General features: G+C 38.8%; 2 protein-coding genes across 4 annotated transcripts; one reads left to right on the forward strand and one right to left on the reverse strand.

Annotated features, from left to right (window-relative positions):
* Positions 1-3667: 3667 nt before the first annotated feature.
* On the reverse strand, positions 3668-71402 carry LOC137238511 (tRNA (guanine(10)-N2)-methyltransferase homolog). 2 transcript variants are annotated; one of them, XM_067763598.1, is made up of 7 exons: positions 71248-71402; positions 71128-71190; positions 23670-24056; positions 23421-23610; positions 23154-23366; positions 4078-4276; positions 3668-4015 (listed from the first exon to the last, which is right to left on the reverse strand). In XM_067763598.1, the coding sequence occupies exons 1-7, from the start codon at positions 71308-71310 to the stop codon at positions 3676-3678; spliced, it is 1455 nt and encodes a 484-aa protein (XP_067619699.1). In that variant the 5' UTR covers positions 71311-71402; the 3' UTR covers positions 3668-3675. The 2 variants fall into 2 exon arrangements, with proteins under 2 accessions (XP_067619699.1, XP_067619700.1); XM_067763599.1 differs by lacking the exon at positions 71128-71190 and having other exon boundaries at positions 71248-71381.
* A 3203-nt stretch (positions 71403-74605) lies between these two features.
* On the forward strand, positions 74606-111542 carry eIF3a (eukaryotic translation initiation factor 3 subunit a). 2 transcript variants are annotated; one of them, XR_010949206.1, is made up of 6 exons: positions 74606-74787; positions 79936-81020; positions 81075-81863; positions 81915-83319; positions 111126-111276; positions 111420-111542. XR_010949206.1 is itself a non-coding variant. In XM_067763597.1 (5 exons), the coding sequence occupies exons 1-5, from the start codon at positions 74739-74741 to the stop codon at positions 111173-111175; spliced, it is 3378 nt and encodes a 1125-aa protein (XP_067619698.1). In that variant the 5' UTR covers positions 74606-74738; the 3' UTR covers positions 111176-111542. The 2 variants fall into 2 exon arrangements, 1 of the variants encoding a protein (XP_067619698.1); XM_067763597.1 differs by having other exon boundaries at positions 111126-111542.
* Positions 111543-144179: the final 32637 nt, after the last annotated feature.

Here is a 144179-nt window from a genome sequence, read left to right on the forward strand (position 1 = left end):
AAACTCGCAGGGCAAAACCCACCATGTTGCCAATTGTTCTGCAACACCCCTAACGACCACGCATTTGCTCAACGACTGCACTTATTTTTCTACCATAAGAAACAAAATATTTAATCATACAAGTCCCACCGAATTGCTAAAAACGTCTACTTTAGATAATATTGAAAAAATCGCAACATATCTAACACTTACAAACTTAAGGAAATTAATATAAATATGTAGTACATAAGATTATCACCGTAAAACCTGTTAGCTTTTACCACCTGATAAACATGTATAGATAATATAACCTCTTATACCTAACATAAGCATTGACACTGGCAGCCAGCGCTCCTCTTTTAGTGTAATAACAATTGTATTTTTGCTTCTCTTTTCTCAAATAAATAATAAATCAGCGATTTTTTAACCAGTTTTTTGGTTACAATTCACGAAAGTCAAAAACCGTTCTTGAATTGTAAAATTTGTTGCTTACGAATTGAATGGAGTTAGCGCAAAATGAACGTAGTCAACGTCACTAGCATCAGGCAAAATACTTGGCTTTCTCGCCTTTATCTAATATAGTTTCCCTCACGTGCTTTGCACGAATTTCTATAAACTCGTTCTGAATGTCTGGGGAAAGATAGTGAAATTGAAAACGTTTGTGCTGTCGTTGTGAAATCCTAACTTTCTCCAAATGATCTCTGAGTATCGGATCATAATGGCTTATTAGATCTTAGATGCTCAAAAAATGTCCATTGTTTCCTTCACCAAGATATACATATACTTTCGCCTTTGAAAGCTAGGCCTCTTTCACCCAAAAATAAAATAGTGTCCAAAATTCTATATAAAATTCCTTTCCACTTTTAAGTTTCAGTGATTAGCTGTTCATTGATAAGTGTATCAATTGTAGCCTCCTTTTGAATTAGATTTTGTAAAGATCGCCATTGAATATAACATTTAATGTGATTGTTTCTGGATGATTCGGTGGCGCTAACATCCGTGGCTAAATTTGTGGTTATTCCACTATCGGCATCAGAAGATCCTCGGGAATTGGGCCTAAAGTGATGTTATCCATACTACTACTTTGGCTAGTTGTGGTTGGCAAATTGTTGTTTAATCGAGGTCTCCTTCGTGGTGGAGTGCGAAATAGCATTTGCGGAGATAGACGGGCGCCGGAAATGACTTACTACACAAATGTGATATATGTATATTGGCGAAAATGTTGCAGCAAATTTTCACACGACGGACAAACAGAATAAAAATTGTAATCGCTGGACGGGTTTAGCAGATTTAACGCGTTTAAAAGTCCGAATTAATTTATAAAGGCAAAACGGTTTAAAAACGGAATAGTTACGAACGGTTTATTCTGCTGTAGTTTGTCCGGCTGACGACCAACGATCCAATCCAAATTAAATTCGTACCAACTATCAGCAGTAGAAAAAATATGACAGTACTTTGACACGAAATTCAAATAAAGGAAATTATATGCTAAGTTCTTATGATCTATAAAATATTTCAAAGTAAAGTACATAGGACAAAGTATCTCATCACAACAGTGATCTTGAGTATTTTCGTGTGCTGGCAGTTTATCGTATAGCTTCTTCCACACCTGCAATTTCGAATATCCACCAGGACAACAAATTTTATGTCGATTTAAAATATTGGTGCTTAACAGACGACATGGTAGGCAATAAAAAGCATTGCTACTGGCATTCCACACCAACCAGTCACGCTCCACTTTCTCTCCATTTGGCAAGATTCTGTTTAACAACGAGGTAGGAAATGCCTCGTCATGATGATCACGTGGAAAAATAACAAGACAATTTTGATGACATCGACGAATTATTTCGTTGACTTCTTCAGATCGCAAAAACTCATTATTCACGGTACCGATGTCGAAGTCTCCGCACTGGTCAAAGGCCCAGGCAAAAAATCATTATCAATAGTCGAATCGGATGCGGAACCTGAATGGTTTTGAGCCAGCTGCCAAATGAAATATTTATTCTTAAATTTTAAGAAAAAGGACTTTTCTAATTATTTTTCACACTTCACTACAATATTAAAACGAAATGCAGATATTCGTTGGTTTTGAAATTCGGCTTAAAAATTACACATGGAACAACTAAAGGCTCTCCTGAATAAAAAAAAATTCGCGGGCCCCTCAAAAACCCCGAGCGCGGGGATTCGATGAGGTGTTGTGTTTCAGTGAACCATGCGATTCGATTTACCACTATCTTTTCCATAACTTTGGAAAGCCACGAGAGAAGTAAAATGGGGCGGTATTCTTATTTGGCTTTGGTATTGGAATAATGGTGGCAATTTTCCAATTAACGGGGATGATACTGGTATCCAAGATATTGTTATAAAGCTGCAACAGTCGGGATATACTAGTTTCTGGCATTTCACTAATCATTTTATAAGATATTCGGTCATAGCCGGGGGTTTTGCCCTTTGCTTTACCGATGCAAGTTAGCAGTTCGATCGTTGTGATTGGTTTTTCGATTAAATCAGCTTTTGGATGTTTTCTAGTGAGAGGAGAGATCTGGTTCAAGTTATGACTTTTTGATTCCCTGTAGTGATTTGAAAAGTTTCCGTCAGACGAGAGGTTTGACCACACCGTACCGAACTCGTTGGATATTACGGACGGGTCAGACGATATGCAGTTGTTGGTTTTAATTGCAACTAAAGGTGTGTGTGGATTTCTATGGCATAGTCTGTTAATTTTATTCCAGATTTCGGACACAGAGGAGTAGGGAGAAATCGACTCAGTAATTTTTAAGAAGGTGCACTTTTTTGGATTTTCATTTCTTTCCGGAATTTGGCATTTAATTTTTTGAAATTTATAAGATTGGTGGGCATGGGGTTTCTTTTAAATCTATGCCAATCTTGCATTTCCTCTCTCCTTAGTGTCGTAAGTTCTTTATTCCACCAGGGTACGTGGTTTCTTCCGCAGGGTGATGCTTGAGGGATACAGTGGTTTCCAGCATTGCGTATCGTTTTAGCAATGTTAGAGGCTTCATGGTTTTTGCACTTGGATTCAGCACGGGCCCTTAGTTCGAGGTCAACCTCGGTTTTAAAGTTCTCCCAATCCCAATCAGGAAAAGTGGGTCGGGCTCCCATCATTCAAAACACTCAGGTCGGATAACCTTATAGCATTTTCTATTATATTGTCGGTGGTAGCACCCCATAGGCTGATCCAACCGTTGAAATCGCCGAGCACTATAAGAGGGGTGTTAACTGATCTGAAAATGTTGCTTAAGTCTCTGCTGCTGAATTTTTGACAGGGGGGATATAGATGGATGCCACAGTGAATTTGATGCTTAATTCGACTTTGATCATCACCACTTGGATATGAGGTTTACATCGATCTTTTTGTGTGGTATGTTGCTCCTTATGTAGAGTAACTATTTAGATAAGCTGGGTTTAGATTGTGAGGGCAATGAGTTTCTTGGATTGCGATAAGACTTGGGTTGTGCTGTAAGATTAGTAGCACATAACGACCCAGAAGTTATTCCGAGAGAACCCGTTTTGAACCAAGGAAAGGGCAAACCTCTACTGAGTTGATTTTGACTAGGAAGTTTTGATATCGCTTGGTGCTCTAGATTGCCTTCATATCGCGCATAAAATCGTTTAGACGGTAAAGCGCTTCTTGTTCTTGTAGCTGTTAAACCCTAATTAAAGATAGAAATTGATAAATTAGCTAAAACGTAATTTATTTAGGTTATTTTTTAATTCTTTGCTATCTGTTATAAGTTTTCCTCTGTTCAGAGCCTCAATTCGTCCCAGTTCACGTTGATTTGCTTTACGCATCCGTCTTTCCGCTCGTGACTCTAAACCATTATTGAAGTACCGTTCACGAAAATCCAATACAGTCGGTAATTTACACGAAGATTGCGCGCAATCTTGCGTATGAGTACAATCGATTCTTTCATATGTGAGCAGTCTGCGTGATGTAAGGCCTGACAAGGGTTGGTCGGAATTAGCTATTAGCTTTAAATTTTTGTGACGCGGTAGTAAATCATTAGTGTAGTCTTCCCTATGAAAAATATATGAGTTAAAAATGCAGGAATTAATAACTAATTGTGCATTATGACAAACCGGTGATACGGTAGCCAGCAAACTAAACGCCCTCCAAGATTTAAATGTTGAGCGGCGAAGTTAAGAAGATCAACATAGAGATGATGCAATGCGTAATGCGAGGTAGAGGGATAATGCGGCATATCCTTGGTTCTTGTGTTCGGTTTTGACGTCTTCTTTGTTTCTACCTTTTCGGTGGCTTCACGGATTCCATATGGTGCTGATTATTTGCAAAGGAGCATCGTTGCACTTATTATTGTTATTATACCTAGCTGTATTTACACAAAGCATGAATGTTTCAGAGTTGTTAAGGAATATTGACCAAGAAGATATATATAAAAGTGCCACCAACACCTTACTCTTAGCGATATCCAGTGTTAATTAATTGTGTTGCTATGAAAAATTGTCTTCGACACATTTTCGTGTTGTATTTGCGCCTTTTTCGAAAGATTTCATTAATTATTTAATTTATCCTCGTCCCCCCAATCGTAATGTATATTAATATAAACTCCTTGGCAGTCTTTAAAGTCACTTATCGTACCCGTTCTGCTATATGGTGCATAACCATGGACCATGACAACATCAGGCCCCCAGCGTGTTAGGGGGCTTAGAATATACCTGCGGCAGGTAGCCTGTGTAGGGTTTCTATTATTTTATACATTTTACCTGTTAACTTTGTATACTTTCTGAATTCAATAATTTATGTTCAATAATTTTATTTTCATTATTTTGAATTTTTAAATATCAAAAATTTTCATTCTATAAAAAATCATAATCAATATAAAATATGCTTTTAGGCGTTTGTCAATAAAAGTTTTTGCTATAAAAATATAATACTGGTTTCGACCAATTCATTGAATTTGTGAATGGGGTTTCTAATACTACATTGGCGATCTGGCAAGTCACAACAATCGTGAATCGTTAAAATAATAGTTAAATAAAATAACAAATTTGTGTGTGTGCTAAATTAACATATGAAGTAACACCGCATTAGAACAATAAAGCACAGCAAGAATTGCACTTAAATTGTTAGAAGAACAAACACGCTTGAATAATTTTCCGAATCCAACAATAATCAAAAGCTGTTAACTTCACCATACGTCCGTCTGTGGAATTCAAACCCAATACGGTCACACAAAGTACAACAACATTTTCCAATACTTCACCTGCCGAACAAAAATTATTGTTACATGATAATACAAATAAATTCGCACTAAGCCGCAGTAACAGTAATTACACGCCAAATATATTACCAGTGACCATATATATAATATATTGTAACGATTTTACTGCAAATCACTAAACTGTTGAATAAATAACTCCAATATTGAATAATGGCCTTTATTAAAGTACTTCACAATAACACTTATACTTTGCAACTAGCTGGCTTAATAACCAAACTGATTGATAGCTCAAATGAAACCGAATTCTCGCCTCTACTGTTCTCGCATTTTTATACTCTTTGATTTCCTAGTTGCATACTTCTACGCTTTTCCATTCCAGAACTTACTAGTTGGTTTCTCAGCTACGACTACAGATGTATAATTTGTATAGCTTCTCTCACACCCCATGCGCTTGTACAATTATGAATGCCTACATTTAGGAGCATCTCAATAAGATGTCTGCATGTGTTTGGGCATCTCATCTCCGCTGCGTGTACGTACATATGTGTAGACATAATGATTGAATTATTGATGTGCGTACAGTCACTGCTTAGCATCGGCTTAGAGATGGCAGTACCCCTTAGTGTTGCAAATACTCGTAACACTGCCCTCCACCTAAGTCTGATCGTACCGATCAGACAAATCTCTCGATCTAACCGCTGCTAGCCTCTCCAAATGAACCACTTTCATTTTGGTTCGTGGTTTGCCAATGGTTTGTATGCGGTACACTACATCGTTGATCCGTTTTACAACTTTGTATGGGCCTTCCCAGTTACACTGCAATTTCGGGGACAAACCATTTTTTCGTTGTGGGTTGTATAGCAGCACCAAATCTCCTTCCTGAAACCCTTCCGAATTAATTGCTTTATCGTACCTCGCTTTCATCTTGTCACTCATAATATTTGCTCGTTGCCTTACCAGATCGTGTATCTTTCTCAGCTTTTCTTCCAAGACACCAGTGGATTTCTTGACATTCCTCTCCGCATCGGCATCTATCCCATACTTCAAATCAGCTGGCAGTCGAAGGTCATTGCCAAAAATTACCTCTGCGGGAGTTTGGCCAGTTGTGTCATGTACTGCCGATCGGTAGGCCATCAAGAATAATGATATGTGTGTATCCCAGTCCTTATGGTACTTGTCTACTACTTTCCTTAAATGCTCCTCCAATGTTCTATTCAAACGTTCCACCATACCATCGGACTGAGGATGCAATGCAGTTGTTCGTGTTTTTCGAATGCCCAACTTCTTGCACATTTCTTGGAATACAGCTGATTCAAAATTCCTGTCTTGGTCAGAATGTAACTCCATTGGTACACCATACCTTGCAACCCATACTTTTTTAACCACTATTGCTACTGTTTCTGCTTCTTGGTTTGGGATTGGGTATACCTCTGGCCATTAACTGAAATAATCAATAACCACCAGTACGTATTTGTTTCCACGGTTGCTAGTAGGAAATGGACCTGCGACATCCATGGCGATCCTTTCAAATGGTGCAACTGAAATATACTGCTTCATCTGGCCATGACTTCGGGTCTTGCGCCCTTTCGCTCTGTTGCATACCTCGCAGTTGGCAATCCACTCGGTGACCGACTGACGGCAACCACCCCATTAGAATCTCTGCTTAATTTTCTCGAGTGTCTTCGTGATTACAAGATGACCTCCACTTGGACCATTATGCAGGTCGCTGAGCACGTCAGGAATCCTCTTTCTGGGGACAACTATCAGTTTCTTCTTGCATTGACCATCCTCACTCTCCCATACTCGATGCAAGCAACCGGATATCAATTCTAAACTGTTCCACTGTGCCCAATATGACTTCGCAATGGGACTCTCTGCTGGCATCTCCTCTCTGCTTGGTCTTTCGTTTCGTTCGAGCCCTTGCATAACATGTGACAGATCTGTATCTTCTAGCTGACACTTTCTTAGTTGTTCCGTGTCCCATTCATCCGTTCACGTTATAGTCATTAGCCGGACATCTATAATGTCTTCTTTAGCCTCGGCCTTTGAACAGTGCTTACATTCGAAACTACATGGTCTTCGTGACATTGCATCGGCATTTCCATGGGTACTACCTTTTCGATGCTCAATGGAAAAGTCATAGCTTTGTAGTCGCTCGATCCACCGTGCCAATTGTCCTTCCGGATTACGGAACTGCAGAAGCCATTTCAACGCTGCGTGATCTGTCCTGACACGGAATCGCTGGCCGTAGAGGTATTTGTGAAAATGTTTAATGCACTCTACCAATGCCAACAGCTCTCTCCGCGTAACACAGTAGTTCCTCTCTGGATTTCCAATCGAACGGCTGTAATATACAACTACCTTCTCCTGTCCATCGACCAGTTGTGATAAAACGCCTCCTATAGCATATACACTCGCATCTGTATCTAGAATAAATGTTGCTTCTGGAATCGGATATGCCAACATTGGGGCAGTGCACAAACGCTCCTTCAATGTTTGGAAAGCCACTTCTTGCTCCTTCTTCCATTCAAAAGCTTTGTTTTTTCTTGTAAGCTCATGGAGGCTATGGGCTCCGCTGGAAAAATTTGGTACAAATCGGCGGTAATATGTGCACAGCCCTATTTTTTCGTTCGCAGTGCAGTTGCCCTCTGCCGTTACCTTGTGACCCAAATAATTTACTTCCTTTTTAAACAGCGCACACTTTTTGGGACTTAATTTCAGACCAGCGCCAGCTATTCTCTGGAAAACTTCCTCCAAGTTCTTAAAATGTTCATCAAAGTTCTTGCCCAATACGATGATGTCGTCCAGGTACACCAAGCATGTTTTCCAATGTAGTCCTTTCAGTACCTGGTCCATGAGTCTCTCAAAAGTAGCTGGTGCATTACAAAGTCCAAAAGGCATCACTGTAAATTGCCACAGACCATCACCGACACTGAAGACTGTTTTCTATTTATCTTCCTTCTTCACCTCAACTTGCCAATAGCCGCTTGTCAAGTCCAGTGTGGAAAACCATTTCGTACCAGATAGCGAGTCCAGAGTGTCGTCAATTCTTGGCAATGGGTAGCTATCCTTTTTCGTAACGTCATTCAACTTCCGGTAGTCCACGCAAAACCTTATTTTTCCATCCTTCTTCTTTACAAGTACTACCGGTGAGCTCCATGGACTAGCTGATGGTTCGATGACGCCGCTGTCGCTCATTTCTTGTATGATTTGACTGACCACTTACCGCTTCGCCAGTGGAACACTACGTGGAGCTTGACGGATCGGCCTCGCATCTCCAGTGTCAATTTGATGTTTCACAACATTGGTGCGGCCTGGTTTGGAACCATCCTGGTCAAATATGTTCGCGTACTTTAGGAGCAGTTGTATTGCTTTACTCTGATAGGCTTCCTCTAGCCCCTGCGTCCATGCCGTGATGTCATTTGAAAGATCAGTATTACTAGATGAAACGTGTTCCTGGAGCTGTTCACAGTTAATAATTACTTCGGCCTCTTGGCATCTTCCCAAAATAGCTCCTTTGGTCAAATTGAATGGTGACTTGAACCCATTGAGTACTCTTACTGGAATACGTCCATCTTGTTTTGTCATAGCCAGGGTTTTTCCTACAAGTATGTTCAGTGCTGATTTATTTGCTGCTTCGACAACCCACAATTTGTTTGTCCCACAATCTCCATCAACCTTTGCCCAGATGACTGCTTCTGATTTTGGTGGTATTTGCTGACTCTCTTCCACCAGCACTCGTTTACTGCTGTAGCCTCTCTCGTAGCCGAAAGTAAGTGGCATATCGATCTTGATGCCTTGGTTGATTAAGAAGTCCACTCCAATTATGATTTCATCAATAATACCTGCTACTATAAAATTGTGTAGTACCGTGACGTTCCCAATTGCTGCTTCACATTCTACTTCTCCAATTACCTGGATGTCCTCTCCCGTGGCTGTACGTAATCTTGCTCCAAGCAATGGTCTTCTTGTTGAATAAATCTGATCGAATGATGGAATGGGATGCACCCGTATCTACAGTCAGTAAACGTTCCTTTCCATCCACATGTCCTCCGACAGTAAGATCGCTTGACCTTCTTCCAATTTGCGAGATAGAGATTATGGGGCATTCAATTGAGGGAGCCAGCTGTCGCCCCTTGCGGCTGACTCGCTTTAGTTTAACGATTGAGTTGATTTGGAGATTTGTTCGTCTCCTTCAGCTCTGCGTTTACAGCCACCCACATTGCTGGAATTGTTAGGATTGGTACTACAATAATGTGCAATGTGCCCTGGCTTCCCACACTTAAAGCTTTTGACTGCGTTCCTTTTAATGCTTCCAAAATTGTGTCTACCCAGTCTGGCCTTTCCACTTCCACGCGATGACCTTTGTATGCGGGCTTACTCAAAAGTGACGCTGTTTCCTGAGTCAGTGATTGGGATACCGTTTCAGCAAATGTTAGTTTTGGATTCGCATATGTAGCCCGCTTCGTTTCCACATCTCGTATGCCATTTATGAAGCTCTGGATTTTTACCCTTTCATTTATTCCACGGGTGCGTCCGCATTTGCCAAATGAGTCAACCTTTCAACATCCGAAGCAAACTCTTGCAAAGTCTCATTAGCTTTTTGGTAACGGTTTTGCAATTCTATTTGAAATATCTGTTTCCTGTGTTCGCTTCCGTATCGCCGTTCTACAGCAGCCATCAACGCGTCATAACTGTTCCGTTCGTACTCTGGAATAGTCTGTAAGATTTCGGCAGCTGGTCCTTTCAATGCTACGAAGAGTGCGGCAACTTTATCTTCCACATTCCAGTTGTTCACTGCTGCGGTCTTCTCAAACTGTAGCTTAAAGACCTGGAAAGGAACAGAACCGTCAAAGGATGGTGTTTTTACCTTCGTATTGCTTGCTGAAATAACTGGGCGATTTAGTTGCAGCTCCTGTATACGACCTTTTAAAGCATCTACCTCAGCCTCGATTTTGTTCTCAAACTGCATTATTTTTTCGTCCATACGGCTTCTAGTTGTACAGACATCTGCGATGATACCTGTGCTGAAATTTTTCCCGACATTTCGGATATACGTGCCTCCTGTGCTTCAATCCTGGATGCTATTTGTGACGACATTTCGGATATACGTGTCTCCTGTGATTCCATTTGGGATACCATATTTGCCTTCTGTTCTGTCAGTTGAGTTTCCATCTTGGATGTAATACGTGTCTCCTGTGATTCCAGTTGGGATGTTAAACGTGTCTCCTGTTCTGCCAGTTGAGATGACACTGTCGTTGTTTGAGCAGATATTGCAGCTAAAAGCATGTTCAAGTCTGTGCTCGTAACTGTCTGCGGTGTTTCTTCCATTTTTGTTGTTTCCTCGCCATCAAGGTGAAAGTCATACTCTTGCACGTCAATTCCTTCTAATTCCATTGCCTGCCGTAGTCGTTCTTGAAGTTCTAGTTTAATGCCGGTTGTATTCAATTTACGACTCTCCAACTCCTTCTTCAGTTGCTGGATCTTCAATTCATTTAACTTTGGCATGTCCAAGTTGTATTCGAAGTCTTTGGAATTTATTCAACAATTCCTCTTCTGACACCAATTGTAACGATTTTACTGCAACTCCTCTTAATTGCCCTTCTGCTAAGTTCGAATCACTAAACTGTTGAATAAATAACTCCAATATTGAATAATGGAAAAATGGCCTTTATAAAAGTACTTCACAATAACACTTATACTTTGCAACTAGCTGGCTTAATAACCAAACTGATTGATAGCTCAAATGAAACTGAATTCTCGCCTCTACTGTTCTCGCATTTTTATACTCTTTGATTTCCTAGTTGCATACTTCTAGGCTTTTCCATTCCAGAACTTACTAGTTGGTTTCTCAGCTACGACTACAGATGTATAATTTGTATAGCTTCTCTCACACCCCATGCGCTTGTATGTGTGAGCGACACTTCCACAATTATAAATGCCTACATTTAGGAGCATCTCAATAAGATGTCTGCATGTGTTTGGGCATCTCATCTCCGCTGTGTGTACGTACATATGTGTAGACACAATGATTGAATTATTGATGTGCGTACCGTCACTGCTTAGCATCGGCTTAGAGATGGTAGTACCCCTTAGTGTTGCAAATATTCGTAACAATATCTATACCTTTCTATCTTCCTAATGTGCAAATTTTCTGTTAATCATTATTTGCTGAAACTGTGCAAATGTATGTTCTGCGCATGCGCGGGCTTTGTTAGTGTTAGTGAATTGTAAAAGTATCCATATTGAACATCCTGTCAGGCAGCTGACAGATAAGATATCACACTTAGTCATCATTCACAATGCTTCTGCATACTAATTGTACAATATCTCAGTTTAGTCGATTAAACAATGAAAAGGCCAACAAATACAAGGCTTCATGTATTTATTATTTAAACATGGGCTGCAGCCATACAAAGTACATTATTTACATCAATAGTAAAAAAAAAAAAGGCAAAGAATTCAAATTTTTGAAATGAAAAAAATTCAAATATACATGAATAAAAATATACTTATACATACATCCCAACAAGCATTTCTTTAAACGTTTTTAAAAATAATTTAAAGTGAATTAGCTTGAACCATACATGTTAAATTGCAATTAGAATTAGTAATTGATGCAATTGGTTTATATTCTCTAATTCATTAAACAATTAGAAATAGTCAACTAATTCCCATTAGATAATTGAAATTTTTTTCTAATGGTAAATCTATTTGCAATTAGTTGCGATTAGCAAAAAAAATTGGGTTACCTTTACAATTAGAAATGTAGTTGACTTCCGCTAATGCAATTAGATATTCAATTAGCTCGAATTAGAATCAATTATTTTCATATTTTCAAAAACAAAATAAAACTAAAATATTCATAATATGAATTTCGCACACATATTTATTACTTATGTACATATATTACATACATGCAGACATATTTAACGTACGTACTAACTGTTTAGTAACTACAACGACCGGGTATGTTCGCTTTCAGCAATATGAGCTTTTCAAAAGAAAAGTCCGTTAAGCGACCCCGCCTTGGACTATTAATAATGCCCGCAAAGGAAAATAGTCGCTCCACAAGGCCTGAAGACGTAAGCGGTGTGTTGCAAAACAGTGATATTTCCTTTAATGTAGGATAGCTTTTTTTTGTTTTTCAAAATATGAAAATAATTGATTCTAATTCGAGCTAATTGAATATCTAATTGCATTAGCAGAAGTCAACTACATTTCTAATTGTAAAGGTAACCCAATTTTTTTGCTAATGGCAACTAATTGCAATTAGATTTACCATTAGAAAAAAAATGTCAATTATCTAATGGGAATTAGTTGACTATTTCTAATTGTTTAATGAATTAGAGAATTTCGCAAATGAAGGTTAATTAGCAATCATTAGCATTAGATAATCATTACTTAACATCTATGGCTTGAACAAACGATATACATATACACGTTTTCAAAATTTTACTTATTTTGAGTTTTTAATGAAGAAAATTTTTCATAAACAAAATATGAGTACTGGGCTGGCTGCTATGGTGTTGAAATTATATCAATTTTGTAAATTTTTTTCTAACATACTCTTTTTCGTCCGTGCTTTTTTTTTCGTTTTAAAAAACAAACGAATATCCAAATAAAAACTTATTACTTCCTTACACAGCTGCGTCCGGTGATTATTAAAGATGTCATTGCTAAATAAATTTTCGATGGCTATGTGATCGTCCATGATACTATTGGAGAATGCATCACTTGTCTTAAAGCTTTCTCTGACACTATACAAATATTACATATGTCCACAGATGGTGCGACAAACGGACCTTTATTTGTGTGAGCTGAAAGTAAAGGCATTTATTCACCTATCAATTTCCCTTGACATGTGGAACATTTTATTTTCCTTTTTACCTTCCAAGCAATATAACGAACAACATTGTCCACATATACAGACAATCCCCACATCGTATTAACATAAACATTTGCTAACTCGAAATCTATTACCTCGCTATTTTTTTTTAAGGATACTAGTAGACGCTGATGATGCCTCTAGAATGGATACGCCGTCGAAGGTACAATTCCCACTTTCAATCGCACTTAACTCGTGCCTTACTAAGAGTCGCCTATATGCACTTTTAAATTGAACTGCGTTGGGATTGTTGTTGAAACCCCCTCTTGCCCTAACTGCACCAAAAGAGGTTTCCAGGAAGTCTTGTGAAAGCTTATAAGTTAAAAGGTATGTCATGCCAAAATGTTAAGGCTTCTTAAATAGTGGAAAACTATTTCTTAAAGCAACGATCATACCAACAAATCCTGTTTTCCGGCCAGATTGGACCAGAAGGGTGCCATTAGCATCGTAAGTAGTAGTGATATAGAAGTATTACATATATGCCAGTGACGCAACAACAATTGCTATTAAATAATCCTGTATGAAAACTTGAGTTTTCCTTAGCGATTGCGCTAGATTTATTTCCGCAAGTTAAAAACACGAGTTTTGGATTTCTCTCTTCAACCGGAAGTGCTCTTCCTCTTCTTCTTTTATTTCTTCTTTATTTTCAGAGTTGCATTATCTTTATGTTTCAACCACAGGGTTGTTACAATATAAAATGACCTGTTTTGTAATACAGGGCTGTTACTCAGTGGTTAACTTACATTCTATTTTGCGATCTTACAGCTTGGCCGACCAGACAATTTGATCGCCCTCGATCATACTATACTAAAATTATTTATTATGTATTTCTAAAAGATCTTTCTTCGACTCCGATACAGTCTGGGCGGGTGGTTGTTTCCACCGTCTTATTCGATGTGCCTCAATTACTCCATCGTAAGGTAACTGCGTGAGCTGACAGTTATCAATGTCGCGTATGACGTATCTGTCGTGGCCGAGTACCTTGTGTATCACGTAAGGGCCTTTATACACAGGGATAAGCTTTTTATTAGTACCGGAAGTAGTATCTACGTTCCTTATGACAACGTATTCACCTGTTTGGTAAGTTTTAGAGGTAGTCTTATTTTGTAGGCACCGATTGAGATCATATTCTTGTTTAGCTAGTATTAAGTTAGACGCATCTGTACGTATACGGTTCAAATCTCTATCTTCATCGGGACATAACTTATCTTGAAAGTACTCTGTGAACTCATCCACTATTATACCTCTCTGCTTAACACCGAAGTGTAGTCGGCTAGGTGTATCTCGACAAGTACTGTGAATGGAGTTGTTTATGGCATACTCAAGCTCAGCTAATTTCCTGGTCCAATCGTCATGATTCAAGTCGTTAGTTAATTTTCCTAACATCGCTTTTATAACCCTGTTTATTCTCTCCACTTGTCCGTTAGCCTGGGGAGAAGCAACCGCTACCTTTACATGGCTTATATTTTTCTCTATCAGAAATTCAGCGAACTGTAGTGACGTAAAACAAGTTCCACGATCACTTATGATGCGCCTTGGTCTGCTGTAATAACTAAAATATTTATCAAGAGCACCTATAACCTCCCGGGTACTAGTGGAATTCGGAGGTTATAACTTAACAAACTTCGTAAATGCGTCAACGATCACCAGTATGTGTTTTCGCTTCGATCGTAGTGATGGCAATGGGCCAAAATGATCAATGTGAATCTTATCAAATGGTAAAAGTGTCTTGGGGATTGGGATTCCTTTCTCTCATTTGAGGAGGGCTGGCATACATAATGCATTTTAGGCAATTCCTAACAAACTTCTCTACTTTCGTTCGCATCTCCGGGAACCAGTAATAAAGACCTAGTTTATTTAGTGTTTTATCCACAGATAAATGGCCTAATTTTTCATGTATTGACTGTATCACGTTAGATTCCATTTCTTCAGGTACATACAACACATTTTTAACATCAGGTTTATTCTTGTATACTAATCCATCAATCAAATCAAAACCGGACAATTGCTCATTTACGAGCTTATCTCGTAAAACCTTAATATTCTGATCGCGCTCTTGAGCAACCTGGATACGGAATTCTACATCGGCAGCATCTATAACCGAGGCAATCTGCCTGCTTAATGCGTCGACATGGCCCATGGAAGTACCTCGTCGGTGCTGTATTTTGTAATTATAATTTTCTAATTCTAGAGCCCACCTAGCTATTCGGGAATTCAGCTGTCTTCTATCTAGAGTCTAGGGAGTTGCAGTCCGTAACTATGTTAAAAGGTATTCCCTCCAAGTACGTCCGAAATCTTCTCAAAATATATAGTATAGATAAAGTTTCTAACTCAAAACTGTGGTACTTTGACTCAGCACTTGAAGCGGTTTTTGAGAAGTAGGAAATTGGGTGAAGTTTACCATCATACTGGCGTTGTAATAGTACTGCTCCAAAGCCAATACTACTGGCATCGCAGTGTAGTTCAGTTTCTTTTCCTGGACTGTAAATGGCTAAAACTGGACTTTTAATCAGACGGGATTTTAATTCAAAAAAGGCGTCGTGACATTTCTCGTCAAAATTAAATTGAACATTTCTTTTTAATAGGTTTTGTAAAGGCTTAGCAATTCGTGAAAAGGATGGTACGAAGAAGTAGGAGAACAAGCCCAAACACGACTGCAACTGTTTCGGCTTCGTAGGGATAGGAAAATTTTGAATACTTTTGATATGGGACTCGTTAGGAGCGATTCCCGCTCGAGTAACCTTATATCCTAAATAATCGATTTCTTGGTATCCGAATTTACATTTCTTTAAATTAAGCTTCAAGGTACGTGGAGCGATTCGCTCCAACACGGACTTTAATAACACCATATGGTCTTCGAAGTTCTCAGTGGCAATAATTATATCGTCCATATAAATAATAATTTTCCTTTCGTCTAACATATCTCGAAAAATGATTTTGATAAATCTTTGGAACACTGCGGGGGCGTTTTTTAACCCAAAAGGCATTTTCAAATATTCAAATTGTCCATTCGGAGTTACAAAAGCGGTAAAAGGTATTGACTCTGCAGACATATTAACTTGGTGAAATCCACTCTTCAAATCTAGTACGGTGAAAAAACGCTTATTCTGTAAGTATTCTATGCAGTCTTCAATTAATGGCAAAGGATAATTATCTCTAACCGTCAATTTGTTGAGTGCTCTATAGTCCACACACATACGAGTTTTCCCATTCCTTTTTTTAACTAGCACAATGGCTGACGCATAAGGTGAGTTACTCGGTTGTATTATTCCTTCTTTGAGCAATTCGTCAACAATTGTTTGTACCTCATTGCGCTCTGCATAGGACAACCGGCGGGGTGCATTGCGAAAGGGGACGTCTGTATTTGAATGAACTTTCATTTCATACCTAAGTGGTTTGGTTTTTATTACCGGTTTGAGATAGGTATCCTCAAAAAGTTGCATTATCCTATTCACCCTTATCGCGAGTTTCATTTTCACCCAAAAATATTCACAGTTTTCGTTCACCCTATCGCAGAGGGTGGCGAAACAATTTTCACCTTATAGGCAACTCTTTGTTCGGGCGAAATGAACAGCGGGGAAACCCAAATTTTTTCACTTATATTTTACAGGCGAACGAAAGAAAAACAAAATGTAAATAATTTTTTGTTTTAAAATTTGATACTCTTATAATTATATGTACTTTTATTATTAGAAATAAATCAATAAATAATGCACAATCGGAAGGTGAGTGGAAAAAAGTGAAATTCCTGTATTGCTAAGTATGTAAATTCTATTTTTTATGACAACGTATCACCGGCCAAGTTATCTATAGTGGACAAAGCAACAGTTCCAAAATGTTGAGCACCTCACTGAAACAAGATTGGCTAAGACTCACTTCATGGTCCTTTCCAACGCATTTTCCCTATGCGAAAAAACGAGACATGTACTCAACTTTACAATTGGTGGAACTCCAAATTTTTGCTTCAAAGGTGGCAAGGAGTTGGTAAGAATATCTAGCAAATATTAGAATACCGGCTTGTTTAGCCTATAATATTGGCGAAAGCTAATTGAAAAAAAAATTAAGTTGTTATTCAAAAGTGCTGAAAAAAGTTATTTTTAGCTTACAGTAAATCATTCAGCTCCAAAGGGTTAAAACTGCCCCTTAATTGCCTCCGAATCGCTTTCACATGTATATTCTCCCCGCGCTCATTCAATACCAACCTAATTTCAATACTAAACATTATTTTATAAATTTTTTATTTCTATTTTTGTTGTATTTTAAGGAAATATATGCTTGGTTTCAAAATTTACGCAATTGTAAGTAAATTATTTGTTCACTGTCAATTCACAATATAGCATCAGCTGTTTCGAAGTGAACTTCTGTTCGCCCGAAATTGCCGATAGGCGGAAAAAAATCACCCGAACAAAAGAAGGAAGGCGAACACTTTTCCGCGTGAACTTCGCGATAAGGGTGAATATTAAACATTTTCAATATCTATTAGAAGGACGGGGAATTCACTGCATTTACTCATCATTAGACCTTAATTTTCGCTCTCAATTCAAAAACTGAACGAAGTCCACGACACACCAGACATCTTGAATTTATTGCACAATTTACAAGTCATATTCAGCATAATACTGGACAAGCAAATGTGGTATCTGATACTTTATCTAGGGCATTTGAAATAGAGGCAATTCAAAATTCAGAACTTAATTTTAAATTATTAGAAAAGGAACAGCACAAAGATGATGAACTAAAATTTTTTATCTCAACAATCATTTCAAAATTTAAAATTAATTAAAATTCCTCCTTTAAACTTCAATATATGGTGTGAATCATCTGGAGATTTGCCTAGACCGTTCGCTCCAAACGCTAAATAGTATTTAATAAGTTACATGGGATAGTGCATTCGGGTACTAAAGCTACTCGCCGTCTTATTATTAAAAAATATTTTTGGCCAAACATGAATAAAGAATTTAATAAATGGTCAAAAGACGGTATAAATTGTCAAAAATCTAACGTTCATCACATACGAAGTCACCAGTTAATAAAATTTCAATACCGAAGAAAAGATTCGAACATATTCATTTAGATATTGTAGGACCTTTACCTATTTCAAAGGGACATCTAACACTTATCACAATAACAATAGAACAAAAAAGCAAGTCACATTTAATTTATTTTATATTAATTCTCTGGAAGGGGGAGTAATGTAGGGTTTCTATTATTTTATACATTTTACCTGTTAACTTTATATACTTTGTGAATTCAATAATTTATGTTCAATAATTTTATTTTCATTATTCTGAATTTTTAAATATCAAAAATTTTCATTCTATAAAAAATCATAATCAATATAAAATATACTTTTAGGCGTTTGTCAATAAAAGTTTTTGCTATAAAAATATAATAATGGTTTCGACCAATTCATTGAATTTGTGAATACGGTTTCTAATACAGCCTGTCGACTAAAATACCAAATTGTTTCAAGGGGTTGTGTAGAGCAACCCTTTCAAGGTGTTGCCAGCGCAAAATATAGCTTCTCCAACCCAATTGTCGAACCTCACCTACCCATTGTGAATCCTGTTACTTTACCAGCCGAAAATCTAGCGACCCCAAGTTCCTCATGGATCTAGGGGGTGGAGGGCGGTATGGCCTTAGAGGCTTCAGGGGTTATACTAAATCGTTCCCGAGATGGTCGGGCTGGTCCCTTAATGGTGCTTGTTACCGGAGCGTACTGGATCTACATCCGGCAAAGGACCATCAACATCGATAGCACTCCCCAAGGTATTCGGGTAGTGTCCTTATCGCTATAACAACAACAACAACATGACAACATCAGATGAAGCAACAAATTAAATTGCGGTTTAAATCAAAACCCCACCATAGAACAGTACTCGTTGCGCCAGACCTATCAAAATCTTTTGATACGGTCAACCATGCCACGATACTGCAAGACCTGGAAGAGTCTACCCTTCGCCCTAGTCTTAAAAGGTGGACCGCAAATTATCTGGATGGCCGGGAGGCATCGGTGCAATTTAGAAACGCAACATCAAAACCAAGAAGAATTAAACAAGGAGTGTCACAGGGTGGTGTCCTATTCCCCACTTCTGTTTAACTTCTACATATCTAAGCTACTTTCGCCACCAGGAGTCACTATTGTTTCCTACGCCGATGACTGCACAATAATAGCCACAGGCCTAAGCCCACAGATCGATGAGCTTTGCAACAAAATAAACGGCTACATCCCTGATCTCTCCAGTTTCTTCACCTCGCGAAGAATTACATTATCACCGACTAAGTCATCGGCGACCTTTTCTACAACATGGACACCATCTACATAATGAGGCGAGAATATTCAGGGAGAGAAATGAAATGCTAACCAAACAGTTCCTGTTGAATACCCAGAAACCTGGGCATCCCAACAGACATCTGATTGATGAGCCAACAGCGCCCAGGGGCTTACGGAGTCAACTCCGTAAGCATTATGGGGAAATACGGCACCTGAGAACACAGCCGTATGAAGCCAAAAAACACAAGCAGGTCGTCAGTGAACTCCACAAACAGGCGTCGGACCTCTATGTCAGGAATTGCCCGGTGAATCCTGTACTCAAAAAACAATACCCTAAACTTGCAGAAGAGGAACGCACACTCCCTAGGGAAATGCGGGTCACTCTAGCCCAACTTCGATCTGGATAATGTAACAGGTTAAACTCTTACCTATCCAGAATCAACCCCGACATACAAAACGTATGTCCTGCTTGTAACGTGTCCGCACATGACACCAACCATCTATTCAACTGTATTGTGGAACCAACGCCTTTAAGACTCCTCTCATTATGGTCCACCTTTGTTGAAACAGCAAATTTCCTTGGACTACCGTTAGAGGATATTGATGACAATTTGTGACCGGTCGCACCTATTGGATGGGGCGAAGCACAGCTACAACAACAACAACATCAGATGAAGCGGCTCTGTGAGTGTTCGACAGAAAAGTTCTTCGAAAGATTTAAGGACCTCTACGCGTTGGCAATGGCGATTACCGAAGAAGATTTAATAATGATTTATGCAGACATCAACATAGTTCAGCGAATTAAAATGCAGCGGCCATGTTATGCGAATGAAAGATGAAGCTCCGGCTAAGAGAATATTTTTACCGGAACCCCCCTATGCAAGCAGAGGAAGAGGGCGGACCCCACTCCGCTGGAAGGACCAACAATTTAAACTCGTTCGGGGCGTCAGCTGGCAGAGCAAAGAAGCGACTGGCGCCTTATTAGGCGGCCTGTTATCTTTATAATCTTTGATATTGTTAGGAACACATTCTAAATTTCTTAGTGGTGACTCAAGGGATTGATAAGCAATTCAAAGCTTCCGCAACCCACTTGCCAACCTCACCTGCGTAAGGCGAAACCTGTTAGAAATATGCATGTATGATACACATATTTAGCAGGTGAGGCTCTGGAGGCGCCAAGCTTCTCATGGAACTAGGGGGCGGTATGGCCTAGAAAGTTCAATGTGGTCAAATTAATTCGTTCCCGATGGAGCATACCGCATCTATATCCAACGATAACACCCCGATACATTCACAACAACAACAACATTCTTTTGTAGTCCTACATACATATATTATTCCACTTGCCGATTAATCGGCTGCATTTTAGTCAAATCAGTTTGAACATGAGAAGCGATTGCTACTGATTCAAGCGCGGCATCCACAGAGTAAGAAATCTCTCAAGAATATTTTTTTTATTTTCCAGTTGTAAGCCAAAGTTGAATAGAATATTCCTTATAAAATTTCGTTCAAGATGCGGTCTGCATGGCTCACAAGAGGAAAATTAAAAAATTTCTTGGCGAGAGGAAAGATATCGGACGATAAGATTCTCCTATGTTCCCAGGCTTTAATAGCGGAACCATTCTGGCCATTTTCCATTTTTTGGGGATGACGAAACAGGGACAGGTTGAAGACATGCGCTAGATAATTTAAGCCCTGTTGTTGTTTTTGTAGCAATGTTTCTCCCCACCTAATAGCTGCGACCGATCACAAATTGTCACCAATATCCTCTAACGGGAGTCCAAGGAAACTTGCTGTTTCGGCAGGGGTGGACCATAATGAAAGGGGTGTTAGAGGCGTTGGTTCCACATTACAATTAAAGAGATGGTTGGTGTCATGTGGGGAAACATTGCAAGCGGGGCATACATTTTGTATGTCGGGGTTGATTCTGGATATGTAAGTGTTTAACCTGTTACAGTATCCAGAACGAAGTTGAGCCAGAGTGACTCGCGTTTCCCTGGGGAGTATGCGTTCCTCTTCCGCAAGTTTTGGGTACTGTTCCCCGAGTACTGGATTCACCGGGCGATTCCCGGCATAAAGGTTCGACGCCTGTTTGTGGAGTTCACCAAGGACCTGCTTGTGTTTTTTTGCTTCATACGGCTGAGTTCTCAGGTGCCGTATTTCTTCAAAATGCTTACGGAGATGACTCCTTAAGTCCCTAGGCGGTGCTGGCTCATCAATCAGATATCTGTTGGGATGCCCAGGTTTCTGGGTATTCAACAGGAACTGTTTGGTTAGCATCTCATTTCCCTCCCTGATGGGGGGTATTCTCGCCTCATTATGTAGATGGTGTTCTGGGGAAATAAGAAGACAGCCCGTGGCGGTTCTGAGCGCAGTATTTGGGCAGGCCTGTAGTTTCTTCCAGTGGGTAGTTTTTAGGCTTGGCGACCATATAGGGGACACGTAGCACACAAACGGCTGGCCAATTGCTTTGTATGTGGCAATGAGTGTTTCTTTGTCTTTTCCCCAAGTACTGCCAGCAAGGGATTTGAGGATTTTATTACGGCTCTGGATTTTCGGAACAATTGCGGCTGCGTGCTCACCAAAATGTAGATACTGATCAAACGTCACGCCCAAGATTTTGGGGTGTAGGACAGTCGGTAGCGTAGTGCCATCTACGTGGATGTTCCCAATGGTCGACATTTGGGACGTCCAAGTTGTAAATAGGGTCGCGGATGATTTAGTAGGTGATAATGCCTGGTTTCGCGAGGCGAAAAAACTGGAGAGATCAGGGAGGTAGCCGTTTATTTTGCTGCAAAGCTCATCGATCTTTGGGTCCGGGCCTGTGGCCATTATTGTGCAGCCATCGGCGTAAGAAACGATAGTAACTCCTTCTGGTGGCAAAGGGGAGCAAAATGGCTTCAAGCGTCTTGGCTACTGGCGATAGGAAAGATATCGGGCGATATGACTCTCCTATGTTAGCTGGTTTCCCAGGCTTTAGTAGCGATACCACCTTGGCCATTTTCCATTTTTCGGGTATGACAAAGGTGGATAGAGACAAGTTGAAGACATGTGCTAAAAAATTTAAACCCTCTTTCCCTAGGCTTTTAAGCATCGACATGGCTATGCCGCCTGGGCCCACTGCTTTGGATGGTTTAGCATGACCGATGGCATTCTCAACCTCTTTGGCGGTTATGGTAATTGGTGAAGCGCTGAACTTATGTTTACGTGCGTCTGTTGGCCCTCCGTCTATTTTTGTCGACCGTAGAATACATTACATATTGTCGGCAGAAAGCGCTCGCGCATTTCTTCGCATCCGACAAAACTTTATCGCCAAAGGCGATGGAAATTTTATCATTGTGCTTAGTCGCGTTCGATAGGGACTTAACGGTGGACCATAGCTTACATACACCGGCAGAGAGGTTACAATTCTTTAAGTGCTCCTCCCATTTCGCCGGGTTGTGTTCATCCACTAGCAACATGATGCGGTGGTTTATATCCCTAATTTGGGGATCGCCGGGGTCGTGCTGTCTTATAAGGTCACGTTCTCTCGCTATAGTTGCGGTATAACTTTTATAATCTTCCCACTTTCCTTTTTTAAAATTGATGAAATTGCGTTTTTCAGTAGCTTCTCCCGTTGTTTTATACTTGTAAATAAGGGCCTATGGGAATTAACGATAAATAATTTGCTTTTTGGATAGAGTTAAGTACTTTTAAAAGTAAACTGCAATACAAATGTTCTACCTATTTGAATAGGTACGTACGGCTTACGGGAATTCCTTAACAACTCTGGTAGAGATATGTATGTATATAAAACAAGTTATTCACTTACGATCGGTTATTATTGCATCGAATTTAAGTTGTTCGCGCCAAAATGTGTTAGAAAAATCCGATATTACGACATCGATGTATCGGTCTCCACAGTCATACTGTTGCAAATTAGCACGAACTCTTTCATCATTTTCACGCACCTTTTGTGTTATGCGGCTTGGCCGCGAGCGTCCATGAAGCATCATGAAATCAATATCTGTCCCAATCACATAACCTTCAAATATAATTATTAGTAATTTTCATAAGCGGTCAACTTTGGTGAACATACCACCAAACTTAGCGGCACTAATGAGTAAGGAGCCTGTACCAACAAATGGATCTAAAATTAAATCACCATTCTTAACTAGCGCTTGATTTGCCATTAATAAGCTTAATTGGGCATCCATACTTGTATTTCCAATAAATTTTCGTTTTTTTAGTGAAAGTTCCTTAATAAGATTGCGTTGGCCTTTGGCAATCTAAAGTAAACAAATGGCCTATGTTTATATTTTTGAAATAATTCATTATTAAGTATTACCAGACGTCCAAATAGTATATCTTCTGGTGTTTGTGGAACCGATGTAGGATCTAAGCCCCAAAATTCGATATAGCACCATTCCGCTTGCGGTGATTTTAAGTCTATTTCACCATGTAATGGTAGATACTCCAGCTTCTCGATTCGTTGCACTTTTTCCTTTTGTGAAATATGTTTGCTATATGTTTCAACGACTATTTTAAATGAACTTTTTTTAAATGCCTCTATGTGCTTTTCATTTGTTTTAATATAGGTTTGTAGTTGTTTATGAAACGTTTCCACTTTATTAGAATGTGACCACAGCTCGTAGATGCTGCGCAAACTGATGGATCGAGAAGCAAATTGAATAGCTGCATCATCGTCGGCAAATTCAACTGTCCAAAATGGTGTCTAAAATTAAAATTGGTGGGAGAGAAGTAAACTATTAAATTAAAATAAACTGCAGTTCGAAAAGAGGAAAGTCTAGAAAGGGTCGAATGCTAATGCGTGTTCAAAATATTGGGTAATAGCCTAGAAAAGGAGTCGACTGCTAATACGCATCCAAAAATATTCGGGCGACGTGTCTTGACATCAGTAATAATAACCCGAAAGCGGAAAACAAAAATTGTAACTCGTTCAAAAGATATTCAGACCAATTCTAAATATTCTCCCGGATTTTTTTATTCCCGCGGAAAAGTTCCTCCAATTCTTTTCTATTAGGGAGAAGAATAATTGGGGAATAGGAATTTCTAATTTTCGAAGTCAGCTGTTTTGTCAATTGAAATCTCGTTGCGCATTTCTTATTTTATTTAAAAAATTGTAAAGTTTAATTATTGTTGCCAATTTGTTTGAAATTAAGAAATAAGGTATAAACAATGCATATTATTGCATTTCATGTGGTTTTCACTGAAATGAGTAATGAAGTGGTGCCACAGCAACATAAACAGAGGAGCATAAGAAGAAGACCGGCGGGATAACACAAATCCGCCGGAGTTGTCTGCATTCATTCTGCAACGCAATTTTCTGGCGGCCAAGTCGAGTTGAGTTCCCTTTTCGCCATATGCCAAAATCTATTTAAGCCTTCTTAAAAAATCCTTGCCCAATTTCTGGATGGCTGCATAAAATATGCGAAGATCTCTTCCGTTGCTTATTATATACTTTTCGACTTAAAATAAAGAATATTGTGGTTGTTGTTGTTGTTGGATTAACAGTGAGAATATTGTGGAAGAATGTAAATACTGTCACGGATATTAGCATCACTAACCTATACCATCACTAAGGCGATGCTAAGGCCATGCTAAGCGATATTTTGTCAATAATCAAATCATGTATACACATATATAAGGCAGCCGAGAGATGTCACACACAGATGCATTTACTTATACGCCTATGTGTGCACCAGAGACTGTAAACTACAAACATTCACATCAATAATTCAATCATTATGTCCACACATATGTAGGTACACGCAGCTGAGAAGCAAGGCACAACCATATGCAGACATCTTATTTGAGATGCTCCTAAATGTAGGCAATTATAATTGTGGAAGTGTCGCTCACACATACAAGCATGGGGTATGAGAGAAGCTATAAAATCGTGCAATTTTAGTTATAGCTGAGAAGTTTGAGAGCTCATGGACAATGCTAGTAGATTCTAGAAGATGCGAACGAGGAAACCAGAGAGTATAAAAGGCCGCAGATGTAGAGGCGCTGGAATTCAGTTTGATTTGAGTTGTCAAGCAGTTACGACTAAGACGATATCTAGCGAGCAATAGCAGTATTATTTTGAAAGTCAGTTTCATTTAAGCTATCAGTTTGGTTATTAAGCTATTCGTTGCACAGTTTGAGTGTTATCGTGAAGTATTTTAATAAAGGCCATTTTTCCATTATTCAATATTGGAGTTATTTATTCAACAGTTTAGCGATACGAACCTAGCAAAGGGGCAAATAAGAGGATTTGCAGCAAATTCGTTACAATATCATGTTCAGGTCTGTGTTCGCTCCCATACTCGATGCAAGCAACCGGATATCAATTCTAAACTGTTCCACTGTGCCCAATATGACTTCGCAATGGGACTCTCTGCTGACATCTCCTCTCTGCTTGGTCTTTCGTTTCGTTCGAGCCCTTGCATAACATGTGACAGATCTGTATCTTCTAGCTAACACTTTCTTAGTTGTTCCTTGTCCCATTCATCCGTACACGCTATAGTCATTAACCGGACATCTATAATGTCTTCTTTAGCCTCGGCCTTTGAACAGTGCTTGCATTCCAAACTACATGGCCTTCGTGACATTGCATCGGCATTTCCATGGGTACTACCTTTTGGATGCTCAATGGAAAAGTCATAGCTTTGTGGTCGCTAGATCCACCGTGCCAATTGTCCTTCTTGATTACGGAACTGCAGAAGCCATTTCAACGCTGCGTGATCTGTCCTGACACGGAATCGCTGGCCGTAGAGGTATTTGTGAAAATGTTTAATGCACTCTACCAATGCCAACAGCTCTCTCCGCGTAACACAGTAGTTCCTCTCTGGTTTTCCAATCGAACGGCTGTAATATGCAACTACCTTCTCCTGTCCACAAACGCTCCTTCAATGTTTGGAAAGCCACTTCTTGCTCCTTCTTCCATTCAAAAGCTTTATTTTTTCTTGTAAGCTCATGGAGGCTATGGGCTACGCTGGAAAAATTTGGTACAAATCAGCGGTAATATGTGCACAGCCCAAGGAAACTTCTTAATTCATGTAGGTTCTGTGGTCTTGGCCAATCCTTTACAGCCTCTATCTTTTCGTTCGCAGTGCAGATGCCCTCTGTCGTTACCTTGTGACCCAAATAATTTACTTCCTTTTTAAACAGCGCACACTTTTTGGGACTTAACTTCAGACCAGCGCCAGCTATTCTTCGGAAAACTTCCTCCAAGTTCCTAAGATGTTCATCAAAATTCTTGCCCAATACGATGATGTCGTCCAGGTACACCAAGCATGTTTTCCAATGTAGTCCTTTCAGTACCTGGTCCATGAGTTCTCAAAAGTAGCTGGTGCATTACAAAGTCCAAAAGGCATCACTGTAAATTGCCAAAGACCATCACCGACACTGAAGGCTGTTTTCTCTTTATCTTCCTCCTTCACCTCCACTTGCCAGTAGCCGCTTTTCAAGTCCAGCGTGGAAAACCAATTCGTACCAGATAGCGAGTCCAGAGTGTCGTCAATTCTTGGCAATGGGTAGCTATCCTTTTTAGTTACGTCATTCAACTTCCGGTAGTCCACGCAAAACCTCATTTTTCCATCCTTCTTTTTTACAAGTACAACCGGTGAGCTCCATGGACTAGCTGATTGTTCGATGACGCCGCTGTCGCTCATTTCTTGAATGGTTTGACTCACAACTTCCCGCTTCGCCAGTGGAACACTACGTGGAGCTTGACGGATCGGCCTCGCATCTCCAGTGTCAATTTGATGTTTCACAACGTTGGTGCGGCCTGGTTTAGAATCATCCTGGTCAAATATGTTCGCGTACTTTAGGAGCAGTTATTTTGCCTTACTCTGATATGCTTCCTCTAGCCCTTGTGTACATGCCGTGATGTCATTTGAAAGATCAGTATTACTAGCTGAAACGTGTTCCTGGAGCTGTTCACAGTTAATAACTACTTCAGCCTCTTGGCATCTTCCCAAAATAGCTTCTTTAGTCAGTTTGAGTGGTGAGTTGAACTCATTGAGTAATCTTACCGGAATACGTCCATCTTGTTTTGTCATAGCAAGGGTTTTTCCTACAAGTCTGTTTAGTGCTGATTTGTTTGCTGCTTCGACAACCCACAATTTGTTTGTCCCACAATCTCACAATCTCTCTATCACAATGACTGCTTCGGATTTTGGTGGTATTTGCTGACTCTCTTCCACCAGCGCTCGTTTACTGCTGTAGCCTCTCTCGTAGCCGAAATTAAGTGGTACATCCATGTTTTTATATCGCATCGTCTTGCTTTGCTTGATGCCCTGGTCGATTAAGAAGTCCACTCCAATTATGATTTCATCAACAATTTCTGCCACTATAAAATTGTGTACTACCGTGACGTTCCCAATTGCGACTTCACATTCTATTTTGTAACGTAGCAAAATGCTACGTCACAATAACCTACTCACAGCCCTAACATTAAATATATACATACCCTAACACTAAATATATACATACCCTACGTTCGCCTTGCACAGCGAACAACCATCCGCACATAATATGCCATTTAAACATACATACCCTACGATCGCCTTGCACAGCGAACAACCACCCGCACATAGTATGCCAAGTACCAACAGCGAACAATCAAACATACTCAGCACGTGTGGTACTGACTATCTGGCGTGCATTTTTCATTCGCTATCATAACGAGGAGTTATTGATGAGCTGAATTCTTAACCATTTTATACGCTAACTAGTATGAAATGGCAAACGCCACAACTCACTGCATACTTCACCTAGGTAAGTGAGGCTAAGGCCAAACTTCCAATGGTAGGTATCAAAGGGGCCCAAGGTGAACGGGGAAGACTCCCAGCGAACCCATCGGGCTCATGGATCTCCCCCCCCCCTCACCTATGGGAAACCAACCTTTGCACAACGTCCCACGGGGTAGAAGGGGATACGCTCCCTTTCTACCTTCAAGGACGGATGGGCACGGGTAGTTCCCCCAAGGCGCGTCCAGGACCAGTCCTGGGCTCCACTTGAGGGACATGCCAGGCCCAATACATATTAATACGGGTGGCATTTGTCGCGGACAGTTCACCCAGGGTTGCCGAGGATCATCTCGCTCCCCCGCTCCCTGGGTGATGTGGCGAGCCATATGCAATGGTGGACCTTACTACACCCCTCACGGTCGCTAGGACTCTTGTCCGAGGCTCCCTGAGAGGAGTACTGGGTCTACCCAGCAGCAAATACGGGTGCTTGGCGCGGACAGGTCACCCAGGGTTGCCGAGGATCATCCCGCTCCCCCGCTCCCTAGGTGAGGTGCCGAGCCATACGCAACGGTGGACCTTACTACACCCCTCACGGTCGCTAGGACTCCTGTCCGAGGCTCCCTGAGAGGAGTACTGGGTCTACCCAGCAACAAGTGGGGGATGGCATGAGGCGCGGACAGTCCACTCAGGGTGGCCGAGGATCATTCCCTCCCCCGCCTCCTGATTGGGGTGCCGAGCCGAATGCAACGGTGGACTCCACTACCCCGCTCATGGTCCCTAGGACTCTCGTCCGAGGCTCCCTGAGAGGGGTGCTGAGTCTACCCAGCTCACATGTATACACACACATCTAGACGTTGGGTAGTATTAATAGAACCTTTATCGATACTTCACCTAGGTGAAACTGCGCCCTCCTTGCCCGCCGCTGTCAAGCATTAACCGTAGGAGCACCACCGTAATCCGCCGGAACCAATCCAATTGAAACTGCGCCCTCCGTGCAATCATTAGCCATAGAAGCACCACCGTAATCCGCCTGAACCAATCCGTAAGCTTTCTCTGGGGTAAGATACTTGATTATCACCACCGTTTCCTGAAAACCGCAACCCGTACTGTCATCTTTCCGCCGCTCCTGCGCTATTATCCGTGGCGTCTCTCTACCCCTCTCTCTCTCTCTCTCTCTCTCTGGGATCAAAGGCTGCCGGCATCGAAAGGCAAAAGCCGCATCGTGTGTGTGTGCGTGTTCGGAACAAAACAACAACTAATTGTGTTATTAATTGGTAGAGGTTAGTGGGACCTTCGCCTGACCCTGGAGCGGCTGAGCTTACCTCAGCCTTCGACAAAACCCACCTCACAAATGGCGCCCGAGCAGGGACCCATCTCCGGAGAGGAAAGTGCAACAACAAGCACCAGCCCGCCGGGAGATGGGCCACCGAACACGCAACCACAATCAGAGGAAAACACCAACCTATTGAATACCGACAGCTTGAGCTGGATATATTCGCTGAAGAGAGACTCATCGAGGAGTGTAAGAGATACCGGATATTCGTTAACGGCAGCACTGTCGCTGAGCTACGCATAGCGCTCAGTGCCTACGTCAAGGCAAAACGAAATCGCAAGTCAACTGAAAATCTACTGAGAGAGGTTGAAGATGAAATTAAGGCAGAAGAGAATAGCCAAATTAAAACCCCCCTCGACCAAACTCCCTCCATCCATGTGACTACACCGTCTGCAGTTACAAAGGCCAATCAACGACCGTCACCACCCCGTACCGAGTTAACCGACGCCGAAGTAATGAATACGGTCCGCCGATGGGATGTCCATTTCACGGGTGGAGAAACGCTTTACGACTTTTTGGAGAGAATTGAGGAGCTGGCCGAGTGCTATAGCATTCCATTGGACAGATTGCTCCCAACGCTGCCAGATACGTTGCGCGGCAAGGCATTGCAATGGTTCCGTGTACGCAAAGCCAAGATACTCTCGTGGGCACAGTTCCGCACAGCGGCCGAGCAATTCTTCCTACCCAGACGGCATCTACACCAACTAGAGGACGCCATACGCCAGAAGAGACAGCAGGGGCGGGAAAAGGCTAAGGATTACATTTTCGCCATGCAAACCATGATCCGACAACATCCAATTATGTCACGAGAGAACCACCTAGAACGCATTTACGACGGGCTGTGCGTCGAATACCGGTTATTCGCGAAGCGTAGCGAGTTCCAAACCATTGAAGAGCTGATGGAGCTCACCGACGAATTCGAGTTGCTACAATTGGAGGCCACCAGACAAAGCAGACAAACAGCGCATTATTTATCACCGTTGACCGAAGAATATAGCCAAGAGGAATCCTGTTGGAGATGCAAGGAACGAGGGCATATGCGCTACCAATGCCGTAGAGCCCGAAGACTATTTTGCTCCAGATGTGGCCGGGACGTCCTGTCCAGAGATTGTAGGTGCGATAAGGTAAGCACCTTCACTCCCGTCAGGCTACGGCACGGGAAAATACCACAATCAGCAGCCATCGACGAACAACCGCCGAATGAAACAATGGATGGCCGTCACTACGTCAAACTCACCATCGAAGGGTTAAACGTCCGAGCCTTGGTGGACACCGGCGCAACGCTCACCTACGTAGGTGACACTGTACGTAAGCATCTGGAAGGCAAGAAAATAGCATGCGCACCCTGCGTCCGCAACGTACAGCTCGCCGATAGGACGTGCGTTGTTAGTTCGTACACCTACCAAGTAACCATACACTGTAACAATAAACCGACCCACATGCGAGTGTCCACCCAGCCTAATTTGGCCGAATACATGATTCTAGGCATGGACTTTCTCAGGGAAAGGGGGCTCACCCTCACCTTAGATGGAAACTTATTACCGCCAGCCACGCCAACCCAGAACACCATAATTGCAAAACTAAGTACCGTGACAGAAGGAAAGCATTTAAGAGCAACTCAAAATGCCGAACTCGCAGTTTTTTTAAACCACCGCCAACGGATATTCGGGGGAATAACTGGTCCCAGCAGGGCAGCAGAACATGTAATCTCGCTGAAACATGATCGCCCGCTAAAACAGCACTCAGCAATGCAGCAGGTAATAAATGCTGAAGTCGACGAGCATCGAATAACCCACAAATTCACAGCCGCATACGCCACCCAAGAAAAACCGACCGAAAAAGCTACCAGGGTAATCAAGACCATGATAGCGCAGCGCTCAAAAGCCGATCACCGCACCTGGGACAGGGAAGTCTCGCAAATCGCTTTCACTATGAATACAGCACATCACGAAACAACCCAAGCATCGGCTGCTGAAATCAATTTTGGAAGAAGCATCGCGACAGCCCAGCAAATACGCACCGAAGGCGCCGTCACCGAAGAATCACCGACAGTATCCCCAACAATAACCGACCTATGGGAAAAGATCAAGAAGAATCTGGCTAAAGCAGCTAAGACACAGGAAAAATACCACGATCTGCGCCATAGACCCTGGAAACCACAGTTTGGGGAAAATGTGATGAAACGAGAGCATCCTCTCTCCCCCGCGATCAATAAATTTACACAAAAATTAGCACCAAAGTTCTCCGGCCCCTATGTGGTAGAAAAATACATATCATCCAATACCGTCCAGCTGAGACACACCGAAAAGCATCACAAACGGACCGCGCATACGCATATACAGGACTTAGAACCCTACGCCGACGAACGCCCACTCACGGCCGAACCAGTAATATCACCACCTAACACAACACGTACATAAATCTGCTCTTATCATTACAGATTACGATGCGTCAGCCAGCCCCACCGGATTCGCCACAAAAGGTAAAGGAATGGCCATGGCCACCCAACAAGACGATAATACAACGGGTAAAAATATTTCACGGCTTTATCCCAACTTGATGCAAACAGTACACCCGCTGCTAAGCATAAGCGAGTGCGCAGACAACACATCCGACCGTAAAAAGGTAGAAGACAAAACAGCTCGACCCACCGAAACAGAGGCACCGGAAAAGATAAACGAAAATCAAAAAGAGAATAATTAATCCGTATCTTAGGCTCCGATGCATTCAATTTTTTTTAATATTTTTTAAAAAAAAAAAAAAAACAAAAAAGAAAAAAACCACAGTGAAGAAAGAGATCTATTTTCTTAGTAATACACACCATTCCTCAAACCGCATAATATGCTGTTACGACTTTATTGTTAGCTTGAGCAAATCATTGTCACAAATCTTTTTTGTTAACAATTGTAAATATAAGTTGAAAACAATTTTTTGATGAACGTTACATATATATCATAAAAATTTACCTCTAAAACTAAGTAAAAAAAAATATATTGTTCAAATATATACCCATTTTTTTTACTGCAAAATACCTTTCAAACAAAATGTTCAACTTTATACAAACACTCCTACAAAAGAAAAAAAGGAGACTTACACATGAATTTCAATTAATTAGTATTAAGCTAAAAGAAGAATTTTTTTTTTTCATAAACAAAAAATAATACAATGTACAATTTTTTTTTTTTTTTTGCTGATTTGTATACAAGTTTAGAAAAAAAAAAAAATATATATAAGTAAATATATGAATAAAGGGAAATACCGGACAACAAACACACACACGTACGTCGGCCGCGCCACCTCATAAGCGGTAAAATATACCGGGACCACTTGGTCCACGGCAGTGCAGGCCGTAAGGCCACAAACTCCCGGATGCCAAAGCTTTTTTTTCCCCCCCGAAGTGGGAGGGGGACTGTAACGTAGCAAAATGGTACGTCACAATAACCTACTCACAGCCCTAACATTAAATATATACATACCCTAACACTAAATATATACATACCCTACGTTCGCCTTGCACAGCGAACAACCATCCGCACATAATATGCCATTTAAACATACATACCCTACGATCGCCTTGCACAGCGAACAACCACCCGCACATAGTATGCCAAGTACCAACAGCGAACAATCAAACATACTCAGCACGTGTGGTACTGACTATCTGGCGTGCATTTTTCATTCGCTATCATAACGAGGAGTTATTGATGAGCTGAATTCTTAACCATTTTATACGCTAACTAGTATGAAATGGCAAACGCCACAACTCACTGCATACTTCACCTAGGTAAGTGAGGCTAAGGCCAAACTTCCAATGGTAGGTATCAAAGGGGCCCCAAGGTGAACGGGGAAGACTCCCAGCGAACCCATCGGGCTCATGGATTTCCCCCCCCCCCTCACCTATGGGAAACCAACCTTTGCACAACGTCCCACGGGGTAGAAGGGGATACGCTCCCTTTCTACCTTGAAGGACGGATGGGCACGGGTAGTTCCCCCAAGGCGCGTCCAGGACCAGTCCTGGGCTCCACTTGAGGGACATGCCAGGCCCAATACATATTAATACGGGTGGCATTTGTCGCGGACAGTTCACCCAGGGTTGCCGAGGATCATCTCGCTCCCCCGCTCCCTGGGTGATGTGGCGAGCCATATGCAATGGTGGACCTTACTACACCCCTCACGGTCGCTAGGACTCTTGTCCGAGGCTCCCTGAGAGGAGTACTGGGTCTACCCAGCAGCAAATACGGGTGCTTGGCGCGGACAGGTCACCCAGGGTTGCCGAGGATCATCCCGCTCCCCCGCTCCCTAGGTGAGGTGCCGAGCCATACGCAACGGTGGACCTTACTACACCCCTCACGGTCGCTAGGACTCCTGTCCGAGGCTCCCTGAGAGGAGTACTGGGTCTACCCAGCAACAAGTGGGGGATGGCATGAGGCGCGGACAGTCCACTCAGGGTGGCCGAGGATCATTCCCTCCCCCGCCTCCTGATTGGGGTGCCGAGCCGAATGCAACGGTGGACTCCACTACCCCGCTCATGGTCCCTAGGACTCTCGTCCGAGGCTCCCTGAGAGGGGTGCTGAGTCTACCCAGCTCACATGTATACACACACATCTAGACGTTGGGTAGTATTAATAGAACCTTTATCGATACTTCACCTAGGTGAAACTGCGCCCTCCTTGCCCACCGCTGTCAAGCATTAACCGTAGGAGCACCACCGTAATCCGCCGGAACCAATCCAATTGAAACTGCGCCCTCCGTGCAATCATTAGCCATAGAAGCACCACCGTAATCCGCCTGAACCAATCCGTAAGCTTTCTCTGGGGTAAGATACTTGATTATCACCACCGTTTCCTGAAAACCGCAACCCGTACTGTCATCTTTCCGCCGCTCCTGCGCTATTATCCGTGGCGTCTCTCTCTACCCCTCTCTCTCTCTCTCTCTCTCTCTCTGGGATCAAAGGCTGCCGGCATCGAAAGGCAAAAGCCGCATCGTGTGTGTGTGCGTGTTCGGAACAAAACAACAACTAATTGTGTTATTAATTGGTAGAGGTTAGTGGGACCTTCGCCTGACCCTGGAGCGGCTGAGCTTACCTCAGCCTTCGACAAAACCCACCTCACAACTTCTCCAATTACCTGGGTGTCCTCTCCCGTGGCTGTACGTAATATTGCTCCAAGCAATGGTCTTATCTTTTTGTTGACTAAATCCGCTCGAATGATGGAATGAGATGCACCCGTATCTACAGTCAGTAAACGTTCCTTTCCGTCCACATGTCCTCCAACAGTAAGATTGCTCGATCTTCTTCCAATCTGCGAGATAGAGATTATGGGGCATTCAATTGCGTGAGCCAGCTGTCGCCCCTTGCGGCTGACTCGATTTAGTTTAACGATTGAGTGGTCTTGGAGATTTGTTCATCACCTTCTGCTCTGCGTTTACGACCACCCACATTGTTGGAGCTATTGGGACCGCTGCTGCAATGTCGTGCCTGGGTTGCCGCACTTGAAACATTTAATAACTCCGGCATTTTTCTGTTGTGATCCCTTCTGTGCTTCCAAAATTGTGTCTACCCAATCTGGTCTTTCCACTTCCACACGATGAGCTTTATATGCTGGTTTACTCAATAGTGAGGCCCTTTCCTGAGTCAATGCATGTGATACCGTTTCAGCAAATGTCAGCTTTGGGTTTGCGTATGTAGCTCGCTTCGTTTCCACGTCCCGTATGCCATTTATGAAACTCTGGATTTTTACCCTTTCAGTGTATTCCACGGGTGCGTCCGCATTTGCAAGATGAGCCAATCTTTCAATATCTGAAGCAAACTCCTGCAATGTCTCATTTGCTTCTTGGTAGCGGTTTTGCAACTCAATTTGGAATATCTGTTTTCTATGCTCGCTGTTCTACAGCAGCCATCAATGCTTCATAATTGTTCCGCACTCCTTCGGGAATCGTCTGTAGGATTTCCGCTGCTGGCCCCTCAATGCCACGAACAGTGCAGCAACTTTATCTTCCGCATTCCAGTTGTTCACTGCTGCGGTCTTCTCAAACTGTAGCTTAAAGACCTGGAAAGGAACAAAACCGTCAAAGGATGGTGTTTTTACCTTTGGATTGCTTGCTGAAACAGCTGGGCGGTTTAATTGCAACTCTTGTATACGACCTCTCAAAGCATCCACCTCGGCTTCGATTTTTTCCTCAAACTACGTTATTTTCTCGTCCATACGTGCTTCGATGATATACGCGCCTCTTGCGCTTCGAGTTGTACTGTTATGCGTGCCTCTTGTTCTTTCAGTTGTGTCTCCATCTTTGATGTAATCTGTGTCGACATTTCTGACATACGCGTTTCTTGTGCTTCAATCTTCGATGTTATGCGTGTCTCCTGCGATTCCATCTGTGATGACAGTTGAGATGTTATCTCTGTCTTTTGCGATTCCAGTTGAGAAGCCACTGTCGATGTTTGAGCAGATATTGCAGCCAAAATCATGTTCAAGTCTGTGCTCGTAACTGTCTGCGTAACTGTCTCTTCCATTTTTGTTGTTTCCTCGCCTTCAAGATGAAAGTCATACTCTTCCACGTCAATTCCTTCTAATTCCATTGCCTCTCGTAGTCGTGCCTGAAGTTCGAGTTTAATGCCGCTTGTATTCAATCCACGGCTCTCCAACTCCTTCTTTCGTTGCTGGATCTTCAATTCACTGAACTTTGCCATGTCCTTGTTGTCCTCTGGAATTTATTCAACAATTCCTCTTCTGACACCAATTGTAACGAATTTACTGCAAATCCTCTTATTTGCCCTTTTGCTAGGTTCGTATCGCTAAACTGTTGAATAAATAACACCAATATTGAATAATGGAAAAATGGCCTTTATTAAAATACTTCACAATAACACTCAAACTGTGCAACGAATAGCTTAATAACCAAACTAATAGCTTAAATGAAACTGACTTTCAAATTAATACTGCTATTGCTTGCTAGATATCGTCTTAGTCGTAACTGCTTGACAACTCAAATCAAACTGAATTCCAGCGCCTCTATATCTGCGCCTTTTTATACTCTCTGGTTTCCTCGTTCGCATCTTCTAGAATTTACTAACATTGTCCATGAGCTCTCAAACTTCTCAGCTGTAACTACAATTGCACAATTTTATAGTTTTTCTCATTGCATACTTATAGGAGTATCTCAGATATATGCATGTGTTAGTGCATTGACTCTCCGCTGCTCGTATACGTACATGGTACATATATGTAGACGCAGTTATTGTTTCGTTTATGTAGATACATAATGATTGGCTTATTGATGTGCATTCACGTCACTGCATCGGCTTAGAGACGGCAGCACTCCTTAGTTTTGCTAATATTCGTAACAATATTAGCTGCAATATCGGCACAAATGTCCGAAATGTCATCACAAATATCTACCAACATGTCATCACAATTGGAAGCACACGAGGCACGTATAACAGAAATGTCATCACAAATATCCACAAATATGTCATCACAGCTGGAAGAACAAAAGACATATATGGCAACCCAACTGAAAGAAGAAGAGACACGCATAACAGTACATCTAAAAGCACAAGAGGCGCATATATCATCAAAACTCGAAGCGCGCATGGACGAAAAAATAATGCAGTTTGAAGAAAAATTCGAGGCAGAGGTGGATGCGTTGAGAGGTCGTATACAGGAATTGCAACTTAATCGGCCGGCTGCTTCAGCGAGTAATACGAAGGTAAAAACTCCATCTGTTGACGGTTCTGTTCCTTTCCAGGTCTTCAAGCTACAGTTTGAGAAGACCGCAGCAGTGAACAACTGGAATGCGGAAGATAAAGTTGCTGCACTGTTCTTGGCATTGAAGGGGCCAGCAGCGGAAATCCTACAGACGATTCCCGAAGGAGAGCGGAACAATTATGAAGCATTGATGGCTGCTGTAGAACGACGTTATGGAAGCGAGCATAGAAAACAGATATTCCAAATTGAGTTGCAAAACCGCTACCAAAAAGCAAATGAGACATTGCAGGAGTTTGCTTCAGATATTGAAAGATTGGCTCATCTTCCAAATGCGGACGCACCCGTGGAATACACTGAAAGGGTAAAAATTCAGAGCTTTATAAATGGCATACGAGATGTGGAAACGAAGCGGGCTACATATGCGAATCCAAAACTAACATTTGCTGAAACGGTATCGCATGCTCTGATTCAGGAAACAGCGTCGCTTCTGTGTAAGCCAGTTTTCAAAGCACGCCGTGTGGAAGTAGAAAGGCCAGAGTGGGTAGACACAATTTTGGAAGCACTGAAGGGATCTCAACAGAAGAATGCCGGAGTTATTAAATGTTTCAAGTGCGGCAACCCAGGTCACATTGCACGTCATTGCGATCTTGGTCCTAATAGTTCCAACAATGTGGGTGGCCGTAAACGCAAAGCTGGCGGAAATGAGCAAGAGCGTGTCGGATGTAAAGAACGAAAGCCTGCCCCGGCTATTGAATGTCCTGTGATATCTGTGTCGCAGATTGGAAGGAAATCAAGCAGTCTTACCATCAGAGGGAATGTGGATGGTAAAGAGCGTATACTGACTGTAGATACGGGGGCATCTCAGTCCTTGATTCGATCTGATTTGGTCTACAGGAGAGTAAAGTCATTTCCTGGAGCAAGGTTGCGTACGGTCACAGGCGAGTATAATCAAGTCCAAGGCGAAGTGGTATGTGAGGTATTAATTGGAAAAGTCATGGTTCTACACAAATTCGTTGTGGCGGAGATCGTTGATGAAGTCATATTGGGAGTGGACTTCTTGGTTGACCATGACATCAGGATCGATATGCGGAGAAAAATTATGCGCTATAAGAACCAGGACATACCACTTAACTTTAGTTTGGAAAAAGGGTTCAGCAGTAATCGGGTACTGGTGGAAAAGACTCGACAAAGACCACGAAAGTCAAAGGCAAAGGTTGATAGATCGAATGGGTCAAATAAATAAAAATCAAAAGTACCTGCGAGAGAAACACTGGCATTGACAAAACCTAAAAGACGCAGGAAAACGAAGCAACGAATTTCCGAGAAAGAATGCGAGGGTAGTTTCAAGCCAGACCGCACTACTGTGGGGAAATATGGGAACGATACTGATTATGCAAAGCAAATCCGTCCAGCGCAAGCTCTACGAAGTAGTTCATCGGCCAAACAACAGAGTGTGAAGGAACGAACCAGGGTATTGAGTAGCACGATGAAACACAGGTACCATGAGAACAATAATTCGAAAGGTTTCTTGGCGGGAGATTTGGTACTGTTATACAACCCTCACCGGCGGAAAGGTGTTCCATCCAAATTTCGGTGCAGTTGGGAAGGCCCGTACAAGGTTGTGAAGAAGATCAGTGATACCATCTACCGCATACAAAGCATTGAGAAACCACGAACTAAAATGAAAGTGGTTCATTTGGAGAGATTAGCAGCGTTTAGATCGAGATATTTGTCTGATCCGGACGATCAGACTTAGGTGGAGGGCAGTGTCACGGATATTAGCATCACTAAGCTATACCATCACTAAGGCGATGCTAAGGCCATGCTAAGCGATATTTACGTCAATAATCAAATCATGTATACACATATATAAGGCAGCCGAGAGATGTCACACACAGATGCATTTACTTATACGCCTATGTGTGCGCGAGAGACTGTAAACTACAAACATTCACATCAATAATTCAATCATTATGTCCACACATATGTAGGTACACGCAGCTGAGAAGCAAGGCACAACCATATGCAGACATCTTATTTGAGATGCTCCTAAATGTAGGCAATTATAATTGTGGAAGTGTCGCTCACACATACAAGCATGGGGTATGAGAGAAGCTATAAAATCGTGCAATTTTAGTTATAGCTTAGAAGTTTGAGAGCTCATGGACAATGCTAGTAGATTCTAGAAGATGCGAACGAGGAAACCAGAGAGTATAAAAGACCGCAGATGTAGAGGCGCTGGAATTCAGTTTGATTTGAGTTGTCAAGCAGTTACGACTAAGACGATATCTAGCGAGCAATAGCAGTATTATTTTGAAAGTCAGTTTCATTTAAACTATCAGTTTGGTTATTAAGCTATTCGTTGCACAGTTTGAGTGTTATTGTGAAGTATTTTAATAAAGGCCATTTTTCCATTATTCAATATTGGAGTTATTTATTCAAAAGTTTAGCGATACGAACCTAGCAAAAGGGCAAATAAGAGGATTTGCAGCAAATTCGTTACAATACATATGTTAGCACAAATTTGTAAGATAAGTATTCTTTCTTAAAATAACCAATTTCCTTTAACTATTTTGATGCATTCCCTTTAAATTAACTAGTGAAAAAACTCCTATGAAATGGCAGAGAAATCTCCCTCTCCCTCACATTCATAATCAGCCCAATTCTAAACGAAAATTCCGTGCGAGTTTTTTCCCTTCTCCCTTTCCTCCTATTCTGAACAATGTTCGAAAAAGCGGAAACCGGTTATGGGAGAAAAGTCGGTATTATGAATGTGAGGGAGAGGGAGATTTCTCTGCCATTTCATAGGAGTTTTTTCACTAGTTAATTTAAAGGGAATGCATCAAAATAGTTAAAGGAAATTGGTTATTTTAAGAAAGAACACTTATTTGTACAAATTTGTGCTAAAATATGTATTTACATTCTACCACAATATTCTCACTGTTAATACAACAACAACCACAATATTCATTATTTTAACTCGAAAAGTATATCATAAGCAACGGAAGAGCTCTTCGTGTATGTATTTGATGCAGCCATCCAGAAATTGCGCAAGGATTTTTTAAGAAGGCTTAAATAGATTTTGGCATATGGCGAAAGGCGAACTCAACTCGACTTGCCAGAAAATTGCTTTGCAGAATGAATGCATGCAACTCCGGCGGATTTGTGTTATCCCGCCGTCTTCTTCTTCTTATGCTCCTCTGTTGATGTTGCTGTGGCACCAATTCATTACTTATTCCAGTGAATACCACATGAAATGTAATAATGTGCATTGTTTATACCTTATTTCTTAATTCCAAACAAATTCGCAACAATAATTAAACGTTTCAATTTTTTAAACAAAATAAGAAATGCGCAACGATATTTCAAGTGACAAAACAGCTGACTTCGAAAATTCGAAATTTCTATTCCCCAATTATTCTTCTCCCTAGCAGCAAAGAATTGGAGACATTTTTCCGCGGGAATAAAAAAATCCGCGAGAATATTTAGAATTGGTCTGTAATAATGCACGTCCAAAAATATCAAAAGGGGTACCAAAAGCCGCGTTTTCGATCGAGGATCGCGAATCGGAAAACGGAGGTCAACATTTTTGAGTCTGTCAAAAGAAATATAAAATTTGCATGTGGTTTTTGTAATTTTGATGACATTGTCGTACCCACAAAAAAAAACGTCAACAAAAGTGATTTGCGCGGATATCGTTCTGGTCTCCAAACCGGTGTTGGACCAACCCAGCGTAAATTCTTATAGGCGCGGCCGAAGGCAGCCAATGCTATAGATCCCACCGCCAGTTTCGGAGAACTACGAGGTTATTTTTCGGGTTTTGGTTAATATCTTTTGATACCCCACTCGATATTTATTTATTTATTTATGAGTCTACAAATCTAATATCCAATCTGATATATATTGTAACGAATTTAGGGAAATTCCGCTTATATGAAACCTTCTGTTACGTTCGAATCGCTAAACTGTTGAATAAATCACTCCAATATTAGCCGTTTTTTTACACGCGTATACGTTTCGTTTGCGCGTGAAAAAACGCCTATCCTCGTTTAGATAATGCTTAGGAGACCCATCTAGCGGCTGTGGTTAAACAACTAGCTACAGCAACAGGGTGTACCGAAAAGCGGAGACACAACGCTCTGATGGCCATAGGCATATAGCTGAATCAGTTGCGATGAATTGTGGACACACATAAGCTATCATCCGGTGGAAAAATCCTGAGCCAGATAAATAATTTTGCATGTAAATGCAACAACGATTTGAGCCAGAAAAATCCAGATAGAAGTCTGGTTCAATTTGTGAGCCAGATAATTTGTTAATTACTTCTTTTAAGGTTGGCAACGCGGCCTTTAATATACCTACTTTTTCAAAAGTAGATGTCGCTGCATAGCCTTTCGCCGTATGAGTTAACTGAAAAACAGCGGCGACATCTGCCTATCACATTTCACGTGTGCGAAAATTTCACGACATCTGCTTCTCAAGTCTCTCAATGTTCCAGAGCATTCCCGTGAGAATTGAGCGTGAGCCGGAGCTGTAAAACTCACTGAAAAACGGCAATATAATACATAGAATTAGTGTAGAGGGTGAAACAAAGACACATATTTCAGTTGCATCTGAGTATAATGCGTATTGAAATTTAGTAGGACAAAATTTATGCGCAGTAATTTCAGAGGTGTATTTAAAGTTTGTCGCTTAGCAGTCCATATAAAGTTTAAGCGTAAACGGATATACGCGTGTTAAAATACACGGCTATTCTGTATTGCAAAATAGTCTTTATTAGACAACTTTGGCAGAGTAATACAATTATACTTCGCAATTAAAAGCGTGTTTAAATCAAACTAATTAATGATTCCTCAGCTTGTGCTGCTTTTATACTCTCAGTTTTCTCGTTCATCAATTTCTCCTAATGTCTAGTCATTTCGCGAAACTGTATTCAAGAACAATTGTATCCCTTGCTTGGTTATTAGCTATATACATGTATACCTATTTGTAGTTTATGTCTCTTTTATAGCCATATGCGGGTGTATGCGTGAGTACTACTACTTTGCTTACGTACATACATGTCATAGTACAGGTTTACAAGTATGATATGTATGAGAAGGAAACAATTCCTTTCTCTTTCTAACACACTGCCGTTTGACACTTCGGTCAGTGTCAAACTATTGCGGAACTCAGTGGAACCTGCGTGGAACATGCGTTTGACACTGAACGAAGTGTCAAAATTACCGGGTTGCTGTCGTGGAAAGCGACGCAGGGAAACAAAAAAGGGGCTGAATTTCAGATATGGGTTGCTGTGATGGTAAATTTTTTTGAACGAATTTAGTATGAAAATGAAGTGCACCTATATGGGTCCTACAGACAATTATAAAAAATTCTTGAATTTGGGTATCTGGACATCCAAACATCCAAACTTTCCCATTTATAATATTGTGACGAATATTAGCATCACTAAGCTGATACTAGTATCACTAAGCTGATACTAAGCAGCCACACGTATGCATGTATGGTCCAGACGTTTGTCTCAATCACACAAGAACGGCTGGACGGATTTGGATGACATTTGGCACACATATAGCCAGTAGTCTAGAAGGATCTACTATATATATATTTTTTGAAAATGGGGGAAGTCCCCGCTCCCTAGGAACAGTTATAATTTAATAATTGTATTTTTCGTCGTTGTAACTGAATCACGCCAGAACGGCTACACGGATTTTGATGGAATTTGGAACACAGTTAGACAATAGTCTGCTGGCGAATTTTTTTTCGAAAATAAAAGGGGGAGGATCCCCGCCCCCTTAGGAACAGTTATATCTTAAATATATTTTTTCGTCTTTGTGACTGAATCAGGCCAGAACGATAATAGTCTGCTGGCAAGGTGAGCAGCATAACTCCGCTCCAGCCTAAGAACGATCAGTGGTGCTCTCCTTCAGTAGCGTAGTTACCTTTGGTGGCACCCGGTGCGGAAGTTGGTGGTGTCACCCCATCGAAAGTAAAAAGCAATAAATTGTATATGATACAGGTCATGGATCATTTATTATTTATAATATTGTTACGAATATTAGCAAAACTAAGGAGTGCTGCCAGCTCTAAGCCGATCTAAGCAGTGACGTGAATGCACATCAATAATTCAATCATTATGTATCTACATAAACGAATCAATAATTGCGTCTACACATATGTACACATTCCGACGAGCAACATTTACATACAAGGCAGCGAGAGATGAGATGTCACACACCGATGAATTTACTTATACGCTTATGTGTGTGCGGGAGACTGTAAACTACAAACACATGCATATACCTTATCTGAGTTGTCACAAGAGAGAGCAATAATTTGTGCACGTAGTTGTGGCTGGCGATTTTGTAGCCGAAACAACTAGTAACTTCTGGAAATCGAAGAGCCTAGAAGTATGCAGCGTAAACTATAAAAGCGATGCAGGCGAGTAAGAAGTAATTCAGTTTGATTTGAATTGTCAAGCAGTTACGAGTAAGACGATATCTAGCGAGCAATAGCACTATTATTTTGAAAGTCAGTTTCCTTTAAGATATCAGTTTGGTTATTAAGCTATTCGTTGCACAGTTTGAGTGTTATTGTGAAGTATTTTAATAAAGGCCATTTTTCCCTTATTCAATATTGGAGTTATTTATTCAACAGTTTAGTGATCCGAACTCAACAGAAGATTGCAAATAAGAGGATTTGCAAATAAATTCGTTACAATTGGTGTCAGAAGAGGAATTGTTGAATAAATTCTAGAGGACAACAAGGACATGGCAAAGTTAAGTGAATTGAAGATCCCGCAACTGAAGAAGGAGTTGGAGAGCCGTGGATTGAATACAAGCGGCGTTAAACTCGAACTTCAGGCACGGCTACGAGAAGCAATGGAAGCAGAAGGAATTGATGTGGAAGAGCATGTCTTTCATCTTGATGGCGAGGAGACAACAAAAATTGAAGAGAACGAAACATCGCAGACGGTTACCAGTACAGACTTGAACATGATTTTAGCTGCAATATCTGCTCAAACATCGACAGTGTCATCTCAACTGGAAGAACAGAAGACATATATGGCATCACAACTAGAATCGCAGGAGACACGCATAACATCCAAGATTGAAGCACAAGAAACGCGTATGTCAGAAATGTCGACACAGATTACATCGAAGATTGAAGCACAAGAAACGCGTATGGCAGAAATGTCGACACAGATTACATCAAAAATGGAGACACAACTGAAAGCACAAGAGGCACGCATAACAGTACAACTCGAAGCACAAGAGGCGCGTATATCATCAAAACTCGAAGCACGTATGGACGAGAAAATAACGCAGTTTGAGGAAAAAATCGAAGCCGAGGTGGATGCTTTGAGAGGTCGTATACAAGAGTTGCAATTAAACCGCCCAGCTGTTTCAGCAAGCAATACAAAGGTAAAAACACCATCCTTTGACGGTTCTGTTCCTTTCCAGGTCTTTAAGCTACAGTTTGAGAAGACCGCAGCAGTGAACAACTGGAATGTGGAAGATAAAGTTGCTGCACTATTCGTGGCATTGAAGGGGCCAGCAGCGGAAATTCTACAGACGATTCCCGAAGGAGAGCGGAACAATTATGAAGCATTGATGGCTGCTGTAGAACGACGTTATGGAAGCGAGCATAGGAAACAGATATTCCAAATTAAGTTGCAAAACCGCTACCAAAAAGCAAATGAGACATTGCAGGAGTTTGCTTCAGATGTTGAAAGGTTGGCTCATCTCGCAAATGCAGACGCACCCGTGGAATACACCGAGAGGGTAAAAATCCAGAGTTTTATAAATGGCATACGAGACGTCGAAACAAAGCGAGCTACATACGCAAACCCAAAGCCAACATTCGCAGAAACGGTGTCACAAGCTCTGATTCAAGAAACAGCGTCGCTTCTGTGTAAGCCAGTTTTCAAAGCACGCCGTGTGGAAGTAGAAAGGCCAGAGTGGGTAGACGCAATATTGGAGGCACTGAAAGGATCGCAAAAGCGAAGTGAAAAAGTTATCAAATGCTTCAAATGCGGGAAGTCCGGTCACATAGCATGTCATTGCGATCTTGGTCTTAATAGTTCCAACAATGTGGGTGGCCGTAAACGCAAAACTGGAGGAGATGAGCAAGAGCGAGTAAGAGGTAGAGAGCTAGATCCAGCTATTGAATGCCCTGTGATATCTGTGTCGCAAATTGGAAGGAAATCAAGCAGTCTTACCGTCAGAGGGAATGTGGATGGCAAAGAACGAATACTGACTGTAGATACGGGCGCATCTCATTCCTTGATCCGATCTGACTTGGTCAACAGAAGAGTAAAACCGTTACCTGGAGCAAAGTTGCGTACGGTCACTGGCGAGTATAACCAAGTTCAGGGAGAAGTGATATGTGAAGTATTGATTGGGAAGGTCATGGTCCTACACAAATTTGTTGTGGCGGAGATTGTTGATGAAGTTATATTGGGAGTAGATTTCTTGGTTGACCATGACATCAAGATCGATATGCAGAGAAGGGTGATGCGTTATGAGAACCAAGATGTGCCACTTAACTTTAGTTTGGAAAAAGGGTTCAGCAGTAATCGGGTACTGGTGGAGAAGACTCGACGAAGGCCACGGAAGTCGAAGGCAAAGGTTGATAGATCGAATGGGCCAAGTAAATCAAAATCAAAAGTACCTGCGAGAGAAACACTGGCATTGACAAAACCTAAAAGACGCAGGAAAATGAAGCAACGAATTTTCGAGAAGGAATGTGAGGGTAGTTTCAATCCAGAGCGCACTACTGTGGGGAAACGGGGGAACGATACTGATTATGCAAAGCAAATCCGTCCAGCGCAAGCTCTACGAAGTAGTTCATCGGCCAAACAACAGAGTGTAAAGGAACGAACCAGGGTATTGAGTGGTACGATGAAACACAGGTACCATGAGAACAATAATTCGAAAAGTTTCTTGGCGGGATATTTGGTACTGTTATACAACCCTCACCGGCGGAAAGTTGTTCCATCCAAATTTCGGTGCAGTTGGGAAGGCCCGTACAAGATTGTGAAGAAGCTCAGTGATACCATCTACCGCATACAAAGCATTGAGATACCACGGAGTAGAAGAGTGGTACATTTGGCGATGCTAGCAGCGTTTAGATCGAGATATTTGTCTGATCGGGACGATCAGACTTAGGTGGAGGGCAGTGTTACGAATATTAGCAAAACTAAGGAGTGCTGCCAGCTCTAAGCCGATCTAAGCAGTGACGTGAATGCACATCAATAATTCAATCATTATGTATCTACATAAACGAATCAATAATTGCGTCTACACATATGTACACATTCCGACGAGCAACATTTACATACAAGGCAGCGAGAGATGAGATGTCACACACCGATGAATTTACTTATACGCTTATGTGTGTGCGGGAGACTGTAAACTACAAACACATGCATATACCTTATCTGAGTTGTCACAAGAGAGAGCAATAATTTGTGCACGTAGTTGTGGCTGGCGATTTTGTAGCCGAAACAACTAGTAACTTCTGGAAATCGAAGAGCCTAGAAGTATGCAGCGTAAACTATAAAAGCGATGCAGGCGAGTAAGAAGTAATTCAGTTTGATTTGAATTGTCAAGCAGTTACGAGTAAGACGATATCTAGCGAGCAATAGCACTATTATTTTGAAAGTCAGTTTCCTTTAAGATATCAGTTTGGTTATTAAGCTATTCGTTGCACAGTTTGAGTGTTATTGTGAAGTATTTTAATAAAGGCCATTTTTCCCTTATTCAATATTGGAGTTATTTATTCAACAGTTTAGTGATCCGAACTCAACAGAAGATTGCAAATAAGAGGATTTGCAAATAAATTCGTTACAATATTGAAGAAAAAACAAAACACAATAATAACTAAGACAGAAAATGAATTGTTATACAATAAAATTTCTTCTTTCTAGCTTTGACAGCTGCAAGCAATTACTTCATCGAAATTTATATTTGTATTGCCTCGTGTTCGATGGCTAGTATACCAAGATTGCTAAGCCGCGATTGGGCCATTGTTGCCCGCAAATAGTTTTTAATTAATTTTAATTTACTTCAACTTCTCACATGAAGCTACGGACACGCAAACCATCATGAACAATTTCAGTGCAATCATAACATTAGGAAGAGATTCTCTAAAATCCCATTCTACAATAAACTTAAAAAATCTAGAGACACCCACTCAGTAACCGTAACATAAGCGGGGTTTATATGTCTTCGCAGTCTTGGTATCTCCAAAACTAATTCGGTTTCTGAGACCTCATCATAAAAATCAGTAAATTTAGATGTAGCTAATCTCAGTCCTTCAGTATTCGCAAAAGCAAAGCATTAGTTTGTACGATCTCGAACAATGAAGCTACATATTGAAGAGACAATTTAACAATTTACGCCAACCAAACACAACACACTTTTTTTTCTCGGACGTTGTGGCAGCGCACTGCCCTTGTCGACGGCGCCGGCAGTGCTTTACATTAATGGCAAAATAAAATTAGAACAAAACTGAGTTTAATTTATGGCATTTAATTTATTTCATTTAAATTATACAAGTCAATAATTATTTCACTGCTTTGACATAGTGGCGTGTTCACTAATGTGTGTCCTTGCAGCCTCCAACGTTGCGAACGAATGTACGAGAATAATTTTCTCAGTCAAATTCTGCCTATTTAAATCAAAAGTTGATTAGGTGATTTTTAAAGTCCCGCTATGCGATGTTGGAAAAGAACAGCACAGCTTATACTATACATACAGGCAGTACAATAAAAGAAACATAAAAAAACAGGCAAACATAAAAAACATAAAAAGGCAGGCAAACCCAGTAGGCACATAAATTGGCAAATGCACCCAGTCATACGTTTGTAAGTCATTTTGTAACGACATCCCACCCCCCGGTGGATCCGCAGGAGGATTCACTAATCATTAAAGCGGCTAGCTTACTGGCTGGTCTACGTATTGTCCCGGATGGTGTGCGAACTTTGGCAGTCCTAACCTGGCCATCTTTTGCGGTAAACACCTCGGTCACTAGGCCTCGTTCCCATTGATTTCGAGGTCTTGCAGGATCGCAGACATTCACCAGCTGTCCAGGTTTCAAAGGCGTTGCCTTTTCTCTCCATTTTGATCGTCGGAGGAGTTGAGGCAAATATTCATGTGTCCATCTTTTCCATAGTCGGTCTTTGAGGTTTTGCGATATACGCCATTGCTTCCTTAGGCATACTTTTTCTTCATTTATAGCCGGCGTCTGAGTGGAGTTAAGACAACCCAGTAAAAAGTGGTTCGGAGTCAAAGGCTCTTCGTCTTGCGGCGATACAGGCAGTTCTGTCAGTGGGCGGCTGTTAATAATGTTTTCGGCCTCTATTAAAACGCTGTTGAAGGTTTCTAAGCGCGGGGCTTCCTCTTTTAACACTCGCTGTAACAATCGTTTGACGCATTGTACGATGCGCTCCCAGCAACCTCCTGCTGATGGATTCGCAGGACAGCTGAAGACCCACTGGATATTTTGGTTGCACATCTCTTGGTCGATGAGGTCAAAGTCGAATAATCGGTTTTCCTTGTTAAGCTCCTTTTGCGCTCCTACGAAATTGGTGCCATTATCGCTTCGAATCTTAATTGGCACTCCACGACGATTGACGAAATTCCGAAAGCAGATGATAAAGGCGTCAGTTGATAAATCTGTGGCAATTTCTAAGTGAACTGCTCGAGTTGTCAGGCATGTGGACAGTGCTACCCACCGTATTCTACCGTTAGCAACAAAAATGGGCCACAATAGTCAACCTCGGTATATGAAAATGGCCTGACATATGGCGTAAGGCGATCTTGTTGTAATTGACCCATTAGTGGCACTACAGGATTAGCTGTGTTGGCGATGCAAACTGCGCACTCTCTTTTTACCGACTTTAACAAGGTACGTATGCGAGGTACCCAGAACTTTTGGCGCATCTCGTTTATTGTTAAGTTATCGTTTTGATGATGCAGCTTACGGTGATATTGTTGGACGATCAAACGCGTTATATAGTGATTGTAAGGTAGAATTATTGGACGTCGTGCAGTTATCGGCAAGCAGTATGCAGGGTCGTTTCTTCCGTTAACTTTTATCAAATCATCGTCGTCTATGATTTGGTGTAAACATGATGATTTTGGTACGCATTTTCCCATTTTCAGAGCTTCGATTTCGGCAGCGAATGACTCTGCTTGAACTCTATGAAGGATAGTTGTTTCGGCGTTTCCAACTTCTATGGCATTCAGCTCACCTCTATGACGTATACCTGACTTAGTGTTGTGTACAAAACGCAAAATCCAGGCGAAAATTCTGATGACCTTTGAATATGACGAAAATTTAGAAAAGTTAATTAGATACTCGCCTTTGCTTGACAGCATGACCCTCTTTGTGATCTCTTCTGATATGCAGTGTTCCGACATCAGTTGTGGTTCTTCTTGTGGCCACAGTTCTTTGTCCTTATACAAAAACGATGGTCCCTGCAACCACCTTGACAATAAAATATATTCAAATTTTGTACGAGCTCTCGTTGCTTCGTCTGCCACGTTCAGTGATGATGGTATCCACCGCCATTGGTTCACGGTTGTTATGCTCAAAATCTCTGATATACGACATGCGACGAATTGTTTAAAGTTCCTGTTAATCGAGCGAATCCAAGAAATTACAGTTTTTGAGTCGCTCCACAATGTTGTGCTGTGTATGTGGAAATCGTGGCATCGTTCCATCGACTGCTTCAGACTGCAGCCCAGTACAGCAGCTTGCAGTTCCAAACGCGGTATTGTCATACCCTTAAGCGGTGTACATCTAGACTTGGCACATATTAAAGTTACGTCGATTTCACTCATCTTTTTAATTCGTAGATAGGCAACGGCAGCATATGCAGATTCGCTTGCTTCAACAAAAATATGCAATTGTATATCGTCAGTAACCGATAAAATCGTGGAATAACAACGTGGCACCGAAAAATCTTTTACGGACTGAAAACTACTCTACCACAATTTCCATTGTTCTACCAAGTCGTGTGGTACCGTTTCGTCCCATTGCACCTGTAAGCGCCATAATGACTGCATTAATATTTTCAAATATATAGTGACATTTGCTAAAAGACCAAATGTTTCATACATTGACATGGATATACCCAATAACTCTCGCTTAGTTGGCATTCGTAAGCCGTTCAAAACATCACGGGCAATCTTGTGGAACTGAAAATGAAATTCGAACGCATCATTCGTAGTATTCCAATACATACCAAGGACCTTTTCCGTTGTTGTTTGGCGATCCATTGTGACAATTTGCGAATTGGTTACTACATTTTTACCGTTCAGTTCATTTTGTACATCTTTGTTGTTACATAAAAAATTTCGTAGCTTGAATCCGGCAGCGGCATTGATCTTGATGGCCTCACCAGTTACTATCAGTGCTTCGTCGGCGCTATTAAAACTTACTACCAAGTCGTCAACGTACGTACTGGCAATCACAGCATGACTACCCCTGGGCATTATGAGTTCATACTTACGGGCGTTAACATTTTTTATGTGCTCAGCGCAACACGGCGAACAAATTGCTCCGAATATCATCGAGGACATTAAGTACGTCTGGATCGGCTTATCTGGTTTACCGTCTCTCCACAAAAACCTTTGAGAATCTTGATCTGCCTCCCTGATTCTCACCTGTGAAAACATCTCTTCAATATCCCCGGCTACTGCTACGATACCTTGACGAAATTTGTGGATAATAGCTATTAATGGCTGTGCTTGTTCAGGACCTTTAAGTAAAGAGGAATTTAAAGAACATGAGTTAGAAATGGCGGCTGCATCGAACACGATGCGTAGTTTTTCTGGCTTCGAAGGGTTGACAACCCCAAAGTGCGGAAGGTACCTTGTCGTTGGTCGTAGATAGGCAGCCTGTTCTGGCGTTAGCAATTTTGCGTATCCCCGGTCAATGTACTTGGCTATTTCCATTCTGTATTTTTTGGCATAAATAGGGTCTTTCTGCATACGCGTCTCGACGTTTAGTAGACGTTGCTTCGCCATGGCATAGCTCGACGGAAGTACCATAGAATCCTGTCGCCAAAGCAACCCTACCTCATACCGCTGACCGAGATCCTTTGTAGTTTCCGTGAGTATTTTACGGGCGCGTTGATTCGCATCAGACTCTAAGAGGACTTCTGCATTTCGTACTCCAAAACTTTCGATCGAAAAATACTCCTCCAGCAATTTGTTTAGACCTTTGCAAGATTCACCTCTACGTATATTTAGCACCCGAGGCATGGCGATACTTTCGCGACTGTGTGGCCCGTATACTACCCAGCCTAACTTTGTCTCTGCTGCTATTGGTTGCTCACCTCCAGCTTCGACGATTTTTCCTGGACATTATCAAGACCGAGTAGCAAAACAGGTTTGACGTCATTATAACTCTGTACTGGCAAATTCTTTAAATGATCCAATTGTTCTTTGTTTAATGACTGCGTCGGAAAATTGAGACCCTTGATGGTATGAACATTTTTCAGTGGATATACGTGACAGTTGTCGACAGTTTCAATTTCACATGATACTCGTTTAGAGTTTTCCGTTGTTTGGCTATCACCGTACCACTGTAGGGTGAGAGGCGTGACATGCCCCCGAAGCCCTAACTGTGCGGCGACATCGTCTTCGAGGAGCGTAACCGACGACCCTTCGTCGATCATGGCATACGTGGTGATCTTACCTAAGGGTTTTGCCAAAACAACGGGAACAACTTGAAAGAGATTAGCTACCTGCTCTTCGCGACAATTTAAAAGGCGTTCTCGATCGGCCGGCAATGTGGACTGTGATGAAATTTCCTTATGTAACAATTGGTGATGCATACGCTTGCAATTGTTTAGCGCACATGGCTTACGGCAACGACAATTCAATAGACTGTGACCTTTCACCAAACATCCGAAGCATAACCGCTGCTGCTTGACAAGTGACCATCTGGCGTCTATCTCTATTGATTGAAATTTACGGCAATCGGTTAATAAGTGAGTTTGGCTGCAACATAGACATTTTGGTTGTTCTTCACTTGTACGCAAAACTCGGCGAACTAAACACCCACTTAGACCATGCTGACGATTAGCATTCGTACTGTAGCGCGGCGGTGGCAATATTTGCTAGCTGGAACGCAGAGAGCTCTCGTTGACTTCAGGCATAATTGCTATAACTTTCGCAAGATCGCTTAGCCAGTCTGAAAAGGTAACCACAGTTGGGAATGGAGAAATGTTAGAAGCATACTTATTCCACTCGAATTGCTTTGATGCTGGAAGTTTTGTTATCAGCTGGTCCAGTAAAGTGGGGTTCATGAGGTGGTGTTCACACTTGGCTGATTTCAAATACGCTGACACGTTTCGCACACGGTTTGCAAATTCAAGTACTTGGTCGAGGCGATTGTCGTGTATTATGGGAAACTGTTGCACCTTCTGCAGTTGGGAACGTATGAGTAAATCTTGTCGGCCGAAATTGAACTCCAATTATTTTATTATTTTTGGCACGTCGTCTGGGTAGATCAGTATTGATGTCACTGCGCGCTTTGCATTGCCTTGCAGCGCTTTCTGAAGGCGCATGAGATTCTGCCTATTATTGTATGAAAATTCAGCAGTGGTGTCCACGAAATCGCCAGAAATAACGGCCAATCCTTCGGGTTTCCATCGAACGTAGGTAGCGGGTACAGTTTGGTGGCATGTCCTTCCATTAGTAGCATTGCATTTGCTGCTGGCGATGGTTGTAGTTGTGCTGGTGGTGGCGCTGCTTGTGATGAGGGAGCAGGCGCACCCAAGATTGGTGCTAAACTAGTAGGCGCAGTAGTGTTGGTATCTGTTTCAATCCGTTCTCGCAGTTGCTGCAGCTCCACTTGGCTACGGCTTGTTTCGTTACGAAGCTCTCGCACACAGTCTCGAAGCGATGCAATACTTTCTACTAACGAAGCCAGTGTTTCGCCGGTACCACCCAATGCTCGCTGGGCTGCGGTACACTCTCCTATATTTACCGCTGTAGTATCTCCGTCCATTTCTTCGTCACTATCATTACTTTGGGTGGTGGTGTTTTTACCTTTTTGACGAGTATTCATATTGATGCTGCTGAAACTTGTGGCTGGAAGGCGCTTGAAAATTGTCTCTCGAAGATTTGTTTTATATAATCGCTTGGCAACACTGAGTATGTGCAAACAAATGTACATACCTACAAACACATGATATGGATATGCCATCCACCCTCTATTGCACTAATTCTATCATTCGCATCAACAAACATTGAACTTGCATTCTATTATACTTCATATACATTCATACGAACATTAATATTTTCTTTATACTAACATGTACATATGTTTGTACATACATATGTTGCTTCTTTTGTTAACTTAGTTATTGTTTAAGAGTTTTTTATGACAGAAATGGTAATAACATGGACTAACATATAAAAGGAAATCAGCCGATTTAACGGTAACATCACGCCAGATTTGATATTCCTACTTTGGCATAAATACTAGCATTTTGCATATTTTGAGGACAGTTGTTCAAGTGAAGACAAATAAACAAAATAGTTTTTAAGCGCCTCCGTCGCTACGGATCGCTAACAAAAGTTTTGTGTTTTATTTTCTGTAACAACTGAGTTGCGCCGACCGCAACATTTCTTAAAAACTATTTTGCACATAAATTTACATCTTTTCTAAAAACGTGTTTTAGTGCTATAAAAAGTATCTTTTCGATTCGGTAATTTTAAACACGATTTTTAAAACGCGAACATGCCAAATAAACGCGGTAAAAATTCGGTCTCTAATTGCCAAAGATGTGACGAAGTAGAAACGAGATGATGGTCCAGTGCGATACCTGCGACGCCTGGTTCCACTTCAGCTGTGTTGGAGTCGACAGCGATGTGGCTGACAGAAGTTGGGTTTGTGAACAGTGCGAGTCAGCAACTAATACGCAACCGGCAGCATCTTCATCACCATCAATCAACAACAATGGAAATGTGCATTTTATGGGAGTTGGTTCTAATAATATTCAACAACAGGCGTCAGCTGCAAGTATTATTACAACCGAGGGTGTAACAGTACCGACAACGTTTGCGACTGTGCAATCTGCCACCGCCATTAGTTCATCTTTTCCGAGGTTTACGTCCAACTGTTGGGACTTTTGGGATTTCGAATCCACTCCACCAATGCAGGGCCGTCTACCATCGACAATGACAACAGGGCGCTATACAACGCTCCCGGCAAGGGTTTCTGCCAGTCAAATCGTACCAGGTAAGACATCCGTTTACTCAGCATACCCTATATCGTGCGACGTAACTGCACGACAAATTGCACCAAATGTCCAAGAGCCACATAATCCACACGACCACGACCTATACCGAAAACTTCAACTCGAAAAGCTAGACGAAGAGATGAGGATGCAGCAACAATACCTGGATAGTAAGTCGCAATTCGACGAGCTTCCTTTAAACAAAAGTGGACATTTTACTACGGCCGCTGGCCCTACGCCAGCGCAATTGGCTGAAAGACATGCTATTCCTAAGCAGCTTCCCACCTTCAATGGACATCCTGACGAATGGCCACTTTTCATTAGCAGTTTCGATAATAGCACCGCCGTAGCTGGCTATTCCGACGCTGAAAATTTGATAAGACTACAGGCATGCCTTAAAGGTAAAGCACGCGACGTCGTAAAAAGTAAGTTGTTCTTGCCATGTATGGTACCTGAAATTATTGAAACTCTTAAAATGTGTTTTGGTCGTCCGGAATTAATTCTCGAGCGCGCAGTAAGTAGAGCTCGTGCACTCCCACCAGTAAAAGACAAATTAGAGCCACTCATTGAGTTTTCGCTTTGTGTACGGAATATCTGCACTAAGATGGAAGGGTGCCAAATGTATATGCACCTACACAATCCCCTTTTAATAAAAGAGCTAGTCGATAACTTAACTGGGCTGTTCATCCAAAAGATGATAAAATACCTGTGGTAAAACAATTTAGTGATTGGTTGTACAGCTTAGCTGAAGCCAACTAACACTCGCATGATTAATACCCATATAGCTGAAAATTCGCCTGACCGTGCTCGGGAAAAACGAAAATCTAATCAAGTTAATAAGTGTCCTATTTGCAAAGGAGGTGAGCATAAAGTAGCGCAATGCGAATCATTCCAAAACCTCACACTTCAACGCAAGTGGGATGCAGTGAAGGCAAACAACCTTTGTCGACAATGCCTTAACTCGCATAGACGTGAATGTTATTTAAAAAGGATATGCGGTAAGGATGGGTGCACATTCAAGCATCATCCTTTGCTTCATAAATCGGTAAGCCAAGTTGAACCAGTTAGCACAGCAACTGATGTCTCAGACGCAACGGTTAATACCCACTGCGATGGCAACGAAAGCAAGCATTATTTAGAATAGTGCCGATCCACGTTTATTCCAAAAATAAAATATACAACACCTTTGCATTTTTAGACGAGGGCTCTTCCGTTACATTGATGGAAAGAAAGGTATTTGATGAACTCGGTTTTGACGGCGATAATGATCCTTTATGTCTAAAATGGACGAGGAATACAACGCGCGTTGAAGCCAACTCTAAAAGAGCAACAATCCAAGTCTCGAGGACTACAAATGTTCGAAAGTATACTTTAAAAAATATCCACACCGTTGATGACCTCGGTCTACCACCACAATCAATTAACATTTCTGAGCTGCAGAAAACGTACCCATATCTAGCAGGCCTACCCTTTGCATCGTATAGGCACGTAAAACCATCAATTTTAATCGGCGTAGACAATTGGAGATTGGCAGTTCCACTAAAAATAAGGGAAGGAACCTGGTCACAGCCAATAGCTTCAAAAACACGCTTGGGATGGACCCTTCAAGGATGCGACGCTGGACGTAGACCAGAATAGCAACTAAACATACACACATGTGACTGCGAAAAAAGGTACGACGAGTCACATGAAATGGTAAGCGATTTCTTCAAAATAGAATCCCCTAGACCCACTCATATAATGTCCAAAGATGACGCAAAGGCAGTAAGCATTATGAACAATACGTGCCAAAAGGTTGGCAACCGCTTCGAAATAGGATTATTATGGCGTGATTGTAACGCCGTTTTGCCTGATAGTTATGCATATGCGAAACGTCGACTAGATTGTTTAAGCAAGAAATTCATTAAAGACCCTAAATTGGAATCTACTATCCAAAACCAAATAGATAACCTGATTGCGAAGGGCTACGCGAAGAAGCTTACAGACAACGAAATTTCGTCACCTGGTGGTAAGATATGGTACTTGCCAATATTCATAGTAACTAACCCAAACAAGCCAGGGAAAATTCGAATGGTATGGGACGCAGGTGCGAAGGTAAATGGAATTTCACTTAATGATGTTCTGCTTAGCGGCCCGGATTTGCTAAATTCTTTAGTCGAGATTTTATTATCATTTAGAGTTGGTAGAGTTGCTATATGCGGAGATATCGCGGAGATGTTTCACCGCATTAACATTCGCAATAGCGACATGCACGTTCAGAGATTTTTATGGTATGATAAACTTGATGACTCTCAAAAGCCAAGCGTATATGTTATGCAAGCGATGACTTTTGGACTTAATTGCGCCCCCTGCATTGCCCACTTTGTTCGCGATAAAAACGCCGAAAGCTTTAGCGAAGAATATCCTCGTGCAGTGGACTATATCGACAGCGCAGAGGATGCAGAATCCGCTTTGGCACGAGCACGACAAGTGCAAAGAATACACGAAAACGCTGGGTTTGAACTTCGGAGTTGGTCATCAAATTCAGTAGACGTATTACAGCAACTCAATGAAAACTCTACTACTACTCAAGCAGCTAAGGAATGGGACTCAACAAAAGTTCTTGGAATGTTTTGGGATCCCACATGCGACAGTTTTAAATACATATGTCGCTTTGCAAGACTTCGTCGTGACGTTATTAATCAGCCCCTTGTACCTACAAAGAGGGAGGCTTTACAAGTTTTAATGTCCATTTTTGATCCCTTGGGTTTTGTAAGTTGCTATACCATAGGACTAAAAATTCTTTTACAGGATGTCTGGCACTCTGGTATCTCTTGGGATGAACCATTTAACGAGAAGCTGTACGAAAAGTGGTGCGAATGGAAAAGTTGTATGCCGTCGATTGCAGCAGTCGAAATACCGCGATGCTACTCCATACATTTGAAAGATGCAGATGACGTCCAATTATATACCTTTGTTGACGCTGGAGAAAGCGCATACGCAACTGTTTGCTATCTGCGAGTACGAAAGGGTGACAATATAACAACAACACTAGTGGCGGCGAAATCAAAAGTCGCACCGTTAAAGCCTCTATCCATTCCAAGGTTAGAGTTGCAGGCTGCAGTTATCGGGGTCAGACTAGCGAATGTTGTCAGTAAAGTCAACGGTATAGGAATAACGTCAAAGTTTTATTGGTCGGACTCAAAAACAGTCTTGCGATGGCTTCGTATGGATCCAAAAAATTTTCATCAATATGTTATGCACCGAATAGGGGAGATTCTCGAGGATACAAATGCGAAGCAATGGCAATGGGTACCATCAAAATTGAACTCTGCGGACTTGGGAATAAAGGTCTCTGCAAGGGACGCATATCAAACGTGGTTCAGTGGTCCAGAGTTTTTAATGTCAAATCCGTCAACATGGCTGAAATTCGACGACGTAGATCAAGCTCCAATAGATGTTTCTGAATTAAGCATTATGCTCTGCATACTACGAAAATTGAAATGAAGTATCCCGATTTAAATATAGAATATTTTTCAGATTGGAAAAGGCTTTACCGAGCTGTGGCTACATTTTTTATATATATCGACCGACTGCGCACAAATGCAGCGAAACAACAAAATAAATCGATCATCTTCGATCATATCCAAAAAGCAAAAAACTCTATTCAGGTATGCTCAGAATTCTGAAATTAGTGCTGAAATAAAGTTACTAAAGCAGGGTAAGCCTATTGAGAAATCGAGCAAATTAATTTCACTTAATGTTTATTTAGATCAAAACGACATATTACGAAGCAAAAGTCGAATCAAACATTTAAATAATCGTGAAATCATAATATTACCTAATAACCATTATATTACGTTTTTAATAGTGCGTTGGACACATGAGCGCTTTCATCACCAGATGCACGAGTCAATAATAAATCATCTACGTGGACAGTACCACATAAGTCACCTAAGAGTGTTATACCGAAAGGTGCGGAAAAGTTGTCAGAGCTGTAAAAACGCCGTTGCTGTTCCACAAGCTCCACAAATGGCAGCACTACCTGTCGCCAGGTTAGCGGCTTTTGAAATACCTTTCACTTATGTTGGCATCGACTATTTTGGTCCACTATCGGTTATCGTTGGAAGAAGGCGTGAAAAAAGATGGGGCGTATTGTTTACATGCCTTACCTTACGGGCAGTACATATTGAGGTAGCGCACAGCCTTGATACGAGCTCCTGCATAATGGCCATACAAAATTTCATTTCACGACGAGGATGTCCAAGGGAGATTTTCACAGATAACGGAACAAATTTCAAGGCATCAGAAAAAATAATTTCCGCGATTAAAAACAATACAGAAATAACATCGCACTTCGAAAACATAAAGTGGAGATTTAATCCTCCAAGTACCCCTCACATGGGAGGAGTATGGGAACGTCTAGTAAGGTCAGTAAAAAATGTACTTTTCCAAATACTGCCTTCTTCAAATTTTAATGACGAGAGTTTGCGAAATGCTCTGCATGAGGTGGAGTTCATCATAAATGCGCGACCGCTTACGTACGTCTCACTGGACAGTTGCGATGACGAAGCTCTCACCCCCAATCATCTTTTACTTGGATCATCTGACAGTTACAAGCTTATTTGTTCCGAAGAACACACCATACGACAGCGTTGGTGCTTAACCCAGCAATTTGCAGACCGATTTTGGCAGCGATGGGTATGCACCTATCATCTCCAGGCGTAGCAAGTGGTTCAGCAAAGTACCCCCCGTTCGTGTTGGTGATATTGTGGTGATAGTCGATCCCGATTTGCCTAGAAATTGCTGGCCAAAAGGCAAAATTGTTAACACTATAACGGCTAAAGATGGACAGGTACGGAGCGTTATGATTCAAACGAAGTATGGAGTACTTCATCGACCAGTGGCAAAAGTTGCAGTTTTAGACGTCGGTAATAAGTCTGAGTAAACGCGTATGTCATAACTTGTTTACGGCGGGTGGAGTGTTACCGACGAAAAAATATAATTATTTTGGGCCGCCCTAACTTCAATTTTACCATATAGAAGAGGTTCGTGTAGTTGGAAATTGCTTCTGCATTGTTTAAGAATTATAGCTTGAAACTCGGCATGGAACATTCAAGTTTACTTCGTTCAAAATAAATGGGCCTGAAATCGATCCATTTAAAAGTCTAACCATAAATAGTACACCTAGCATTTCTCTACGACCTGCAAGGGTAGGAAGATTTATTAGTTTTAACTGATTAGTGTAAGGAGGAAGATTATACGGAGAGTCCCATTGAAGATTTCTCAAGGCGAAAAGTAAAAGCTGTTTTTGAATTGGTTCTAGTCTATCCACATGAATTTGCTAACGTGGATTCCAAATTATTGATCCATATTCTAATATCGGCCTCACCAATGACGTAAAAAGGGTTTTTGTAACGTAAGGATCACTAAACTCTTTTGCCCATCTTTTCACAAATGCTAAAACTCCTCTCGCTTTATTGAATGTGGCATTAATATGAGGGTTGAAACTAAGTTTGCAATTCATTGTAACTCCCAAGTCGACAAAAACATCAACGCTTTCCAGAGTTTGGCGATTAATTGTGTAGAAAGCTGGCTGTATGTTCCCACGTGAAAAACACATGGATTTACATTTTTCTATGTTGAGCGACATAAAATTCGCATTACACCAACTAAACAATTTAAATCCGCCTGGAGTACAGAACTTTCTTCAACTGACGCGTATGACTTAAAAAGTTTTACGTCGTCGGCATACATTCAAATTTTAGAATATTTTATAGTTGCGGAAACCTCGTTTAAAGCGCAAAAGCAGAATAGGACCCATGGCTCAATTATATGGTTGGCTCATCTCATCAGCTGATTTTATTTATTTCATTGCATGGTCGATGGGATTGTCAAAAGGAGATGGTAAACTCAAAATGAAACCAACACATTGGCAACATTTTCCTACACATACAAGAACTGCTAAGTTTTATGTTTCCATTCCATACCATTCGCACCAACACCAATACGCAGATTTTGACAATTTGAACAGACATATTTTGTTATTGTACAGATGAGCCAACCATATAGTTGAACCATGATAGGACCGAGATGGCTGCTCTGAGGCACGCCGGAGGGAACATCGATGACATTCGAACAAATGTTTTTAAAAATGACTCTTTGAGTTCTACCGCAAAGATAGGAGGAGATCCAGCGAGTTAGGCCAGGTTGAAAACCAAGCAATTCGAGTTTATTTATAAACAACTAATGAGTGGCGTACTTTGTCAAACACTATGCTGAAATCAGTGTATATAACGTCGGTATGATGATTGTTTCATTAAAGACGTGAGTTGTAAGTTCAAGCAAATTGGTTGTGGTTGAATCAAATGAGAAATGTTGCAACTGAGACGTTGAAGATCGCGAGTTTGGTACGGGGAATCCCCAAGGCAGCGTCAGACTAATTTGCGGAAATCCCCGAATTATACATAGAGCTGAGCTAGTGGGGAATCCTAGAAAAAGAAATTTTTGTGCTAGCGATTTTTTGTTTGTACATTGTTCTTAAAGTTGGGAGACCGGGTGGGTGTCACCCCAAAAAAGGTGACACCCGGTGCGGCACGCCCCTTTTCGGGATACCGTCAGAGTCATTTCGTGATCATTTGAGGGCCCATCCAAAATCATTTCTGGATGATTTTCGGGATTCGTCAGGGTGATTTCGGGATCCCGTCATGGTCATTTTGGGAATTTTTCGGGATCATTTGGGGTCCTTTCCGGCATCATTTCTGGATGGTTTTCGCGATCCGTCCGGGATAACGTTTCGCTGATTTCGGGACTATTTTGGGATACCTTCGTGATCATTTCTGGATAGTTTTCGGGATCCGTCCGGGATCCCGTCGAGGTAATTTCGGAACTTTTTCTGGACTATTTCGAGATAATTTACGGACCCTTCAGAAATCAATTCTGTATGGCTTTCGCGATCCGTTCGGGGTACCGTCTCTGTAATTTCGGGCCTTTTCCGGGACTATTTCGGGATCATTGTGAGATCTCTCCGGGGTCATTTCTGAATGGATTTCGGGATCCTGTCTGGGTAATTTCGGACCTTTTTCTGGGCTATTTCGGGATCATTGCGGGATGATTTTCCGGATCCCGTCAGGGTCATTTCAGGACGTTTTCGGGATCATTTGGCGACCCTTCCGGAAACATTCTGGATGGTTTCCAGACTCCCGTCAGGGTAATTTCGGGACTCCTTCGGGATCATTTGAGAGCCTTTAAAGAATTATTTCTGTATCCGTCTGGGATCCAGTCAGGGTCATTTCGTGACTTTTTCTGGATTCTTTCGGAATCATTAGAGGTCCCTTCCGGGATCATTTCTGGATGCTTTTTGGAATCCGTCCGGGATCCCGTCGGGATCATTACGGGACTATTCTGGTATCATTTTGGGACCCTTTTAAACCGGTGCTTCGGCACACATGCCTTTTTAAATTATAAGTTTTTATGGAGCATGGATTTGCTGCAAATTATTCGTAATTAAAATGCGGTATGTTTTATCTTTAATATCTAACAAAGCTTTTTCGTTCTATTTTTGAGTTTTTTTAAATGAATCCTGTAAGGAATTGTCATAACTATAATTACACTATTTGTAATATTTCAAGCAATTAAATACCCGAAAATACAGCACTATTTTCATCTAAAGAATTCTCTTTGGTTTTAGCTGATTTTAGTTTCTATAAATATTAATTCCTTCAGACGCCCCACATGTATGGTAGGAAGCTGTGAGTACAGAACTCGTAAACTGCGCCAACTGGCAGCCGATGGTAATATTGGCATCCGACCACCTGCCTATACTTATTTCGCTCGAGCGTACCGCCGACTTCCTCGTCGCAGAAAAACGCACTTTCTTTAACTTTAAAAAAGGAAAGTCGGACGAATACTAATCCTTTACAGACAACCGCTTTGCTGCACTCCCTATCCCGACTGATGCCCGCCAAGGGGAGCGTGTAAAATTTACCGAAATTCGGCCCCACTTCCCGGCGGAGGCCGCAAGTTTAGCGAGAGAACGTGACCTTATAAGACAGCTCGATCCCGACGACCCCCAAATAAGGGATATAAACCAACGCATCAGATTGCTTGTGGATGAACACAAGCGGGCGAAATGGGAGGAGCACCTAAGCGGTTGTAACCTCTCTGCCGGTGTAGGTAAACTTTGGTCCACCGTAAAGTCCCTATCGAATCCGTCTAGGCACAATGACAAAGTTTCCATCGCCTTTGGCGATAAAGTGCTGTCGGATGCGAAAAAATGCGCGGGCGCTTTCTGCCGACAATATATAATGCATTCTACGGTCGACAAAGATAGACGGAGTGCCAACAGACACGCACATAAACATAAATTTAGCGCGTCACCAATACCATCACCGCCAAAGAGGTTGAGGATGCCATCGGTCATGCTAAACCATCCAAAGCAGTGGGCCAAGCGGCATAACCATGCCGATGCTTAAAAGCCAAGGGAAAGAGGGTTTACCTATCCAGAATCAACCCCGACATACAAAATGTATGCTCCGCTTGCAATGTGTCCCTACATGACACCAACCATCTCTTTAATTGTAATGTGGAACCAACATCAGCTCCATTAAGGCGCTAGCCCGACCATCTCAGGAACGATTTATATGGCCACGTTAAACCTTCAGGCCATCCCTCCCTCCCTTGGGTTTGGAGAAGCTATATATTGCGCTGGCAACCTGAAAAGGTTGTGCTATACAACCCCTCGAATCGGGTATTTTAGTCGCTTCTTACGACAGGCATACCTACCGCCGGTATATTCTAACCCCCTAATCCACTGGGCATTAAATCAGTTGTCTAGATGAACTGTGATGACAAGCAACGGGAATTGATTATTAGTGCTGGCAGGATGGACGTGATTTTGAGCAGCTAATGTTTATTTGACACACAACAAGTAGGACTGCTATGTGTGGGAGGTTAGAAAGAACGTGATTCCAAACCACCCGCACAAAGTTACTGGAGCTGTTGAATAAGAGTGGGAGGCTGGAAAGGACGTGATTCCAAGCCACCCACAGAGGCTTATTGAAATCGGTACCTAGAAAACGAAGAGGTTCGTGCACTTCAAAGTTCGACCTGCATGTGCTGGCGGTAACCGCATAACACCTTCTCTGTAGCCTGGATTTTTTGACATGTATTAAGAGTGTCATGCTTTCGTATAGAATTACCTTTTGGGCAACGTTTTACAAGACGTCAAAAATTATTAAAGGTGGTATCAAAAGACGCGGTTCGACGTCCGTTTAAATCCCAAAGCGAAAATTAAAGTTTTTATTTCTGTCAAAAAAAAAAAAAAGGTTAGATTCAAATTTTCATGTAGTCGTTGTATTATTGTATAATGCAGAAAGGTATTCTGCGAGCATTTAGCTGTTTTATGCAAAAAAAAACTATGGATCGGGCCCCATATTTTGGCCCCCTGGGGGTATTTTTATGGGTTTTTGACCGAAATAAAATTTTTATTTTCCTCTTCCATATTCTAAAAACGGAGCTCGAGACGCGTCTTTTATTTATTTACTTAGTCTAGTAACAAATGTTTAGTACAGACACTTATGACTAAATTACAGAAACCAGCTTATATTAAGCTATGGAAAACACTAGCAAAAAGAATTTATATTATTACAGATTAAGTAATTTTTTAGTTTAAGTTGAAAAGGGTATTTTGAGTCGGAGAAATCAATATCCAAAACACTTGAGAAGCAATTAATTTCTGATAGGGCTCTGTTAATAGGCGCTTTTGAGCTATAAACAGTTCTACTCAGCCCTATGAAAAAGATTTCAAAGTGGCGGAGGTTTCTACAGGGAGTATTTAAGCATAGTCTTTCAAGAAGCAACGCGCAGTCAATTTTGCCCGTGAAAAGATCGAAAATGAACAACGAGGCCAAAAGAATTCTGCGATTGTTTAGGGATAGTAAGGATATTAGTTGGCATCGAGACTCATAAGACGGGATCGGTTCAGAGAATCGTAATGAAATAAGCGCGAAGCGCATAAAGATTTTTTGAACCCGCTCCAGGCAGTTGATGTGAACTGCGTGGTAAGGCCGCCAAATGAAAGCCGCATACTCAAGTTTGGACCGCACAAAGGACGTATATAAAACTTTGAGTGTGTAGGGGTCAGAGAGGTTTACGGAATGGCGTCTGACAAAAGCAAGCATTGAACGCGCCTTAGAAATTGTGAATGTTAAAATTAAACTTTGAGTCGAAGTATACCCCAAGTCTTTAACTTCAAGAATCATTCGAAGGAAAGTGTCTGCAAAATAATAGGAGGTATGAAGTGGCCTCAGCAGTTTACCATACGTCACAGTGTGGCACTTACTTATATTAAGGAAAAGGCGGTTCTTAACACACCAGATATAAAGCTTATTAATCTCAGATTGAAGAACAACGACAACATTATAACAACTGATCTCAGAATAGATCTTGAGATCATCATCATATAGCGGAAATTTGGTAGATGAGAAGCAAGAGCTAATGTCATTAATGAACAAGATAAATAGTAAAGGGCCCAGAATACTGCCCTGGGGCACTCCAGAGGTGGCCCAAAATGGTTTCGAATAAACACCGTCAATATTTATAATTATAATTTATAATTTATTTATTTACGGTCTTTAAGACCTAGTTCAAGGTAAAAAAAAAAATATATATATATATATAAATAAATTGTATACATTACATGCTTAATGACTTACAGTATAAAAATAATTTTGCTTTAAACTTATTAATATTTTCACAGTCTTTTATCGCATTTGGTAATTCATTGTACATTTTATAACCTATATATTCTAAAGTCTTCTTCGCGAACTCCGTTCTTACTCTAGGCAGTCTTATATTTCCGCTGCTTCTAGTTCCATAGTTATGTATTTCATGATTAAAATGTATTCTCCCGTTCAGATAATTGGGTGTTATTCCTAATTTCATATGATGTACAAATTTCAATGTGAAATAATATATCGACTGTTTTACACTGAGCCAGTTTAACATATTTAGCATTGTAGTTTTTGGTGTTCTAAGCGAACATTTTAAAATTAATCGCATTGCCTTGTTTTGTTGTATCTGCAGTTTTTTTATTTGTGTGTCATTTGCTAATAGCAGGATTGTTGGACAATAGATAAAGTGCGGTTCAATAATTGATCGATACACTAATAATTTGTGTCGTTGACTAATATATTTACAAGTTCTGTACATAAAACCAATTTTTTTTGCAATTTTGTTTTCTAAATAACTTATGTGTTCTCCAAATCTAAGGTTTTTGTCGATCCAGACTCCTAGGTATTTGATCTTGTCTACTTGCTGAATTTCAACATTTCTTATCTTCAGAGTAATATTGCTAAGGTTATTGGCACCCATAATGCTTTGATTTTTGCAAAATATCATACTTTTGGTTTTATCCACGTTCACTTTCAACTTTCTATGGCATAGCCATTTGTAAAGGGAGTCTAAGTCTTCTTGCATTTTCGATACCGCAAAGCCCGCACTTCTTTCACTAATGGTTATCAATGCATCATCCGCAAATAGTCGAATATTGCAATATTTCAAGCATTCTTTAATATCGTTAATATATATTGTAAACAATAGCGGTGCCAATACTGAACCTTGCGGTAGCCCAATATGTACATCAGCAACCGGTGAAACTGCACTTCCAATTATCGTCTTCTGTTTTCTATTACTCAAATAGCTTCTGAACCATTCCAAGGATTTTCCTCTTATCCCATTATTAAACATAACATTCAGCAGTTCCTCTCTATCCACAGTTTCAAAAGCACGTTTTAAGTCTAAAAAGACTGAGATCACAACTTTCTTATCAGTTATATCCTCTTTCCATTCCGCAATAACCATATTCAGTGCGGTTTCGCAAGAATGGCTTTTCCTAAACCCAGATTGATCAGGTATAATAATTTGGTATTTATCTAGATATGCCACTAATTGATTTTTAACCACCGTTTCCATAATTTTTTCATCTGCGGGTAGCGTATTAATTGGGCGCAGTTCCTCTGGCCTTACTGTATTTTTGACTTTTTCCGCAGGTACTATAGTTGATACTTTCCAGCAATTTGGAACAATGCTACTGTTTATTGATTCATTTATTATATCTTTGTAGAAGTGAGCAATGTAAATCATGGCATCTTTAAATACCCCCTCCGACAAAAGCTTTTCTCCACCATATTTGTTTCTAAAAGATTTAGTAATGTTCATTATATCATCTAACTCTACGTCGGTGAATTGAAAAGTTTCAATTGCATTATTTACACTTGTTTCTGACGCAATCGGAATTATTTCAATGCTATCATTAATTTCAGCTATGCTCTGTACAAAAAATGTATTTAGGGCATTGGCTATATCGTATTCCTTCTCGAGGCATTCACCGTTAATTACTATTTTGCTAACGACCTTTCTGTCATCGGTGAGCTCAGCAAGATGTTTTAAAGACTTCCACATCCGCTTCATGTCTCCTGCACTATCGAGTACTTTATCTTCCATATATTTCTTCTTTTTATACATAACAGTTTTTTTTATATATTTTTTTTAAGCCATTATAATCCACCCAGTTGCCAGTATTTCTAGCAGTATTATAGAATTCAAATTTTCTTTTGTGCAGTTCTCTTAGCTCACGGTCATACCACTTATTCCTCAGTTGTATTTGGATCCTCTTCTCATACGTCAATGCTTGCATAGCTTCAGTTAAAATATTGTTCAGGATCTCAGTTCTACGTTCTATTCCTACATGAGACACAGAGCTAAAGTCGCACGTTCGCAGCAGATTTAAAAGATTTTCTGCGCTATAGTACTCCCAGTTGGTGACAGTAGCAACTTTTCTCATTTTGCAATATTTAGCTGTTGGTACTTTGAAATGAATTGTTTCATGATCGGAAATTTTATATCCACTTACATGTTCAGTTTTAACTTGCTCATTATTGCTGAAGAGTAAGTCTATTTTCGTAGAGGAGTGCTCAGTTATTCTTGTGTTGAAATTTATTCTTTGTACCATAGCCATTTGTGCAAATAAACTTATAAGCTGGTTTGAGTATGTTGATGATATATTCATATTAATGTTAAAATCTCCAACTATTATAATGTTGTCAGATTCCCTGAGGTGTTCATTGATGACATTGTTTAAGTATGTCATGAAGTCAGCATCACTGCTATTTGGTGAGTGATAGAGTACACCAATTTGCCATTTTAACGCATATTTTTTAAGTTTTATGACAATGCACCACACATTCCTGTCAATAGCTTTATTACACACTATGCTATATTGTAAATTTTCATGTACATACATTAGAACACCACCTGTATGTCTACTGTGGGAATCGCAGCGGATGAATTTATATGTGGAAATGCATAGCTCAGAATCCATGATTTTATCTGTTGTACATGTTTCCGCGCATAAAACAATGCTGGGTTTTTTTATTTCTATAAGATGTTCCAGCTCTAGCTTATTTGCTGTAATACTATTAATATTAAGATATATACAGTCCAAATTGAACACTTTGTTACGCAGGTTTGTTTTAGTTTTTGACTTGTGCTTTGTGGTTACAGATTCCCTCGTTGGTTGCTAATAGCCAATCTTCCTCTTCCTTGCAATGAGCTTTTGTTGATACACAGGACACATTCTGTCCATGGAATCGTGATTTTCGTCCAGTCCCAAATTTAATTCTTTATTTGCCCTGATGCAGTTGATGCATTTATTTATTGCTTCTTTATTGCATACCACATATTTATGCTCACCCAAACATTTTGTGCATTCTTCTTTTTCTTTGCAGTCACTGGCTTTGTGATTGAAGCCTTTGCATTTGAAACAACATAGTACTTGCACTGCATCATATACTCTGCACCGCTCCCAGCCTACATTACTTCTGTTGTGCAAGTAAGATTTAATCCACTGTAGTAACGTAGAGTGGAACCCATAACAAGCTAATTTCGCAATTAAAATTTTATGAGAAATTTTATCGAATGCCTTGGAGAAGTCTAGGTATATTGTATCAACCTTAAAACCCCGCCTAAATGCCGCGTAGCAATCCTCAGAAAAGACAGCGAGGTTCGTTAATGTGGATCTGGCCGGGACAAAACCATGTTGATTGGCGCAAATCAGGTGCTTAAAGCTTGTCATTGACAACACATTCAAAAAGCTTCGAAGTTGTAGACAATTTGGAAATAGACCTGTAATTAGAACAGTTACTTTTGTTGTCACACTTAAAAATGGGAGTGACGGATGCTTGTTTCCAGTCATCAATAAAAATATCCGATGCCAATGATTTATTGAATATAATCATTAACGGTCGTACTAGCGAAGGACAATTTTTCAATAAAATAACTGAAAGATTGTCAACATCAGTTCTGGAGAAATTTTTAAGTTTTATAATCCCCTCAACTATGTCCGCCTCAGTGAGAGTAAGTGACCCAAAATTATTAGCGGAGGGAGACTTAATTAACTTGTGTATGTTATCTGTATCTTCCACAGTTAAATCATTATCTGTGATAAAGTTCGCCGAGAAGAAGTCAGCAAAGAGATTAGCAGCCTCTTTAACAGAGTTGGCAATAATATTATTGTACCATACTGATTTCGGTATGCTAGATACGCTCTTCATGGAGTTTATGTAATTCCAAAAGTTCTTCAGATTGCTCTTGCTCTTTACCTCAAAATTTCTGACGTACTTAGCATATAAAGACTTATTAAGTTTGTTAATTTTTTTCTTATAAACAATAAACAAATCATAAAATCGACGCTGATTAGTAAACTTATATTTTTTAAAGAACTTGTTTCTCAAATTTTTTAGATGTTTGAGCTCACTATTGTGCCAGGGAGATTTATAAATTTTCTTTTTATATACCGGCACGATTTTTTCGCAAATCTTATGAATTTCATTTTTAAATACATTGAAAAACTTTCCAACTTCACTTTCGCCAAGCATAGCATCCCAATCAACTCCACGTAAAGCAGAATTTAAACGAAAATTGAACGATGTTTTCATATTTGATGTAGGAATACAGAAATACTCAAAGAACTGAATTTCAAGCTTTAAGGGCAGGTGATGCAAGTTTGGTGGCGAAATTGAAGACGCAGGTTCCGAGATAACAAAACTAATATTGTTAGTTACAAAAATTAAATCAAGAGTGCGATGTAAAGAATTATGGAAACTATTAATTTGAGATAAACCAACCCCTCCAAAATTATCAATAAGATACGATTCATAAGAGCTGTTACAATTAGTAGGAGTTAAATAGAGATTGTTTTCAAGAGAGATCCAGCTAACATTACTTAAATTAAAATCCCCCAGTACACATGGCTGCGTTTCTCCTAAACTTCGCTTAAGATTTAAGATATTATTTACATGAGCCTTATTATACTTTCTGGGCTGGACGGCGGAATGTATGAAGCACAAATGAGCAGTTGACCCAGAGGGCCATGAATCCGCACACAAAGTTGATCAAGAAGCGTGTCACTAACACTTAAAGAAATAAGCGAGGCCTGGAGACCGACCCGGGCGGCAATTAGCACACCACCTCCTCTATTTAGGCCAGTCTTTGTTGCATCTCTATCCTTACGGAAAACATCATAAAGCTTAGGATCAAAAAATTCAATATCTAAGAAATTACTATTCAGCCAAGTCTCAAACAAGAAAGAAAGATGAAACCACCTTTGATAATTTTTTATAAAAATTAGGTGGTGCACCGTTATTGTTGTAGCGATAAGGGCACTCCCCGAAGGCCTTGGGGTGTTATCGATGTTCATGTTCCTTTGCCGGATGCAGATCCGGTACCAAGCCCGACCATCTCGGGAACGATTTGGTATGACCACATGCGACTTTCTAAGCCACACCGCCCTCCCACCCCCGAGATCCAAGAGGAGTTCGGCGTCGCCAGAGCCTCCGCTTTTAATGAGTCAGCATTCTCCACGGATAGTTGAGGTTAAGAATTGGGTTAAAAAATTAATAAATGTAAGGCGCGATAACATCCGAAGAGATTTTAGGCCGAGCTTATCTTCCAATTTGCGTCGTGCTCCTTTTAATTTTTCCCTACAAATTGGCAGGACGTGACCAACTTATTTATGCCGACTCCGAACGGCATCTGCAAGGCAGATGAGTTTTCACTAAGAGCTTTGCACATTAAAATCGCCAACTTCAACTGCAAATATCTCCGGACAGACATAACATTTTTATTGTTCTCGAGATTAATACGCGTCTTTTGATACCTCACTCCAAAATCTTGGCCCAACTTTAGGGTGGGTACCGTAAACTGCACTACTACCACATTTCCTTCTAATTGAAAATACTTGTTTCCAAAATTTTGATGTTGCTTTACCCGGGGAGTGAACCCAGGATCTTCGGTGCGCAGGCGAAGCACGCTACCATCACACCACGGCGGCCACAATTGGGTTGCAGAAGCTATATATTGCGGTGACAACCCCTTGAAAGGGTTGCGATACTCAACCATTCAATCTATTTGGTATTTTAGTCGCATCTTACGACAGGCATACCCATCGCGGGTATATTCCAAGCCCCCTAACTCGCTGGGGGTGTGGTGCACCGTCTTGTAAAACGTTACCACCTTGTTTTCAAATTCGCGATCCTGGTTCCGAAGTGCGTCCTCTGAAAACCGTATCGATATTTTTGGACATATATTAAGAGTGTCATGCTTCACAAGGTCAATACGCGTCTTTTGACACCTCCCGATATTTTTGGCCCCGTTAGCAGTAGACCGTAGTTCTAGACTTTTACCCCAAAAATATACAAGATGCCTACCAATAAGTTTTCATTTATAATACGATGTTGAAGACCGAACAACTGAATTATTGAGTTGAATTCCTTAAAAAAAAACGCAAATGTTTTAATCTTGAAATGCCAAATAATACTTATACTCACTGCAAAACGGAAATCTACATGTTCCTGCGCGAACCATAAAATATATTTTTTTGAACAATTCATCACTTTATAAAACAACAATTTGATATAAAAACCACAAAAAATAAAGCTGCAAAACTATCTGTGGCACAATCGATAGTTCTATTATCGGGGAAAAACGATTTTTTTGCGCGATAGTCGTTAGTTTTGGGATTAGGCTTAGTTTCGTCGGAAAGCGGTGCCGCTTTATTAAGCTGGAGACATTGGTGCTTTATCGGTAACCGTATCGAAAACCTTTTAACAGCTGATTCGACCAACCTTATGAGAATCAATGCAATCGATTATTGGTGCCGCTAAGGTCGTAACCGTATCGTAGCCAACCAATGGGTTTTGGTTTACCGTCGTAACGATAAAAAGCTGATTACGTTAGGGATACGGATACAGCGATACGACATACGGCACCAATGACTCCGGCTTAACGACCGCTAAGGAACGGCCGGTATACTCACCGTTTTCAGCGGCACTGCTTTGTTGAAAATCTCGAACCGCAAAATTGAATTCTGCAATGCGTCGTTTTTTTCAGGGTTTTGTAGTTTTTATGATGGACATCCGAAGGAAAAACATGTCAAAAAATATTGTTTATTGTTACGAACAACACTATTCATTGCAACCGATTACACCACAAATCACACACGGATGATTGCGCATTCACTAGTTCAAAATTGCTTCGCTCTGCGCATCTACGTGACACTTGACTGCTTGAGCGAATGAAAGAAAGAGAGAAAAAACAAGAGCTAAACGAAAATGACGTAAAAATTGCCCATAAAAACAGCTGCTTTTTTGTTTATATGCGCAATGCGTAATCTTGTATGTGTGATTTGTGCGATTACGCTATGGCCACCAGAGGTTTGTGTCTGTGCTTTTCGGTACAACATGTTATGTAGCTAGCTGCCGTTAGATTGGTCTCCTAAGCATTATCTTAGCGAGGATAGCGTTTTTTTTACGCACAGACGTAAACGTATACGCGTGTAAAAAACACGGCTGAAGCTAAGGCCACCTGAGCTGCACTACACTGCGCATCACTTTTTCGCCTACTCGATCAACATGGGCGCGCAGCGCAGTGCTGCTGCCGATAGGTGTGAATTGCTACATAGGCGAGATGCACACGAGGCTACGCGTCATAGACGCGTATTAGACGCTTCAGGCAAAATCTGTACGTTTTGATGCCGAACACATGTACTTGAATGGAGAGCTGCACACGAGGCGTAAGCTGCATGAAAGCAACAACGAATGAAACCTTCATGTTGGTAAGCGTACAACTTGGACGCTGAGCGTACGGAAGCTTGAAAAAAGGAAGAGATGTTTGTTTACATTATTTTGTATGCAAATTTGTGTAATTAGTTAGAAAATATTATTTTAGTTAATAAAAGTGCGTGAAAGGTATTTTCCAAAACGAAAAAGAGTATACACCACCACAAAAGCTTGGTTAGACACTGTTGGAGCGATTAAAAGGCTGAACACTTTTTTCTCTAGTCCGCGGTTGTGCAAAGTTTCAAAGGCACGGGGATGCAAACAACTTTTAATACCTATTTTTCTTTGGTTTCGGGGACGGATATACCCGACGAAATTTAATTTCTTATTTTTTTCAATAATTGTTTGCTTTTTGTAGCGACGCTCGAAAGTAGCTTGCCGTGCAGATCTTGAGGCGTAGAGAAATCGTAGCTACATGTCATATCACCACACATGTCATATACGTCACACTTGATTGCTTGAGTTAATGAAAGAAAGAGAAAAAACAAAAGCTAAAGGAAAATGACGTAACAATTGTCCATAAAAAACATCTCTTGTTAACCTGCACCATGCGGAATCTTGTGATGTGATTTATTATGACATATCTTGTACGCGTCTATGAAGCCATGGCTCAATTATATGTTTGGCTCATGTCATCAGCTGATTTTTTATTTTTCATTGCATGGTCAATGGGATTGTCAAAGGAGATGCCAAACTCAAAATGAAACCAACGCATTGGCAACATTTTCTAACACATACAAAAAGTGTTAAGTTTTATTTTTCCATTCCATACCATTCGCACCAACACCAATACACAGATTTTGACAATTTGAACAGGCATATTCTGTTATTGTACAGATTGAACCATGTATGAAGCTACGCCCCATGTCCATCTTGTCTAATTTTGATTTCACAGGTAATGCAACCTCAAGGCGGCGGAACAATGATATTTTTCATATAGATGCGTTTAACACAAGCTTATGCATTGCAATAACATCGCCACAATCAACCAAGATGTTTCGTTTTTAAATATGAAGGAACTTCACACTTGGCAATTGAAGTTTATTACGCCTTGTCCATTCACATACAAAATTTCGCGAAGCACTGTTATAAACATTCTCCCTATACATCAAAAATACTTGCTAACATATTTTGTGTCATATTCGATTTTTATATTGCAGTTTTTAATTGTGAAAAATGTTAGAAAATTTACCAGCCAGTGGGAAAAATAATTTCAGTCGCAAAGCGTGCCAACACCCTTAGCCACAGCAAATGTCAAATTCTTCTTCTTATGATTTGCTTGGAACAAAATTGGGGAGTTGGCTACTTTTCAATATCTGATGACGCCAGTGTCGCTCATTCTACCGTTCCCATAAAACCACATGCAAACTACTCATAACGCATTAGCATGTGTTATGCGGCAATTACCCACCGACGTGTGCCGTACGTACGGCCGTTTGTCGTACGAAGCACGTTTGACCGAACTCTCAAGCCCGTAGGAATCATTGTGTGCGTCTGTGTACATGTACATAACATATTTGTGTGTGTATTGTTTACAGATAAGCACTGTTGCCATTGACCATTTTGCATGCATGTTTATGGAAACATCACCTTTTTCCAATTTAATTTTTGATGTTGTAAAAGGCTGGAATTAATATTAATTAAATATAAATAGATTACATATTTCTAATCTGCACTTTTACATAATTATTTCGAATTATTTTCACAATTTTTCAAACTTTAATTAGGTGTTTTTGTATAAGACTGCAAATGGTCAAAAATTAGCGCACAAAAGTTTACTGGGCAACCCTGTCTAGTGAGAGAGCGATCAGCTGACACGTTCTTACGGAAAAAATCAAAATTGTTTTGATTTCTACGTTCCGGGCTACGTACGTACGGGCGTTGCACGTCGGTGAGTTTTCGTTTACATTGCACACTCATAAGATAGGTCGTGTCAGCTGACACGTTTTTTCTACGTACGTTCGTGAGTAACCACGGCTTTAAACTCATCTATATGAAAAACTGCTTATGTGTCGGACCTATCAAGGCGAATTCAGTGTGGATTCGCCTTGATGCAACCTTGTGCAAAATTGAGTTCGGCCATTTTGCTGAAATTTCGACGGTGAAAAGAAGCAGTCCGTCGTTTTTCACAATTTATAAACAAAATTTCTTGCTAAAATTAGTAATTGAAGTGAATATTTGTGAAAATTATTTAATATAGCATGGCGCGATATACGCAACGGCCAGAGAATGCTCTAAAAAGAGCAAATGGTAAGTTTACTTAAGGCTAACCATGCGGCCGTAGATTTTGTAGTCGTGGTAGATGACAAAGGGGTGAAATGTAAAAAATTAGGAGGTTTATTTTGCGGAAGGATTGGAACGACAGAAATCTGGGTGTGTATAGCAAATTTTGAGCAACACCATTATGAAAAAGGTAATAGTGCAGTTTACGGTATCCACCGAAATTTGGGCCAAAATTTTCGAGTGAGGTATCAAAAGGCGTATTCACGTCTAGATCAAGAATCCGAAAGCGGAAGTTAACTTTTTTTACCCTTTCAAAAGATATTAACGAAAAACCGAAAAAAGACCCGCGGTCCTTCCGAAACCGGGGGTGGGATCCATAGTATTTTTACACAGAACACCTTTCTGCGTTGGCGGCCTTCGGCCGCGCGGTAATAGTCTAGTTGAGGGGTCGACTGCTAATACGCTACCAAAAATATCGAGGGAGGTGTCAAACGACGCGTATTGATCTCGAGAACAATAATCCGATGGCGGAAAAGAAAAAGGTAATAGTATAGTTGAGGGGTCGACTGCTAATACGCTACCAAAAATATCGAGAGAGGTGTCAAAAGACGGGTCTTGACATCAGTATTAATAATCCGAAGGCGGAAAATAAAAATATTAACGCGTTCAAAAGATATTAACGAAAAACCGAAAAAAGACCCGCGGGTACCTCCGAAACCGGGGGTCGGATCCATAGTATTTTTGCGCAGAACACCTTTCGGCGTTGGCGGCCTTCGGCCGCGCTTATAAAAAATAACCCTGGGCTATGCCATGCCACGTCCGGGTGTGTGGTTTAACCGTGGCTACCGCCACGGTGATGCACAATTTTTTTGGTGGGTACAAACACAACAACAACCACATGGAAATCGCCAACTTCAACTGCAAATATCTCCGGACAGAGATAAAATTTTTCTTTTCCGCCTTCAGATTATTGTTCTCGAGGTTAATACGCGTCTTTTGACACATCTCTCGATATTTTTGGTAGCGTATTAGCAGTCGACCCCTCAACTAGACTATTACCAAGAAAAATTTTATCTCTGCCCGGAGATATTTGCATTTGAGGTTGGCGATTTCCATGTGGTTGTTGTTGTGTTTTACCCCCAAAAAAAATTGTGCATCACCGTGGCGGTAGCCACGGTTATACCACACACCCGGACTTGGCATGGCGTAGCCCAGGGTTATTTTTTATAATCGCGGCCGAAGGCCGCCAACGCAGAAAGGTGTTCTGCGCAAAAATACTATGGATCCGACCCCCGGTTTCGGAGGTACCCGCGGGTCTTTTTTCGGTTTTTCGTTAATATCTTTTGAACGCGTTAACATTTTTATTTTCCGCCTTCGGATTATTAATACTGATGGCAAGACGCGTCGTTTGACACCTCTCGATATTTTTGGTAGCGTATTAGCAGTCGACCCCTCAACTAGACTATTACCGTTTCCTACGCCGATGACTGCACAATAATGGCCACAGGCCCAGGCCCAGGCCCAAAGATCGATGCGCTATGCAATAAAATAAACGGCTACCTCCCTGATCTCTCCAGTTTTTTCGCCTCGCCAATCCTGTCGTTATCACCGACTAAATCTTCCCCGACCTTATTTACAACATGGACGTCCCAAATGTCGACCATTTTGAACATCCACGTCCATGGCACTACGCTACCGACTTCCTACACCCCAAAATCTTGGGTGTGACGTTTGATCAGGATCTACATTTTAGTGAGCACGCAGCCGCAATTGTTCCGAGAATTCAGAGCCGTAACAAAATCCTCAAATCCCTCGCTGGCAGTACCTGGGGAAAAGATAAAGAAAGGCTCATGACTACATACAAAGGAATTAGCCAGCCGATTACGTGCTACGCGTCACCCATATGGTCGCCAAGCCTAAAAATTACCCACTGGAAGAAACTACAGGCCTGCCAAAATACTGCTCTCAGAATCGCCACGGGATGTCTTCTTATGTCCTCAGAACATAATGAGGCGAGAATACTCTTCATCAGGGAGAGAAATGAGATGCTGACCAAACAGTTCCTGTTGAATACCCAGAAACCTGGGCATCCCAACAGACATCTGATTGATGAACCAGCACCGCCTAGGGGCTAAGGAGTAATCTCCGTGTGCATTTTGAGGAAATACGGCACCTGAGAACCCAGCCGTATGAAGTGAAAAAACACAAGCAGGCCCTTGATGAACTCCATAAACAGGCGTCGGACCTTTATGCCGGGAATTGCTCGGTGAATCCAGTACTTAAAGAAAATTATCCAAAACTCGCGGAAGAGGAACGCATACTCCCCAGGGAAACGCATGTCACTCTTGCTCAACTTCGTTCTGGATACTGTAACAGGTTAAACTCTTACCTATCCAGAATCAACCCCGACATACAAAATGTATGCCCCGCTTTCAATGTGTCCCCACATGACACCAACCATCTCTTTAATTGTAATGTGGAACCAACGACTGTAACACCCCTTTCCTTATGGTCCACCCCTGTTGAAACGGCAAGTTTCCTTGGACTCCCGTTAGAGGATATTGATGACAATTTGTGATCGGTCGCGGCTATTAGGTGGGGCGAGCATTGCTACAACAACAACAACAATACGAAGGCAGAAAGGTAATGGTCTAGTTGAGGAGTCGACTGGTAATACGCTACCCAAAATATGGAGAGAGTTGTCAAACGACGCTTCTTGACATCAGTATTAATAATCCGAAGGCGGAAAATAAAAAGGTAATAGTCTAGTTGAGGGTTCGACTGCTAATACGTTACCAAAAATATCGAGAGAGGTGTCAAAAGACGCGTATTAATCTCGAGAACAATAATCCGATGGCGGAAAAGAAAAATTGTATCTATATCCGGAGTTATTTGCAGTTGAAGTTGGCGATTTTCATGTGGTTGTTGTTGTGTCTAACCACCAAAAAAATTGTGCATCACCGTGGCAGTAGCCACGGTTATACCACACACCCGGACTTGGCATGGCGTGGCCCAGGGTTATTTTTTATAAGCGCGTCCGAAGGCCACCAACTCAGAAAGGTGTTCTGCGCACAAATACTATGATTCCCACCCCCGGTTTCGGAGGTACCCGCGGGTCTTTTTTCGGTTTTTCGAAAAAGACCCGCAGGTACCTCCGAAACCGGGGGTGGGATCCATATTATTTTTGCGCAGAGCACCTTTCTGAGTTGGCGGCCTTCGGCCGAGCTTATAAAAAATAACCCTGAACTACGCCATGCCAAGTCCGAGTGCCTGGTATAATCGTGGCTACCGCCACGGTGTTGCACAATTTTTTTTGTGGGTGCACCACAACAACAACCACAAGAAAATCGCCAATTTCAACTGCAAATATCTCCGGACATAGATAAAATGGTAATAGTATAGTTGACGGGTCGACTGCTAATACGCGTCAAAAAATATCGAGAGAAGTGTCAAAAGACGCGTATTAATCTCGAGAACAATAATCCGAAGGTGGAAAAGAAAAATTTTGTCTCTCCGGAGATATTTGCGGTTGAAGTTGGCGATTTTCATGTGGTTGTTCTGTTGTACCCCAAAAAAAAAAATGTGTGCATCACCCTGGCGGTAGCCACGGTTATACCACACACCCGGACTGGGCATGGCGTAGCCCAGGGTTATTTTTTAAAAGCGCGGCCGAAGTCCGCCAACGCAGAAAGGTGTTCTGCGCAAAAATACTATGGATCCCACCCTCGGTTTCGGAGGTACCCGCGGGTCTTTTTCGGTTTTTCGTTAATATCTTTTGACCGAGTTAAAATTTTTATTTTCCGCCTTCGGATTATTAATACTGATGTCAAGACGCGTCGTTTGACTCCTCTCTCGATATTTTTGGTAGCGTATTAGCAGACGACCCCTCAACTAGACTATTACCGATAAAATTTTTCTTTTCCGCATCGGATTATTGTTCTCGAGATTAATACGCGTCTTTTGACACCTCTCTCGATATTTTTAGTAGCGTATTAGCAGTCGACCCCTCAACTAGACTATTACCCTAGACCATTACCGTAATTGTACCCACAAAAAAAATTGTGAACGCAGAAGGAGATCACCGTGGCGGTAGCCACGGTTATACCACACATCCGGACTTGGCATGGCGTAGCTCAGGGTTATTTTTAATAAGCGCGGCCGAAGGCCGCCAACGCAGAAAGGTGTTCTGGGCAAAAATACTATGGATTTCACCCCCGGTTTCGGAGGGACCCGTGGGTCTTTTTTCGGTTTTTCGTTAATATCTTTTGAACGAGTTAAAATTTTTATTTTCCGGTTTCCGATTACTAATACTGATGTCAAGGCGCGTCGTTTGAGACCTCTCTCGATATTTTTGGACGCGTATTAGCAGTGTCATGCTGTCGTATAGGATTACCAATTTTTTATAAGCGCGGCCGAAGGCCCCCAATGCAGAAAGGTGTTCTGCGCAAAAATACTATGAATCCCACCCCGGTTTTGGAGCACTCCGGGGCCATTTTTCGTCTTACCCATTGAATTTGCTTCAGATTATGGGTAATCTAAATGTTTGTATTTTATGGAACTTGCTTCCATTGTAAAGGTTTAAACAAATACCATGCTTGCTTCCTACATTTTAAGCAGGCGGCTTTTTTGATAACACATTCACCAATATCAGGTGTCAAAAATAAACTAATCTAATCTAAAAAGACGCGCTTTGCACCCAGGATCATGAATCCGAAGGCGGAAATTCAAAATTTTATTTCGTTTTGGAGATATTTGCAAACAAAATTGAAAATTTTCATGTGGTTGTTGTTGTTTTGATGACTTTGTAGTACCCACAAGTAAAACTGTGGGTAAAAGTGTTTTGGCGGATATAGTTTTGGTCTCCAAACCGGTGTTGGACCCACCCAGGGTAATCTTTTATAAGCGCGGCCGAAGACCGCCAATGCAGAAAGGTGTTCTGCGCAAAAATACTATGGATCCCACCCCCGGTTTCGGAGCTTTCCGGGCCATTTTTCGGTTTTTTTGGAAATAACTTTTGACAGAAATAAAATTTTGAATTTCCGCTCTCGTATTCGTGGTCCTGGGATCAAAACGCGTCTTTTGACACCTCTCCCGATATTTTTGGTCGGGTTTTAGCAGTTGTGAGCTAAAGTAAACAATTACCGATAAAAATATGGAATGTTACTTTTTTCACAGAGTTTATCGAAGTAGGAAAGCCATTGCGAGCTCTAGATACTCTTCAGGAAGTGTTCCGTAACAAGCGTTGGAATTATGCATACTCGGAGACAATTATTGAACCACTTATGTTCAAGTATTTATACTTGTGTGTTGAGTTGAAGAAATCGCATATTGCAAAGGAGGGTCTTTTCCAATACCGTAATATGTTTCAGCTTGTCAATGTCAATTCTTTGGAAAATGTTATTCGTGGCTATTTGCGCATGGCTGAAGAGCATACTGAAGCAGCTCAAGCGCAGTCCTCGGCAGCTGTCGCTGTTTTAGAGCTGGATGATCTCGACAACATTGCTACACCGGAAAGCATTTTAATGAGTGCTGTGTGTGGTGAAGACGCACAAGATCGGTCTGACCGCACGATTTTGCTTCCGTGGGTGAAATTCTTATGGGAATCATATTGCCAGTGCTTAGAACTATTACGTGTTAATACGCATTGTGAAGCGCTCTATCACGATATCGCACGTATGGCGTTCCAGTTTTGTTTAAAGTATAATCGCAAGAGTGAGTTCCGTCGGTTATGTGACAAATTAAGGAAACATTTAGAAGACATATGTAAAAGTACTACTCAAACCACTGGCGTATCGATAACTAAACTTGAAACGCAACAACTATGTTTGGACACAAGGCTTTATCAATTAGATTCAGCGATTCAAATGGAATTATGGCAAGAAGCATATAAAGCTATTGAAGACATACATGGTTTAATGGCGTTATCCAAGAAAACGCCTGTACCGAAAACCATGGCAAATTATTATCAGAAACTTGCTATGGTCTTTTCAAAAGCAGGAAATCAACTTTTTCATGCTGCAGCTTTGTTGAAACTTTTTCAACTGACACGTGAATTGAAAAAGAATTTGACGAAAGATGACATGCAGCGTATGGCTTCCCATGTTCTTATAGCAACTCTGTCAATTCCTCTGCCTTCAGCGCATCCCGAATTTGATCGGTTTATTGAGGCCGACAAAAGCCCACTTGAAAAGGCACAAAAACTGGCGGTGTTGCTGGGTTTGCAACAACCTCCAACAAGAGCGTCGTTAATAAAAGAAGTGGTAAGTATGACAAAAAACGAAAATATGCATTCATAAAACTAAATTTGATTATAGGTACGGTTAAATGTGCCACAATTGGCTTCTGAGGAGTTTAGAAACTTGTATAACTGGCTAGAAGTTGACTTCAATCCACTAAATTTGTGCAAGCGTGTGCAAACTATTATTGACGTAATTGAAGAAGCTCCACCAGAAAACACCATACTGGCTCCCTATATAAAATCACTAAAAGATGTGACTATTATGCGGTTGATAAGAGAGATTTCACAAGTCTATCAAAGTATTGAATTCGATCGTTTATTGCAGTTAGCATCGTTTTGTAATATATTCGATCTTGAAAAGTTGTTAGTTGAATCTGTGCGTCATAATGACATGCAAATACGTATTGATCATCAAAAGCGATGTATTTATTTCGGCACGGATCTTACTGAGAGCCAAAGGGAAGATCATCCTGATGGCCCAAGTTTGCAATCGATGCCTTCAGAACAAATTCGTTCACAGTTGGTTAACATGGCAACTGTATTAAATCGTGCTGTAGCAGTTGTGTACCCAAATCGCGATAAAGATCAACGTGCAAAGCTGCGTGCCCAAATGGTGTATCATTATCACGAAATAAAGGAGAGAGAACATCAGCGCATTCTACAGCGGCAGAAAATTATAGAAGATCGAAAAGAGTTTATTGAGAAACAGAATAACGCCCGTGAAGAGGAAGAAGCGCGGCGTTTAGAGGAAGAGTCGAGAAAAGCTAAATTGGCTGAACAAAAGCGTTTGGAACAAGAAAACGAAGAACGTGAGCGGAAACGTCACCAGAATGAAATTGAAGCAATTAAAGTTAAAAGCTTGAAAGTAAGTTATGTAAGTAATAAAAAAGACACAAGTTAATTAGAATCTTTACAGGATAAAATGCAGCAAATATCACAAACTGCTCATGGCAAGAAAATGCTTTCGAAATTAGATGAGGAAAGTATTAAAAAATTAGATGCGGAACAGATCGCTGCGCGAGAATCCGAGGAGCTACAGCGTGAACGTAAAGAATTGCAGTCAAAGTTAAAATCTCAAGAGAAGAAAGTGGATTACTTTGAACGTGCCAAACGTATAGAGGAAATACCACTCTTTGAAAAGTATTTGGCAGACAAACAAGTTAAAGATAAAGAGTTTTGGGAAGCACAAGAACAAGCTAGAATCGAAAACGCAATTGCTGAGCGTAAGGATGCAGTAGCTCAACAGGAGCGTTTGAAGCGTATGTATGCCGATCGAGACGTATTCCTAGAAGCATTGAAAAAGGAGAGGGCTTCCTTGTATGTTGAAAAACTAAAGAAATTTGAAGTTGCGTTAGCTGAAGAACGTAAGCGGTTATTAGCACATCGTGTTGAAATGAGGCGTCAAGAACGACGTCGTCAATGGTTGCGTGAAAAGGAAGAGGAGCGTTTACGAAAAGAAGAAGAAATTCGCAAAATAAAGGAGGAGGAAGAACGTGTTATAGCAGAAGCTTTGCGCAAGGAACGGGAAGCCGAAGAGGAAAAACGGCGTATTCAATATGAAAAGCAACGTGCCAAAGAGGAAGAAGCTGAACGTCGCATTCAGGAAGAACGTGAACGTTTATCTAGGGAGCTCGCAGCAGAAAATCGCGATAAGGTTGGCGACAAAGATCGCGATGTATGGCGCATGCGAGGTGATCGTGACCGGGGTGAGCGTAACGATCGTGTTGAACGTGGTGATCGTATAGAGCGTGGGGAGCGTAGTAATGCCTCTAACTCGGAATGGAGGCGCGAACGCCCTGAACGTGTTGAACGCGCAGACCGCGGGGAACGTTCGGATCGCGGTGAACGTTCTGATCGTATAGAGCGCCCGGATCGCAATGAGCGTCTGGATGGTGAGGGTGGTACTTCCGATTCTTGGCGCGTACGACGGGATCTCGACACTCCCCGTGGAGTTGTTCTAGGCGGGGGACGTGATCAACGTGACGGACGCGAAGCCAGAGAGCCTCGTGATGGCGGTGACAAATGGCGTCGTGGTGGCGGTGGTGTTGTCGGTGCTGGCGGAGCCCAAAGACGTGATGATCGTGAAAATAGAGAAGGTGGCGGAAATTGGCGCGATGCACCTCGTATAGAACGCGAACGGGATAATCGCGAAAATCGTGATATGCGTGACAATCGCCGTCGTGACGAGAGAGGTGATCGTGAGCGGCGAGAGCGTGACCGTGGAGTTGGGGGAGGAGCAAAGGACTCGGGAAGCTGGAGAATGGAACGTCCACCTGCTAGAGAAGATAAAAGCGCACCAAAGCGCGAACCAATGGAAAAAGGTAACTGAAATTAGTTGAAACTCTTAACTGAATTTTATTATTAAAATTTCCCTTTTCACCCTTTTTATTGTTATATTACCTATATTCCGGCCTATAATTGTGTTTGTTTATATGTATTATTACGTTATTGTTGCTGAAGCTTCTGTTGTCTTTTGTTTTATTCGGCATAAGGTCCCTGCAAACATCGACTACCGAAACAATCAACACAGTCATAAATAGTTCAAAAGCCACTAGCACCAATAAAGAAAGTAAACAAGCAAATTGTCATATATGTCATACTCCAAAATTGCTATTACAGGCTAGGTACACTCACAAACAACAGAGTACCGATATACTGCTGTTTACATGTTTTTGTTTTTGTAATAATCGAATGTACCTAAATTTAAATTTTTTTCTTGTCACACTTACGATGCTACAATCACGGTAGAGTATTACATATATGCAATTCGAAGACTTCAGTTTGTTGTAGTCACGATAACGACGCTCCCCGAAGGTTTTGTATGATGGTTAGGTTAGGTTGCGAGGGCTGAGCTGAACACTATGGTAACAGCTCACTACTTAGGCCGCCAATGGGCCCATTATAATACCCTATACCGTCTCAAAGGGGACCCCTACCCCGCCTAAAGCGGGTCGAACCACTTCGTGGAATTTAAATATTTTGCTAGAGCCTTGACTTCACAGGAAAATTTTTTCAGTTGGAAGAAAATTATTTTGGAGAACGGAACATCAATTAAATAATAAATAACGTGTTTTTTAAATAAAAATAAAATTGTGTAATAATTCGACTTTACAATTGGTGAACCATTCGATTTATAAAAAAAAAAAATTCAATTCATTTGTTGTCATTGAGGAACATTTTTTCAGTTGTTGTAAGAAAATTATTTTGGAGAACGGAAAATCAATTAAATAATAAAGAACGTGTTTTTTGAAATAAAAATAAAATGGTGTAATAATTCGACTTTACATTACAGTGTATTATATTATAGCTAAGGTTTTACAATATTCATATAATTTTCTTTTAAAGACTGTTATTTGGTTGCAACTTTTTATATCCATAGGCAGATCATTGTAACTTTTTAGACCCTTGTAGAAAATATTCTGTTGATCAGTTTCAGTTCTAAATAACGGCAATTTGAAATTATGTTTGTTCCTCGTATTTATGTTGTGAGTTTGCTCAACTAATGCTATATTTTTATTTAAATACTCAGATACATTTCCATGTTTGATATTAAATATGAATTTCATATTTGTAACAGGATTCCCCTCGCATAGGTGAGATTGGCAATTGGGTTGCGGAAGCTTTGTATTGCGCTTGTCAACCCCTTGAATCCCCGTAGACTTCCGGTAGCCCTCCTTCATAGCTACAAATTTTAGAAAATTAGTATGTATTCAGTAATTTTAGCGTATATTCTAGATATTGTACTGAATTTGTACCTTAATTACTACGTTGACGTAAAGTTCTGGTATTTTTCCCCTACAAATACTAACTGTAACTGAAGTATTCGTCAAGTATTAGTAAAATACTTAATATTAACTGAAGCTTTTGAAAATATAAACAAAGGACAAGTAGGGTGTCTGGAAACGAATCAAATGATATATAAAGATGTTTCAATTTGTAAAAAATGTGCGATATACTCGCACCTTATCCCAATTATTTGGTTAATGCCACACATTCCTTTCGGAGGAAGGTAAGGAAATCGATGTTTCCATCCATAATTTCTGCAATAGATTTATAGATCAACTTCTTGCTTTCAGGGGTTTTGTGGCTAACCATTTTTGTGAGAACCGAAGCACTCTACTACCGACGATTGCCATATAACAGTTATAAGCGTGCCTTCCTTAAATTTAATTTGTTCTCATAATCTTTTTAGATAAACATATTAATTCAACTAAATTTTATTTAAAAAATTTTGCAACAAATATACAAATTAATCAAGGAGTTTAACTTAGAATACCTTGGAAGCTAGTGGCAAGGACAAACTAGTATCGGAATATATATTCATATTTTACAAATAACTTTCAGCGAAAATAACAGTACTTTCCACTTAAATTTGAGGAAAATTTACCAAAAAGCTGATTCCTTGAAAAATACTTTTAAACTACCGAAATTTGTAGTCATACATTTATGTAGTATGGTATATATAACCAACACGGAAAATACAGGTACATATGTATATTTTAATGTAGGCTACTAAAACCAAAAGGGATAGAAATATTCTTGATTTTAAATCTTTCAACAAAACTGTAAAGTTTACTCTTTATTTCAAATAATTTACAATTTAGGAAATTTAGGATTAGCTGCAAATATTTGTTATGTTAGCAAAGCTTTAACTTGAAGCTGTTTCACAGATTGAAGTTTGTAAACAAACATTCTCCGGGACCAACAAGCATCGTTTATTTGGACCTAGCACACATCATCCTGTGTTTACGCTTCAACCTCCGCATACGCTTCTTACGCAACTTAGCTTTCATTTTTCTTTCTTCACACGAAGACGGGTTAGGGGTTAGAATCAGACCTGTTAAATTTGAATTAGCATTAAAATAAAATTAAAATAAATGTAAGGCGCGATAACCTCCGAAGAGATCTAAGGCCGAGCTTCTCTTCCAATTTGCGTCGTGCTCCTCTTGCTTTTCCCTACAAATTGGCCGGACGGGACCTATATGTTTTATGCCGACTCCGAACGGCATCTGCAAGGCAGATGAGTTTTCACTGAGAGCTTTTCATGGCAGAAATACACCCAGAGCGCTTGCCAAACACTGCCGAGGGGCGACCCCGCTTAGAAAAATTTTCTTCTAATTGAAAAACCTTATTTCTAAAATGTTGATGTTGCTTTGCCCGGGATGTGAACCCAGGGCATACGGTGTGGTAGGCGGAGCACGCTACCATCACAGCACGGTGGCCGCCGCATGAATTAGCATTAGTAATTAATTAATTAGATGCCTATTTTAATGGCCAATGATTATTTCAATTGTTTTCCGTAAATAGCAATTACTAATTGATTACAATTAGAAAAAAATCAAAAAAAATCATGATTTTTTCCGATTATTGAAAAAAAAAACAAAAATAATCAAAAGTAATAAAAAAGGCGTTTTTGATTACTTTAGATTTTTTTTTTGATTTTTTCGATTATTTTTGATTTTTTTTTTTTTGATTATTTTTAATTATTTTTCTGCTTTGTTGAAAGAAAAATTCTCGTTTGTTGCATGCACGGAATAATTTCTACATACAAGTACATTTTAGGATGCAATATTAAATCGTAACCCCTTATCGAGGCAAATATATACATGCACCATATAGGGCGAATGGTATATGAGCGTTCATCTAAACATATTCTCCGGTAAGTATATACACGTGCATAATTTGCTACACTCATTAAATAAAATAATAACGATCCTCTACGGTTCATTCTTAAGTCAAGCCAATTTTGTTTTGTATACAAAATTAATATATCCACTATTTTGGATTAGGTTATGGCTATACACTGATTGTTTTGTACATAAAAGTACAATAGAGGTTGTACCGGTATATCGTGAGCGCTTATCTAGTCATATGGGTACATATGTATGTACATCTACAAATTATCGGGTCTTTAAGTGTTTCCGATGAATACCTGGGGAGTGCGTATTGTTTTATGACAAAACAATATGCGCAAACAATATGTATGAGTAATACTACTTAGGTTGATGGTTGATAGCTTCACTTCCAACTGGAGCGATCCTCTAAGTTGTCATTCATCATCATGTTTAGTTGTCTAACCAAAGGTTGTTATGATAAATTTATTAACATATGTCCATGTACATTAGATTAAAACTTCTTTTTATTTCCTTATGATTACGTCTAGGATATTTTCTATAAAATCTTAAGTCTTGCATAGTGAGCCATATTTTTAGTATTAACAACCGAAATTACAGAAAAGTGAGGTTTCGTCCCAGTCTAATGTACATGCTCAATGGTACAGTTAAAAAATGAAAGCCTTAGTAATTTCATGTTATTTTTTATTAATTTTATATATATATGTGTTTTTGTAAACATAAAAATTGCACAAGTTGATGTTTTACAAGGATGTAATGATGTTATGAAATGTGTATCTAATTAATAATTATTTGCATCAATTAAAACTTGTTTCATTAAATTAACATTGCCGAAAATAACGATATTTCGATGGAAATCAAAAAAATGCAAAGCCCTGCAAAGGAAAATAGTCGCTCAACAGGAGCAGAAAAAATTAAAGGCGTGTTGAAGAGTTTTGCAGTTTCTTTCAACGCACTTCGTGTTTTCCAAATGTCCATGCTAGTATATGAATCACCCAGATAGCTATACAGCTCATTTTGTGCCAAATTTTGCAGCCCACCTTTTGTTGGAGAACATTGCCCCACACTGGCGATGATATGAAACCAATATTACTAAAATAAAGCGAACAATATGATAAACCTTGATTACAAAACAATTAGTGCATAGTCATAACTTAAAAAATAGCGGATATATTAATTTTGGATACAAAACAAAATTGGCTTGGCTTAAGTATGAAAGCATTATTATTTTATATAATGAGTGTAATAATGCACATGTATATATACTTACCGGAGAATATGTTTAGATCAACGCTCTTATACCATTCGCCCTATATGTTGCACGTATATATTTGCCTCGATAAGCGGTTACGATTTAACATTGTCTCCTAAAATATACTTGTATGTATAAATTATTCCGCGCATGCAACAAACAAGAAAATTTCTTTCAACAAAGCGGAAAAATAATCAAAATTAATCAAAAAAAATAAAAAAAAAATTAAAAAAAAAATAAAAAATAATCGAAAAAATCAAAATCAATTTTTTTTTTTCAATAATCGGAAAAAATCATTATTATTTTTGATTTTTTTTTTAAATAATTGAAAAGTAATCATTAAAAATAGAAAATAATGGCAAGTAATCATTAAATGGCGTTTAAAGAAAATAATCAATGGAACGGCTAATCATTGCCATTAGTAATCATTATTTAACAGGTCAGGTTAGAATATACCCGCGGTAGGTATGCCTGTCGTAAGAGGCAACTAAAATGCCAAATAGATTCAAGGGCTTGCCAATGCAGCAATATATAGCTTCTCCAACCCAATTGTCAACCTCACCTATCGGTGGCGATTCCTGTTTCTTTAACAGCCGAGGCTCTGGCGACCCCGAACTCCTCATGGATCTAGGGGGTGGGAGAGCGACATAGCCTAGAAGGTCCGGACGTGGTACCGGATCTGCATCCGGCAAAGGAACATCAACATCGATAACACTACCCAAGGCCTTCAAGGAGTGTCCTTATCGCTACAACAACAACAACGGGATAGAAATAATAAGAGACGTCAGTTCGTACTTTTTTGCGATATTCATTTGTAATGTACCACTTCCGGGGTTATTTTAAATTGCTCCTACAAATTTTCATGAGGTATTTTTGTTTGTTTGAAGGGATTGTACTAATTGAACAATTCATCATCTTTCCAACAATCAATATATATTGATATTTATTTATTTATTAGTCTACAAATTTAACAATTAATCAGACTAAATATAGTAACGGATTTACTGTACAGATCCAAGCTGAACAAAATTTATATTGTAACGAATTCTGGGGATTTCTAATAATTTTACACCTTCTGATAACGTTCGAATCGCTGAAGTCTTCTGTTTGGTTAGTTAGCTATATGCGTGTGTATGTGTGAGTAACAATTACTTCTCTTAGCTGATGACTACATATGTGTATGTGAGATTATTTCGTCACTTTAGGCTGTTGGTTATGTGTGTGAAATAATCTTCATCGCCTTCTATTTACATATGTGTGTAAATGGTTTACTTTGATCCTTGCCAACCATGACTACCCACTTTTCACCACTTTCCCCTGAAATTCCAACAACATCAAACATTTTGGTGTCAAAAAATTCAAGTTTTTGGGTTATTTTTGAGGGTGGAAAAAATGTCCCATAAATAGAATGAGTGCGAATGAAACAACATTAGTGCCTTGCTTATGAATATACCAAAACAAGGGAAATAAAGAAAAATTATTTGACGTCCCATTGACGTTGGATAATTTCAAAAAATTCAAGTGTGATTTTGGGAATTTTGCTAAAATTATTAATTATTTGCGTCTTAATTGTGAAAAAAATCAAACAAAAAATTGAAAAGAGTGCTTAAAAGTGGAACGAAACCTGCAGACGACCATATTGCATAAAAAACTGCGGTTTTCATCATTTTCATCGCTGCCATACGTAAGTACTCCAAAAAATGTGTATTATTATCTTAAATTAATATATTGTGGTGTCCGACATAATATAGAGATGCAACTGCGCTGATGCCTCTATATATTATGATGAACACCAAAACAAGTATAGTGTTATGTCTCTGACAAAGATCAGGAAGATTGTATGGCGCCATCATAAAATATATATGTGCATGCGCCTGTACATATATGCATAATAGTGTACATCAAAACTAGTTCAGTGGTAGGCCTCTGACAAAGTTCTGGAAGATTTTATGATGTTATCATAAAATATATATGTATCTGCGCTCGGACATACATATATGCATAGTAGTGTATATCAAAACGAGTTCAGTGCTAAGTCCCTGACAAAGTTCTGGAAGATTTTATGGTGTCATGTTATGGTATATCATGCGCTTGCACATATATGCATAATGGTGTATATCATAACGAGTGAAGTGCCAGGCCCCTGACAAATAGCGGACAGCCTGGGCGACACTTGCACTTTATATACAAAATTAATTAAAATTTCATAACTGCCCATTAAATTAAAATGACATCAAACTTTTCCCCCGTGTTACAGGATAATGATGAAGGCAACACATTTCTTATATACGAACAAAAAATTCCAAATACTATTGCTAAGACAAATTTTAACGATCCTTTGGAAGATAAAAGCTGCGGTTTTGAAAACGAAAAGGCACTTGTCCTTGAATGAACTTATAATTTCCTGACAGTGGAATATCACATCGTTTACCGTATATCATACGAAGTTCCTGTTTTATACTTTCGCATATACCGGGACGGTGAATGGATATTAAATCTTATAAGAGAATTCATCGTAGACAAGTTGCAAACATGAAAAATAATATCTACCGAACGGAGCACAGCGTGCAGTTCATCCTCAAATCAACGCATTGGTGAAGTAGAATACTTTTTCGGTTGCCAATTCAAATTCTATGAGTTTGATTGAAGAACGGTCAAACTCAGAAATTGTTTTAAAAAAAGCCCTATCTTATAATTTGTAGCGGCAGCCTGTTGGTTAATGCAGAGTTAATCATATTCGAACATCTCCGTAGGTATCTGTGTGCTTGCGCACATGTGTTAGTAACTGGTAGAATCATTGTTATATAACTGACTGTTGGGGTAAGGCGGAGGTGGCATATGGTGGCATGCCCTGCTAGCTCGTCGGGTGGGGTGAGTTTTTGCTCACCAGCCTTACCTACAGTTATATAAACAAATTTGAGTTCATGCCTAGGAGCGAAACATGGGGGATAAAGAGAAAAGCTGGAAGGAAAGGCCTGTCCGTGTCAGCTGGAGTCATCCAACCCACTCTGCGTAAAACCTCGACGCATCCTTGGACGTCGCTGTGACTTCTAAATTTAGCAACGTCCCCTTAGCCTGACATGTGTCCGTCCGTCAAGGTCCCATGTCCCTAATCTGTCTAATCCGTCACGGTAACCTCACATCCACGTCTCTAATACATCCGTGCAACACCCACACCAAATTTATGCCTAATTAGCCTGACATTTTTGGACTGACTTCAACGCATAAAATAAGGTTTAAATAAAAAAAGAACTGGTAAATTCAAATTGTAGATCAATAAGGTTTATTTAACAAAACGAAATTAATTGGCAATAAAGTTAAAAAAAGGGGGAATTCCAATCGAAAAATATAATAAAAAAACGTATTTACAATCCACAAAAAATAACTATTTTATCAATAAAATTTATTTCTATACCTAATTCAATTTCAACAAATTTAATCCAAATAATTCAAATAAATAGTAAAAAGGAAAATAATTAAACTAGGCTAATTCATATATATATACGTATATAGATTAGTATATATATGTACATATATACCGCTTTATACTTTTATAAATGAAAAAACTTCAAGATGAAAATATGAAAAAAGCCAAAACAATAAAAATAAAGAGGGTAAGATAATAAAAATCCAAAGGTAAATGATTAATAAGAAAAAGGAAACTTTTAAAGTCATGGTTCGCGAGGAACAAGAAAAAAATTGCCAAAGCACCAAAATCAAAAGTCGGAATTATCGTACCGCCACTGGTATGCATACGCTCAATTGTATGGTATATATATGTTTATCTATATACATTAACCTGGGTCGATTTGTATGGACGAAACGATTTTTTCAATTTTTTATGCATTTTTTTCATTTTCAAGGCTCCAAATCATTTTTTATGTACTTTTTTGGTGTCAATTGGCAAATGCAAAATTGGTAAATGCAGTTTTTAAAAAAAAAATTTTTTTAATGGAGATTTAGAAGAATTTTGGTTGAAAAATCGATTTTTTTTTGCAGGCTCAAAAATTATTCTTTTGGGTATGCGTAGTGGAACTTTTTTTTCCTGAGCTCAAATCCTATCGAAAAATCGATGGCGCGATATAGGTTAGTAAATCGACCCAGTCTAATATACATAGTGTAAGAAAACATTAACATAACTTAATAACTAGCACTCACCGATATATCCAGCAACGAGGGCGCCTGCGTCGAAAAGTTAAAAGTGCATACATAAACTGACATATATATACCTATGAGCGGATTCTATGTTGGTAGTTTTTCCAACCTCTACCAGTGGGATAGGAGATATTTTCTGTTTTGACTTTATTCGGACATGCGGTCGCGGTCCGAATCAAAGTAAAAGTATTTTCTCCCTTTTTCTATGCCGAAAAAAAAATTCTGTTAATAAATAAATAAAAAGGTGATCAAATAAAATACAAAATAAGTAAGGAAGGCTAAGTTCGGGTGTAACCCAACATTACATACTCAGTTGAGAGCTATGGAGACAAAATAAGGGAAAATCACCATGTAGGAAAATGAACATCGGGTAACCCTGGAATGTGTTTGTATGGCATGCGTATCAAATGGCAGGTATTAAAGAGTATTTTAAGAGGGAGTGGGCCATAGTTCTATAGGTGGACACCTTTTCGAGATATCGCCATAAAGGTGGACCAGGGCTGACTAGAATTTGTTTGTACGATATGGGTATCAAATGAAAGGTGGTACCGAGTATTTTAAAAGGGAGTGGGACTTAGTTCTATAGGTGGACGCCTTTTCGACATATCGCCATAAAGGTGGACCAGGGGTGACTATGGAATTTATTTGTACGATATGGGTATCAAATGAAAGGTGTTAATGAGTATTTTAAAAGGGAGTGGGCCTTAGTTCTATAGGTGGACGCCTTTTCGGGATATCGTTATAAAGGTGCGCCAGGGGTGACTCTAGAATGCGTTTGTACAATAAGGGTATCAACCGAAAGGTGTTAATGAGTGGAAGGAAGTGGGCCTTAGTTCTATGGGTTGGCCCTTTTCGAGATATTGCCATAAAGGTGGACCAGGGGTGACTCTAGAATTTGTTTGTACGATATGGGTATCAAATGAAAGGTGTTAATGAGTATTTTAAAAGGGAGTGGGCCTTAGTTCTATAGGTGGACGCCTTTTCGGGATATCGTTATAAAGGTGGACCAGGGGTGACTCTAGAATTAGTTTGTACGATATGGGTACCAAATAAAAGGTGTTAATGAGTATTTTAAAAGGGAGTGGGCCTTAGTTCTATGGGTGGACGCCTTTTCGAGATATTGCCATAAAGGTGAACCAGGGGTGACTCTAGAATTAATTTGTACGATATGGGTATCAAATGAAAGGTGTTAATGAGTATTTTAAAAGTGGGTGGGCCTTAGTTCTATGGGTGGACGCCTTTTCGAGATATCGCCATAAATGTGGACCAGGGGTGACTCTAGAATTAATTTGTACGATATGGGTATCAAATGAAAGGTGTCAATGAGTATTTTAAAAGTGGGTGGGCCTTAGTTCTATGGGTGGACGCCTTTTCGAGATATCGCCATAAAGGTGGACCAGGGATGACTATAATTTATTTGTACGATATGGGTATCAAATGAAAGGCCAGGGGTGACTCTAGAATTTGTTTGTACGATATGGGTATCAAATGGAAGATGTTAATGAGTATTTTAAAAGGGAGTGGGCCTTAGTTGTATAGGTGGACGCCTGTTCGAGATATCGCCATAAAGGTGGACCAGGAGTGACTAGAATTTGTTTGTACGATATGGGTATCAAATGAAAGGTGTTAATGAGTATTTTAAAAGGGTGTAGGCCTTAGTTCTATAGGTGGACGCCTTTTCGAGATATCGCCATAAAGGTGGACGGTGGACCAGGGGTGACTATAATGTGTTTGTACGATATGGGTATCAAATTAAAGGTACTAATGAGGGCTTTAAAAGGGAGTGGTGGTAGTTGTATATGTGAAGGTGTTTTCGAGATATGGACCAAAATTTGGACCAGGGTGACCCAGAACATCATCTGTCGGGTACCGCTTATTTATATATGTAATACCACGAACAGTATTCCTGCCAAGATTGCAAGGGCTTTTGATTTCGCCGTGCAGAACTTTTTCATTTTCTTCTACTTAATATGGTAGGTGTCACACCCATTTTACAAAGTTTTTTTCTAAAGTTATATTTTGCGTCAATAAACCAATCCAATTACCATTTTTCATCCCTTTTTCGTATTTGGTATAGAATTGTGGTATTTTTTTCATTTTTCGTAATTTTCGATATCGAAAAAGTGGGCGTGGTCATAGTCGGATTTCGGCCATTTTTTATACCAATACAAAATGAGTTCAGAAAAGTATGTGAACTGAGTTTAGTAAAGATATATCGATTTTTGCTCAAGTTATCTTGTTAACGGCCGAGCGGAAGGACAGACGGTCGACTGTGTATAAAAACTGGGCGTGGCTTCAACCGATTCCGCCCTTTTTCACAGAAAACAGTTATCGTCCTAGAATCTAAGCCCCTACCGAATTTAACAAGGATTAGTAAATTTTTGATCGACTTATGGCATTGACAAATTAAATGAAAAAGGGCGGAGCCACGCCCATTTTGAAATTTTCTTTTATTTTTGTATTTTGTTGCACCATATTACTGGAGTTGAATGTTCACATAATTTACTTATATACTGTAAAGATATTAACCTTTTTTTTTTAAATTTGACTTTAAACAATTTTTTTTTTAAGTGGGTGTGGTCGTTCTCCCATTTTGCTAATTTTTATTAAGCATACATATAGTAATAGGAGTAACGTTCCTGCAAAATTTCATCATGATATCTTCAACGACTGCCAAATTACAGCTTGCAAAACTTCTAAATTACCTTCTTTTAAAAGTGGGCGGTGCCACGCCCATTGTCCAAAATTTACTAATTTTCTACTCTGCGTCATAAGTTCAACTCACCTATCAAGTTTCATCGCTTTATCCGTCTTTGGTAATGAATTATCGCACTTTTTCGATTTTTCGAAATTTTCGATATCGAAAAAGTTGGCGTGGTTGTAGTCCGATTCATTTTAAATACCCTTCTGGGATGAGCGCCCAGGAACCTCCATACCAAATTTCATGAAGATACCTCGAAATTTACTCAAGTTATCGTGTTAACGGACGGACGGACATGGCTCAATCAAATTTTTTTTCGAGTTGAAAGCATTAACATTAGGGTGAACAAAAAAAAATTTAATAATAAAAAAAATTCTGGCAACAAATGAAACTAAAAAAATCTAACTAAATTACTCTACGGCTAACTCAATGGTATTAAATAGAACAGACTAATAAAAAACCAAATGCAAAAAAAAAATTTGTTCAAACGAAAAATGCCCAGAAGAAAGTAGGTAGGTAATTTTTGATCTGTGCTCGGCAGCGGCTCAAGACTTGCTCCTCCCCTCTTCGATATTCTCCTCTGCTGCAATAAATGTATCATCCAAAAAATCCTCGGTGCCGGGACGGTGCGTAGTGAGACAGACACTTCTCCTGTATCTGCGTGGAGTCCGGCACCGTACTTATGTTTGCTCTGCTCCTTGTTTAATATTAGGCTAACTTGGTTTGCGCGTCTAATGTGAAAGGGATTTTTGAGCCTGGCCTGCTTTATGGCTTCCTATTCAGTTGCTGGACAGGGTACGGGATATTGGTTCCTTATCTTGAGGCTGTACTTGTAGGCCCGTTAACACGGCAAACGGGGAAAGAAAGACTTTCTTAAAAAAAAACTTTTTGCACTTAAAAATAACTTCATCAAATAAACACTTCCGTTCTGGTTCAATTCGATTTTTGGAATGTTTTAAACATAAAAACCCTAACTAAGCTCAAAATATGGTAAAATTAACTTAAGATAGGGAGTTTTTGAATAATATTCTGAATGAGGGCGTTCTTTAAAAAATCTTATGTAGGCTTTTCTCACACCTTTGCGTTCTCGAAAGTGCCGAAAAGTTAAGTTAATATTTCTTTCAGCTGCCGAAATGGCTGTTGTTGTTGCTGTTTTAGCAGTACTTCGCCCCATCCAATAGGCGCGACCGAACACAAATTGTTACCCCCAGCGGCTTAGGGGGTTAGAATATACCCGCGGTAGGTATGCCTGTCGTAAGAGGCGACTAAAATACCAAATAGATTAAAGGGGTTGTGGAGCGCAACCCTTTCAGGTTGCCAGCGCAATCCTGTTACATTAACAACCGAGGCTCAGGCGACCCCGAACTCCTCATGGATCTTGAGGTGGGAGGGCGGTATGGCCTAGAAGGACGAATGTGGTCATAACAAATCGTTCCCGAGATGGTCGGGATTGGTACCGGAACGTACCGGATCTGCATCCGGCGAAGGACCATCAACATCGATAACACTCCCCAAGACCTTCGGGGAATCCTCTAACGGGAGTCCAAGGAGACTTGCAGTTTCGACAGGGGCGGAGCATAGTGAGAGGGGTGTTAGAGGCGTTGGTTCCACATTACAATTGAAGAGATGGTTGGTGTCATGTGGGGAGACATTGCAAGCCGGACATACATTTTGTATGTCGGGGTTGATACTGGATTGGTAAGAGTTTAACATGTTACGTATCCAGATCGAAGTTGAGCTAGAGTGACGCGCGTCTCCATAGGGAGATTGCTCTCTTCTGCGAGATCATGGTATTTAACTCTAAAGAACGGGGTTCGCCGGACGATTCCTGTCATAGTGGTCCGACGCCCTTTTGTGGATATCACTGAGGACCTGCCTGTGCTTTTTTGCTTCATACGGCTGTGTTCTCAGGTGCCGTATTTCCTGGTAGGGTTGGCCTCATTAAATAGGTTTCTGGGTATTCAACAGAAACTGTTTGTTCAGCATTTCATTTATCTCCCTAATGGGGAGTACTCTCGCCTCCGGTGGTGTTCTGGGGACAACCCGTAGCGGTTCTGAGGGCAGTGTTTTGGCAGGTCCGTATTTTCTTCCAGTAACCTTTAGGCTTGACGACCATATCGGGGACGCGTAACATGCAATCGGCTGGCCAATTGCTTTGTGAGTAGTAAGAGAGATCAGAGAGAGATGGCTTTTTATTTGGTTACAAAGCTCATAGATGTGTGGGCCTGGGCCTGTGGCCATTATTGTGCAGTAATCGGCGTAGGAGACGATAGTGACTCCTGGTGGTGAAGGTAGCTTTGATATGTAGAAGTTAAACAGAAGTGTGGATAGGACACCACCCTGTGGCACCCCTTGCTTAATTCTTCTTGGTTTGGATGTTACGTTCCTAAATTGCTGAAATGCTTGTGGAGCAGACATAATTTTCAGTCCCCCTTTTGAGACTTGGAGGAAGGAGAAACCCTTCCAGGTCTTGCAGTAAGTATTAAAAGCTTTTGACAGGTCTAATGCAACGAGTATTGTCATATGGTGGGGGTTTTGATTTAATCCACAATTTATCTGCGTGGTAATGGTATTTAGCGCGGTGGTAGTGCCAAGTGTCTTAGCTACTGGCATTTAATAGCGGAACCACCCTGGCCATTTTCCATTTTTCGGGGATGACCCCTCAGCAGTAGTGTATTTTCTTTAACCCTAGGTCTAAAAAAGGGAAGATTCAGACTTAGATAATTTTGTTTAATTGATTTCTTATTTTGACTTTTATTTTTATTTTTATTTTTTTTTCTTCTTAGCAATCAAATACTTCAACCTGCTTTCTTCACAGGATGCAACCATAGCTTCAGTAAACAGAACTTTAGAAAAGGTAAATAAAGCTGTCTCTGAAATTTATATTTAATCAATAACTAATTTTGACTTTTATGCCCCTATTACGGTATACAACTCAACTTAGTTGGGTTGTAATTAAAACAACTCAACTTTCAGACAACTCAACTCCTGTTTGGTATTACGAATTACAACTTATTTCAGTTGAAGTTGAATTGAGTTGCCAACTTCAGAAAGTGATGATTTGACAGATAAATGAACAGCTGATCAATCTGTGGAGGAAATTTAAGCATTTACAAAATAAAAGCAAAACGGACCTTATATGAAAATTTATTTTATAATGGCGAAAATGTTGGTGATTGACATGTCGCGAATACGGAAAACGTTCGCGTGAGCATTCCAATCCCTTGGAACTACCAAGCACCAAGTAAGAAAATCTTTAAGTGACAAATGATGAGCTTCGCATGAAGTTATTTTGCAGATTTGAAAGGAGGCATTTTGCATACGCGTTCGTATTTTAAAATTATGCGCCACACTCCGATTCCTTCCTGACGGCAGCTATCAAAAATGCTGTGGAAATGATTTTGGTGTTGGACTGGTTTTAGATATTATTGAGGAGCATATTTGTGCCATGTGGATTAAAACCCAAACAACAAAAATTGTATTTTACTCTAAAACAGGATTCCCAGGTGTAGTGGGTAGTATCAATGGGACTCGCGGTCGCATAATTTCACCTATTTTGGCTGCAACCGAACTGCGGCCAGCCTCGTCCAACTTCGGAATGTTGCTCCATAAAGTCAAAAAGTTATTCAACGTAATCCTTCTTTTAAACGTTGTTTTTTCTATAAATCTGTACACAATTGTTGATTATTGTTTGATTAAAAAAGGTTTAACTACCGACTATAATTTTTTGTTTTTTTTTTTTTGGTAACGTTTTATGAGCCCGTGCACCATCTAACTCTTATAAAAGGTGGTATCAAAAGACACGTTTCGATGGTCGTTTTTATGATTCGAAAGCGGAAATAAAAATTTGTTTTCTGTCGAAAAATATTTACAAAAACCCACAAAATGGCCCGAGAGGGTCCGAAATATGAAGTCTGATCCACAGTTTTTTTGCACAGAACATCTTTCTGCGTTGGCGGCCTTTGGCCGCGATTTGTAAAAATAACCCTGGGTGGGTCCAACGCCTTTCTGCATTAGTGTGTACAAAAAATATGGCGAAATACAACAACCACATGAAAATTTGAACCGAAATGATATGACAGAAGTAAAATTTTTAATTTTTGTTTTCGGATTCTTAAATCGGAGGTCGAAACGTGTCTTTTGATACCAACGTTGAAAATTTTTGTTAAAAATTAGGTGGTGAACCGTCTTGTAAAACGTTACATTTTGTCAAAACAACTGCAAAATTGTATGAGACAACTGCTAGTAATCAGTTGTAAGATTTTGACGGCTTTGACAACTACACCAACACAAGGTTGTAAACGGTAATGCCACAAAAAGTTGTTAGACTAGACAACTCAACCGACATTTTTTTGACAGGTTGAGTTGTAATCTGTAATACCAAATTGCGAAATTTCAACCCAACCAGAGTTGAGTTGTAAACGGTAATAGGGGCATTATTTTTTCTATTTTTCCAGTAGCAAACATATCATTCGGAGCATTTTGAGGGACACCATAAGAACCACTTCTGCTGATATGGATCTGCTGGCAAGGAAGAAAATGTTTTTTTGCATATTAGTTTAATTTGGTATATAGCTACAAATAATGGTAGGAAATTCTATAAAGTTGTAACAAAAGTTAATATTTTTCACTCATTATAAACGAGTAATAAATGCTAGTATATATCAAAAGAAAGGTAATTTGATTACTTTTCTTTCGGTACTACTATCGTTTAAATCTATCCGATTTTTTTAAAATTTTTGGAAAATAAGAGATACATGTATGTAGTAGGAAAAACTTGGTAGAAATTTTTAAAGTTGTAAGAAAAGTGTATGTTTTTTACTCCTTGCAAAGGATTTTCAATTTTAAGCATATACCAAAAGAAATATAATTAAATTATTGTACTTTTGATTGTACTGTACATCGAATCAAAAAGTTTTTTCCAAAATTTTGTATATTTTAGAAAAACACCTCTGCAGTAAGAAATTTGTTTGCAAAGTTATACAAGTATTTTTCATTAATTGTGGCTTTTTGTTAAAAATAACTGACTGGTCCCCTGATAAATATCAAAGTTTATTAAATCGAGTGATCAAAAAAATAATAATTATCGATTGATTGGTTTTAATGGTATTGCCGTTTTAGAAGCTCGACCTAATCAGCTTTGATATTTTATCAGTTATCAATTTAATTACTTTGATAAATAAACAAATGTCATTTCAGTGTGAAAAATCCGAATATTACGCTGTTATTCAAAATTATTTTATTTCTATGTTATTTGTATTTCTTTTTTTTTTTATTTATATAAAAAATAGTATAGTTTAGTAAATACTTAAAAAAATTGTGATTACAAATAATTATTTGTTATGCTATTTAATAACTTTAAGGCCGTTTTATCTTAAAATTTATGTGCGATAAAGACAAATTTAATGTAAAAAGTTAACAGATGTATTTTTAACATTTTATGATAAAAGCCATTAGAACAATTGTGAATGAATTTTTATATTATTAAATAAGCGTTTTCATTAAAAATTAAAAAAAAAGTTTGGAGATTTTTTTGGGTATTTTTTGGTAAATATTTTGGGAATTTTGTAGACATAAATTTTTTCCGATATGGCATCCCTACAAAAATACAGCCCCGTGTTATGGGAAATTTTCAGTTAGAGAGGAGCAACTATGCATTTTTCTTTACGGCACTTTGGTATAGTGTGAGAAGGATGCGACGTACACTACACGACTCGTTCAAGGGGAAAGTGGATAAAATCCGCACACTGCCTATACAAAATTATCCATTTTTTAGCCACTTTTTTACATGTGCTTTATCCAGTTCTTTACGCAGTTTTGGTTGGCAGGGATGTGTTCATGTACACAAGTGTGGGTGCTTGCTGTATTTGTTGTTATGATTACTTACTAACAGCATAGTGAAATTTTATTTAATGTTCCCTTTAGATCATCTAGAAATTTTCAACCGCTTCATATAAGCACATGCAGATCGAATTTTGATATGCACGAACCCCTTCGTTGTCTGTGTACTGACTTCAATAAGCGCTGCAAAAACATTGATACGTTTGACTCACTCCACGTAATAAAAAATATCTGCTGACTACATTAAATACGCAATGATTTGCGCGGGTGGCTTGTAATTACGTCCTTTCCTCCCACACATCGCAGCCCTACTTGTTGTGTGTCAAATATACATCAGCTGCTCGAAATCACGTTCATTCCGACAGCACTAATAATCAATTCCAGTTGCTCGTCATCACAGTCCATCCACTGATGACAACTGATTTAATATATATACAGATTTTATAATATAATTTTGTTCAATTTGTATGCATCTGTAATTTATCTGTAATCCATAACTATATTTAGTCTGATTAATTGATAAATTTGTAGACTAATAAATAAATAAATATACGCCCAGTAGTTACGGCTGTGTTGTCTGGGAGGTGTGAAAGGACGTGATTTCAAGACACCAACCCGAGCAACGGGAGTTGATTATTAGTGCTGTCGGAATGGACGTAGATATTTTTTTATTACGAGGAGTGAAGCCTTTGCAGTGCTTATTGAAATCAGTACACAAACAACGAAGAGGTTCGTGCATTCCAAAATTCGATCGGCATGTGCTTATATGAAGCGGATAAAAATGTTTAGATGGTCTTAGACCCGTTTTTTCAGTACAAGTTCAACTCAGTTTGTCAGTTAAACTACGCTTAAACTTATTCTGCAGTTTTTCAGTCTACTTTAACTGAAGTTTAAGCTAAGCTTAAGCGGCCTATCTGCCAGGGTTAAACTCTAGTTAAAAATAAAATGTAAGGCGCGATAACCTCCGAAGAGATCTAAGGCCGAGCTTCTCTTCCAATTTGCGTCGTGCTCCTCTTGATTTTCCCTAAAAATTGGCCGGGTAGGTCCCATGTTTTATGCCGACTCAGAACGGCATCTGCAAGGCAGATGAGTTTTCACTGAGAGCTTTTCATGGCAGAAATACACTCGGAGCGCTTGCCAGTCAAAGCCGAGGGGCGACCCCGCTTAGAAAAATTTCTTCTAATTGAAAAACCTTATTTCTAAAATTTTGATGCTGCTTTGCCCGTGTGATAGGCGGAGCACGCTACCATCACACCACGGTGGCCGCCATGATAGTTAACCTATCAGTTATTTGCATTCGTACGAAATGGCGTCGAATATACCCAACAAACATTAGGGCTTGAGTACCATTAGAGCTTATGTTGATAACTAGGCATACTTCTAAAATCTCAAGAGTTGTTTCGAAACAGTGACTACTCAAAAATCATAGCGTACTCAGCAAAAGAGGGAACTTTTTATAAAGCAAAATATGGTATTACTTAAGTTGAAAAAATGTAATTAACAACTTGTGGTTCTCTAACTGGACTCAAATGTAAGATTCAATGATGTTGATGTTGGATCTTCGGTGTGGTAGGCGGAGCACGCTAACATCACACCACGCCGGCCGCTTATATAATTTATTCTTGATTAATTACGCTTCAATACTGCTATCAACCAGGTGTTTATTTCTCACAATAAGCAGCTGTTGATTTTGGTGATACCACTTTGGAGATTTTTTTCAACTCCACCTCAACTCGATATATAATGTAATATCAACTGTAGAAATGGGTTGAATATTCATTTGAGAACTTCTCAAAATCTCTCCAAATTAGGATAATAATTGGAAAATATTAATGACATTGGAGATCAACTAGAAAACTTTTAATTTTACAAAATTTTTAAAGGTTGGATAGTGGCTGGAGAATGAATATGGATATCAACTCGAGAACTATCTGGCTTGAGAATAATTAAATAACTATGGTGGATATCACTTGCGGAACTAGATATATATTTCGCCGGAGAATTTTTTCCATGTTTGTTGGGTGAACAAAATCCAGCTGTTGCCGTATCTACAAATTATCTAGATAATAAAAAATCCAATGTTGCCGCACAAAACAGCATGCCCCAAAGGCGGCCTTAAACTGTGACTGAAAAACTGCTCAGTAGTTTAACTGGAGTTTAAATTTGACTAGAGTTTAAGCTTAGCTTAACCAGTCACTGATAAAACGGGCCTAAAAGCAACATTTAATAAAATTTCACCATGCAGGAATGGGCTATTTACCGTCCCTCTAATACGTTTTACTAAAAATAAACTTCTCAAAAGTATGTAGAAGGTAATTTTCTAATACCCGCCAAGTAGGTACATTACAAATAAATATCGCAAAAAGTACGAACTGACGTCTTATTATTTCTACCCAGTGTTTAAAAAACTGCAGCCGGAATAGTAAAAGTCACCAAAATTTCGATTTTCATAGACTTTACTGTTCGTCGACTTATTAATACGAACACTTGCTTGTGCTTGCGCTTTTGAGAAAAAACAACAGTCTCAGTTCTAGCACAAGCAAAAAACAAAAAGCGAAAGAAATGAAATGCCGTAAACAGTCGCGCCTTCTTATATTTAATTATTGATATTACGGCGGCTTTCCGCAGTGCCCACAGTCGCTGTAAAATCGATAGTGTTGATTTTAACAGTCGCAAAAAGCAACAGTCGTGAAATATGAAAATCAACGCTTTTTGCAAACTGCAAACGACTGATATTTTGCGTTTGGTTATGATTATTGTTTACTAAGACGAGGCGCCACAGCGTCGTACGTAATACGCTGTACATATGTATGTACATACATGCATTGTTTTCTTGACACAGTCATAGAAAATTTACCCCTTTTTGACCATGAGGATTTATAACTATCGTTGTACTTTATTATTTATTTATTTATATTTTAATTAAAGACAATTACCTACATGAATTTAAATTTAAAATTTTTCAAAAGTACATATGTATGCAAAAATATCTCATATATTCTATTTTTTTAATATACTTGAATTGGAAATGCATGTATGTACATATATATATACAGCGTATTACGTACAACGCTGTAGCGCCTCGTCTTAGTAAACAAAAATCATAACAAACCGCAAAATATCAGTCACTTGCAGTTTGCAAAAAGCGTTGATTGTCATATTTCACGACTGCTGCTTTTTGCGACTGTTAATTTCTGCGACTGTTAAAATCAACACTCGATTTTACAGCGACTGTGGGCACTGAGGAAAGCCGCAGTAATATCAATAATTAAAGCTGGAGACATTGGTGCTTTATCGGTAACCGTATCGGTAACCTTATAACAGCTGATTCGACCAACCTTATGAGAATCAATGCAATCGATTATTGGTGCCGCTAAGGTCGTAACCGTATCGTAGCCAACCAATTGGGTTTTGGTTTACCGTCGTAACGATAAACAGCTGATTACGTTAGGGATACGGATACAGCGATACGACATACGGCACCAATGACTCCAGCTTAAATATACGAAGGAGCGACTGTTTACGGCATTTCATTTCTTTCGCTTTTCGTTGTTTGCTTGTGCTAGAACTGCGACTGTTGTTTATCTCAAAAGCGCAAGCACAAGCAAAATCAAATTACATGACAGCTCACAAAGTTTTTTAAACACTGTTTCTATCATCATTGCCAAAATTCTACATCATAATAAATAAGCATTGTATTTGGTATTATACCTAAAGATTACTCAAAAAACTACTGGTATATTTAAATTTTACTATTTGCTATTGTATTTAAATAAATTCACATGCACTGAAAGAAAAAGACTGGTAAAATCAACCGAAATACGGGTCAATTCAACCGCAATTTCTGTCAATTTTTATCCATCGAAACAAGATGTTAAATCAACTGCGCACAAATCGTTGATTCGTAATTGACCGTTTTAGTAGTGAAATAAACAAAAAAAAAATAGTTTATTGTACTTTAACAATAGTTTTGTTAAATTAACAATTATTACTATCGCTCTAGGAATACCAATCAAAACTGTTCAAATTAAAGGCATTTCTGTTCTTTTGAAATTACCAGTGCAAACTGTTAAATTAACTGAGCTTATTGTCGAAATGACACTGGCAGTGAAATATATTGAAATAACGGATATTTCTGTTTTTTCTAGATTAATAGCGTAAACTTTTACATCAACAGAGTTTTCTGTTCATATAACATTAATACCTGTGGAAAAAATAAAAGTCGGATAAAACAAAAATCGGACAAATAAGTACATATCTGTGGAATTTTGACAAAACAACTTATTTCAAATCTGAAAACTTTTCAGGAGAGCTAAATATGTGATTTGAATAAAACTGAAAGATATTTAAGGCAAAGTATATAGCGGATATAATAAAAGGAAATTTGCCCCGCATTTTAAAATGTATTTCTTAATTTTTAATGCAATACTTTTCTTTAAAATGTCTTTAAAATTATATATGTTGTTATGTCAAAATTTTTTTATGTAAAACTTATACTTATTTCAATTAAGTTGTTTTGTCAAAACTATTTTCTACATAAAATAGATAAAAATTTCCACCTATTTTAAAATAGGCTGTTTTGTAAGACTTAGCCAAGCAAACAAGTGTGAAATAAGGTGAAACGTAAAAAACACATAGTATATTTTTATGCAAATCCAATAACTTTTATGAATAGTTACATATGCATTTATTTAAAATATAAAATTTTATTATTATTATTAAAATCTCGTTATTCATTTTCTTCGATTTCATCAATATCTGAGTCTACTTCCACTTCGCAATCGCCTTCAACTTTTAAATTTTTGTAGTAACAGTGGAACTCTTTATTTATAAAAGGTAACACATCCAACAAGCTTTTCTTCTTGCTGGAAGAAATAGCCAGGGGTCCTGCGTAGCAATTATTTAACGAAAAATCCAAATTTTTTCGTCGTCTTTGATTAATATTTCACTCCTTGAAACTTTCATTACAGTCAAAGGAATTCTTATAATGCAATACGCCTGGTGTAGACTTTTTATACCGCAACCAGCGTATCTTTTTCCATTCGAATTTCTCGCCTGTGGGAAAATATAATTTAAAAGTGAATAAATGAATTATATATTTATACATATCATCAAAAGTTTAAAATGCTGCCTCCGGGTTTGAAAACTTCTCTTTAAGACTATTTCAAAAAGAAATGTTTGCAGTGTGCTGCTTATTCCTTTTTTTAAATCCATTTTTGACAACTTGTGAACCCAGGGAAAATATTTTCTACTATAACTTATGATAATATGATAATGCTTAACAGATTTGTAAAAGTAAAACGACTTCGCATAGTTTTACAGATATTATCGAAGTCTGAATGTATTATCAATCTATCTTCGCTGCAAGTTCGAAAACGATAAATCTAAGAAAAACGTTTAATAACGCTCTATCTCAGAATTAAATAAGGTGTTAGAAAAAAATAAGGTGTTATTAAAAAAATACTGGCATGGGACGCTAAGAAAATCCTCATAAAGTTCTTTAAAGATATGCAGATATAGTATAGTAGATTACTGAGATAGGGCCTTCTCGAAACGCCAGCAGACCTAAAATGATTTTTCACTCAGACTTTGATAAAATAAAGTATGTATGTACCTGAGCTATTTGTTTTTTTCCAATTAAAGTTATTTTTTAACAAGCCGGAAAAATCAAAGAAGTCGTTTTGTTTTAGTTCGTGAACGATATACTTTTTGTTCGCAGCTGCGATAAGGTTTGCCAAATCATGTGGATGTTGGATAGATCCTGAAGAATTTTTTTTCTTTTTTTCGATTTGGGCATGTACTGTGTCACATTCCATATGGGTGTGACCAACTACAAGAAATTTGTGGTCAATAGTTGTGCTTTTTAAAACAATTTGGAACATTGCACAGATATTGGCATTGCGATTTTGTCACTATATAAAATAATGTGTTTGACCATCGGAGGTACCGTTGAAAGGCATTTAAAAATACACGACCCTATATCATTTGATCCCCTCTTTGCGATTGTCTCATTCCAAATGAAACAATGGGCTTTGTTTGTAGATCCCTCATGCATTGTGAAATTATATGTCCATAACGGACGCTTGTAAAAAAACACTGATGCATTTATATGTGGAGTCGGCAAATATTGTTGTAAATCTATTGAAAACATCATGACAGTTTTGTCGGCTACAGAAAGTTGTTTATCGGCTTTCTTACAGCTATAGGCAAAGTCTGATTGGTCGTGATGCTCTTTTTGTAGTGACTTAAGACTAGATTTTTTTCGGCGTCCAAAGAATTTTGTATTTGCAACATAAACTTCTCGCAAGTGTTGCACAAATCAAGCTTTGATATTCAAAGAACGAAAAATTTCACAATATTTCGATTTTGAAACTGGATCATCAAATTTTTCCGCATACAAATTGTATAACTTCTAAATATTGAGATCACTTTGGAAGTACAACATGTTGGTGTGTCTACGGCTATAATGACTTTGATATTTTGGTATGCGGCTTATGTGCTCCAAAACTTCATTATGCTTTTCGATTGAGAGTTTGTGTGATGGAGCGTGTTTTCCGCGGCGATCTCCCTTAATAAGTCCACCACACTCCAGCTGAACTTTGTATTTGTTTACTGTTTTGATCATTTGTTCGGTTTCCCCAAATATTTTTAAGAAACACATTTTACATACCCGATGTCTTGCGGAACTGATCTCAAAGTGATACAAATAGTTATATTTGCGATCTCGAGGATTTGCTGATTTTCGAAAAGTTTCAGAATTTTTCGCCTCAACTTCAATTAAACTTTATACAAATTGTCGACGTTTAGTATAGTCCCCCAAACTCCAATAATTTTTAAAAAGGGTTTTCTGCTGGTCAAAGTTTAGTTTTAAGTGACAGTTCCTGCGGCATTTTTTTAACCCTTCAATTTGTTTAGCTGGCATTTTTTTTATTTTTATTAATATAGTACTCTTTACCCAAATTTTTGTTTTGCTTATTAAGTTTTTTCATTTCCTTCATTCTTGGGGGAGAATCATTTTCTTCGGGTAGATCCCAATTAGTACTATAACTTGCGACTACTGATCTGTCTTCGATATTCTTCGAAGTAGAACTCAAATTCGACAGAGTAGATGGTATATAATCCGAGTAAAGAAAATCTGTCTCATAAAAAATATCTTCATTATCACAAGATTCTGGACTTTCTGTATCACTTTCACTGTTTTTCGTATTTTTTTGTTGCACGTTATATGAATTTAGTATATCAATAACACCAGTATCAAAAGATGTCATTGTCTCTCATGAAAATATGGCTTTGACACACTTGGGTCTGATAAATTATCTAGATTTGTATTTTTAGACACTTTCCTAGCCATATCTGCCATCTGGCGTCCCCTTTGCATATTTAGTTTTAATGGTTTTATTGTAACCGAAATCACTTATTTTTGAAATTTTTTCAATACAGCACTTGGCAAACGCACTTATTTATAGATAAAGATATATTGAACACTCTTTTCACTTTTACAAAAGTACGTATTTCAAAATAAGACGTCTTGTTTTTTCGAAATTACCCCGATACTAATTTCACAAAACAAACTATTTCAATATAAGGTGCCAAAAAAAATTAATTGTAATTTGACATAACAATTTATTTGAAAAAAGGTAGCTTTGTGAAATACGATTTTTATTTTCAGGGCCGCCTTAAACGAAATAAGTTGTTATAGAAAAACTACAATGATTACAATTATTTGAAGTTTTTTGAATTTTTTGACTTAACTGAGAAAAGTTGTTTTCACCGACGCAGTTTGGAAAAAAAATGAGTTAAGTTGATTTTTCGGATACTGTAACTTTCTAACTAAACGTCATAGAAATAAACCAGTGAGAACAAAATATGCATACCAATTGACAAAATTACATGCAATTAATATCTAAAATATTTCCTATCTTGAGATAAGTTGTTTTGTCAAAAACTCCACAGATATGTATGTACTTACTAAAGGAACTTCAAAAAAAAAAAAAAAAATGTAAGGCGCGATAACCTCCGAAAAGATCTAAGGCCGAGGGGATTCAAGGGGTTGTGTAGCGCAATATATAGCTTCTCCAACCCAATTGTCAACCTGACCTTCGAGCGGCGAATCCCGTTTCACTAACAGACGAGGCTCTGGCGACCCCAAGCTCCTCATGGAACTTGGGGGTGGGGAGGGAGGGATGGCCTGAAGGTTTAATGTGGCCATATAAATCGTTCCCGAGATGGTCGGGCCAGCACCTTAATGGTGCTGTGTTACCGGAGCGTATCGGATCTGTATCCGACAAAGGACCATCACATCGATAACACTCCCCAAAGCCTTCGGGGAGTAACCTAATCGCTACAACAACAACAACAATATCTAAGGCCGAGCTTCTCTTCCAATTTACGTCGTGCTCCTATTGATTTTCCCTACAAATTGGCCGGACGGGACCTACATGTTTTATGCCAACTCCGAACGGCATCTGCAAGGCAGATGAGTTTTCACTGAGAGCTTTTCATGGCAGAAGTAAAACCGGAGCACTTGCCAAACACTGCCGAGGAGCGACCCCGCTTAGAAAAAATGTCTTCTAATTGAAAAACCTTATTTCTAAAATGTTGGTGTTACTTGCCCGGTGTGTGAACCCAGGGCATACGGTGTGGTAGGCGAAGCACGCTACCATCACACCACGGTGTCCGCCAAAGGAACTTCAATTGGGGCACATCAAATATGCTGGCACACATTAAACATTATACACTTTTATTAAACGCACTTCTACAAAATTGTATTTTTTATAATTTATAGTTTTGAACTTCGCCGCGCGTCACTTCACTTTTCAAATAGAAATGAAAATAGTAGTCACGAAACTGATTCCATGGTTCAATTATGTACAGGTTGGCTCATCTCATCAGCCGATTTTATTTATGTCATTGCATGGTCGAAGGGATTGTCAAAAGGAGATGGCAAACTCAAAATGAAACCAACACATTGGCAACATTTTACTTACACATACAAAAACTGCTAAGTTTTATGTTTCCATTCTATACCATTCGCACCAACACCAATACACAGATTTTGACAACTTGAACAGACATATTTTGTTGTTTTACAGATGAGCCAACCTGTATATAGTTGAACCATGACTGATTCTCAATTCTTCTCTCGCATGTAGAGTTGCCACAATTGATTGTTTCGAACAAACTTGTAGTATAAATGTTTGACATAATATTTTAAATAGAGAACTTGTAAGTTATAGAAAAGTTAAGAATCAAATCGCGGGAAGGTAATTCACCACTGGAGTAACTTTACATGTAATTCGGCAAGTTTAAGTCTCGTAACACTTCATTTTGAAACGATTTCAAAAAGACTCAAACTTTTATGCTGTCGGAAACATCAACATTAAAAAAGGATGTTTTTTATTATCTTATTAGAATCGTACGCGTGAGTGAAAATTCGTAAAAACTTGAGCAAAATGTTACAAACTTCGGAAAATCCTGTTCGTTCAAACAAAACTTTTGCAACAAGAGGACGCAATTTTGCATTTCGCTTGAAGGAGAAGTTGAAAAATTGTACCCGATAAATAGGTGTCCCGGTATCGCATTTTGCAGTGTTATGCACAGTAAATTCAAAAAAGGGCTTTTCGTTTTGTATTGAAAACTGAAAAACTAGTTTTTTGTTGTTTTCCCATATGTTTTTTTTTTATTTGTTGGTTTTTTATTTTGGTGTTTTTTTAACAAGTGGCACCATCGTCATAAGTACAAAGTAGAGAACACAGTGATCGTAAAATTCTCTTGGAAATTTGCTCATGCATTGACTGTTGTTCGATGTTACAATTACCAGTGAGATCAGTTGTGTTAACAGAAAAATCCGTTAGATTGATTAGGAATCTGTAAATTTTACAGAATTTTGTTAACTTAAGAGCGATAATTTCTCTTCTGTTTAAATGACTAAACTAATTTGTTCGCTTGACATAATAACCATAATTCGATCAATTTCACCGAATCTCCGTTAAGTAAAGAACAACAGAACAGATTTGTTGATTTTACCAGCACCATTTCTTTCAGTGTGTACAATAATCATGTATATAGGGAAATTCTATCCCGACGTCAATTCTTTAACTGAAAAACTACTGGTAGTACCAGTTGTATGTTTGCAGGGGTAATTTAAATCTTCAGGGCAAATAAAAAAAATCGAACGTCCACATCTTTATTATTAATGTGCCTTATTATAAATATAAAATTAAAAAAAAAAAAATAGATGCCATGCGCGTTTCCTTTCATTTTTCCTACAAATGGGCGGACCTGCATGTTTAAGCCGACTCCTAACGGCATCTGCACTAGGCAGATGAACTAGGAAGCTTTTAGCAGAAATATACTCGGATTATTTGCAAATCACTTCCGAGGGGCGGCCCTGTAATATGGTGGTAGCATGCTCCGCCTCCTACACTGAGGGTACTGCGTTCAACTCCCTGGGAAAGTAGCGTCACAAATTTAGAAAACATTTTTTCAGTTATAAATATAAGCTAACGATATATCTATATTTGTTTATTTATTTAAATTTAATAGAAAACAAGAACAATGATGATGGCGAGTGGACAAATGTGAGACGCCGTTAAATAAGTTCCCATAGTACAGCTGAAATGTTTTTGTCATATAATCCAACTATTCTAGACCCGAAAAAAACCGATTTTTTCTAATGCATCAAGTTTTCAAAGCAGTAAGATATTTAAAAGTCGTCAATATTGAGAAAATGTTAATCGAACCTTAAAAAGCGCAAACTTTGTTTTTATTGATCGTTTTTTTAAGTATCTTGTTATCATTTAGCATTTAAATATATATATCGATGTAAATCTTTCTTAGGGTCCACGAAAAACAACGCATGCTACGGAGTTAATTCACGGAGTGAGGGTATGTAATAACATAATCAAAAACTAATACATAGAAGATCTTGAATTATCAATAAATATGTAATCGCAATTGAAATGCCTCGGAAGTTTTTTTTTCACAGTGGTAGGCATTGTAAACAATGGCGGGGGGAAATTTTAGAATAGCACCCCCTTCATATAAAAAAACAAGTGTTTTTAGGGTGTAAGAGGGATTTTCCTGATCACAAATATGTATAACTTAAAGTGTGCAAACTTATAGTTTAAAAAAAGTTGCAAATTTTGTTTGCGGAATAATATTTTTAAATATGGCACGAAAAATAAGCGACAGAGTTAGAGAAAAGATTTAGGAGAATTTCGAGGATTCAGACCGGTCAGATTTTGAGGATTCGGAATTGGAAATAGAGGATTTATTTGAGGCATTTGACAATAACGAAACTTTCATGATGGAGGAGCTCGTGCTTCGGACTATCAACCAAAACAAGTTAATGACTTTCGATGGAAAAAGACTTCGTGGTACAGTACTTTTTGGAGTACTTCACTTTAGATTTTTTTGAAGAAGTAGTGCAGGCGTCAAACAAAGCTTCTTTTAAAAGACGGTCGATCATTTAACTTAACGAAGGAAGAATTTTTTAAGTTTCTTGGTTTGGAGGTTACGGTTGGTATAATTGGTTGTCCCAGATTGGATATGTACTGGACAGCACCCACAGATATTTTATTTATTTATTTATTTACTTGTATGTCTATTATACAGCAGACACTTAAGAATATAGTACAACTAATGTAAATTAAGTATTACTTAAAAAATAGGTTTTTAGTTTGAACTGTATAACCGATTTGGTATACGTAAAATCTAAATCCAGAAAATTTGAGAAATAGTTGTAATCAGACATAATTCTATTCAAGGGAGCGTTAGCACCATAGATTGTTCTGTTAAGTCCAACACGAAAAACAACAAAATTTCGTAAATCTCTGCAGGGCACATTAAAGTTAACTAGCTGAAGTAAGGAAGGACAATCTATCCTGCCAGAAACAAGATCCATAATAAACGTAACCGATAATAGCGTTCTCCTATCGGATAACGATACCAAACTAATTAATCGACAACGAGCAACGTACGACGGAATCGGTTCAGTAAAGTTAAGAGAGCGTAAAGCAAAACTAACAAAGCACTTTTGGACTTTCTCCAGACGATTTATGTGGACTGAATGGTATGGTCTCCAAATGACAGCTGCGTATTCCATTTTAGAACGGACAAAAGCTGAGTACAAAAGCTTATAGGTATATGGGTCTGAAAAATGAGAAGAGTGGCGTTTCACAAAGGCAAGTGTTCTAAAAGAATTTGTAATTATGTAGTTTAAATGAGTAGTAAAATTTAGTTTGCTATCAAAATACACGCCAAGATCTTTAATTTCATTAACCTCAGAAAGGCACGAGTCCGCCAACCAGTAGCAAGTATCCAAAGGCTTGACCATTTTAGAGTAAGTTACTTTGAAACACTTGTTAATATTTATATAAAGCCTGTTCAAAGCGCAATAATCTAAGAATTTATTAAGTTCACTTTGAAGCGCCGATGAATCACGCGAGTCTCTTATTTCAGAATATATTTTAAGATCATCGGCATATAAGAGAAATCTAGACGAGTTGAAACAAAAAGAAACATCATTAATAAACAAGATGAATAATAAAGGACCTAATATGCTACCTTGAGGCACACCAGATGTAGCAATGAATGGATCCGAGAATGCCCCATCTATAGCAACCATGCAACTCCTGTTATGTAAATAAGATTTTATCCATTTGAGGATACTGGAATGAAAACCCAGGAATGCAAGTTTCTCAATGAGGATTACGTGAGAAATTTTGTCAAACGCCTTAGAAAAATCAGTATAAATCGTATCAAGCTGAAGACCATTACGAAAGCACGAATGGCAATCCTCAGTAAAGACTGAAAGATTGGTAACTGTCGAGCGTGCTGCGACAAATCCATGCTGATTTGCGCAAATTATTTCGTCAAAATATGACAAAGAACAAGTGATCCAGGCAATGACAAACTTTTCAGGATTCGTCCATTAATAAATATGTTTACTAAACAGTTGTATACTACCTTCAAAGAAGATAATCTTTTTGTGGATGAAATGATGGTACCTTTCAAAGGAAAGACTGCCCTAAGAGAATACATACCTGAAAACCCAATTAAATGGGGAATGAAATTATTTTGTCTATGTAGTTCGAACGGCATTTTGTATGACTTTGAAATATATCAAGGCAAAAATACCGATATTTCCGGATCAAAGCTAGGATTTTGCTCCGATATTGTAATTCATCTCACAAGGACCATTCCCGAAAACAAAAACTAAGCTATTTTTTGACAACTATTTATCTATACTTAATTTGATACTGTACTTACTAAAAAAAGGTATTTGGGCCGGGTACAATTAGAGGAACTTTACTACACCTATACCTTTGAAGTCTGAAAAGGAACTGAAAAAGGGAGGTAGAGGTAGTTTTGGTTGCCGCATCGAAAGGGGGGACAATCTCTATGTCATAAGATGGCTTGTCCAAACCTGGCCATATGTAACTCATGGCTGGAATACAGGAAGGATCATGAGGGTAATAAGAAAAGCCAAAAGCAGAAACACATGGATTTGCTTGAGTTCCGAAATGACAGTGCTGATTGACTGCTAGCGCGAGCAAATAAGGACGCATGTTCTCGCAAACGTGGACGACCAAAAGTCTCTTTGAATTAAAACATCGACAGTCCATCAACTTCGCGAAAGAGATATGAAACAGCACCATTAGTTTCTGTCCAATATGATGGAAATCAGCATTGGATGGAGTACACTGCAGATCTCCACATCCCTCCTATGTTTTTCAGCTTGAGTTTTAACGGTGGATTACCAGTTTGTCTTACTGAGCCATCCTCTGCTCCTGCTTCGCTAGGTACCGGTAGTCTCTTTAGATGACTAACAGTTCTTTACCATGGCCACGGACCACGACATCATTTTCTCGTCGTTCATCACTTCAAATTCTTCTGCATTAAAATTCGTTGTCAACTTGTTCGGAATAATAATGTTACTAGCACTTTATTTCCGACTGCAATGTCGCTTTCTTTGGCTGCACGGTCCTCGTCTCCCCTTCTTTGTTCTGGATATCTAAATCTCTAGCGTCTGAATCTAATACAGTATCTTCGATATCTTGCACGCACGGAATGTTATCCCTTATACGCATATTAAACAATAAACAAAAGCTCTGATGGCGATTTCCCCGTCGTTCCATGTGGGGTTACATTGTATATGAGAATACATTTTTGGACTTTTTTATAATTTGGTCCCTGAGCATTAGCAATTTGTAACCGCTTAAGTAACGAACGGTTAAAGTTTTCCACTTCACCATTTGTCTCTGACCAATATGGTGGGGATGTTATTATTTCAATAGCATTTTGAACACAATAGCTCTTGAATTCCTCGCTTACAAATTGTCGGCCATTGTCCGCCGTTATGGATTTTGGATATCCTAGTCTTGAAAATACATCGTCAAGAATTCTAATTATAGCGGTTGATGCAATTTTTCTTAAAAACCTGAGTTCCTGATATCTCGAGTAATAGTCAATAATAACAAAAATGTATTCCTGACTTGGTAAGGGGCCTAGCAAATCCATCGCGATTGCAATCCATGGACCATCAGGTAAGGTGGGTCTGCTCATCGGGGATGGGTTATTGGGCTTTGATACTAATAAGCAGCTTCGGCAGTTCTTTACGAACTTTTCCACGTCTCTATCTATCATTGGCCACCAGACTTTAGGCCGCAGTCTCCGCTTCATAACTGTTTCGCCTGGATGACCTTCTTGAGCCATCTCCAGAACGCGTGATCGTAAATAAATGTATAACAAGTTTAGTTCCTCGCAAAGAGTGGGGAGTATACTCTATAGCTGAATCACTTTTTTATGATGTCTAAAATTGTAAGCGCTTGAGGAACAGACTTTTGAATAACCAAGCAAATACTTTGCTCTCCGTATTTATCAAATGTGTTAACCCGCTTACCCACACATATTCTGGAGAAAGTGTCAGCAATATTAAGCTTTCCTGGTCTGTAAATAATTTTAAATTTGAATGACTGTAGAAATAAAACCCAGCGTTCGATTCTAGCCGGTGGTCTGGACGTCGGTTTGAAAATTGCCTCTAGTGGTTTGTGATCTGTAACAAGCTCAAATCTATTCCCGCAACGTAATAATAGAATCGTTCAGCTGGCCAAACTAGAGCCAAGCTTTCTTTTTCGGTATGCGAATATCGTCGTTCCACCTCTGACAGGGACTTGCCGGCAAAAGAAATAACATGAGGGGATCCATTCTTGAATTGCAGTAGAACTGCACCCAACGACTGGACTTGCATCAGCTATCACTTGGGTACGGCTGGTTGGATCAAAATATGATAAAGTTGGAATCCTTGCTAAACCAAGTTTTAATTTTTTAAATGAGTTCTCTTGTTGCTCCCCCCAGATAAATCTCACATCTTTCTTAGTCAAATTTCTGAGAGGCTCAGTGACATCGGCTACATCTGGCAGAAACTTTCCCAGATATGTACGTTACCAGACCTAAAAAACTTCTGACTTCCTCTTTACTAGAGGGTGCTCGAAAATTCAAAACTACGTCAACTTTCCCCGGAACAGGATTAATTCCTTCAGAAGATAAAATATGTCCCAAAAATTTCAAACTCTGAGCTTTACAAATGCACTTGCTATCATTGAGTTGTATATGTAAATCTTCAAACGTTTTTAAAACTTCCCCCAAATTCTTATCATGGTCACTATCTGATTCACCGTATACAATCACATCGTCTAGATAATTAAGAGCATTTCTCTTTCCCACTGAAATATTTTTCATGTTCCGCTGGAAAATTTCTGGAGCTGAATTTACTCCGAATAAAAGTCTCTTGTACCAAAATAAAGCTTTTAGCGGGATGAAAGTGGTTATCTCTCTGCTTTGTTCGTCGAATTCTAATTGGTGATATGCGTCTTTAAGGTCCAATCTAGAGAAATATTTAGCTCCCTTAGGACAGGTCATAATAGAATAAAATGTACGAAGTGGATAATTCTCCCTCAAAAGGGCTTTATTTGCACGTCGCATATCAATGCATAGTCTAATGTCATTATTCTCTTTGAAAACAATAACCACGGCTTCCTGTAACTTTCGCACAACCTTTTCCTCTAACACGGATGGAATTCGCCTTAGCGGCTGTTGTACTGGTTTAATCGACCAATCAATTGTTAAGGTACGTCCACACTGGTAACGAAATAGCAAAGTTGTATAACAATTGGTTTAAAACAACTTTCAACTTGTTATACAACCCAGTTATCTAATTCCTTTGATCTTTACCGACAACCTCTGCGTAATATGTAACCTGCTATAAAAGCAGAAAAAAAGTTACACAACATCGTGTTATACAACATTTTCAGTTGAATTTCTAACAAGTTACATAACATTGGTTATATAACTGTTTGTAGCACGTTTTGTTACTGGTGTGGACGCACCTTAAGTGGTACTTGCATTCCTTTAACATTCGGGAAAGGGACTCAATCTTGAACGGTATATAATTCCATGCCTAACTTCAGAACATTTAATTTTGTAGCCGTTTCTCTACCCTACAACGACTTTCTACCATTATAATAACATAGAATGGGGAAATCACCTTAGAACTTAAGTCCGTACGAATGGCAGACTCGAATACCGATTTCACATTTAAGAAATCATTTCCGGCATATCCCCGAAATTGTACGTCTGACGAGGTACACTTTTTCTCTACATGCCTTCAGAAATATCTACTGTAGCGGCATGATAATAGGGTCATGCTAGAACAACGGGATTTTTCGTGTATTTTTTTTCTGTCTAGTGGTCAAGCTGCTATAAAGATATGAGTCATTGACCAATGTATGAGTCATTATCCACTATTTTTCAATAAAATTGCATGTTTTACTGTATTCTCAATCGATATATATGCACATAAATCGTGCTAAAGCATATTATTGTCTCAGATGACCATTACGTTTTCATCCTAAAAGAAATTTCCATCTCGAAAAACCACAATTTCACCTTAAACAGTAACGGCATGGCTACGCTTCTGGTAAAACAACAAACATTATGAAACTTCAAAAATCCCCAAATATGTCAAAAAATTTTGAGTTGAACTACCCTATTTTTTGTATCTTGATTGGTTGGTTATGATATTGTTATGGCGTTAGCGTTATGGTATGGCACCATTAATCGATTACATTGATTTCCATAAGGTAGGTTCGATCAGCTGTTTTATATGGTTATGGTTTTATGGTCATAAGTCACCATTAATTGAGCCTTAACATTCTGGATAAAGGGCCCATTACTCATGCTTAGCATAGACTTGACTTGAGAACTGTCACTTTCAGTTCTGTTAAATGAACATTGCATGTTACTGATTACTCAAAACTTGGCAACACTTAACTTGACTTAGAAGTCTGTTGAATTTTGATTTTCTATGTAAATTCTAAGTGACGTTTTCATTTTGAGATGCCATTTATTTGTTTCAATTTCATTTTGACATTTTGTCATACAAATTGACATTTATTTAAAAATAAATTTCAATGCTGATTATGATGCCAGATTGTAAGCGCTAAGTGGAGTATAATCGTGGTTAAGTTGCCAAGTCAAGTCTATGATAAGTATCAGTAATGGGCCCTTAAGACAAGTGTGATAACAAGCCAACCTGATAAAAACACACTGCGTTTTTTAGCGCATGCAAACAACCGGCGTGTTTTGCCCCAACCCAAATAAGCATGCGTTGCGACAATGTAAAGCAGCGATGGGCAAAACGGCTCGTTTTTGGACGACCAAGTGCAGCTATGTGGGGCGAAGAACACAGGAAGAGAATAATCTACAAAAACACATACGATTGATAAAGAGAGAGTATTTGGCCTTATACGTATGTGGAATATAGAGCTGGCACCGCTCTTATTATGTTCAAATTATAAAGCGTTTTAGGATAAACTAGCCGGCGGCTTCGTTCGCACTAAAGGCCACAAATATGTAATGTCGCTTTTGTGATTCACAACTCGAACTGAATTTTCAGTTGTAATTTTAAAATTTCTTTTATGATTCAAATCATAAACAAAGCAAGTTTTAAAATTAGAAAAATGGTCGCCGTAAATTAAACACACACGCAAGACATGCTCCAAAATTTTTGAAGTGTGGATTTAACGATATATGTATGTGAGCTGAAGAAATTTATAAATGTAAGCAGTTATGTTTATAAAAAAACTGGTAAAATTAGTCGTTGTTTATGCGATTGGTACCTTTTTTTATTTGTAAACTGATAAATTTCTTTCTAGGCTCACGGCAACACTGGCAAGAAGTCTGAAAAGGATCTCGTTTTCCCACGATTGTATACGAAACGTGCATTAGTACGTTTTCCCACTACTACTTCCTCCAATGCTACTACTTTAAAAATACTTTTTTAAATACTTTTATGTATATATTGCAAAATGAATCGGTTTGCATATAATTAAATGTATGTGAAGGCGAAATGAATGTCAATAATACGCTGTTTAACATAAAGTCGACTTCAGTCTATGGTTATTCCGTTTTTCGTATTTCTTGTCAAAAAATTTATGTTTTTGTTTTCGTACTATTGCAACACAGTTTGGGAATTGGTTTTCGAGGTTGAGAGAGAATATTTTCATTTCAGTTTTTTAGCGTTTCCGCAACCCTCTTGGCAAAGATTACTTGATACGAAACTCATTTTTTGCGCTCTCACGAGGGATTTATCTCAAATTTGTGCTGGCAAGAATCACAGATAAATCCCTCGCGCCAGCTGAAGTGGGTGCCAGAACAACAAATGTGCCAGCCAAAACGAAAAACGGACCAAACATTTCGGTAAACTTTAGTTAGACGTACAACTGTAGAATAGTGTTCAAAAATTATGGGAAAAAGATAAAAATACTTGTTTTAGTGTAAATATTATTAGTTCGAACGCGGAGGGTAAATATTCATTAGTTATCACTAAAAACAGGTTTTGTAAATATGAAGTCCCGATGCAACCAGTCCATTTTGTTAACAGGACGTGGAACGTCAGACATGTAAGATAAGCCCTATCTACTAAATGATGTTAACTATTATATCCTAGGTCCGATTTACTGAAATTTCAGAAGAATATATGGCTTTCACTGTGAGGTGAATGCGTTACAATATTTGACTAATTAATTTAATCAAAGTGTAAGTTTTACTTAGATTTGTTTATATTTAACTCTAGCTAGTCGTATTATTGTAAAATAAGTTTAAAGAAATGTATATTTTACGACTATCATTTTATTAAATGATTGAAACTATAATCGCCGAAATGTATGTCAAAAATCCCCATATTCAGATCTATTCATTTTTGTTTGGAGTGGCATCATTGACAAAAACGTGCATTTTGACAGCACTCTCTCGAAACAAAGAGTTGCAAATCCATTCATATATGCTTCTTGCGATGAACATAGTGTACAAGTACAAGTGTGTTGACTTCTTTCTGACAGGCACTCGCTTAAAGGTGCGTGCACACTTAGCGGCGCGACATGTAGCGGCAGCGGCGCTTCACTTTTTTGCCTATTTGATCAACATTGCCGCTCATGGCCGCGTCGCGTAGTGCTGCTGCCGCTAGGTGAGAATTGTTCCATAAGAATACATGCAAATAATATTTTGAAGCGCAGTGTAGTGCAGCTCTGTGTGGCCTTAGCTTAAGTGGGCATAACGGAAAAATCTGGGTTGCCATTGTTGTTTCGGTTGAAAAAGGTCAATTAGGGTTCTGTGCAGAGACGTAAAAGATTGAAACAGGGTTTATGTAGTCACAAAAGTGTTGCTCTTGTTCCACAGCATTTTAATTTTATATCATGGCGAAAAGTGTTCAGTTCAGAGTTATTGATTTTCATTAAAAGTTTAATTTATTACGGAGGGTTACTTCTTTAATTGTAAAAAGCAGAGAAATCGTAGAGTTTTTCAAATTATTGTGAAAAACTTTTTAATTTGAATTTCTGTACCCAAGTTCACTATGAAACACTGACAAATATACACTTGTTGAAAACTCATTTGCACACACAATTTACACTTTGAATTTAATTGTGTTTTTATGCACAAAATTTTGAAACTAAAAACAAAATTTTCATTTGTCAGAAAAAATAAAGAAAAAACTGCCTAATGTCAAAAAACCCTATCGAAATACAAACTGGCTTGTTTGTTTTTAATGAACTACGTTGAATTTTTCTTGTATTTCGTTAGTTTTTTCAAATATAGTTCACATACTTTCACCAGTATTGAAACCTTATTGGCTCCCTCGACTAAAAATATAAGAGAAAATACAAGAAAAATACATAGAAAATAAAGTAGCGTCATATAGGAGTTTGATTTGTTTGCAATTACAGCACCATTATATTTGCAGGAGGCTTTCACAGCTACAAATATTAAGGATTTAAGCAGACGCTTTGGTTGTGTTGCATTCATTAACTTATCTGTCGGGCGAAGTATCGAAAAATTTACATAAATGCTTTGGTTGCGTGCCTACGCTAAACTATATTTCAAAAAACTAACGAAATACAAGAAAAATACAACCTTTCATTAAAAACAAACGAGCCAGTTTGTTTTTCGATAGGTTTTTTTGACATTCGGCCGTTTTTTCTTTATTTTTTTCAGACAAATGAAAGTTTTTTTTTTAGTTTGAAAATTTGGTGCATAAAAACACAATTAGAATCAAATTTCTTGTGAAAAAAGTGAACCATTAGAGAAAGAAATAATTTGCGCGTGTTATTTGCATTGTTTTATTGTTAAAAATGTTAATGTAAAAATAAAATGTAAAACATAAACAAAAACATGACAAACTCGCTAATTATGGGGGAATAGTGGCCTCGCTTTTTCATGATAGAAATTTTTTTTGTGTTTTGAAGTTCCGATAAAGGTTCTTTAGTTTTTTTAGCTTGAAATCCAAGCAAAAATAAAGTAGTGTCATATATGCTTTTGAAGTGACCAAAGCGTTTTATATAATTTTGCCCTTATGCATTTGTGTAAACAGCCTTAGAAGTGAAATTTTTCCATGTTACACGTGTGGCGCTTTATATTTTGACTCTAATTTAAATAAATTTTGCTTTCCGTATGTTTCCGCATTGTTGCAGGCTACAAATCTAGTATTCTTATTTCCGGGGAAATATATGAACTATTACATCTGTAAATACTACAAAGTTTTCTTTAACTATTAAATGCAACTCAGCTTGAAGTACTCTTACGTACCAAAAATGCAACTCTACACCTGAGATTTGCATCAGGTGAGCGAGGCTGTTTGTAGTTTTGACGTTTATCGCTTAGTTGACACACTTGTTGCAGGCTACAAATCTAGTATTCTTATTTCCGGGGAAATATATGAACTATTACATCTGTAAATACTACAAAGTTTTCTTTAACTATTAAATGCAACTCAGCTTGAAGTACTCTTACGTACCAAAAATGCAACTCTACACCTGAGATTTGCATCAGGTGAGCGAGGCTGTTTGTAGTTTTGACGTTTATCGCTTAGTTGACACACTTGGTATAGGTACACTATGGCGATGAATATCGTTTGAGACGAAGTGTACGATATTTCCAATGTATTTTTTTACTCCCATAACACCCCAAAATACACAAACGTCTCACCAAGCACTCGCTGGCACTGAAACTGATTTAGGAGCCGAAAATACGCCCATCCCTGATGGAAAGCATGTGTACAGTAAATTGTACCAAGTAGCGCAACAGCTGATCGGTGAAATTCGCACATTCACACGCACAGTTCTCGACTCAGTTTAAAAAAAAACTTTAGAATATTTAGCTTAAATTTTAAAGTGAGATAATCATTGTTTACTATATAGTTTGGCAGCTTAATTCGAGGTTATGTTGCGAATAGAGTGGAAGGCACTCGCAGGCCGTGAAAATAGGCACTCGAACGGAGTGGAATGAAGAACAGTAGGAAGACTAGAGTTGCATTGGATCAATCATTGCATCAATATTAAAGATAAATTTAGAAAAAATAATTAAATACTTGAGTATAAGCAAACATTTTCTTTCAATTACTGCAATTAAGGTGTCCTAGATGCTATATATTCCAAAATTATAACATTTTATGTCTGTTTAAAAATTTAACTTCAATTTCCCTAAGATTTCCTTAATATGGCCATTAGTGATGTTTGTGTGGGTGTGCAAACTTTAAGCGATCAGCTGTTAGTTGCGCTACTTGGTAAAGTTTACAATGGAGATAATCCTTACCAATTGATATATATATACAGCCCAATTCTAAACAAAAAATTCCGTGCGAGTTTTTTCCCTTCTTCCATTCCTCGTATTCTAAATAAAAATTGAGTTTTTTCACTTCTCCCTTTTCTCCTATTCTGAACAATGTTCGAAATAGCGGAAACCGCATTGTAAACTTTACCAAGTAGCGCAACTAACAGCTGATCGCTCAAAATTTGCACACACACACAAACATCACTAATGGCCATATTACGGAAATCTTAGGGAAATTGAAGTTAAATTCTTAAACAGACATAAAATGTTATAATTTTGGAATATATAGCATCTAGGACACCTTAATTGCAGTAATTGAAAGAAAATGTTTGCATATACTCAAGTATTTAATTATTTTTTCTAAATTTATCTTTAATATTAATGCAATGATTGATCCAATGCAACTCTGGTCTTCCTACTGTTCTTCATTCACATGGGCATAGTTACATAGAAAAGTGTCTTTCTTTTGACCGCCGCTCTGAATAGCATAAGCTAGCTTAAATTGTAGGGGAGAGCCGTTTCTTTTGGCAATATACATTTTGCTTCCTCTCTCTAATTCCGAAAATTAATTTTATAACTTTGGTTTGTTTTGATTTGAAGTTTCTACTTCTTTCATATTGAAGTCATATTACAACAAAAACATAGGCATGTAGATATAAGGCCAATCACACTTTTTGAATATATGTACGTTATCTGTGGAAATAAATGAATTTTTGTATTGATCAGAGGAAAATGATCGTTTAGGTTCATTTCTATCTCTGTCTGGACCCGAAGGTAACGTAAGTTGTAGGAAGGCGGGGCTTTCACCCATTTTTAAAATTTCCCAACCGAAATGAAAGCCAAGGATAGGGAGGGCAACGGGGCAGTTTCACCATCTTAAGCTGCCAGGATTGTGAATGGTAAGGATCTGTAGTGTGGCTAATCACTCAACGTGATTTTGTTGTTGTTATCTTTTTTTTTGATGTAGTTCATTTTTTTTGGTAATTGAATTAGTCAGTTCGTTAGTGTGCACAATTTTTTTTGTATGGCCTACTTGTGTAGACTCACTAGTGTTACCCTTCTTTCTTGAATCCCACGGCAATGGCTGAAACTCCGGGCTGAACAACGAGCAAGTTGCACACGGTGGGGTAACACTGAGAAGGTGGTTGTCTGTAGAGGAGCTTACCAAGCTGCACAGGCGGGATCCATTACAAAAATGGCGTCCAAGTGTGGGGCCCGACAAAACGTGGGAGCTCCGAAGTTTTTCTTGATATTTATGGCAAATTTTTTTAAAAATTCACCTATACCATTTTTCACGGAATGCCTTTGTAGTTGTTTAGTGCATTTACAATTGCCCATGAAAATATATTGATGCTCGTTATACCTTCAGGGAATTACGATTTGCCTTATTGTATATTGGAATGCAGTTAAAATACAAACTTATTGTGTGTTTTACTGACCGATACAATTCAGGTGAAAGATTCATTACTTTTAAACTCCGAACCAAAGTTCGATGTGTCAGATTTGTTGGAGTCATATCTGAGAATAATACGGAATATGACCACATGTCAAATTTTTTTTCATTTAATTTTTCTTTCATACGCTATCCTTGCCTTTATAATATTTATGCCTTCTTACAACTTTACGAAACCTTTGGACAGAAGAGAAATACATATCTTGTTATATCTTTTGTGGAGTGTAAACTAAAACAAAAATTATAAAAACAAATAAAATAATATAAATAATTTTTTTTGTAAAGCTAGTGAAGATAGAAATCGTCAATATGTCTGTACGGTACAGCAACGAAAAGTTGCCTAGAAAATCCGGTCAGTTTTGTATACTCTGTCAGGAATATATTAGGAAAAACTACGAAACTTTGCAAACCGCTTGTAGTCACTTATTTCACCGTGCGTGTCTACTAAATTGGCTTAAAAATAACCAAACTTGCCCACAGTGCAGAGCGACTTGCAGCTCTAAGCAATGTACAAACCCGAATACCTCCGTAATGGGTACCCGATCGAAAACTACGTCTCAAAGCGTAATGTCTACTAATGCAACCCAGGCAACTGTACCACAAACTGGTGGTCATCAACAACAACAACAACAACCGCAAAAAGAGATGCAACCTCCGCAACAGCAAACATCTTCGGAACACAATACCGGTAATCCCTCAGCGACTGCAAATGCAGCCCCAGCAAACACTGACCTTAATGAAAGCCGCATTCGAAGCATAGTTACCGCTGTCGTATCTGCTAGGCAATCTTCAGCATTAGAAGAGTTCGAAAGCAGGGTATCTCAACTTATTGAAGATAGGATTCAAAGCTCGTTAGCTAGCGTTCATAGTAGGTTTCATATAGATAACCCAAACAACAATGAGGCTAGCATTCCGTCTCAGCAACCCGATAATGTCAATTGGCCGCAGGATAGACCCAGTTTTTTTAATGGGCCCCTCTCACTTCCTTGGAACGATCATTTCAGACTAAGTGATATGTCTAGTGTGACACACGCTGGCAAAATATCCCAACTTATTTCCAGCTGGGACATCAAATTTGACGGATCAAAAAAATTGACCGTAGAAAACTTTATTTACAGGATAGAATCTCAAGTTGTAGACGTTTTAGCGGGAAATTTTAACGTATTGTGTGAATATGCACAGATTCTCTTTACGAAGGAAGCGAAGGACTGGTTTTGGCGCTATCGCAGATCAGTCCAACGTGTTACTTGGCCAGGTTTATGTGAGGCCCTAAGATTAAATTTCGAGGAACATAGAACCGATACTGATATCAAGGAAGCGATGAGAGCTAGGAGACAAGGTAATACGGAAAGTTTTGACGAATACAAAACCGCGGTATTAAAGATAGCTGAAAGCCTAAAGAACCCAATTAGTGAACTGGAATTGGTAGAGATGTTACAAAGAGGACTGCGTCCTAGAGTCAGGCAACAGCTTTTGTATGTGACTATTAACTCAGTTGCACAACTACGAATGCTGTGCTTAAAAGGAGAAACGCTTTTGCAGGAAATTTTCAAAAATAATTCATCTAATCAAACCCCAACTATTTCTAAACCAAATTTTAGCAAAAAACAAGTAAGCGAATTAGAATTCGAAGAAGACTTGGATGGCAGTGATGCAATACCTCCTGCTGAAGATGTTAACGAATTGGCAGCTGTAAGAAAAACAGATTCCAAAATCATATGTTGGAATTGTAGGCAAGAAGGCCACAGGTATTTCGACTGCGTCGCAGCACGTACCATATTTTGCTACGGCTGTGGACTTGTTGGAGTTTATAAACCAAATTGTAAAGCTTGTAGTCCGAAAAACTCGAATGTGAGCGAAGGCTCCATGACGAACCTTCGCAAGGACAAATAAAAATTTATCTGGATGAAGATAATAAAAATAGGGAGAAACTAAACGTGACTGGAAAAGAGTCTACCCAAAAAGTATTTAAAATAGTACCATATAATGAACGTATTAGAATTTATAAAGAAAAACGCAATGAGATTTTAGGCAGTAAGGATAGGAGTGATACAAAACGATCTGCTTTGCGTATGAGTGATTTTTGGCGGAAAGTTAAAACCAATCGCAAAAATGTTAGTAACCCCGTCTATTCAATTACTAACAAAGAAAATGATCTTAGGCCATATGCAGAAGTAGTTATTGAAGGTAGGAGACTCCTGAGATTGTTAGACAGTGGAGCGCAGGTGTCTTGTTTAGGTAATAACTTAGCTAAAGAAATCTGTGATCAGCACAAATTGTCTACACACGCTGCTACGATAAGTACGGCGGATGGTCGAAATCAAATAGTATATGGCACGATTTTACTTCCGGTAACGTTCAAAGGTCAAACAAAAAGCATTAAATTTTATGTTGTGCGAAGCATAGCCCAAGATTTAATAATTGGCGTTAATTTTTGGAAAGAATTTAGCATATCACCACACCTTATCGCGCAAATAGACGTAGATGATAAAACAGAAGAGCCTGAAAATGCCAATAAACACTATCTCACCGAACAGCAAGCCATAAAGTTGAAAAACGGTATAAATACCTTTCCTTCTTACGAAAAGGAGGGGCTAGGGAAAACTTCTCTAACCGAGCACGTAATAGAAATTGAAGCAAACGTTAAACCAACGAAACAAAGGTACTTTCCTATATCCCCAGCCATAGAAAAACTGGTACATAAAGAGATCGATGAGATGCTAAAGCTAGGGGTAATTGAAGAAGCACCAAATAGTCCTTGGGCAAGTCCCATAGTGGTAGTACGAAATCCAACGAAAGTTAGATTGTGTCTCGATGCTAGAAAAGTAAACAGCGTAACAGTAAAAGATGCATACACTTTACCGCATATCGACGGAATATTAAGTCGATTGCCGAAAGCTGAGTTCATATCTTCACTGGATTTGGGACGAGCTTTCTGGCAAATACCCTTGTCGGAAAAATCTCGTGATTTGACATGCTTTACTGTACCGAATAGACCATTATACAGATACCGCGTGATGCCCTTTGGCCTGTGTAATGAACCACAAGCCCTTTGTCGTCTAATGGATCACGTGATACCAGCAAACCTGAAAGATGAAGTTTTTGTTTATTTGGATGACCTCCTTATTATTTCAAACAGCTTTGAAAAACATATATCTGTATTATCTGAAGTTTCATATCGGCTTCGAAGGGCTGACCTCACTATAAATGTACAGAAAAGTAAATTTTGTATTCGCGAAGTAAAATACCTAGGTTTTATTGTGGGAAATGGTACTCTTTGTACTGACCCAGAAAAGGTTTCATCCATGATAAATTTCCCAGCACCAAAGACGGTGAGACAGCTAAGAAGATTCCTTGGTATGGTAGGATGGTATCGGCGATTCGTCGACAATTTTGCATCGCTAACTACGCCACTAACAAACCTTCTTAAAAAAGGCCGTGGATTCCAGTGGAATGAAGAAGCGCAAGCATCTTTTGAAAAACTAAAGAAAAAGCTTGTAAGTGCACCAGTTTTAGCCAATCCGGATTACCAAAAGCCCTTTTTAATTCAATGTGATGCCAGTAATCAAGGTGTAGGTGCTGTACTGGCCCAAGTGAATGACCAAGGGGAAGAAATGCCTATTTCGTATTTTTCAAAAAAACTAAATAAAGCCCAGTCGAATTATAGTGTAACAGAGCTTGAGTGCTTAGCTGCAATATGGGCAATTAAGAAATTTCGTCCTTACGTTGAGGGTCAACAATTCACCGTGATCACTGATCACGCAAGTCTTAAATGGCTCATGCAACAGACCGACCTTAGCGGCAGATTGGCGAGGTGGTCGTAAAAATTACAGGGTCACAAATTTCAAATTGTACACAGACGCGGAACCCAAAACATTGTTCCGGACTGCTTATCGAGGCAGAACTTTGAAGAAATCCTTGAAGTCAGTTGTTATCCCATTATTGATATGGAGTCAGAGGAGTTCGAGTCCGAGGATTATCAAAAACTAAGAGCTTACGTACAAGAAAACCAATCTCGCCTACCTGATGTGCAAATTAGAGAAGGAAAAATATACAAAAGAACTGAACACCCAGATGGAAATGAAGAACGGGAAAAGTTCAACTGGAAATTATGGGTACCAAAAGTATTGACGGTTAAGGCTATTGAAAGTGCTCATAATCCCCCAAACAAATCTCACGGTGGTATTGCAAAAACTCTAGCTAGATTACAACTAAATTTGTATTGGCCAGACATGATAATAGATGTTAAAAGATTTATAGCCAGTTGCTCTATTTGTCAGCAAACGAAATCACCTAATGCTATTCTTCGCCCACCGATGACAGACACATTTAAGGTTCAGCGTCCATTTGAGCAATTATATATAGATTTGTTAGGTCCATATCCCAGATCGAAGGAAGGTAATATTGGCATGTTGATCGTGGTTGATCATATGACAAAATTCCCCTTATTAAAGCCTCTAAGAAAACTGAACTCTACGGCAATAATAAAGTATTTAAGGGAAAACGTATTTACGATATTTGGTACGCCAGAAGTGATTATAAGCGATAATGGGAAGCAATTTAAATGCACGCAGTTTAATAATTTTCTGGGAGAAAGAAGTATAAAACATGTTATACAGCCGTATATAGTCCTCAGGCTAATGCCAGCGAAAGAGTAAATCGCTCCATAATAACTGCCATTCGTACCTATGTCTCAAAGGAGCAAACGAACTGGGATAGATATATACCGGAAATTTCGGAATCATTGCGAAGCTCGTAACACCAGACAATTGGATTTAGCCCATACTATTCGCTTTTTGGTCAGCAAATGATCACCAATGCAAAAGATTAATCTCTTATTAGGAAGTTAATGACATGTGAGGGTGAACTAATTAATAGAAATGAAAAATTAAAGCTTATTAGGGATTCTATCGCCCTTAACATTACAAAAGCTTATGAAAATTCAGCAAAAAGGTATAACTTGCGTAGTACGTCCACTACTTTTACCATTGGAGATGAAGTTTACCGAAGGAATTTCGTACTCAGCGATTCTTCGAAAAAGTTCTGTTCAAAATTTGCACCAAAGTTTATTAAAAGCAAAGTGGTAGGTATGAAAGGAAAGAATATCTACCAACTAGAAGATCTAGACACAAAAAGAAGAGAGTTTTACCACAAGAAGGATATAATGAAAAGAGTTTCCTAATTTTAACCCTCTTCAAAACATTGCAGCAATGTTTGTTTTGTACTGGGTTCCATACCGACAAAGCTATCATTCTTTTTTTTTTTCTTCCAAAATTCCATTCTTTATTTTAAATAAACCAATGCACTAATTTAATGTATGTCCATTCCCTATTGCAAATAAATTAATTCACTGACTTAAATACAGATAACTTCATTGTGAATAGTATCAATCATTGATTGTCAATATCCCATTACTGAAATTTAAAGCCTTCCGCGATTTACAACCAGATTGACTGAATTTTTGTATGTGTGCGTGTCGGGTATTTGACGCTTGCCCCGCGACTATCAAATAAAAAGCCATCAATCAACATTTGCATTGAGAAACCGTAGCGTTCGGACGTGAATATGTCGTCATCGGATGATGACTTTTTTTACTTGCAACTACAGCAGTTTTAATAAATAATAAAAAAATTTATAAAAATTTTATTAAATAATAATAAAAGCTTTACATTCCATAAAGCTGGTAAACATTGATAATTTTCAATAAATTTTAATATGAATTGCAGTTCTTCCGCGCACTTGTTCATTTTGAATGTCGATACAAACTAAATACAACACTGCGTTTTGTCAATCACACCCCGCGACTATCAAATAAGCTAGCGTCAAATGAAAAAATCAAAAATTTTTGATTTTCATCAACGTGTAGCCGACAACAAATACGTGTGTCACGAAGCCACCCGACTGCACTAACACACACAAAATTCAGTCAATCTGGTTGTAAATCGCGGAAGGCTTTTACGAAGTTTCAAAAATGAGTAGAATGCAAGAAAGAAAATTAATAGAACGGGAAGAAGGTATCCGCTTCCGGTCAAAGCAAGCCTATATATACAGGTTTTTCACCTGAAAACAGTCTCTTTTTCCTGTTCAACAGCCAGCGGTAAGATCGTAAAAGTGGTCTCGAGTATTGATTTTGTTAATTCATTTTATCGGATTTTGCAACAATAGTATATACGGTTTTAAAATTCGCTTTAATGTAAAGAGAAAAGTTCTATACAAGTCGCGTTGACCGTAAACAAAAAGAAAAATAAAATCCGAATATGCAAACAAAACTAAAATTTTTAAACAAAGTTTCGAGATTGTAGCAGAACATCATTTGGATTTGGAGAAGGGTATTGCAAGTTGCCCAGAGGATCCGCATCCAGCAGCTGAGTGGCAATGGGAATTAGATTCCTGAATTTTTTTCTCACTACTTTTCTGGTGTCTCAGATTGTCTTTGATTTGATTTTCATACTAGTAACAAACAAAGTAGTAACAAAGTAACTATTTTGTATAGACATAGCTAGCAAATATAAGACAGAATTTTGCAAAGAAGCATCGATAGAAAAATAGAAAGGAAATTATTAGTGTGCATATCTTGGTCAAAAATTAACTTCGAAGGAAATAGTCATAAGGAAAGAAAAAGCAAAGTAAGAAAGTTTTTTTTCTCGAAAATATCTAATGCCCAAAAGAAAAAAAATATATTTAACTCTCATCGTATACATATGTATGTATAATAAGCTTAGAGAGGCAGTACAGTTAGGTTCAAGCTGAACTTCAAGTCGAGCTCAGTAGAAACTGAAAAATTTAGTATGTTCGGTAATCTATAAACGTCACTATATATGCAGTGGAGAGGAAAACGAAAAATTTAGCTGGAAACCAAACTTTGAAAAAAACAAAAAAAAAAAACTATTTAATGGTAATTTCCGATCAGTTTTATTAATTTATATGTAGTTTTTCAGCTTTACTGATCTATTAGGGTCAAGTGCAAATAAAATGTTATTTATTCCACCATTTAGCCCAACGTTTCGATAATTATCCTTATCTTCTTCAGGGGCGGTCTATATTTGTTTATAACAAAATACAAAAGACAAAAACAACATTAGAAATAAAATTAAACGATCTAAATTACATAGTTTCAAACAAAGTTTTTCACAATTATAAATTTGAATTTTACATGAAATAGTACTTCATAAACAATTATTTATATTCACTCACATTGGTATTTAAAAAACGATTTTATTATTACTTTACAAAAAATTAATTAAATGCTACCATCACTATATGGTAAACTTGTCAAACTAAAACTAATTATCTGTGTCATAGGCATAATAAGTAAGTCGCGGCTATGTCTTGTGTATCTTCTTTCTTGTTCATTGCCTTTTCTCTGTTTTGCATTATTCTTAGGCTCTCGAGTGTGTACCTTGTTCTTTCTCTCGTCTCTTTGTCTATTATTTTTGTTGTTGTGAAATCTACTGTGTGTTTGTTGTTTACCGCGTGTTGTGATAACGCCGTGCTGTGTTTTTCTTTGTTGATATCGGCTTGGTGCTCTGCAAGTCGTGTGTTTAGCGCCCTCTTCGTAGTGCCAATATATATTTTGTTGCAATGTTCAGTTTCATTTCCTTTGCACTCTATTTGGTATACCACGTTACTTTGTTGTTGTATGTCGATCGGGCTTTTTGTTTTTGTAAAGAATGTTGATAGAGTGTGGTTAGATTTGTAAGCCAGTGTTACTTTAGGGTTTTTTGTTATGTGTTGTGCTAGATTTTCTGAGAGCCTGGGAATATAGGTCGTACTAAAATATTGTTTTGGTTCATTCGGCGACTCTTTCGTTGTGGTTTGTGTGGGAATATTTATTAATTCTTGTTGTTTACGGTCAATTAGATTACATATTAATTTATTGGGATAATTGTTACTTCTTAGCGTCATTTTGATTTTTTCTATATTAGCGTTATGAAAACATTGATTGCTGATGGTCAGTACTTTATGTATACAATTTTTGGCGGTATTTAATTTATACTTAAAGGGTTGTGATGAAAAGAAATTTATTAGGCGACCAGACGATGTAGGTTTTTTGTACCAGTCAAGTATAATTTTATTGTTAGCTCTATATATGCGGGTGTCTAAGAAGGGGATGTTGTTGTTTTTTTCCATTTCAATGGTAAATTGCAGTCTATTGTGGTATTTGTTCAGTGTACTTAAGATAATTTCCGTGTCGCTTCGTTTTATTATTGCAAATACGTCGTCTACGTATTTGACAAGAAATTTGATACCAGTGTTTTGTTGTTGGTTCAGCTCAGAGTACATATTGTGTATAAGGTCGTCCATCACAATGTCCGCTATGGTGGGGGAAAGTGGGTTACCCATCGGCATTCCAAAAGTTTGTTGGTAAATATTGTTATTGTACATGAAATAGTTATTTTCTTTTAAGCAGAACTCTAATATGGTTAAAAATTTGTTTTTCGGTATGTTTGTGTGTTGTTGGACTTTTTCCCATATCAGAAGACTACAACACTAAAAATTCATTTGACTTGAAAAATAGATTAGCTGATGTAAATGTATACAATGATGATGTGTTAGTATCGTTCGATGTCGTCTCGCTCTTCACCAACATACCGACGGCTTTAGCAATAAAGATAGTCATGAAAAAATGGGAAAAAGTCCAACAACACACAAACATACCGAAAAACAAATTTTTAACCATATTAGAGTTCTGCTTAAAAGAAAATAACTATTTCATGTACAATAACAATATTTACCAACAAACTTTTGGAATGCCGATGGGTAACCCACTTTCCCCCACCATAGCGGACATTGTGATGGACGACCTTATACACAATATGTACTCTGAGCTGAACCAACAACAAAACACTGGTATCAAATTTCTTGTCAAATACGTAGACGACGTATTTGCAATAATAAAACGAAGCGACACGGAAATTATCTTAAGTACACTGAACAAATACCACAATAGACTGCAATTTACCATTGAAATGGAAAAAAACAACAACATCCCCTTCTTAGACACCCGCATATATAGAGCTAACAATAAAATTATACTTGACTGGTACAAAAAACCTACATCGTCTGGTCGCCTAATAAATTTCTTTTCATCACAACCCTTTAAGTATAAATTAAATACCGCCAAAAATTTTATACATAAAGTACTGACCATCAGCAATCAATGTTTTCATAACGCTAATATAGAAAAAATCGAAATGACGCTAAGAAGTAACAATTATCCCAATAAATTAATATGTAATCTAATTGACCGTAAACAACAAGAATTAATAAATATTCCCACACAAACCACAACGAAAGAGTCGCCGAATGAAGCAAAACAATATTTTAGTACGACCTATATTCCCAGGCTCTCAGAAAATCTAGCACAACACATAACAAAAAACCCAAAAGTAACACTGGCTTACAAATCTAACCACACTCTATCAACATTCTTTACAAAAACAAAAAGCCCGATCGACATACAACAACAAAGTAACGTGGTATACCAAATAGAGTGCAAAGGAAATGAAACTGAACATTGCAACAAAATATATATTGGCACTACGAAGAGGGCGCTAAACACACGACTTGCAGAGCACCAAGCCGATATCAACAAAGAAAAACACAGCACGGCGTTATCACAACACGCGGTAAACAACAAACACACAGTAGATTTCACAACAACAAAAATAATAGACAAAGAGACGAGAGAAAGAACAAGGTACACACTCGAGAGCCTAAGAATAATGCAAAACAGAGATAAGGCAATGAACAAGAAAGAAGATACACAAGACATAGCCGCGACTTACTTATTATGCCTATGACACAGATAATTAGTTTTAGTTTGACAAGTTTACCATATAGTAATGGTAGCATTTAATAAATTTTTTGTAAAGTAATAATAAAATCGTTTTTTAAATACCAATGTGAGTGAATATAAATAATTGTTTATGAAGTAATATTTCATGTAAAATTCAAATTTATAATTGTGAAAAACTTTGTTTGAAACTATGTAATTTAGATCGTTTAATTTTATTTCTAATGTTGTTTTTGTCTTTTGTATTTTGTTATAAACAAATATAGACCGCCCCTGAAGAAGATAAGGATAATTATCGAAACGTTGGGCTAAATGGTGGAATAAATAACATTTTATTTGCACTTGACCCTAATAGATCAGCAGAGCTGAAAAACTACATATAAAAAAAAAAAAACTTTGTATTAAGAAAAAATGCGGTCAATTAAAACTAAAGTTTAGATTAATTAAGTATTAAAAAAAAAAATATAAATCAAATAAATTACCTAAATAGTGTGAAATATGAAAGAAGAAGAAAGCCCCTTACAAAGTGCATAAGGTGTATACACGTGTGGATATATGTAGCTATCAGAGCGCTGATACTACCACAGAAACATATAAATAGATATATACATATATATATGATGGAAAAAAAAAAAGGAATTGCAAAAAGAAGAAAACTAATTTTTTTGAAAAGTTTTAATGTTTTTAAAATTTTCACTAGAAAATGAATGCGGTTTAAAGAAACAAAAAAAAAAAAAGTTATCATAAAGAAAAGAGAGTTTCTTTTAGTTTTTTTCATAATTATATATGCATGTCGTTAAATGCATTTATATACATATATACATACAACCATGTATATAAGCTCTAAAGCCGTTCATCGATGCTGGAACGAGGGAAGCGCTTCACTTCGGAACCAGTCTATAACACCGTGAGTATTTGAAAATTATATAAAGCATTTTTGCTATTTAAAGAAATATTTTTTTCTGATAAAATTTGGTATCAAAACAAGTATAGTAGAAATCAGTAGCGCTTAAATAACTTTTATTACAAGAAAATAATTGATTATATATATATATGTTGCCTACATACATATATGTTTGCAGTTTTTTTATGCTTATATACTTGTTTAATGAAAAGAAAAAAAATTTGGTTGTAAAATATTGCCACAAACAAAAAAAAAAACAAAAAAAAGGAAATTAATTTTTTTTTCTAGCACCCTAATATACATAATTTTCTGTATGCGCATGAACATACACATGTGCATAGTTACATAAAAAAGTGTCTTTCTTTTGACCGCCGCTCTGAATAGCATAAGCTAGCTTAAATTGTAGGAGAGAGCCGTTTCTTTTGGCAATATACATTTTGCTTCCTCTCTATAATTCCGAAAATTAATTTTATAACTTTGGTTTGTTTTGATTTGAAGTTTCTACTTCTTTCATATTGAAGTCAAGTATTACAACAAAAACATAGGCATGTAGATATAAGGCCAATCACACTTTTTGAATATATGTACGTTATCTGTGGAAATAAATGAATTTTTGTATTGATCAGAGGAAAATGATCGTTTAGGTTCATTTCTATCTCTGTCTGGACCCGAAGGTAACGTAAGTTGTAGGAAGGCGGGGCTTTCACCCATTTTTAAAATTTCCCAACCGAAATGAAAGCCATGGATAGGGAGGGCAACGGGGCAGTTTCACCATCTAAAGCTGCCAGGATTGTGAATGGTAAGGATCTATAGTGTGGCTAATCACTCAACGTGATTTTGTTGTTGTTATCTTTTTTTTGATGTAGTTCATTTTTTTGGTAATTGAATTAGTCAGTTCGTTAGTGTGCACAATTTTTTTTTGTATGGCCTACTTGTGTAGACTCACTAGTGTTACCCTTCTTTCTTGAATCCCACGGCAATGGCTGAAACTCCGGGCTGAACAACGAGCAAGGTGCACACGGTGGGGTAACACTGAGAAGGTGGTTGTCTGTAGAGGAGCTTACCAAGCTGCACAGGCGGGATCCATTACAAGCAGAACAATGACATTTCACTTGGGAGATAATTTAGGCGAGGCATTAAAAATGAAGTGTTAAATGTTCGGACAAACACATTGTCATTATTTTTTTACGAAACAACGCACTTATCAGAAAAAGACTTGTTTTAATATTTAGATATTTCGATGGGTATTCAATTATTATACAGTTGAAACTTTTAAGACGCTTAATTTTTAGTCTGAGTTCAAAACTCACACTGAATCTAGGCTCTGGTATGAAGTTTAAACTGTGAGTGAAAATGAAAGCATCTATAAAAATAGCAGTAACACAATTGCTTAGTTTCATTTAAAATTTATTGAGTTTGCCACAACGCAAATTTTTTAACCGTTCCTTACTAAAACCTAACTGGCTATACATTTTATTTCATTGCAATCAAGCAAAACTAGGTTCACAACGTTAGATTGGTGAAAGACATAGTCTCCTTTATTAAAATTTTATATAGGACACCCCTGAAACATCCTACAATTTTCGCTTTTTACAACTAATACGATACTCTAGTACCTTACGAATTGTTTGTATACCAATAAAATAAAACTAAAATTTGGTCCTTCTTTTTGAGGTCTGGTCCTTTTTTCGATAAATTTTGGTTCCAAATGACAACATGGTGTCGCAACCGTGTTTGAGAATGCACGTGATAAGGTTGCATTTTTCCGAACTAAATTTTTTTTTTAATAATGAAATAGTAGTATGCAAGCGACTGCCATAGTAGTGGACATGTACATGAATATTATGAACAAAGTTGGTTGTCTTTGAAATATAATCTAAGAGAAGATGGACACGAGGCGTAGCTACATAGACGCGTATTAGGCACAGCATAAGCAATCTTGAGGTGTAGAGAGATCTTAGCTGCATAACATATTTTGCAGGCGTCTACGAAGCTACGCCTCTTGTGTATCTTGCCTAAGTTCAACTTTTTAGGAGATCTAACATTTTTAATTAATATTGATAAATAACACCTAAAGCAAATACGCTTAAGGTGACTTTTGCGTCGTTTTGGCACTTGCTTGCGTCTATATCTGACTTTGAACACACGTGCTTTAATTGCTTCAATCCATAAGTAACGCAACGCCAACGTCAAAGCAACACAAAAATAATTAAAAACTTACGTTCTTCTTGAAGTTTCTTGCATTTTAGAAAAAAAAAAACTGATTTTCTATCGCCGATTACCTAAATAAAAACATAATTTTGTATTCATGTCGATTTCGTGATCGATCAGGAGAGACGGTGGAATATATCCTCCTGGAACGCGACGCAATCTGATGAGGGCACAATATATCAACGGTCGCAGTGCAATCCCCAATGAATTTTCTTTTCATTTTTCCTCATGTGACAGGGGAACTTTTAACGTCCATTATTTTAAAGTAACCCTTATTTGACGAATCACTGAACGATTTCTTTCAAATAAAGTGTTTGTTAGTGTTCACCGAAGATGGTGAAAACGGCCCCTGGAATTGTTAGCTTATATAGCCAAAGACAGTTATGCATAATCAAAATTTAGTCAGCACAAAACGAATAGTTAGAGAAAATTTAAAATATAATACGTATGTATAAAATGCATGCAATTTATGAAATCATTTGTATACTCAGTTGAGCAGAGCTCACAGAGTATATTAAGTTTGATTGGATAACGGTTGGTTGTATATATATAAAGGAATCGAGATAGATATAGACTTCCATATATCAAAATAATCAGGATCGAAAAAAAAATTGATTGAGTCATGTCCGTCCGTCCGTCCGTCCGTCCGTTAACACGATAACTTGAGTAAATTTTGAGGTATCTTGATGAAATTTGGTATGTAGGTTCCTGAGCACTCATCTCAGATCGCCATTTAAAATGAACGATATCGGACTATAACCACGCCCACTTTTTCGATATCGAAAATTTCGAAAAACCGAAAAAGTGCGATAATTCATTACAAAAGACCGATAAAGCGACGAAACTTGGTAGATGAGTTGAACTTATGACGCAGAATAGAAAATTAATAAAATTTTGGACAATGGGCGTGGCACCGCCCACTTAAAAGAAGGTAATTTAAAATTTTGCAAGCTGTAATTTGGCAGTCGTTGAAGATATCATGATGAAATTTGGCAGGAACATTACTCCTATTACTATATGTACGCTTAATAAAAATTAGCACAATCGGAGAAGGACCACGCCCACTTTAAAAAAAAATTTTTTTAAAGTAAAATTTTAACAAAAAATTTAATATCTTTACAGTATATAAGTCAATTATGTCAAAATTCAACTCCAGTAATGATATGGTGCAACAAAATATAAAAATAAAAGAAAATTTAAAAATGGGCGTGGCTCCGCCCTTTTTCATTTAATTTGTCTAGGATACTTTTAACGCCATAAGTCGAACAAAAATTAACCAATCCTTTTGAAATTAGGTAGGGGCATAGATTTTATGACGCTAACTGTTTTCTGTGAAAATGGGCGAAATCGGTTGATGCTACGCCCAGTTTTTATACACAGTCGTCCGTCTGTCCTTCCGCATGGCCGTTAACACGATAACTTGAGCAAAAATCGACATATCTTTAATGAACTTAGTTCACGTGCTTACTTGAACTCACTTTATCTTGGTATGTAAAATGAACGAAATCCGACTATGACCACGCCCACTTTTTCGATATCGAAAATTACGAAAAATGAAAAAAATGCCATAATTCTATACCAAATACAAAAAAAGGGATGAAACATGGTAAGGTAATTTGATTGTTTTATTGACGCGAAATATAACTTTAGAAAAAACGTTATAAAATGGTTGTGACACCTACCATATTAAGTAGAAGAAAATGAAAAAGTTCTGCAGGGCGAAATAAAATACCCTTAAAATCTTGGCAGGTATTACATGTATAAATAAAATAGCGGTATCCAACAGATGATGTTCTGGGTCACCCTGGTCCACATTTTGGTCGATATCTGGAAAACGCCTTCACATATACAACTACCACCACTCCCTTTTAAAACTCTCATTAATACCTTTAATTTGATACCCATACCGTACAAACTCATTCTAGAGTCACCCCTGGTCCACCTTTATGGCGATATCTCGAAAAGGCGTCCACCTATAGAACTAAGCCCCACGCCCTTTTAAAATACTCATTAACACCTTTCATTTGATACCCATATCGTACAAACATATTCTAAAGTCACCCCTGGTCCACCTTTATGGCGATATCTCGAAAAGCCGAACACCTATGAAACGAAGGCCCACTCCCTTTTAAAAATACTCATTAACACCTTTCATTTGATACCCATATCGTACAAACACATTCTAGAGTCACCCCTGGTCCACCTTTATGGCGATATTTCGAAACGGCGTCCACCTATAGAACTAAGGCCCACTCCCTTTTAAAATACTCATTAACACCTTTCGTTTGATGTCCATATTGTGCAAACAAATTCTAGGGTCACCCCTGGTCCACCTTTATGGCGATATCTCGAAACGACGTCCACCTATGGAACTAAGGATTACTCCCTTTTAAAATGCTCATTAACACCTTTCTTTTGATACCCATATTGTACAAACAAATTCTAGGGTCACCCCTGGTCCACCTTTATGGCGATATCTCGAAACGGCGTCCACCTATGGAACTAAGGATTACTCCCTTTTAAAATACTCATTAACACCTTTCATTTGATACCCATATCGTATAAACGCATTCTAGAGTCGCCCCTGGTACACCTTTATGGCGATATCTCGAAAAGGCGACCACCTATACAACAACCACCACTCCCTTTTAAAACACTCATTAATACCTTTAATTTGATACCCATATCGTACAAACACATTCTAGAGTCACCACTGGTCCACCTTTATGGCGATATTTCGAAACGGCATCCACCTATAGAACTAAGGCCCATTCCCTTTTAAAATACTCATTAACACCATTCGTTTGATGCCCATATTGTACAAACAAATTCTAGGGTCGCCCTTGGTCCACCTTTGTGGCGATATCTCGAAACGGCGTCCACCTATGGAACTAAGGATTACTCCCTTTTAAAATACTCATTAACACCTTTCATTTGATACCCATATCGTACAAACGCATTCTAGAGTCACCCCTGGTCCACCTTTATGGCGTATCTCGAAAAGGCGACCACCTATACAACAACCACCACTCCCTTTTAAAACCCTCATTAATACCTTTAATTTGATACCCGTATCGTACAAACGCATTCTAGAGTCAACCCTGATCCACCTTTATGGCTATATCCCTAAATGGCGTCCACCTATAGAACTATGGCCCACTCCCTCATAAAATACTCTTTAATGCCTTTCATTTGATACACATGTCATACAAGCACATTCCAGGGTTTCCCTCCGTTCATTTTCCTACATGGTTTGTTATGGATATCGCATCTTTGGTGGAAGCAGTAAGGAAGGCGGTCGGCATGATGTGGTGGTGCACGGTGGCTAGTCATTGTCGGCTGGGGCGGGTCCTTGCCAACCTTACTGTTCCTGCGCCATAATCAGAAAAAAATGTCATATCATGCCTATCAAACTAGCAGCTGTCAAATTTAAAATAAACTGACAGAAGCGCAGAGACGACTCAAAACGCTTATAATTCAAAATAAAACAACATCCGGCCGAACCGGATGTCACAGACAGACCGTTCACATTCAAAAATTTAAATTCAAATTCAAAAAAAAAAAAAAACGGAAAAAAAAAAAATACCGAACCGGAAGCGACTGGTTACCACTCTGAAATTCAAATAATAAAAAAAGCTGAAAAATTAAAATAAAGAAGAAAAGGGCCGAATATATATAGGGGGCGCCGTGGGTGGTGTTGCGACGCCCGGTGCTTTGCCCACCCTCAAAATACATGGCCACCGACGCACCTATTTTTCGGTGGCCCCTTACCTGTAAACCCTACGTGCCTTCTAAATAAATGGTGACGCCAGCATTCCCATTTTAAATATTAATTTATTTATAATTCATTTCTATTAACGTATGTAAGCAACAACAAAAAAATAAGATAATGCAGGTTTCTTAACCAGGGCTACAGCATTGTTGAACTACGAATAGCTAATTACACTATGAAAATGTAGGTAAGTGTGTGTAGTGCATAAGTGAGAGAAAAAAAAAATGATCCAACAGATCACACTTTATTGGGCCGAAATCGAAACGAAATCTAATATGAATACTTAAGTCTGACTAAGCTTGTTATGTTGGGGGTTCTTTTCTTTTCTCTTACTTTTGCTCGTAATATTTTAAATTATACAATTATTTACGACTCCCCCCTTGTTTTTTTTTATAATCATTATAAACGCTATGCGTGAGAAAAATATGTAATTAAATGTACTTATGTATAGTAAATATACTACATACAACGTAAGAATTTGGTCGAGTACCCCTTTTCTGTTTTCCCTTCACAAAACATATTTTAGGGCTATAAAGTTGGGATACAAATTCCGATAATTGGGGTTCTCTTACAAAATTATTATGTTGTTGTATTAGAACTTATTTTTGAGTTTAACAAAATATCAATTTGGTATAACGCATAGTATAATGACACTAACATGTAATATGTACCAAGAAAACTTGTTATAAAAGCAATAAAGATTAAATTTGTATAGCGCTATGTATTATATGCACGTATATTATTTGCTTCTGGTTGTTCGAACGATATTGCTAGCAATAGTGAGTCATATGTATAGATATATATATATTTATATATTGTATTTGAATGATATAAGAAAAGAAAGTTTAAATCTTCTAGCCAATTCGTGCATAATTTTTTTTCTAACAACCCACGGTTGAGCTCCAAAAATGGATCGTTAAAACGTTTCACGTGATAAGGACGGCTTATTATCAATAAAATTTATAGAGCTAACTTCAAACATTTTAAAGCGACAAAATATATTATTAAAATGATATAAAAAAAAGGATGTATGTCCTTTGCTGTAAAGCTAACAATTTCAAGTATTCAATAATAAAATTTGACGGGAAAAATCGACCCTTGTTAAATGGTTCAACCGGACTGTATAAAACCCTCTAAGTACCACTTAGAAGTTTCTTTAACTACCCTGCAAAAACGCTCTCGTCATTCCACGTCATTTGACTAGCTATTATACAGTCATAGGTTATATTCCTAGTCACATTTGCATGGGCGTGGGTAAGTTTTATGACCAAATTTTTTTGTAGGGTAATTATTTTGAAGTTCATACATGGCTGGTACTTACATGGCCGCCAGAGTACGTACCGTGGGCCTCTGCCGGCATGGTTACTGGTGATGTTGTTGTTGCTGGTGAAGTTGTCGCTGTTGTTGGTTATGGCGCGCGGTCTTGGGCGCACTGTGTTGGTACTGTTGGTGGTTGTTGCGCTCTGGTCCGAGGTGATCAAGTGAACCTGGTGGCAATAAAACTTCGTGTTGACCTTTACGATCTGCAGTGTACTGCTGGCCCTGGAGGTAGAGAAAGGAATTTACTTCGGATACCAAGGGTTTCTCATCAACAATTTGTTTAGTGCCGTCCGAATCCGAATCGGAATCACTAGAACTTTCCTCACTAGGTGTGACTGTGAAACGCCGACCTAATACTTCAACTGGATATTCTTTACGTTGAGCTTGTGTCCACACAACACAACCGGTGTAAGGTTTATTACCACCCAAAATAGACGAGTAAAAACGAGGTTTGTCGGAATGAACTGGTCGGTACTTTGCGCTATCGACTCTTTCCTAGTTTCTGGGCATTTTCCCGTTTGTTATTTTGGTAGTTGGGTGAAGGAATCGGCCTGCAATTCCTCGTTGCGGTCTTGTGGTTCTTCACAATACTCTCTTGAATATGTGCACCGCACGGCGAGGGTGTTTTGCGATGAGTTGAATATAGTCGGAGATGTGCAGTTGATGTAAGCAATAGTGTTAATGAAGCAGGAGCTGTGCTTGACGCCTTTGCCTCTTTGGTTTATAAAATTTTCCGATTAACTGCGCAAAAGGAAAGCCAACTCTTGCTTTTTTCCGGCCGGAAAAACTTTTTGCTTTTCTTTTTCTAAATTTTTCCACGTCTTCTTCGTTTTACTTGCGGCCGGAAACTCATGGCAATTTTCGCTAGTGATCGCCGATCTTTCTTTCTTGTTTTTCGATACTTTTGTATCGCAACTTTCGCCCCATCCCCAGTCACTAGGTGTGTTCGCACGAAAACGCTCCCAAGTGGACCGTAACCGTAGACCATCACAGCAGACCGTAACAGGTTATTTTCCCTTACGCTGTCACCATAGCTCTCAAATGAGTATGTAATGTTCGGTTACACCCGAACTTAATCTTCTTTACTTGTTATTATATAAAATTAGTTTTGTTGTCAATATTATTTTAGTCCTGCAACTTTTAACGCATTTATAATATTTAAGAAGAACATTTAAGAAATAAGAAACATGATTAATGCTTACATTAATACGTGTTTCATTTATTTTCATTGAGGAATAAGTCCGCAAAAATAAAAAGCACGGTTTTATAAAGTGCATGTGAAGCTCCATAGATAAAATGAGTAATAGAAGGAGCATTGGTTTATATATTACATTTTTAAAATGAAAATCTCCTGCTAAAAAAGTAATAGGATGAACATTGGTTTGTACATTACATTTTTAAAATGAAAATCTCCTGCTAAAAAAGGAGCAAAACCTAACTACGTTTTTTCATTTTCGTACTTAACTGCACACCCTTTTGTGATTCAGGATTTCGGGCAAATTTTTAAAAAACTCCGAACATCAATTCCTTCATTATATGACATTCGACTGCCTTCCACTCTATTCGCAACATAAGCTCTATTTAAGCTGCCAAACTATATAGTAAACAATCAGCATGTGTGCAAACGTCTAATCTAAATATCACGCAGAAAAAAAAATTGGAAATCGAGTTAGGTTTTCACGCAGCAAGTTAAGCATTGTTTACTATATAGTTTGGCAGCTTTAATAGAGCTTATGTTGCGAATAGAGTGGAAGGCAGTGGACTAGGCAGTCGAATGTCATATAATGAAGAAATTGATGTTCGGAGTTTATTCAAAATTTGCACGAAATCCTGAATCACAAAAGGGAGTGTAGTTAAGTACGAAAATGAAAAAATATTGTTAGGTTTTGCTCCATTTTTAGCAGGATATTTTCATTTTAAAAATGTAATGTACAAACCAATGTTCATTGTATTACTTTTTTAGCAGGAGATTTTCA

This window comes from Eurosta solidaginis, chromosome 1, assembly GCF_040869045.1.
Source record: "Eurosta solidaginis isolate ZX-2024a chromosome 1, ASM4086904v1, whole genome shotgun sequence".
In the NCBI taxonomy this organism is placed as follows: Eukaryota; Metazoa; Arthropoda; class Insecta; order Diptera; family Tephritidae; genus Eurosta; species Eurosta solidaginis.

What these genes read in the sequence shown, in the direction of transcription:
- LOC137238511 (XM_067763598.1), bottom strand. Translation starts at nt 71,310, where the DNA reads ATGAATTGTTCAAAAAAATATATTTTATGGTTCGCGCAGGAACATGTA. An exon ending in ATGTAGATTTCCGTTTTGCA is followed by an intron (nt 71,191 to 71,247) that starts GTGAGTATAAGT and finishes TTTTTTTTTAAG; the next exon opens with GAATTCAACTCAATAATTCA. An exon ending in TGCTGGCTACCGTATCACCG is followed by an intron (nt 4,016 to 4,077) that starts GTTTGTCATAAT and finishes TATTTTTCATAG; the next exon opens with GGAAGACTACACTAATGATT.
- eIF3a (XM_067763597.1), top strand. Translation starts at nt 74,739, where the DNA reads ATGGCGCGATATACGCAACGGCCAGAGAATGCTCTAAAAAGAGCAAAT. An exon ending in TGCTCTAAAAAGAGCAAATG is followed by an intron (nt 74,788 to 79,935) that starts GTAAGTTTACTT and finishes CTTTTTTCACAG; the next exon opens with AGTTTATCGAAGTAGGAAAG. An exon ending in GCGCGAACCAATGGAAAAAG is followed by an intron (nt 83,320 to 111,125) that starts GTAACTGAAATT and finishes TAAATTTAATAG; the next exon opens with AAAACAAGAACAATGATGAT.